Raw genomic sequence first — 144179 nt, 5'->3', positions numbered from 1 at the left:
TCATTTGTATAGCTAAAACGAGCTGAAGATATCTAGGCAGTTATCATAGCCAAAGTTGTGTAGGCATGCCTTCGTGCATCTGAAACATTAAGAAAGGAAATATTTAGGTTCGATAGTTCTATAGATTCAGTTAAATGGGGAAATGAAAGAAGACATAATACAAATAACTATTCAATTTTTGATATTCCATTATAGAACAGCTTAAAGCCATTGTGCTTTGGAATGATACATCAAAAATGTATTTAAGACATTAAAGTAGAAAGAAATTGTAATAAAATTGTTTTGGAAATTAAATAATAGGCCTTATAAGAATTTTAGAATCAGAACATCAAGATTATATGGATACTAAATAATATTTTCGTCATATACTGAAAGCGAGAATGAGGTGGCTGTAGGCTATTGTAGAGTAATAGACCTTTTATAAATTATAGAATCATTATTAAAAACAGTCAAGAATGGCTTTAAAATAGTATCAGCACATACAAGACCAAAGTGAATTCTCGTGATGAATTAATTGCCCGTATTATAGTTTCGGCTGTGCAGATACAGGGAAGTCCTGAAAAATTAAGAAACGCAACAAAAGCAATAAACAAACGTGCTGTAAAATGTATTGATAATGATGGCCTCATTTTCTAACATCTATTATAAAAAGGTGCGTACGGTTGGCCCAACCTGATTAATTTTGCTTAAAACTAGTAATGTATTATACTGAATAAAATTGATATTTTGGTACTTATTTCTGTTTTATTTTAGACTTTGATTATATCAATTTTCTCAGAATTAAATTCTCTACAATTAAGGTTTGTTGATTTTATGTATTTATTATCAATTTAACAAAGTTATTGTACATCAAACTTAAAAAAAACATTGTTCCGTGCCCCAATTTTTTGCATTTAACCCTGAATCCCTCAAAAACTACTACAGGTACAGTTCTGAAATCTATTTTATTAGCTTTATCATGTAAAAATACATAAGAATCCACGATATTTCTTACTTAATTAACCTTTCCAAAAGTTCAGTATGGCTTTATTTTACTCTTTACCCAGGAATTCAGGCGAAATCTTTCGCTAGCTGTAACTCGCTAACGAAGCGTTTTCGGACCTATGTTTATATAACATTTGTTCATTATTTTTACTAGTACAATGTGCTGTAGAAGTGGGGGGAGAACTTCATGAATCACCCTGTATTTGACGAAATAGCAATATGTTGTTACCAGTAGTTAAATAAGGATAATATGCATTCATTTATTTTTATTATGTTTATAACGAAGTATATAAATTCAATGTAGGTGCAAAAATAATTAATAAAATACCAAACACGATTAATTTAAAGTACTATAATATTGAATACAAACAATACTGTTTGTAAATAACAATATTATTCTTACCTGCATTGAAACTCAAGTTCTTTTGCTGGAATGAGTCTCCCGGCATGGTTCACATACGACTGTCCCTTAACTCTTGCCTGTTTCACTTTATTAACTTTGTAGTTCTCAGGATTTGCTATTTTCCTTTTTCGAGAACTTCCAACTACAATTTCATCCATTATATTAACACTTTATTAGAATACAAGTTACATTAACACCACTGTAAGCAAGCTAGCGATTACAATGCAGTGGAAAAGTGAGGTTATGTGCACAGCTAACTAAATCATAGCTGGCAGATGAAACATTTCTTTTAGAAGGGCGTAAGTCGTATTATAATACAGCTGATTAAGGAATGTACAGCTGACTTACGCCCCTTCAAAAGAAATGGAACATGACATACGCCCTTTTAAAAGGGATTCAAAGTCAAAGCGTTTATTTGTCAGTTAACAATATAATACATTGCATGATAAAGGTCAATATATATTTAATAAAAAGAACAACAGTGTATCTTAATTACTTAATATTAATGGGACATCAAATAATCTCTAACAGAGTAAATTTGGGAATATTCAATAATTATTTCTGCAGCAGTGAATAGTCATATTGACGCCCTTTTAGAAGAAATACATGCCCCTTACTATAGGCAACATGAAAAAAAAATAAAAGCAAAATCGCCAAAACCATGACTTACGCCCTTTTAAAAAAACCGATTCAATTCATAGCTCTAGTTTTAATAAATGTTACGTAACTTTAAAACTAACTTATATTGTGATTTCTGGCGTAATCAAATGTTGACCATGGAAGTGGTATGCCCACCTAAGTTGGAGCATGAAGTATATCCTTGCAGCCACCTGGTGTTTGTGCATCATCCGGCGTAGCAGCGCTCGCAAGAGTGGCTTTTCTAGCTTTTTTTGTAATTTGTACAATAATTTACTAGGCTTCTATCACACAATTCATAGGTTCTGGCAACCTCTCGAATAGTTCCACCACCGTGAACAGCTTTTACAGCTTCCATCATAACGTCAACTGCATAGGTGCCTCTACTCGTCTTTCTTTCGCATCGCGAAATCTTGGCCGGGCTGTATTCCAAAACCTGCCCCGTTGCCATTGTTTTACTTCAAAGTAACCTAAAATATTTGCAATCGTTGTTTATGGAAAATGGAGACATTAATATGTGCAGGAGAACACGATTAATCTAGTAATACTAATGATAAAATATTAACTACACTTATAGATGAATAAACTTAGTGTATGCAAAAATATCAAAATTTACTCACTAGTTGTAAAACAACAAAATACACGACGATGTCAGAACGGAGCTTTCTCAACATCTCAAAATTCATTTGGTACTGAGTCCTGGATCGCTGCATTCCTCTATCCGACTGGTGGCGCAACCTGTCGCACGATTGGTGAACTATAATTGGAAGAAAACCTGCCCCGTGCGAATACTTGCCCCGGTCACTCCTAATGTTTCTGTACGGCAAGGCTAGTTTTTCCCTTTCTGCAGCTAATCAATAATTCATAACAACTATTTATTAGTAAAATCACTAAGTGCTATGTATTTTTGTGTTTATGAAGACTTGTAGGATGTAGATATATGTAAATATTATGTATATTGGTTTGAAATATAAGACCTATACTAGGAAATGTACAAATAGTTTCTTGAAAACTTAAATTTCAAAACTAGACATCTGGAAAAATACAAACGATTTTTCCCCATTATATACAAAACATTTTAAATGTATTTCCCTACATAAATTAAACGAATTATTTCGAATGTCGCGTAATTAATTAATTTCAATTAAACGTAGACTGGTGGCGCAACCTGTCGCACGATTGGTGAGCTATAATCGGAAGAAAACCTGCCCCGTGTAATAATGTAAGTCAACAATTAATTGCAGGACTTAACATGTTTTCCCCCAAAAATGGATGGACTGAACATGTTTCACCCCTGACGTTTCATGGTATGTAAATTAAGAAGTATTAATTATTCTTACATAACTATTTTATTTAATTGTGAAACACACGACAACGTCAGAAAGGAGCTTTCTCAACATCTGAAAATTCTGTAGCTACTGAGTCCTGGATCGCTGCATCCCTCTATCCGACTGGTGGCGCAACCTGTCGCACGATTGGTGAGCTATAATCTGAAGAAAACCTGTCCCGTGTAATAATGTAAGTCAACAATTAATTGCAGGAATTAACATGTTTTCCCCCAAAAATGGATGGACTGAACATGTTTTACCCCTGACGTTTCATGGTATGTAAATGAAGAAGTATTAATTATTCTTACATAACTTTTTTATTTAATTGTGAAACACACATGAATAGCCTAAACCTATGATAAGGACACATCACTATCACTATACAAAAGTATGTCTTCTAGTCATTATGTGGAAGTTCATTGTAGAATTCCAAAGCTTTAGGGTTTCTTTAAACATTGTAGATCTTGGTAATTGGCCTTTGAAATTTTGATAAGCCCTGTAAAAAAATAATCCAATTAGCCAAAGAAAATATTTAATATGTCGTCAATTTGTAAATGCTAGTATCACTTGCGATTTTTGTAAGATCCACAAACATTTACACTTTTGACTTAGTAATTTAATAAGTTTGAAGTTTAAGTAAAAACATATTTTCACTACAAAAATAAAAATTTATGTTCTATGGTAAAAATACTGAAAATGGTGAATTATACTCCTACTTACCCTCATAAGCTGGTCCAGGTAGAATGGAAGTTCCTTTTTGTAGCTCCGCTTGCTTTTGATTTAAAGAATATGTCTTCTTTTTTGCCTTGGTAGGGGGAAACATTGGATTTTCTCTCCATGGTCCTCCATACTTCAGTGTGTAACACATTACACCTGGTTTGTTACTTTGCACTCTGAAGGTCTTAATAGGGCGTGTAAGGCATCAAGTTTTTTTTCTATAAAAACTGTACAATTGAGTTGTCCACTCGTTGATCATCTCTTGGTCCAATTCAATGACTTCAAACGGGGACGGCTTGACTCTGCAATGTCTCAAGGTGCCAGCCCAATCCTCAGGAAGCTCTGCTTCTGTCTGTTGGGGGATCAGTCCTGAGTTTTTGTCACATTCATTGTACGAATGTTCTCGCACAGGGAATGAAAATGTAACACTATTTAGTTTATGTTCTTTGATAACAAGATGATGTAAACACGTAAATTTAAACACGTAGTTGTTCTTATTCTGTCCTGCACATGAATCGCAGTACTACGTGTGACAGGCTCCCACTGGATGTAGTTCCTGATGATGATATTCCTATACTCAAGGTAAGTAATTTTTCCATTTAGTTTTGAATGAAGGTAGACAATATTCCATAGTGCAACATGTAAAAGATTGAAAAAATGTTAACTTACCATCTGAGTAACTTACGTGGAGTTGCGTAATAAGATATCATTTGGTCGCTTCGATCGATGCCGCTCGTCCCTTTATTATAATCTACGACATGGCGGGTTTCATTGTAACAGTACCTCTTTTGTTAGTTACATGGACCATTTCAGGACCATGTGTAGTTGAAATGGTTGTCACGTTTCTCTTATCCCACCACTTCATCACCGTCACATCACCCTCTTGCCGACTAATATACTCTCCCTTCCGTAACTTTGACTTTACTACTACCTGCGGGTTACCTGCTCTGTTGACTTGTAACGTTCCACGTATATTTGTTTTGCACTGAATCACGTTTTCTGGTAGATCAAGGCTGTTATAGAAGTTATCTAAATAAACTGTGTGACATTTCTCAACGAAATTTTCATCAGATTCATGACAACTTGATAAGTGTAGCCTTTGTCTTCGTGTACTATCATACCTTTTCCTTGATATATTAAAGTGTTCAGAATGAAGCCATCAGATGAGCAAAGTTCGTACAACTGTATTCCGTACTTATAAGCTTTATTTTTTATATATTGACGGAATGAAAATCTATGAAACAAAATCATAGCCTCGTCTAGAGAGAGGGATTTCCCAGGACTGAATACTTTGTTACAGTTCTCTAAAATTTGAGTTAGGACTTGATCAATCTTGTGCAACTTATGCCAGTGCAATCTGTCTGTGTCATAAAAGCATAAACATAGTAAAATGCTCTCAAATCTAGTGCGAGACATTGTATTGCCAAAAATTGGGTGGGCATATAATGGATCTTTAGACCAATAGTGCTTAAAAGTTGGTAAACGCACATTACCCATTAACATGCAAAGGCCTAAAAACTTTTTTACTTCATCTTTGTTAAAGTCTATCCATTTATTGAGTGCTGCATGCTTTGGTATAGGGTTTCCCCGATTGATATTTGCTCTTTTATTGGTCCATGTGACAATTTTATCGAGGATGGAATCATCAAATATAGTGCCAAATACTTCCACCGGATCATCCGATTGAATGTTTATTTGTTCCTGTCCTGTAAAATCGAAGGTTTGATGGAAAATGTTAGTGTTTGTCCCCAATCCTTCAACAGTCACAAATTGTTCGTGGATATCATTTACTACAATTTCTACATTATGATCCTGTTGTGCCAAATCATCCCGATTATTTTCATTTTCGATTATGTTTACTTCTGTTTCAGTATTTCTTGCTAGTCTTATTTCTATGTCCGTGTATTCTGCTATAGATTCAATGAAATTATCAGGTAAGTACCTTACGTTTTCCTCACTATCAGTTTCGCTTTCACTAGATCGATGATACTCACTACCTCCGTCAGAAGAAAACAAATCACTTAGTTCAGAGTCATCACTATTTTGGTCACTAATCATACGGTCTATTTCACTGTTTGTAAAAATGATGAGGATTTTTCTCGTCTTCTGTTTCGTTCCATTGTAAACACTACTCTGTTAACACTATAACCACAACAATCTAGTCCGTAGGCTTACTAAACCACGTTATAGCTTTGAGGTTAGGTTACTCTTACATACAGCTGAGCACAGCGACTAAGCAGAATGAAAACCAACAGTTGTTTAGCTAACCGGATTGTGACGTCACTAATCGTCGTAGCCACAGACCAAGGGACTCAAATATGAGTCGGGCATTCCCGTAGACCGGTACAAAGATGCAAAGCTTTAAAATAGACTGTTCATGAGGAATAGTCTCTTCAATACAACGGTGACACGGACGCAAATATGCGTCTCTGGTTTAATTTAATGTGATCACCGGACGCAAATGTGCGTCGGTAATCTGTGCGAAATAAATAGGTAGACTCAAATATGCGTCGATGGTCTATATTAATGGAGAATAATTAACACTGCGGTAGCGAACGTGTTAATAAAAATCAGTTTCATAGTCTGTGTCCACAGTAGATGAAGAAGAGTCCGATGAGGACGAGGAACCAGAAGAAAACAAGGAGATTGAGGCTGATCTAGTGTTTCCATTTTCTAACTTTTATAACTGGTTTTCCGCTTTGTTTAAATTTTTCTCTTTTGTTCCTCTTCTGTGATTCTTATTCTTTCTTAAACGGTCCTGCTAGACTATAATTTATGTATTGTAATACAGTATTCACAATTTCTATAGAGTATTTTTTTACTGCGGTAGCGAACGTGTTAACGTGTTATTGGTCTCTTCTTTTTTAGCAAAGTTTGTTTTCTAAATAAGTCATAAAAATCAGTTTCATAGTCTGTGTCCACAGTAGATGAAGAAGAGTCCGATGAGGACGAGGAACCAGAAGAAGACAAAGAGATTGAGGCTGATCTAGTGTTTCCATTTTCTAACTTTTTTAACTGGTTTTCCGCTTTGTTTAGATTTTTGTCTTTTGTTCCTCTTCTGTGATTCTTATTATTTCTTAAACGGTCCTGCTAGACTATAATTTATGTATTGTAATACAGTATTCACAATTTCTATAGAGTATTTTTCCCTTTCAGGGTTTTTTACTAATGTGTGTTTAAAATAAGCCATTATTTCATCATATGTTTTAACTTCCGCAGTTAGTATAGCTTTTCTTGACCTTAGTCGACATCGTTATTGTGGATATTTGTAAAGAATGCGTTCTTTAGTTGAATTAAACCAAACACTAACGTCATTGCTTCAAAGTTGTTTTTTTAGAGTTTGAATTGTTCGAAGCCCAGTCAACGCCTTCTCCCAAGTGTCCAACGAATTTAAGCCAATGGTATACAGGTTTTGAATGATTATTAGTAAAGAAACAGACGATACATTATTTGTGTGTGTTTGTTTTCCTCCTTTCAGCAACAGCCTCCGATCTTATGGATTCGTTATCGGAGTCCACAGTAGTTTGAATTTGGGTATTTTGCTCCATTTTCTGTATTAAAATAAAATAATGGAAATTAGCTATTTTATATAAAAGGCTTTTGAAAAAATCTAAAAATGTTACTACTGTAAGCCACTAGACCCGAACCCACTTGACCCTTTTACAGTCTCTTTCAAGTCAGAAAGCTCGCATAGATCTGGATGTAATATTACCTCCCAAATAATCTGTGCTACCCTATCCCCTTTCTTTATACAAACATCTTCATTTGAATGATTGAATAAGAGAACACGTACATTTCCTGTGAGATCCCTGTCAACTACACCGACTCCAACATCGATAAAATGATGAAGTGCCAAACTCGACCTGGGAGCTATCCTACCATAGCAATTTTTAGGTAGTTGAAGTGCTAAGTCCGTTTTGATTAGTTCTTTACCAAACTTTGGAACTATATAATCATAAGCACTTTTCAGGTCGAATCCTGGAGCTAAAGGTGAACTTCGTTATGGAGGAAAAGAGTTTTAACTTAGACAAACGTATCCCAATTTAAAATTCGTCACTAAAAATATTAATAATAAAAATCAATGTACGCTCGAACCCCTACTAAAGCTATACGTTGAAATATAAACTTTATGAAATATTTAACAGAAAAACTTGTTTTAACATTATAAGAGATACTTTTTGTAAGTAATTAAGACACCTGTCGCATACTTGACTCGATGAAACATGCCATTTATTTGTTTCTATTATTTGCTTCATCCGTAAGCCCAAATAACAATCCCAAAATGTAAGGTAATGAAACTTCAATTTCCTTTGAACACCATATTTCACTTTTAAGTGTATTGTTATTATATTATCTTTTAATTTAAATTATGTACTAGGATCAATTTCTTTCAATTTATTCTTTATGTATTTTTCTGTCTTCTATTTCGTAAGACCCTGTAAGAAGCGATTTTATCAGACCCGATGTAAAGCACATTATTATAATTTTCTTCAATATTATGAATTGAATTGTAAGTCATTAAATCCATGAAACACATTTCCCATATTTTGGATTTAGACAAATATAAAGGTGGAAATAAGGTACACTTGAGATGAGATGATTTTCCTGTAATACAAATCATCTTTTAACAAATAAAAAGTCTAAACACAAATGTCCACAGTTAGAAGTATTTTCCTTCTGCCTTGGAAAATAATTATATCTTATTGTAACGTGATGAGATCCACTGTTGAAATAATTATGTAATTCTGTCGGTTTTCTTAAATTACCAAAACTTTCGAAGTATTCTACATCACGTTTGACATAACATATTAATGAGTTCCTTTGCCTTTTTTAATATCTAAATTGACAAATGCATATTCATTTTAATTTATTTTAAGTGGTAGTAGATCTCTCATGAATATACCTCTAAAGTATGGTATTTTTAAAAGATTAGCATATTTTAAAATATCAAAATGTGAATGCGGTTTTTGTTGATATCCCATCTATTATTTTCGACGAGTACATGCTTTTTTATTCCAGAATCAGAATATGGTTTTAAATATAACCTCTTTCCTTTTAGAGATTTTTTCTTATGTTTAGTCTTATTTTCGTAACATTTTTATTTATTCTACTTTTTACCGGTTTCTTCTTTTGAACCCTTTTGCACGATTTCGCTCTCATAACGTTTGTAACTGCTCACGCTGCGGCTTTTTCACCTAAACTTGAATCTGATGCTTTAAATCTATTCCAAGCCTTTTCAGCTAAAGTTCTATCAGCTCTCGCTCTTTGTTTACTATCTTGATATTTTGAGTACGCTATATCATGCTCTTTACAAGCTACGTCTAAACCATTATTCCTGGTTCGTTTCTCCTCAATCTCGTTTGCAAATCAGTACCAGGTCCACAGTACTGATAGCCTGGTAAGTGTAACTCTGTAGGTAAAATATCAATCCCTCGATTAATGATTGCACTCCAAGTGTACTTAACAGTCAAGACCCGCGGTAACTACTGAAGCGGTTATTCCTAGCACTCACTTTTATTATGTTAGTAAATCGTACTTGTGTAATTTAGACAGTTTACACGTCTTAACCCTTACAGCGCTGAATACAAATTCTTGTTTTTTCCCCTAGCGCGCTATTGGCATAAAAAATAAATTTTTAATTTGTTTAACCCTTTGAGTGCCAAGACCATATATTGAGTTATGGAACTTTTTGCAACAGATGTTATATTCAGGGGTATGTCTAAAAATGCCAGACCCGGAAATCCCAGTTGTGTAGCAACTTAGTAAAACATTTTTTTAACAGGATTATTTCCATAGAAACTTATCATGCTGTAGATCAAAATGCTTGGTTTTAATTGGGCTATTCTTTTATTAGTAAATTTCTTACAGTTTATTTTTATATATATATATATATATATATTTTTAACACAAAACAAAAAATTTTTCTTTTTTAACCCTTTGCCCTTGAAAGTCCACTATAGTGGACGGAACCCATTACTAAACAGCCTGTGTTATAATTTACCTTTGCATATTCCTCCCAGATCAAATGTCCACTATAGTGGACGTATTGCTGGTCTCATTCAGCTCGGCGCCATTTTGACATACAATCATCAGCTGCTCGGAATTAGTCTGGTGATTTAACTGATGTGATGTAATAGGTATTTAAAAATTTAAAATCCACATAACACACAGTTTTGTTGATAATTAAAACTTTTTATTTACAGCTTACAGTAAATGACTTTTTTAAATAAAGCTTAGTAATAACAATACAATAATCAATACTTAATACTATAATAATGAAATGACAGCAATATTAGTGTTTAGTCCTTGACTTTCTTTGAAGTGTGGTACTTTTCAAAACAGTTTTCAACACACATAACTGGTTTTGAGGTACAAGTTTTGCAACAGTACTTACTACGCTTTCTAGTCCCACCAACACCCCTGTCACTGCATACACAACAGTCTTTTGGGTACGGTAACAGTTCAAGGATATGTAGCTTACCGTTCAGTCTTTCGTCATCTTGCATGTCTGACGGTCTTCCCCGTTTTTTCGAGTTTCTTACATTACCAACTAGTCCTTTGACTAGTCCTAAAAGACTTAATGTCACCTTTTTTCAACTTGAGTGGAGGGGTATTGTTTTTCTTTGTCTTAGGCCTAACTTGATCAGGCAAACCTAATCTATTTCTCATTATAGTCCCCGTTATGTGTACTTTTAAATCATACAGTTCCTTAGCCAGTTCCAAGTTTGTATAGTACCTATCACAAAATACATGCAGGCCCTCGATATTACCATATGTTCTTTTTATCTTGTTCACTAAGTGTAGAACTATTCTGCTGGTAACAGACAGGTCTTGCCGTTCTAAACTACCTGTGGTGTTTTTCCCAAAATATGGCTCTAAGGCACATATATATCCGGAACAGGATTCTGACAGTACAAAGACTTGTATGCCCCATTTCACAGGCTTATCTTTATTGTAGACTTTGAAAAGCACTTTCCCTTTGAAGCCTACAGTGCTTTCGTCAATGCTGACTTTGTTTCTTGAAACATAGTGTTCTCTAAACTTGCGATCTAAATACAACACAACATTTCTAACTTTGCCAAATCGAGTCAAGGTTCCTTGTGCTGGACATTGGGGAGGGGGGGACACATGCAGATTCCAAAAAATCTGACTAAATCTGTCTCTGGAGAACACATCTTTAAAAAACGGCTGATAATCAAGCCAGTCTACTGAAAAATAATCATCGATCTCTGGTTTAGGATTCATGGCCATGTTAATGAGCACTCCTAAAAATGCTTTCAGTTCTACTAAAGTAAGGTCTTTCCACGTCCACCATCTTCCTCACGTTTCCTTTCACGTTTCCAAGGTCTTTCCACGTTTCCTCAAAGGGGTGTGTTTCGTGATTTTTTCGTTTGCATACCTATTCGTTTCTTTAACTATTTCATTCAATAGTTCATCCGTAAAAAACAATTGAAAATATTCTAATGGGGTGTTTGGTGTCATGTGATTTGGTGGTTTAAATCCACTATTATTGGACCATTGAAACCTGAGAAAAGCTGAATCACCTACCATCCATTCTCTCCAATCGCTATTCTCTGCAACAAACTCGTCATCATCTACTCCTTCTGCTCCTTGCTGTTCAAGAGCTTCGTTTTCTTTATCTGAATGTTCGTAATCTTCACGGTCAATTTCTGAGTGAACTAACACTTCAAACTTTTCGCCAATATTTGACTCAACATCACTGTCATGTACTGAATCACACTCGAGTTCATCCAATATGCCATCTTCACCTAGATTTTCCATTTCATCCATTATTGTTCACTGACTATACAACAAAAACTACTATTAAAAATTATAAATATCATTGAAACTCAACTATTATGCACTAAAGATCAAATAGCAAGAAACTAAAGTGAAAACACTACAGTAGGCTACTATCGGTCACAAAAAATGAAAGTGAGGTTATAGACTGAATAATGTTGTGAGAAAAATAAACACGTCATGTGATCAATAGTTGACACTAACAGACTGCAGCACTTTATAGAGAGAAACATATGTTTTTAAACATTATTAACAGCTGTTGAATATAGTGGCCAATATAGTGGACTTGAGAGTGTTCGTGGAATTCGAGTATGTCCACTCAAGTGGACTTACGAGCTGTAAGGAACAAAGAGCAAGAATAAAATAATACCTGGTGGGAAAATGGCTGTGTCCATTAAAGTGGACATTCGATCTGTGAGGAATACTTTGTAAAAAGTAATCAGAGGGCTAAGGGTTAACATTTTTTTAAAGTTTTATTGCAGTTTTCACAAATAAAAAAAACATTTTTACTATGGAAAACACTTTCTTTTCTAAGGAAATATTACTAATAAAAAATGTGCAAAATTTCATAGTGTTATGTTCAAAACCGGGACAAGAAAAATTTTATTTTAGACCAAAACAGTTTGGAAAAAATACACACATAGCCTCATCATATACATTTGTGTGTAATCTAAAAGAAAACTTATAAAATTCTCACCACATACAGTATTTCTTATGCTCAAGAATGAAAGAATGAAATTTCAGTTCAAATTCTTCACTAAATGTTTATATACAATTATTTATATACACTATTCACAACAGTTTGTCTTCACTTCACTTGCATTTGTGCTTTGGGAAGCAGGTGCCATGACAGCCTTCCCCACAGATGGTGCAAACTGTTCTAGACCTCTTCCTTCCTGTTTTGAAATCAGGCCCCCTCATTGTACATACAAAACAAGTCTTTTCTTTTTTTCCGGGCAATTTTTCTAATCCCATTTTTCTTTTGTCACCCTCTACATTTACAGTTTTACCTTGCTGTGCTACCCATTCATCAGAAATACTTTCTATGATTTGCACAGTATACTGGTATCTAGAAAGAGGTTTCCTGTTGTTTTGGACACAATTTTCCCTATATATAATGTAGGAATTTATTACCATTCTTGCAAAAAGATTAAAAACAACCTTTTTCCAATACTTAACTGTTCGTCTTTCGTCAAGGTAAGAATAGAGCATCATGTCGAATGTGTCTATCCCACCCATGTGCTTATTGTAATCTAGTATGATGGATGGTTTGTTTTCAACTGTTACCCTGCCATGCCTCCTTTTGGTATGTACAATATCTTTTATGTCAGCTTTTGAGGACAGCAAAACAACTGGTTTTTTTGTGATGCTTGTTGTCTATAGGCCAGTGTCACTATGTTTCCTTGATGGTAGTACTTCTTCTGGCCAACTTGAAACTTTTCTTTGATTCCATCAGGCAAGCCTTTTTTATTCTTCCTTACTGTGCCAGTAAAAAAGGTTTATTCCTCATACAATTTTTTGACCAGCGGAATACTAGAAAAAAAATTGTCTGTAAAAACATGAAACCCTTTCTGTAAATAATTACAAGCACGAAGAAGAGAAGTGACAACCGAATAGCCAAGACCATTTTTCTTTACCTCATCAGATGGAGATGTGTTCTTCTTACCCTGATAGCAAAATAAGCTCATGCAGTAATTAGATACAGAGTCACACAACACCCATAACTTTATTCCCCACCTATGGTGGTGCTTATTGGGGAGGTATTGTGTGATTCCGGTTTGACTTTTCGTCCCAATTAGAGATTCGTCGACTGAAAACTGTTCATGGGCTGTATAAAAGAATTTAAATAGCCTATTACAGTGCTCAATTAAGGGTTTGAACTTTTGAGTGGGGTCGTAACCTGGTTGGTTGGCTTTAGGTAGTTTTTCATTGTCAACAATGTGAAAGAAACTAAGCAAAATTTGAAATCTATTTCGTGTGAACATCTTACTAAACCATGGAGTTGCTTGTGAGTCACTAGTTGGTTTCCTAATCAGGCCCATATTTAAAACAGCAGCAATAAAAGCCTTCATTTCCAAAATGTTCACGGGGATCCAGCTGTGCCTACGACTACCAGGAGAGTCATTGTCTGCAAAAGACGAAATTGTCTGGTTAGCATACCTGTTGGTTTCAACCACAAACATAGTCAAAAGTGTTTCTGTAAAAAATAGTGTAAAATAGTCAATGGGCTTAGAGTCAACAGGTGGGCAATGTCTAGGTCCTGGAGATTCAACATAAGAAAAATCATGAGTGAAGTTACTGCGGCTCTCTTCGTTTATACTAAGCCAAATATCATTGTCTGTAGGCCCGTCGGCATCATCATCCGATTCAGAGGTACTGGATAACACACTCCTATCAATGATTCTACTTAAGTTAGGTCTAGGCCTAACCTGTGTTCCTGACGTTCTAGGTCTAGAAACATCAAAGTCACTCTCTGAGGATTGACCTGTATGTACATTTTTTTGTGGCTCATACAATGGATCGGCATCACTATCATCACTAAATAAATCACTAAGATCGTCTTCTGAGGTTAATAAATTACCATCAGATACATCACCATCAAGTTCTCTGTCCACCTCACTTGATCTAAGGTTCTCAGGATCCATTATTCAGCCATTTGAATACTACTTAAGTGTTTTACACACTAATAATAAACACTACACGCACAATTCAAACGATTGTAGCACAAAACGTAATAATTACGCTATTAGAATTCAAGCAACAATGTTTCAAAAGAAACAACACACTAGCACGCGGTTCTGCATTCGTCGTCTGCCACGCTACTCAGCTAGTCAGCTGTCGGCAGCGCTGTGATGGACATTGTTTTTTTTTAGATTCTCTTCTGGATTGGATTTTTTGTTTCCAAACACCACAGAAAATTAAAGGCATATTATTGGAAATACAATTTATTACGTCGAAACATAAAAATACCGAAAAATATAAACAAAGGATCTTAAAATAGTTGGTGGCGAAGATTCGTCACCATGGCATTTCTCGCATATACAACTGGTGGCGAAAAGTCGTCACCGTGGCATTTCTCGCATTTATCATTGGTGACGAAATTTCGTCACCGTGGCACTCAAAGGGTTAAAGTTCTTTTAGATTTAAGATATCTGAAGTTGTTAATTGAAGAAAAAATAAAAACGTAATTTTTTAAAGACTTTTGTAATTTTTACAGATTAAAATATATAACGAAACAAAATATGGAATTTGCCAATTTCAAAATGTTTTTGTAAATGAAACACTTCGAAGCATTCATCTGGATGCTGAGTTGGGTTAGAAGTGTACGTCTTACAAAAGTAAATAGTTTCCTTCCTTTTTCAAACACACAATGCATCTTGTACCCTTTGTTTTCTTCAACAGGAAGTGACGTCCCTCCAGCCGTTCTTCAAGTGGTCCCTGCAGTCTCCGTCCTAGTTTCCTCTTCTTTTGTTGTGAAACTCGCTCTTTTACAAGATCTTGAACGAGGCTATCCCTGAATTATGTGTGTGCCATGGGTTTCTTATTGTATTGAGCTTGTTTGGCTTTCCGTCCTGGGTATGAGGTTAAAATGCCCACCCCCACCTAACCATTTCCCTAATCCTACCCAATTCCCCTCCAGGGGCTTATTAATACCCGCACCTTTCGACCGTTCCATTACATGGCTCGCTGGGAGTGCTTAAGCCGGCACTAGATGCCCTATCTGGTGTCGGTGAGAGCTGATGTGAGCTTGTCTCTGCCGAGGCGTAAGTCATGTACTGGTTCAGAAACCAGAAAACAAGTCACAGTAGTTTTGAGTTTTGCCGCTTGGTAGCGACACTATAGTGACTGACCTAAGGTACAACTGACCCAAGGAACAACACTTTCCCTCTACTCGCCATTAAACCCGTATCTTTCAAGACACTGGTGAACATTGTTAAAAACTATCTCAGCTTTTTGTTTATAAAGCTCGATAAGTACAAAAATTAAGAAGGTTTATTCTTGCTAAATTCACATTTTAAATATACAATGAGGACGGATTTAGAACTAATGCTTGTGCATTCATCAATGATAATTGACAGTTTTCCAGAAATTTCCTTTACTTGATTCAAAGTGGGCATTTTCATTTCCTTTGAAATATGATCTATTATTTCGCCCGCGCTATACCTTGATTGAAGGCCTACGCCGATATCTACACATTTAGTTTTTGTAGCTCAAGCAATCTGAAACGGTCGCTGTACGGACGGTCATTTTGAGCAATAAAATAGCTAGATCTAAAACCAGCTATAGTTGAGTCGAGCTGAGCTTGATTCATTTGATCAATTACTTGTGGCATCGAACGTTTGTTTGATTTATCAACAATTGTTTGAACGGTTTGGTGAGCTTTTGACTGTTTATGTTCAGTAATCTGTTTCCTCAATGATTTGAGCGGATTTGTTCTATTTGAGCCATAAAAACAAGCTTTGTAAGAACGCCACTCATAAGAGAGCGAAACATGTTATTTTTTGTAGGCTCCCAAATTACCGACTTCAAAACAAATTTTATAGCCTAATTTACTTTCCTTTGAGTCTATCCAAGGAAAAGCCGCCTTCTTTCTCTCCCACACATCTTCTGTCCAAATTTCAGGCCACTGTGTTTCGGATGGGGGTTAATTTGTTAGAGCTTCCTTTTTATTAGGCTCAGGCTCTGCGAGGTTACTTATTTTCATTTCAGATTTTGGATTTGATGTTCCAGGGGCACTAAAAATGACGTTTTAGATTTTTGTTTAGCTTTTGGTTCCATCACTTCACAAAATTCACAAACTAATAATTGGAAAAATTAGTAATAGGCTATTCACAAATGCATTATAGAGGACTTAAACAAAACTAACAGTATGTACGGTACGCTGTTTGAACTCAACCACTACGGCTAAGACTTTCGACGATAACAGCCTAATACAAGCACTCTTAAACCCGGTGTACATTAGCGAACATTTGGCCGAACTGTAATTGTAACACGTAACGTGTTCGATAGTGTGGACGTAGGTCCGTAACATGTTCGCGTAACAAATTTGTTACAATGTTCGCGGCGACCCATGTTACAGTCAGAGTCGGTAAGTTACTGCGCATCAAAGGAAAGTTCGCGACGATGTTACGCGTAGTTGGGACGGTTTTCATGTTACAACCTTTACATATCCTGCCCCCCCCCTACTCCCGTCACTTCCTAGTCTCAGTTGTTGTGCTAGTCTGCAGTGCGTTCCGCATTTCTCTGTTGTGTTTTTATTCTTCAGTGAACGACTCCTGGACCCAAGAGGAATCAATTGATCTCATTTCCAAGTACCGAGAAAAGTCATTGTTATGGGACTCAGGGACCAGAATCATTTTAATAAAACTATACGAGGTGATGCGTGGAGTGAAAATGCAAACCAGCTGGAAAAGTCGGTTTACGTTGCAAAAACGAGATGGTATCTATTCTTGCAACCCTCTGAAGAGAGAAGGCTAAAATGAAGAAAAGTATGGGTACTGGCAAAGGTAACCTAATGCACGAATTTCAATACCACACAAACTTAGTAGGTTACTGGACTATAATAAAACTTAACATGACATGGGCGTAAAAACTCATAACAATTATTATTTTCATATAGTAAAACACTTTTATTAAACTTGAATTTATTCTACAAAACATCTATTAGCTGACCACTTAGACTCTTACTAATTTAATGTAATACTAATCAGTTCCTTTTTTCAGGCACTAACGAAGTGTATCGAAGTACCTGGTTCGCTTTTGAAAGTCTACAATTCATCTGGAACAAAAACGAACCCCGGGAAACCGCAAACACTGTAAGTTTCATGTTTTATCCATTTTACTGATACACTTAAGCATACTTGTCTTGGCAGCTCACTTGACCCTCTTTTAAGGAAGTAATCCGCTAGCTCGTCTCGAATATCCTTAGCAGCAGAGGTAGGTTTTCGAGACAAACGCCTCAGGGGTACCAGTGTTGCTGTTGTGTGTGTCTCTGATCTCCAAGTACCAGGATGTATGGTGCCATCAGCATCTTCAAAATCCAGACTTCCAGGAGGGCTGTAAAAGTATTTGGCTTCCTCATTCCGTCTTAGAAAGTTGTGTAGGTGAACGATCGCCATAACAATTAAAATTGCTTTCTCAGGCTCTAATAGAAGGGGCTTTCTGAGAACACAAAAGACCGAGGAGCTGATACCAAAGACCTTCTCAACAACTTTGCGGACTCAACAGGTCCTGTAGTTAAAAATTCGTTCTTTCGAACCTTTGTCATGTTTCCCAGCGTAAACCTTCATCAGATACTTCCTGAGTAAAAGAGCGAAAGCTTCGTCTCCTACTATGAAGTATAGAATCTCTTTATTGCGCTTTTCTAAAGATTTCGGCCGTGGAAAGTTAAGGTGTCTGATTCCAACTTTGTGTGTAATGATGTATTCTTGAACACGCCACCATCGGAAATTCTGCTTTGGCATCCCACATCGACATACAAGTAATTATAGTTGGCATCGACTAAAGCAAGCAAGACGATACTAAAGAATCCTTTATAATTGTAGAACTCAGATCCATAGTGTATTGGAGCTTGTAGTACGACGTGTTTGCCATCAATAGCACCAAGAAGATAAGGTAAGGTCCAAATGGTTTCAAAATCATGTGCCACGCGCAACCAAGTGTCTTCTGAGTCATCTGGAAATACAAATTATAATTATATGAAGGGCACAGGGGAAGGAGTTAAGGGCCATTTAGCAAACTTTTCAGAACAGTGAAAAACAACATTAAATTTGTGATATAAAAAAGTTTATAATAAATAATTTTGAATAATTTGTATTAAGGTTAGATATTTAATATGTAAAGCCATTCTAAAGTTTTATTTTAATAACTCTAAAAATATTTAAAAAAAATTTTCTTTGAGAACTACCTAACTCTGGGCGAAAAAGGGGTTATAGACACGCTAATAACTCCTTTTTCCCCTGAAGTGTCTTTCTTAGTAGAACATTTGAGATAGCAAATTTTTCTCTATAATGGTTTGGATCAAAAATTAAAAAAGGAATGCATGAAAAATAAAAACAGTATTTATTTTATTGTTACGAGTTCTAATACAATTTTTTGCTTTCTTCTTTTCTTTTGTGCAGTGAGGCAGATTTTCAAAATATTCCCTGGCACTCAGGTTTTTACAAAACTTAGTCAATTCCGTCACATCTTGATATTTTTCATTAGATATTGATAATCTATCTGTAATCAAACACAATACACTATCAGTAAAATCTAAAGAACAGAAAATATAGGCCTAGGTCTATTTTATAAAAGTAAATTTATGCAGCTTTGTAAATTTACAACATGTAAGTAATTTTATTTTGAAAAGTGCCTTTCTCAAGGTTCATATTAAACAATAATTTAATGCTAGCCCAAAAACTTATAAATTACCTTTCAAAGATACGTCTGGAAGAGTAGTCTTGTCAACAACAAATCTCTTTCTCTTGGGTAAGGTTATGGCAACACTGTCCCAGTGGCCCACTATAATTATTCCTGAAGTATCTCAGACGTTCAGATGAGCACGTCACTTTTATTTCTCTCATAGTCTTATCAACACTGGGATTTTCTTTTTGTAAGTAAGTTCTAGAAATTCTTTCCATTCCATCCAAAAAATGTAGTCAATTTCTTCAACCTCAAACGGTGATGGGTTTTGGCGAGCCTCGCGAACGTAATGTGCCCATTCTGATGGGGTGTCAGCCCAAAAGTTAGGTTTTATTCGACCCATGTTCCGGTCGCATTCAGTATATGAATGTCCCCTTATCGGGTAATTAAATTGAACATTTTTAAGTCTGTTCTTAACATGTACCAAATAATGAAGGAAACTGTACACAATCAAATTTGTATTTTGTCCCCCACAGGAGTGTCCGAACATGTGGAGGTTTTCTACATTTTCAGGCAAGTGTTTTTGGACAAAATGAAACAACATTTGGCATATGTTGTTGCTTCCTTTACTCTCTTCGCACTCAGGATACATATAGAAAATACTTTTACCACTACCTAGGATGTGTACATTAAATAAATATAGAAAATACTTTTACCACTACCTAGGATGTGTACATTAAATAAATATACTGACAATTGCCTTTTGTAATAGGCGTCGTTTGTTGTCACATTAAGCACAGACAAATTTCGACCATAGTATATTCAAATTCCCTCAAATGAAGTAGTTTTCTGTGATACCAAACGTGCCTTTCTTTTGATATCATAGGACTTTTCAGCTTTTAATTTATGAAGTTTTAGCTCATTCTCAAGGGTTTTTATTTCATTAGTCACTGTTAATATGTCATCTTCATATTTAGCTTCTTTTAATTTTACCTGTAGACTACTCAGTTTTACGTTAGTTGCATCACAAAAACTACACGTATCCGTTCGCGGATAGCCAAACGATATGTTGAAGTTTTGTTGCATAATGGATCTATAGGTCTCATATGAGCATTTTTCGTCAGGGTATTTAGTCTGATACATTTTGTGCATGATTGAAATGTTTAAATCGTCAGGAAGGTACTTCTTAGACGTATCATGCAAACAGTAATGGGCACCTCTGCCATTGAAAGAAGTTATATGTTGCTTAATCAAATTTAAAGACTAATTATTAGTTTTGTGTGGTCTGTTGGAGTGCTTACCACGTTGACCTTTAGGTGAGCACCCAGTCATCTTTAAACTGTTATAAGTACTCAACTTTCTTTTTGGTAATCCCATGGATTGAGATAAATGTCTTACGGCAAACTTCGCATTCAAAAACCACTCCGTTTTGGGCTGATCTTACTTCATATTTGCAAGATACATCTCTTACTTTTGAAGAGTCAGAGGGTATTTTAGGCCGCCGTTTTTGAACCGGTACAATATAAATCAGACCACACAGATAAGAAATTTGTTCGTTAGTGGTCTCCAATAGGTTGAATTGTTGTAAAATCTTATGTCTTATTTCCAATGTTAGGCCTACTTTCTCAAAACACATATCTACACTTACAAGATGCACCAGCCTCATGTCCCTGCACCCTAATTTTTTTGGTTACATCACACATTCTTCCATGTACTTTACGTTTTCTAGTTTTTTTATCACTCTCAGGACACTCCACATTTTCACTTTCACTCATTGTTTGATTGTATCAATTAAAACAATCTACAAAGTAAAATCCCGGTACTTTGGGATTATACCGACCACACCAGTATGAAGAACACAAAAATAGAAATTTATAGAAACAAACATGATAGAACGAAAAAACAACTCTTCAATTACAAAATTACAAACTTACAAGCATTTCCAGGTATTGTGATCGGTATTGTTGTCGCTGTTATCTTATCTTTCTCGAGAATCCTGATTACGGCAGGCCGCGCGGCATCACGTGATTTGCACGGTACATAATTGCCTTTCCATTTCAATTCAATTTATATTTCTGATTAGCCCCTCTAGAATTTGATATTTTACTGATAGGTACTATCTCGAGGGATGTTTTTCTTTCGTCGACATCAGCGCGGGGCAGCACCGAAGGTGCTGTCGAAGCCCGCGCTGATGGCCGGAGGCACTCGCATTTTGGGTGGCGGAATGTGATCAAGAATAAAAACAAGTTTTGAGTGTTTTTTTAATAAAGAGTTTAGTTTGGTAAATGTTTGTTTTTGTTAAATTTTTGTGTTTGGAGAAATGTAGAGGTAAAACACGAAAGTACAACAAAGCGATGCACCAGCTGAACGGGCGGCGAGGCTCTGCAATCACGTTATCTACTAGACGCTCGACTTTGACCTCTGTCTGAGGATGGGGAGGGGTTTGCGATAAGACAATTCCTGTTTTATACTGACGAAATAGTCTTCTACGCTAATCTAGTAATCAGTAGAAGCAAAATGTTAAATAACGATTCATGTCTGGGTGTGGTCGGTATAATCCCAAAGTACCAAAATCCCAATTTTAGTAAACACAACTAACCTCATTCAACACACAAAACAGTCTGACTGAAATGAAAACAATAGCTACTAGGATCAAAATAGAGTACTATTTACATCAGCTGAGTCATTACCTGATTCCAGTTAATTTGAAAACAGATAGCTCTAGTAATAACTATTATAATTGTAAAAAACAGATAATATAATTAATTGGCGAGAAACTTCACTTCTTTCAGTGTGATGATTGTAAGGCAACACACTTTCAGTCATGCATTTGACTCCTTCTTCCCCAGTAGCGCTGCACGTAACTCCTTATTCCCCTGTAGCCAATATTTTCAACTATTAATTTATTAGTGATATAACCCGTTTTTCCCGCAAATGATATAACCACGTGAATCCATTTCTTGCCTGCTAAGCAACGGTGAAATAAAAAAATGTGAAAAAATTGAGCACTTTTTCCCCTGTGCCCTTCATATATGTGTTATTGTTTGTTTCAGAATGATATAGAAAAACAAACGGATGAACAGGACAATGACCTGCCGGTAGTACATGAACCCCAAGAGAACACTCCTAGTGCTCCAGGGTAACCCTCTAGTGCTCCGTCATCGACCATAATTTCAGTAAAACCCGTTCCGGACACTTGAACAGGGGAAAAAACGACCAATTGAAGACATGAGACTGGACACACATTTTCAATATTGACATTATGTGCTTCAAACATGCAACGAAGCGTAGACACTAACCTAACTAACGAATGCTGATTTTGGAAACTTAGTTGCGAAAAAGCTTAGAAGCTACGACACTGTCAAAAGGTCAGCGACAATGCACTCTATAATGGGAATATTCTTGAACAACGATTTGGCCAATAATGAACATTCACAAATCGAACCCATTCGACATCAAGGAATACAGCTCTGTTCCAAAATCATGATTATATTGTTTTTCAATCAAATTTGAACCTCTTCGAACCACATATTCATACACAGCACAAATGCTATAAAAACAATCCTGTTGCGTCTGAGAACTCTTCGTCACTAACATCAGCTCCGGCAACGCCTGTGTCCAGTGAAATGCAATTTTCCGACACGGATGACTTTAATATAACTGAATTGGTTTCATTTATATTTTTTAGTTACACGATCTTAAAAAAGTATGTTGATGCTTATTAAGTGTTTAATTGAAAATTTTCTTTATGTTAAAACTTGTATCTAACTGTATGTATTACTCTGATACTATATTAAATAAAAACTATTGCATATAGAAAAACTCGTGTAATATTTCGCCCCGTTGTTTTCACACTAACAAGTGTTAAGCTTAAGTTGCTAAAGCTAACAGTTGGTAGCTGCTTCACAGCTGAAAGAACTGCATTTGAAGGGTCCAGAGGTAAAATGGGCCAAATTTATCAAAACAAAATTTTCAGGAATTACTTTTTAAAGTTTAAGTTTCTTATGTTTCCTTGGTAACAAATAATAGGCTGCCATATTTTAACATTACCTTCATAAATTATATTTAAACACCATAATTGCTATTATTTCCATACCATGTTGAAATTTTCAGAGATAAAAAATAATACTTTGCTGTTGAATAACAAAATCTACTGGGGAAAAGGGGGCATTTTGTGGACTTGCCCCTTTCTTCCCCTGCATTTCGTGATTCTGTATGTGTATATATATTGATTTAACACTCCAGTAGTTGCGCCTCTTTGATTACGTAAATGGTCGCGTGGAGGACTATTGTCCCCCAACATAATCTATAATGTTTTACCTGTTTTTAATTTGTTTGAGATATGTTTATGAACAGAATGTATTTCATGGGTTATAACTATAATCTATTTTTTATTTTTAACCTTTTTAATACACACATATACATTACACTTTAGTATAAAATTTTTATAAATTGCAGGTAAAATTGGATTTAAATTGAGATTTGTATACATAAAAAGAACTAGTTTAGAGGTTACTCAAATAAATTTATTCGTAGCATCGCCCACAAACAGTATTTTGATGGTCAGAGCACACCCAGTTATTGCAGTTTTCACATGCTTTGCTTTCCTCGTTGTTTTGTCTCTGGCTGTTGGACAGATGAAACATCGGCCCTTGCTGGCAGTCCCTCTTGGTTGTTGCTGCTGGTGTTGGTTTTCTTCATTTTGATTTAAAAGCAGTTTTCCTTTAGTCCTTATTTCTTTACGTATCGTTGCTTGATTGATGCGTCTTTGAATAGCTGGCTTGATCAAACGGCTAATTGTGTCAAGTAATCACTTCGGTTGACGTTGACGTTGTTGTGGTTGGCTCTATAAATGTTCAATGCATTGATTCCACCAACGTTTAGCAGATGAAAAAAGATTGTTAGCGGCCATCTTCTTGAATTTCTTGCAATGTCGTATTGAACACACATTTTGTCAAGGATATCAACACTGAACTTAGTCTCATTGTATTTAGTTATGATGGCAGGCTTTCTCTGGTCGCCTGTGTTGATATCAATCTCGCCTTCCTTATGCATAGTTAAATGGCAAGCACAACTTTTATTTTTTTTGTACATATGAGACAAAAGAGGCTTTTTCATGGTAACCGAAAATACTGCTGTTTACTTCCCTATGCGGATCTGCTAAAAAGTTCCCTGGAACAAATCATCTAGATCCTCTTACTGTACCTAGATAAGTTAGTGAATGTTCATCTTGAAGGGTGACTGCTAGATCCAAAGAAGAATTGCCTCCTGTGATATTTCTATTGGATCCTGTAATTGGTTCTACGAGACGCAACACTAAGTCTTTTGATGAGTTGCTGACCAATGTTAACCAATGTTCACATATGGAGATAACATCACACTGATTTTGAACTGTAATAAAACTAAGAATATCAGTTTTGTTGAGTAAACCTTTTATATCAAGGTGAACTGGCCATATCACCATAGGTTAGGATAGGCTTTGGATTCCTCTTCAACAAGTCAACGTACTTACTTAAGTATCCAGTTGTGCATTGTGGCTTTTTCCAAAAAAGAACTATTCGCCTCACTAAGGTGTTTTTCGTGAGAACCAGAATCGATTTACGTATGCACCAGTAGGCCAAAGTTCAGGTAAAAATACCTTATCCCAATGGGCTATTTGTACTCCAACCTTAAAAGAATGGTAAGTCGGATAGCGATTTTTAAGTTGAGTTACTAAGTACTCACCTTAGATAATCGAACGTATCTAGAATTTGATCAAGAAAATATTTCAAGCTAAAATTTGACATTGTAAGTGAATTTAAACGATCTGAAGTAGGCACTTTCTAACCGAAGTAAGCTTCTCGGTCCTACGTAAGTATATATTTTTAATTAGTCAGGACAACAATGTTAACTCTACTGTGGTACTGGAAATATATATGAACCTGAAATATATGATAAGGACTGGAAATATACGCTTTTTGACCGAAGTAAGTTTCCGAGACTTGTGTGGTCCGAGATTTGTGTTTTCTTGGTCGGGATGACAAGGCAGATTCAGCTGTGATGTTATGTATATACTTAATTAGAATCAGAAATACTCTTACACGTGTCAAACATGATATAATAATTAAGTTAAACTCTGATACTATTTACCATAAACTTAACCCATTATCTACCAATTTATTTTTAAGTAGTTTTCATTATGTAATTGTGTATTTGGGGTCAAAATACACTCTTAAATACAGTTTTTATAAAATTTTATTGCAAAAAAATTTTTTTCTTATAAATAACTGCTGTCCTATAAATACGACAGTGGTCAATAAGGTTAGCTTTAGTAACTACAAGAGGTTATTACATAAAGTTGATCAAATAATAAGAAAACTGTCTGAAAACATAATATTACTTTTGAATGAATGTATAAAAAAATATAAGGAAATCTATTTTGAAAAATTAGTAAAGTTACACAAACAGTTCCTTTACCTAGAATGATAAGGTCCAAAACACCTTTTGCACAGTGTAACATTGCACTTTTTGCAGTATGGTAGAGGTTTTGAGGCACAGTCTATCATCTGGCACCTCACTCTGCTTGTCTCTCGAGAATAAGATGTGATCTTTTCTGTCCTACCTTGTGTCTTCAAAGGGTCCTGCCAACTGACTTCGAGGGCTCACTGTTATAGGGCGTCCCAGTTGTTCCCTCAAGGTGCCAGACTTTAGATAGATCACCGTTACAGCTCTTCGAAAATCCAAAAGGGTGAGTTGGTTTTCAGCGGTCATTTTATGGATTATCCACGAATTTACTATGGCCATATCAAGGATCCTGATAAATAGTGGCCAGTACCATATTTTCCCTTTAATTTTGATGTTATACTTGTAAACCAACCAATCGTGTAAATCAACACCTCCCATGGAACTGCTGTAGTTCTTTATGAGCTTGGGAAATGGAACTGCACTTTCTTTCTTTTGCTCTTTATTCTATCGCATAGCCGTACCCATTGGCTCTATAGTATCAAAATTTGTAGCCACAGTAACGATACTGTTGTCGTTCATCTCACCAAAAGAATGTCATTTTCCACATCACTGACATAATCGTATGACCCTCTTCCTTGTGCTTTCATTTCTTTCTTGTCTAAAGAGGGCAGGCTTTAGTGCGATTCTCTCTAATCGTTCCACTTGCTCTGAACCCAAGTTCAAAGAGCTCTCTGAGTAAATCAAGGCTGGTGAAAAAGTTGTCAAAAAACAGCTCATGGCTGAGTGGGTCTTCAACAACACATAGGAGAGACTCAATTACCCTTACTTACTGTACAACTTAGTAGGTTACTGGACTATAATAAAACTTAACATGACATTTATGGGCGTAAAAACTCATAACAATTATTATTTTCATATAGTAAAACACTTTTATTAAACTTGAATTTATTCTACAAAACATCTATTAGCTGACCACTTAGACTCTTACTAATTTAATGTAATACTAATCAGTTCCTTTTTTCAGGCACTAACGAAGTGTATCGAAGTACCTGGTTCGCTTTTGAAAGTCTACAATTCATCTGGAACAAAAACGAACCCCGGGAAACCGCAAACACTGTAAGTTTCATGTTTTATCCATTTTACTGATACACTTAAGCATACTTGTCTTGGCAGCTCACTTGACCCTCTTTTAAGGAAGTAATCCGCTAGCTCGTCTCGAATATCCTTAGCAGCAGAGGTAGGTTTTCGAGACAAACGCCTCAGGGGTACCAGTGTTGCTGTTGTGTGTGTCTCTGATCTCCAAGTACCAGGATGTATGGTGCCATCAGCATCTTCAAAATCCAGACTTCCAGGAGGGCTGTAAAAGTATTTGGCTTCCTCATTCCGTCTTAGAAAGTTGTGTAGGTGAACGATCGCCATAACAATTAAAATTGCTTTCTCAGGCTCTAATAGAAGGGGCTTTCTGAGAACACAAAAGACCGAGGAGCTGATACCAAAGACCTTCTCAACAACTTTGCGGACTCAACAGGTCCTGTAGTTAAAAATTCGTTCTTTCGAACCTTTGTCATGTTTCCCAGCGTAAACCTTCATCAGATACTTCCTGAGTAAAAGAGCGAAAGCTTCGTCTCCTACTATGAAGTATAGAATCTCTTTATTGCGCTTTTCTAAAGATTTCGGCCGTGGAAAGTTAAGGTGTCTGATTCCAACTTTGTGTGTAATGATGTATTCTTGAACACGCCACCATCGGAAATTCTGCTTTGGCATCCCACATCGACATACAAGTAATTATAGTTGGCATCGACTAAAGCAAGCAAGACGATACTAAAGAATCCTTTATAATTGTAGAACTCAGATCCATAGTGTATTGGAGCTTGTAGTACGACGTGTTTGCCATCAATAGCACCAAGAAGATAAGGTAAGGTCCAAATGGTTTCAAAATCATGTGCCACGCGCAACCAAGTGTCTTCTGAGTCATCTGGAAATACAAATTATAATTATATGAAGGGCACAGGGGAAGGAGTTAAGGGCCATTTAGCAAACTTTTCAGAACAGTGAAAAACAACATTAAATTTGTGATATAAAAAAGTTTATAATAAATAATTTTGAATAATTTGTATTAAGGTTAGATATTTAATATGTAAAGCCATTCTAAAGTTTTATTTTAATAACTCTAAAAATATTTAAAAAAAATTTTCTTTGAGAACTACCTAACTCTGGGCGAAAAAGGGGTTATAGACACGCTAATAACTCCTTTTTCCCCTGAAGTGTCTTTCTTAGTAGAACATTTGAGATAGCAAATTTTTCTCTATAATGGTTTGGATCAAAAATTAAAAAAGGAATGCATGAAAAATAAAAACAGTATTTATTTTATTGTTACGAGTTCTAATACAATTTTTTGCTTTCTTCTTTTCTTTTGTGCAGTGAGGCAGATTTTCAAAATATTCCCTGGCACTCAGGTTTTTACAAAACTTAGTCAATTCCGTCACATCTTGATATTTTTCATTAGATATTGATAATCTATCTGTAATCAAACACAATACACTATCAGTAAAATCTAAAGAACAGAAAATATAGGCCTAGGTCTATTTTATAAAAGTAAATTTATGCAGCTTTGTAAATTTACAACATGTAAGTAATTTTATTTTGAAAAGTGCCTTTCTCAAGGTTCATATTAAACAATAATTTAATGCTAGCCCAAAAACTTATAAATTACCTTTCAAAGATACGTCTGGAAGAGTAGTCTTGTCAACAACAAATCTCTTTCTCTTGGGTAAGGTTATGGCAACACTGTCCCAGTGGCCCACTATAATTATTCCTGAAGTATCTCAGACGTTCAGATGAGCACGTCACTTTTATTTCTCTCATAGTCTTATCAACACTGGGATTTTCTTTTTGTAAGTAAGTTCTAGAAATTCTTTCCATTCCATCCAAAAAATGTAGTCAATTTCTTCAACCTCAAACGGTGATGGGTTTTGGCGAGCCTCGCGAACGTAATGTGCCCATTCTGATGGGGTGTCAGCCCAAAAGTTAGGTTTTATTCGACCCATGTTCCGGTCGCATTCAGTATATGAATGTCCCCTTATCGGGTAATTAAATTGAACATTTTTAAGTCTGTTCTTAACATGTACCAAATAATGAAGGAAACTGTACACAATCAAATTTGTATTTTGTCCCCCACAGGAGTGTCCGAACATGTGGAGGTTTTCTACATTTTCAGGCAAGTGTTTTTGGACAAAATGAAACAACATTTGGCATATGTTGTTGCTTCCTTTACTCTCTTCGCACTCAGGATACATATAGAAAATACTTTTACCACTACCTAGGATGTGTACATTAAATAAATATAGAAAATACTTTTACCACTACCTAGGATGTGTACATTAAATAAATATACTGACAATTGCCTTTTGTAATAGGCGTCGTTTGTTGTCACATTAAGCACAGACAAATTTCGACCATAGTATATTCAAATTCCCTCAAATGAAGTAGTTTTCTGTGATACCAAACGTGCCTTTCTTTTGATATCATAGGACTTTTCAGCTTTTAATTTATGAAGTTTTAGCTCATTCTCAAGGGTTTTTATTTCATTAGTCACTGTTAATATGTCATCTTCATATTTAGCTTCTTTTAATTTTACCTGTAGACTACTCAGTTTTACGTTAGTTGCATCACAAAAACTACACGTATCCGTTCGCGGATAGCCAAACGATATGTTGAAGTTTTGTTGCATAATGGATCTATAGGTCTCATATGAGCATTTTTCGTCAGGGTATTTAGTCTGATACATTTTGTGCATGATTGAAATGTTTAAATCGTCAGGAAGGTACTTCTTAGACGTATCATGCAAACAGTAATGGGCACCTCTGCCATTGAAAGAAGTTATATGTTGCTTAATCAAATTTAAAGACTAATTATTAGTTTTGTGTGGTCTGTTGGAGTGCTTACCACGTTGACCTTTAGGTGAGCACCCAGTCATCTTTAAACTGTTATAAGTACTCAACTTTCTTTTTGGTAATCCCATGGATTGAGATAAATGTCTTACGGCAAACTTCGCATTCAAAAACCACTCCGTTTTGGGCTGATCTTACTTCATATTTGCAAGATACATCTCTTACTTTTGAAGAGTCAGAGGGTATTTTAGGCCGCCGTTTTTGAACCGGTACAATATAAATCAGACCACACAGATAAGAAATTTGTTCGTTAGTGGTCTCCAATAGGTTGAATTGTTGTAAAATCTTATGTCTTATTTCCAATGTTAGGCCTACTTTCTCAAAACACATATCTACACTTACAAGATGCACCAGCCTCATGTCCCTGCACCCTAATTTTTTTGGTTACATCACACATTCTTCCATGTACTTTACGTTTTCTAGTTTTTTTATCACTCTCAGGACACTCCACATTTTCACTTTCACTCATTGTTTGATTGTATCAATTAAAACAATCTACAAAGTAAAATCCCGGTACTTTGGGATTATACCGACCACACCAGTATGAAGAACACAAAAATAGAAATTTATAGAAACAAACATGATAGAACGAAAAAACAACTCTTCAATTACAAAATTACAAACTTACAAGCATTTCCAGGTATTGTGATCGGTATTGTTGTCGCTGTTATCTTATCTTTCTCGAGAATCCTGATTACGGCAGGCCGCGCGGCATCACGTGATTTGCACGGTACATAATTGCCTTTCCATTTCAATTCAATTTATATTTCTGATTAGCCCCTCTAGAATTTGATATTTTACTGATAGGTACTATCTCGAGGGATGTTTTTCTTTCGTCGACATCAGCGCGGGGCAGCACCGAAGGTGCTGTCGAAGCCCGCGCTGATGGCCGGAGGCACTCGCATTTTGGGTGGCGGAATGTGATCAAGAATAAAAACAAGTTTTGAGTGTTTTTTTAATAAAGAGTTTAGTTTGGTAAATGTTTGTTTTTGTTAAATTTTTGTGTTTGGAGAAATGTAGAGGTAAAACACGAAAGTACAACAAAGCGATGCACCAGCTGAACGGGCGGCGAGGCTCTGCAATCACGTTATCTACTAGACGCTCGACTTTGACCTCTGTCTGAGGATGGGGAGGGGTTTGCGATAAGACAATTCCTGTTTTATACTGACGAAATAGTCTTCTACGCTAATCTAGTAATCAGTAGAAGCAAAATGTTAAATAACGATTCATGTCTGGGTGTGGTCGGTATAATCCCAAAGTACCAAAATCCCAATTTTAGTAAACACAACTAACCTCATTCAACACACAAAACAGTCTGACTGAAATGAAAACAATAGCTACTAGGATCAAAATAGAGTACTATTTACATCAGCTGAGTCATTACCTGATTCCAGTTAATTTGAAAACAGATAGCTCTAGTAATAACTATTATAATTGTAAAAAACAGATAATATAATTAATTGGCGAGAAACTTCACTTCTTTCAGTGTGATGATTGTAAGGCAACACACTTTCAGTCATGCATTTGACTCCTTCTTCCCCAGTAGCGCTGCACGTAACTCCTTATTCCCCTGTAGCCAATATTTTCAACTATTAATTTATTAGTGATATAACCCGTTTTTCCCGCAAATGATATAACCACGTGAATCCATTTCTTGCCTGCTAAGCAACGGTGAAATAAAAAAATGTGAAAAAATTGAGCACTTTTTCCCCTGTGCCCTTCATATATGTGTTATTGTTTGTTTCAGAATGATATAGAAAAACAAACGGATGAACAGGACAATGACCTGCCGGTAGTACATGAACCCCAAGAGAACACTCCTAGTGCTCCAGGGTAACCCTCTAGTGCTCCGTCATCGACCATAATTTCAGTAAAACCCGTTCCGGACACTTGAACAGGGGAAAAAACGACCAATTGAAGACATGAGACTGGACACACATTTTCAATATTGACATTATGTGCTTCAAACATGCAACGAAGCGTAGACACTAACCTAACTAACGAATGCTGATTTTGGAAACTTAGTTGCGAAAAAGCTTAGAAGCTACGACACTGTCAAAAGGTCAGCGACAATGCACTCTATAATGGGAATATTCTTGAACAACGATTTGGCCAATAATGAACATTCACAAATCGAACCCATTCGACATCAAGGAATACAGCTCTGTTCCAAAATCATGATTATATTGTTTTTCAATCAAATTTGAACCTCTTCGAACCACATATTCATACACAGCACAAATGCTATAAAAACAATCCTGTTGCGTCTGAGAACTCTTCGTCACTAACATCAGCTCCGGCAACGCCTGTGTCCAGTGAAATGCAATTTTCCGACACGGATGACTTTAATATAACTGAATTGGTTTCATTTATATTTTTTAGTTACACGATCTTAAAAAAGTATGTTGATGCTTATTAAGTGTTTAATTGAAAATTTTCTTTATGTTAAAACTTGTATCTAACTGTATGTATTACTCTGATACTATATTAAATAAAAACTATTGCATATAGAAAAACTCGTGTAATATTTCGCCCCGTTGTTTTCACACTAACAAGTGTTAAGCTTAAGTTGCTAAAGCTAACAGTTGGTAGCTGCTTCACAGCTGAAAGAACTGCATTTGAAGGGTCCAGAGGTAAAATGGGCCAAATTTATCAAAACAAAATTTTCAGGAATTACTTTTTAAAGTTTAAGTTTCTTATGTTTCCTTGGTAACAAATAATAGGCTGCCATATTTTAACATTACCTTCATAAATTATATTTAAACACCATAATTGCTATTATTTCCATACCATGTTGAAATTTTCAGAGATAAAAAATAATACTTTGCTGTTGAATAACAAAATCTACTGGGGAAAAGGGGGCATTTTGTGGACTTGCCCCTTTCTTCCCCTGCATTTCGTGATTCTGTATGTGTATATATATTGATTTAACACTCCAGTAGTTGCGCCTCTTTGATTACGTAAATGGTCGCGTGGAGGACTATTGTCCCCCAACATAATCTATAATGTTTTACCTGTTTTTAATTTGTTTGAGATATGTTTATGAACAGAATGTATTTCATGGGTTATAACTATAATCTATTTTTTATTTTTAACCTTTTTAATACACACATATACATTACACTTTAGTATAAAATTTTTATAAATTGCAGGTAAAATTGGATTTAAATTGAGATTTGTATACATAAAAAGAACTAGTTTAGAGGTTACTCAAATAAATTTATTCGTAGCATCGCCCACAAACAGTATTTTGATGGTCAGAGCACACCCAGTTATTGCAGTTTTCACATGCTTTGCTTTCCTCGTTGTTTTGTCTCTGGCTGTTGGACAGATGAAACATCGGCCCTTGCTGGCAGTCCCTCTTGGTTGTTGCTGCTGGTGTTGGTTTTCTTCATTTTGATTTAAAAGCAGTTTTCCTTTAGTCCTTATTTCTTTACGTATCGTTGCTTGATTGATGCGTCTTTGAATAGCTGGCTTGATCAAACGGCTAATTGTGTCAAGTAATCACTTCGGTTGACGTTGACGTTGTTGTGGTTGGCTCTATAAATGTTCAATGCATTGATTCCACCAACGTTTAGCAGATGAAAAAAGATTGTTAGCGGCCATCTTCTTGAATTTCTTGCAATGTCGTATTGAACACACATTTTGTCAAGGATATCAACACTGAACTTAGTCTCATTGTATTTAGTTATGATGGCAGGCTTTCTCTGGTCGCCTGTGTTGATATCAATCTCGCCTTCCTTATGCATAGTTAAATGGCAAGCACAACTTTTATTTTTTTTGTACATATGAGACAAAAGAGGCTTTTTCATGGTAACCGAAAATACTGCTGTTTACTTCCCTATGCGGATCTGCTAAAAAGTTCCCTGGAACAAATCATCTAGATCCTCTTACTGTACCTAGATAAGTTAGTGAATGTTCATCTTGAAGGGTGACTGCTAGATCCAAAGAAGAATTGCCTCCTGTGATATTTCTATTGGATCCTGTAATTGGTTCTACGAGACGCAACACTAAGTCTTTTGATGAGTTGCTGACCAATGTTAACCAATGTTCACATATGGAGATAACATCACACTGATTTTGAACTGCAATAAAACTAAGAATATCAGTTTTGTTGAGTAAACCTTTTATATCAAGGTGAACTGGCCATATCACCATAGGTTAGGATAGGCTTTGGATTCCTCTTCAACAAGTCAACGTACTTACTTAAGTATCCAGTTGTGCATTGTGGCTTTTTCCAAAAAAGAACTATTCGCCTCACTAAGGTGTTTTCGTGAGAACCAGAATCGATTTACGTATGCACCAGTAGGCCAAAGTTCAGGTAAAAATACCTTATCCCAATGGGCTATTTGTACTCCAACCTTAAAAGAATGGTAAGTCGGATAGCGATTTTTAAGTTGAGTTACTAAGTACTCACCTTAGATAATCGAACGTATCTAGAATTTGATCAAGAAAATATTTCAAGCTAAAATTTGACATTGTAAGTGAATTTAAACGATCTGAAGTAGGCACTTTCTAACCGAAGTAAGCTTCTCGGTCCTACGTAAGTATATATTTTTAATTAGTCAGGACAACAATGTTAACTCTACTGTGGTACTGGAAATATATATGAACCTGAAATATATGATAAGGACTGGAAATATACGCTTTTTGACCGAAGTAAGTTTCCGAGACTTGTGTGGTCCGAGATTTGTGTTTTCTTGGTCGGGATGACAAGGCAGATTCAGCTGTGATGTTATGTATATACTTAATTAGAATCAGAAATACTCTTACACGTGTCAAACATGATATAATAATTAAGTTAAACTCTGATACTATTTACCATAAACTTAACCCATTATCTACCAATTTATTTTTAAGTAGTTTTCATTATGTAATTGTGTATTTGGGGTCAAAATACACTCTTAAATACAGTTTTTATAAAATTTTATTGCAAAAAAATTTTTTTCTTATAAATAACTGCTGTCCTATAAATACGACAGTGGTCAATAAGGTTAGCTTTAGTAACTACAAGAGGTTATTACATAAAGTTGATCAAATAATAAGAAAACTGTCTGAAAACATAATATTACTTTTGAATGAATGTATAAAAAAATATAAGGAAATCTATTTTGAAAAATTAGTAAAGTTACACAAACAGTTCCTTTACCTAGAATGATAAGGTCCAAAACACCTTTTGCACAGTGTAACATTGCACTTTTTGCAGTATGGTAGAGGTTTTGAGGCACAGTCTATCATCTGGCACCTCACTCTGCTTGTCTCTCGAGAATAAGATGTGATCTTTTCTGTCCTACCTTGTGTCTTCAAAGGGTCCTGCCAACTGACTTCGAGGGCTCACTGTTATAGGGCGTCCCAGTTGTTCCCTCAAGGTGCCAGACTTTAGATAGATCACCGTTACAGCTCTTCGAAAATCCAAAAGGGTGAGTTGGTTTTCAGCGGTCATTTTATGGATTATCCACGAATTTACTATGGCCATATCAAGGATCCTGATAAATAGTGGCCAGTACCATATTTTCCCTTTAATTTTGATGTTATACTTGTAAACCAACCAATCGTGTAAATCAACACCTCCCATGGAACTGCTGTAGTTCTTTATGAGCTTGGGAAATGGAACTGCACTTTCTTTCTTTTGCTCTTTATTCTATCGCATAGCCGTACCCATTGGCTCTATAGTATCAAAATTTGTAGCCACAGTAACGATACTGTTGTCGTTCATCTCACCAAAAGAATGTCATTTTCCACATTATGAAAAAAACCTATGTCTATTATAACCTGTTATCAATAGTATGCTCATAAAAAGTTTGAGCTCTTCAACAGTAATTGAAAATATTTGATAATTTTTTACTTCAGCTGCATACTTCATTGTTTACCTCATTGTTTCTGTCAATATGTTGTTCATGATGTTAGATGTAAAAAGTGTCTCGGATATTTCTATAGGAGACTTATTATCAAAATTTTCTTTTAAATTATTTTTATTTACATCAGAACAGTTACCCTTTTTGGGGAACCCGTAAGAAGGCACAGTTTTTTCCCAACTCTGCTCCATTTTGGGATTTCTTTGTTTATTACGCTTAGAAACGTTAGAGGGCCTATTACAAGGTGATTGTGTACTACAACGTTTCTTTACTACTTTTTTACTATTCATTTTTTTAAAATATTTTTAACCATATCTATGTCATTGATAGACGGAGATCTATTCTTAAAAGCATCAAGACTACCCTCGTGTGAGTTTTCAAAATAACTTTCAGTAGGCATAGTTGTTAGGTTACTATCACTTCTGATTTCTAATTCAAGTCTGCGTGATACTTCAAAGACTTCTGCATCTTTAGTAGCCTCTTCATTTATATTTTCTTCGTTCGTAACACAATCTACATTGTCTAAAGGTAAAACAATAATGTTAGCTGACTCAGAAGTTTGCCCACTTTCTTCGAATTCATCTAGTAGAAGAATGATTTCTTCTATTGTCATATGTAATGTGCTAGCCATTAGTTAAATGAAAGAACTAACCTAACAATGTTTTGATAAATCACATAAACATCTGCAACTAATGTTAGTAATAACAAAACACAACATACACTATTGTTTGATGCACAAGACTAACCTCAAAACTGTGACTTGTCCTTGTGACTTATAACTCAGCTGATGTACTCAGGCAGGCAGCGGGTAGGCCGGGACACTTGTCTCTTCTGAAGTAGCGTCTCTGCAACAAGCAGAATGGCTACTGGACATCAGTACGTCCAGCCCCAAGAGGGGCTATTGCTGCCTTGGGTCGTGGGAAATTGTTGAATGTGTGGTTTTAATTTCGGTCGGTGAAAAGTAGTCTAGTAGGTTGGGTAGTGAAGTGAAGTGGAGAGTCGTTCGCTTTTGTTGTTGTTTATTCATTCTTCTAGAGTGGGTCGTCTAGTATTACCTTCAGTTGTGGGATTTTCCACGGATGGACGGCTTATCTGGTTGCCCACTCACGGATGTGATCCCACGTGGATTCAGCTGCTGCTGCATACAAGGCTCTCGCTTGGCCAGTGATGAATTCATGCAGGCTGGGTAGTCCTGCAGACCGTAGGACGCCGTGTTCCTGACGAACCATATTGTGTTCGTCAGTTGGCGGAGCGTCCTGTTCTGGAAGGCTTCTAGTGCCTTCCTGGTCGTCTTGGAGGTGTAGGGATACCAGGCTGGAGCCGCGTTTGTCACGATGGATCGGACTATCGTTTTGTAGAGCAGCAGCTTCGTGTTGGTAGGAAGTCCGGAGTGAGGTCTCAGTAGGGCCGACAGGCCTTGACGGGCGGCCATTGCAAGGCGGATCCTCCCTTTGGCGGCAAGCCCAGTCGTTAGAGTCCTGTTAAGCACGACTCCCAAGTATTTAATGGACTTGGTCCACCTTAGTTGGTCCCCCTGCAGATGAATCTTCTCGCGCTGTGCCGGATACTGCGGGTGTTTAGTGAAGCAGATAGCTTCGGTCTTCTGTGTGTTGATCCTGACCTTCCACTTCCAGGGGTCCAGATGCCCCATTTGTCTTCTCATGTAGGCACACGATTGGCGGATGGTGGCCGAGTTACTGTAGAACGTAGAGGGCGAGAGACATCCTGGGAATGACTGGGATGTCATTTGTGTACCACAGGTACAGCATTGGGCCCAGTACAGATCCCCGTGGCACGCCCGCGGTGATGGGCCGAGAGGACGACGCGGCCTGTTCCACTGAGACAGAATGTTCTGTCTGCTAGGTAAGATTGGAGGAGTCTGAACATACTGCGAGGAAGTGGACTGTGGGCCAACTTGTACAGGAGCCCTTGATGCCAGACGCGGTCAAAGGCCTTGCTGACATCCAGGGAGACTGCGGTGGTGATCAGTCAGTGAGGTCCGAGAGAACTGTAGTCAGTTGGAGGGTGGTGGAGTGACCCCGACGGAAGCCGTATTGCTCTTTGCGGATTTCCGTGTGGAAGTCCTCGGGAAACGGGCCAGAATGAGTCGCTCTAGGATTTTCGACAAAGAAGGTAGGAGGGAGATTGGGAGGTAGCTGTCGGGTAGGGTGAGGTTTTTAAGAGGCTTCGGGAGCAGGATAAGCTTTGCCTGCTTAGGGCTGGGGTGCCCAATCGGTCTGCTCCCGGGGCCTTCTTCGGGCGACTTCAGATTCCGTGATGGTGGGCAGTTCGTCCGGTTCTAGCAAGTCGTCTTGGTTGGTGGCTTCCAGGAAGCTCTCCACTGTACTGGAGTGTTCTGGGTCGTCAGTGTCATGGTTGGGAGAGAACTGAGCCTCCATGGTGTCGGCGAAGACTTCGGCCTTCTCCTAGGCTGTGTAAACCAGGCCGTTCTGTCCTTGGATGGGACAGACAGTCCTCTTATTGCCTCTGAGGGTTCAGGTGATCCGCCAGATGGAGCCGTCGTCTGTGTTGAGAGTGTCAACAAACTCCCTCCAGCGGCTCTCTCCATGTTGTTGCAGCAAGATGGAAACCCTCTGCGATTGGCGATTAAAGGCTGCCCTGTCGTCAGTGAACCTTGTCCGCTGCCATCTCCGCCTGAGTTGTCGTCTCAGTAGGATCTCGTCCATGAGATGACTCGGGAGTTTGCGGCGGTAGTCATGCCGGTCTGTGGCTGGTCTTGCAGAGCGATCCTTGGCTTCTTGTAGGCAGGTGTGTAGTTTTGAGACGCCAGCGTCTAGTTCAATGTCAGTTGCGGGAGGTCGGGGAGAGAGTGGTCTGTCGGCCAGATAGTTATAGTATCTGGTCCAGTCCACGGTCTGTCTCTTCCTAGGGGGTAGAAGTCGGTCAAAGTAGTCGTTGAAGTGTATAGTAATTGGGAGGTGGTCAGATGATAGATCCTGCACAGCAGAGACGTCGAGTGGGGCGGGAAGATTGCAGTGAAGTACAAAGTCTAGTATGTCGGGGCGGTGTTGTTGTTGGCCGGGGAAATGAGTGGCTTCCACCGGTGCAGTCAGGGAGACGTGGGGGCGAATGTCGAGGAAGTTTAGTAGTTGGCGGCCTGCGCAGTTGTTCACAACACAACCCCAGGATGTGTGTTTGGCGTTGAATTCGCCGGCCACAACTGCTGGGCAACCCGGTCGGAGAAGTTGGTCGAGCTCGGCGAGATCGAGCCGTGTTCTCGGCGGACTGTACACGGAGAAGAGCTCCATCTTTGGTCCTCCGAAGCAGGACGCGATCGTAGTCACTTCCGTGGACCATCCGAGGCGTGGGACATGTCGGTGAGGGGCCCGGCGGTGAACTAGGATGGCTGTTCCACCTTCCGGGGTTATATGGGGTGGTCGGTCTGTTCTGTAAACAAAGTAGTTGGGAATGCTGAATGGTGTCTGCGGTGTGAGGTGAGTCTCCTGCAGCAAGGTGATTTCAGTATCGTATTCGCCTAGGAACTGCAGAAGCTGGTGCCGCTTCCCTCGGAGGCCGTTGCAGTTCCAGGAGACAATCCTAGGCGTCCTAACCATGGGTGACTGCGTTGTAGGAGTCGGCCTAGGAGTCCAGCATACCCGCCAGGGATTGTAGCATCTGTACCACCGCAGATAGCTGGTCGAGAACCTTGACCAGAAAGGCGTTTACGTTTGGGAGTTGGGGATCTGGGACAGCGGGGAGTCCTTGGTGGGGGCGAGTAAAAGGTCCAGAGTGGCCTTGAAATTGGCCTTTTTGCCTGGGCTTAAAAGTGTTGACGGGCGGGAGCCGTTTCCCGATATCGGGTTCACTAGTTGGTAGGGTCGGCCGTGGAGCTTCCACCGGTCCGGGCTGGTTGAAGACGTCATCAGTCGTCACATCGGCTCCGTCCCTTGCGACGTCTGCCCAGGACCGGGCAGTCGTGGCCCGGTTGGCTGGGTTGCGGGGCGGCCGGTGTCTACGCCTGGGCGCCGACTCGGTGAACTCTTACTCGGCGGGCGGGTAGGTAGTTGAGCAGGTAGGCAGGCAGGCTGGTTATCTTCATCCCTAGATATCTCGTTGACGATATCCACGCAAGACTGTTATGGAGGACGTTGCCAAGCCTCTTCTTTGTGAAGCAAATAGCCTCACACTTATCCGCATTGGCCTTGATCCTCCATTTTTCATCCAGGGTGCTAGTAGGTCTAGCTGTGTCTGGATGGGTCTGGTAGAATGCAGTGCATTCATCGATGTTAAGTAGAATAAAGCATCGTCTGCATAGAGAGCGCTCGAGACTCCGGGGGCGACTGGAATGTCGTTGGTGTACCATAGATAAAAGATTGTCCCTAGTACAGAGCCTTGTGTTTCTGGTGGTAGACATTGTCCCGCCAACAGAAATCCTGAATTTTCTGTCCAACAGGTATATTTTATTACTTGCCGGATGAGTCGGGGAGAGGGCTGTGGGCCAGCTTGTAGTTAAGGCCGGCGTGCCACACTCGGTCGAATGCCTTGCTGACATCCACCGAAACAGCTGTGGTCACTCGGCCCAGGTTTGCGTTGTTGGCAATATCTGTCATTACCCTGGATAGTTGAAGTGTAGTGGAGTGGCCACGGCGGAAACCGTACTGGTCCTCCCTCAGTGCCAGATAAAACTCCTCGGTGAAACGTGCAAGTACGAGTCTCTCGAGTACCTTTGAGAGGGCTGGAAGTAGGGAGATTAGCCTATAGCTACCTGGAAGAGTCAGATCTTTCCCTGATTTCGGTAGCATGATTATTTTTGCTATTTTCCACGGTGATGGGAAGTTATGAAGTCACAGGCAGCTGTTTAGGAGTATGGTGAGCCATGTGACCACCCATGGTGGTAGTCTTCTTAGTGCTGGTGGTCCCAATGTGTCCAAACCCGGGGCTTTCCTGGGCTTTAGTCCGGCCAGGGCTCTGGATACCTCCAGCTCCGTAATGGGTGGCACTTCCTCCTCATCGCTGTCCTCCGTCTCCATCTCCACACGTGCGTCTTCCTCCAGATAGGCTTCCACAATAGGTGCATGATCAAGGTCGCTGATGCCGGTCGAGGATTATGATGACCGGTAGGTAGTCAGAGGTAAGGTCGCAGGCGACTCCAACCGTCACTGGGACTGTTATGCCGCTGTGTAGTGCTATATCTAGTGTATATCGGGCCGGTGGTTCACTATCCTGGGATAGCGGGTCGGTTCCCCGGGCACACTGAGTTGAACATGCGGCATCCGCCTCAGGTGTTGCCTGATTAGTCTGCCAGCTGTGTTAGTAGCCACACAGCCCCATGCCGTATGTTTGGCGTTGAAGTCGCCTGCTATTAGTGCTGGGCAGTTGGGGCGTAATAATTTGCCCAGGTCATCCGGGTCTATTGGCGCTGTAGCACTGCAGTAGATGGAGGAGAGTTGAATTTCTGGGCCACCGAAGGATACGGCCACTGTCGTATGCTCGGTCGTCATGCCACGGTTCTCTATTACTCTGTGTGGAACTCGGCGGTGTACTCGGCCTGGTTGCCGTTGAGGGCGGTCAGACCTATAGACTGCGTAATTTGGGGCCGAGAAGGGTGTCCTCGGTGACAGGTGTGTCTCCTGCAGCAGGGCCACGTCGATGTCACACTCGGCCAGGAACTGGATGAGTTCAGCGCGCTTGTGCCTGACTCCATCGCAGTTCCAAGATACCAGCTGCGGGCATCTAGCCATGGTGGGAGCCAAGGAGAGAGGCCAGCGACTGCAGAGTCCGAGTTACGGTTGTTAGTTGCTCGAGTATTACTCTAAGCAGTGTGGATATTTCCTCCTGGTCAAGGGTTTGGTGGCCTTGAAAATGGCCGTTTTCTTGCTCCTCGTTTGTAGTCCGGGCCTGGTGTGGCCTAGCTGCTGGCGGGGCGTTGGTGTCCGCTGGGCGGGTGGTCTGCGCTGACCTGCGCTGCTCTGCTGCATTCCTCGGCTGCTAGGCGGTCTTCTGGGGATAATCCGGGGATTTGACGGCTTTTGCCCATGTCCTCGGCCCGGTCGTCCTGTTGGCGGGGTTCCTCGGTAGACGTCGCCTCCTCCTGCTCTCTTTCTCGGTCTCCGAGTCGTCTTCCTCGCCGTGGTCGTCGGTCCGCAGCTCGCCGTAAATTGATGGCTCCAGGGGCGCAGGGTCGCTAAACTGGGCGTTAGCGGTGGGGGGGATGGCGGGCACTGGTTGGTCGCCGCTCTCGTCCAATGGCGGGGGGGCTGACCACGTGGCGGCTGAGCACGTGACGGCAGGGCGCGTGGCGGCTGGGCGCGTGGTGCGCTGTGACTGGGCCGCGCGGCCGGCCAATGGGAGCGCGGCGCGCGCAGCTTGGGAAAAAGGCTGTCCTTTCACCGGCTGCCGGCGCGGGGCGATGCCAATTATTTCTGGCAGCCTCGGTAGATCGCGTTGTGCTGCCCGCCGCAAAATTGCAGCATAGGCCACGCACACCCTGGGGCTTCCCACACTCTCTGGCCTGATGAGGCCCACTACATCTAACACACTTAACTGGCCTTCCACAATTGCCGGAGCCATGACCAAACTGTTGGCAGTGTGGCACTGAATTGGGCCGGCCGTTTTTTTGTAAGGTCTTATATGTACACTAACATAAAATAGTTTGTCTATGTTGTACACTTCACTAATATTAGTCTGGTTTCACCTTCACTAGCTGAGTCCGAAAGTAGAGACACTACCCAAAGTCTAGTCTATCCTCGTCTTGTTTTTAATTTAAAAACTTCGCCTACTGCGAAATTTTTGTCAGTCAATTCATAAAAAAATTGAATGCCTGTTACATCTAGCGGCAAGCCCGCTATAACTATTTTAGTATGCCTAGTGCCTGGCAGTGAACGTGTAAAAAACGATATATTGTTATCAGTTAGGTATTTTTGTACTAGCCTAAAATTGTCCACAGTACTAGTTTTAACGACGTACTCACTTTGTTTACAGATTGCGTGGAAGTCGCCGCCAGTAATTTTGTGGATCTCGGCGGCGTGGGCGTGCCATCCTTGAAAGCTGTCGATGTACAGGGTGGGATGCGGGAACTAGGGGCAGTCGCATTTCTGTCTAGGGGATGCGTGTCCATGATGGAGGAGTGGGCCGAAGCAGCGCTGTTTAGGCGTTGAATTTATATAAAAAAAGCTTGAATGAATAAATAACAATTAAAACTTCAAATTAAACTTAGGTCCACGGCAGTTACACAATGGGGAGCACAAACACAACACAATTTCACTGAATTTATAAAATAAAAAGCTTGAATGAAGAGTGGAGTGGCTGGGCGGCTCGGCGGCAGTCACCTCCCTCGTTTCGCGCGGGGGTGGGGGAGCGCGGCACTGGTTGGCTGCCGCTCTGCACCAATGAGGGGCGCGCGCTCCGGTGGCCTTTAGAAAGGCCTCAGGCTCATTTTTCAGGCTATTTTGGGCTTTTAGGCTTAAAAGCCTCACAACCCTTGTAGTTTGTGCTACAATTGCAACAAGTTCCCTTTTCACCAGCCGGTTTTTGGCATGCTGTCACATTGTGTGGCCCGCCGCATCGCATGCAGCGTTGCTCCCTGCCGCAGTTGCCACTGCCGTGGCCGAAATGCTGGCAGCGGTGACACTGTATCGACCCGGGTGGTTTCCTATAAGGCTTTACTTAAATCTTCACGTAAAACAGTGATGATAGTTTGTAAATGTCCGCGGGGGTATTTGAGGTCTCAATGTCCCTGTCTGGCTGGAGTGTGACTACCCACAGCCCCGTCTCGCCTCTGCTAGTTCTTAGCTTAAAAACGTTACCCACGTCAAAATTCTTTTCAACCAGAGCATCAGCGATGAGCTCCGGTGTTGTAAATGGCGGTAGTCCTGATATCACTTTCAGGGGGCGAGTGCCGGGTAGGGACCGCGTGAAAAATTTTACTTTGTTTTCAATTAGATATTTTTGTATAGTGCGGAAATTGTCAATGGTTGTGGTTTCCACTATTATCTCGCCTTTTGCACTACGGGCGTTTAGATCACGGTTCACAAGTTGGTGTATGGCAGCCGCGTGGGTGTACCAACTTGGGGTAAAGTCAATGTATATAGGGAGAATATGGGGCAATTGCAAGGGGGGAATTTCCATTTCTGAAGCCGAAGAGGCGTTGGACATGCCGCTCTCAGGCCTAGAAACTGCGGGGGCAGTATAAATTGTTGGCCTCATGCGTGTAGGCGGCCGGAGCGGTGACGGCGAGGGGGGAGAAGACAGTGAGGCGATTCCTGCCATAATTTTGCCGTTAACAAAGGCCAAAGTTCTTAACTAAAACTAAAATAATAATGTCTATAAAGCTTAAAATATAAAATGTCACATATAATATAGTCTAAACAGTCACATATTACTTACAGAGCACCATCACAGTTCACATAACACTTTTTACAAGATGCACACACATTTTAAAGTAACGGTCACTTAAGAGCACAAAGGAAAAACAAGATGGCTAAATTTATGTACTCCTGGTTGCCACTGTCATATTTATAGTACAGTTGTTAATAACAAGTGTCAGCAAAATACTATTTGTGTGAAACGTAAAATAGGACCATTTGTCGACCAAAAAAATTTAGTTATTTTTATAATCTTATTAGGAATAAAATTCTGGACATTTTGTTATTCAAACCATATAAAATATATTTATATTTGGGTGTGCTATAACGGTTTTATTGTAACTGACGAAAAAAGGGAGTTTTGAGAAAAACATGGTCTAAACACAGTTTACTAAACAAGTTTACTAAACACATTTTATTTTTCTCATTTAACATATTTAAGAAATGAGACTTTCACCAAAATGTTCTTTGGAATGTCCTTTGTCAAGACCTATCTTTAAAATGAAAAAGAATGGATTTAAATTGTCCATCTTTAGAAAAGATAGAGGTTGTTAAAGTGTACGCTTGCGCTTGGCCGGACGGGAAGGTCCTGCAACATCCAAAGTTCTGGTAGGGTCAGGATTCTCAGTATCTCTCGGACTTTTTTCTCAAGTTCTTCAGGACATCTACTTGGAGCAGGACACATCAAATCCTTGAACTCATCCTTACAATATGGTCTAATATTTTTGTACAGATAGTTCTTGCGAGTTTCCGAAAGCCCAGGTGGTTGGATAACCTCAGGAAATCCAGCAGGTCCATTTTTGTCTGGGAAGATGGTGTGCACAAACTCAATGCCATCTAACTCAGATTTACACACTACTTTGCCTTTATTATTAGAGGCAAACTCAAAATGGTCGAATTTAGTGATTTTTGGCACTTTGGTACATTTATGTTCAGTGAATAAGCCTTTGCCAATCGTGAACATTTACAGCAACATCACCTTTCTCTCATTTCCAACTGCAATTGCAGTGTTCACTTTTGAGGTTGGTGTAGAATGTTCCACTGTCTGGACAAACTCACTCACTGACGATATGTGGGTGACTCTGAATTTTTTTCAGTAATCCAAAGGCCCAGTCACAAGAAAATTTTGTGTGACCAACAGGCAAGAATGATAATACAATTTTGTTGTTCTTTCCTTGGCAAACTCGCCATGCGAGGTAGCCCAATAAAATATTGTTTTTATTTTGGGCCACACAGTTATCTGCATGAATGTACATGGTTGTTTCCCCATGGCTTTGGTTGTTAAAATAATTGCCAAAAAAACTTACAACAAGATTCGACCCTTTGCTGGTGCTAACACTCTCTAGTATGAGATAGTTTACCTGTTTATCAAAAGTTTCGCACATTACTCCAAATATCCCTACTTTAAAAGGTACTAAGAAATAGATGGGTCCTGGTTGTAAAGGGTTGCTCGGTATGTGCACTTGTGCCATGTCAAAACTGTAATGCACTTCTGCATCAAGAAGACAGGAGTTCGGTGGAAATGTTTCTTTCTTATTAAAGTTTTCAACAGTCTCCTTTATTTTTTGTCTGTAAAAATTTCTTTCTTTAGAGACAAGTTGAAGATGGGACTGCATTTTCTGAAGATTTTGCATTTTTCCTTTTCAGTGGCCACAACCAACATTGTTCCTGATGTGTAATGTTTCTGACATGTAAGACATAGGTCATATCTCGGGCGGAGAATTATTATGTCCTTACAAGTCTGTCTCCAAATATTAGTAAATGTACACTGGGAAACAGGTTCCTCTTGGTCTGCTTCTTTAAAATAAGCCTGGTACTTTTCATAGACTGTACGTTTAGTTTCAGAGGATGGAAGTAGTCTTAAATTTGAATTATAAACAGTGCTGCTCCGGCCAGGTAAAAAGACTGCTTGTTGCTCTGCATAGTTTTGGAGAAATCTAACAACTTTTTCAGCCCTTGAATAAGCTATTTTTTCTTTGATTTACCAATGTTACCATGCACTTTTGCTACAAGTCCAGAATCATTATACATTTTTTTCAATCGCTCAAGCCTTTTGATCTTGATGTTATGTCCAAACATGTACGTACTCTGGCAAACTTCAAGGCCCTTTAACATATAGGATGTTCTAGGCTTAACACGGATTATCTGTGATTGGTGGGAGCGAGCAGTCATAGTTGAATCAACTGTCAAACATCGAAGTTGGCCCATTATTACTTTGTCCAGTTTATTTACATTGTTTTCATAATAATCAATTTCTGCGCATTCCAAACGCATTGTGACAAAGTCATCTACTGTAAACTGTCGACAACAAACAATGTTGCATCCACATCCAGTTTGTAAAAATTGTGTGATTGTATTTTTATCTGCAGCATTGGAGTCCTCATCAATAACTTCCTGTTCAAAATCATTTATCACAACAAGAGGGCCTCCAGCATCATCTTCATCAATAATTTCATTGTTATTGCCTTCTTGTTCTATTTGTATGATACAGTCATCTATTGTTACATTTTCCAAAATATTACCTTGAGTGCCATCCAATACTGGCAAGTCTCTGAGACCAGATAGGGTTATGTCTGAAAGGTTAACTGAAGCATCTGCATTGTCTTGAACGACGTCTATATCACTGGCATCACTTGATTTATCACTTTCATCTCCATCCCCTCTGTTGGTGAAATAATCTTCGTACACTTCATAATCTTCCTCGGAAATATTGTGTAAACCAACTTCATTTAACAGACGTAAAAGTCTATCACTCATTTTGATTCACTATAATACGAATAACAACATTACTCATGAAAAACCAGCTACAACTGAACTATTAATGGACATTATGAATAACAGAATAAACAGCTGAGTTATAAAACAGCTGATGCAATGTTGTGTTCCACTGTCATCTGTTTGCTTCAATTGGTCACTGTACTGAGGGTGACAGCATTAAAGATAGTAAATGAATAATGTTAGCATTTTAATTTTCATTATTATTTTTGTGTGAAAACAACCTATTTATTCATGTTGATTGTTAAAACTTTAGTCTATCAATCAAAAGGGACCATTTGTCGCTTATATTCGCTTCATTATTTTCCATGGCAGAAAAGGTAACGAATGCTTGGGAACGTTTAATTTAAATTGAACAACGTTCTACATTGTGTAAAAGATGGTTGTAATTTGTCAAAATGCCGGTAGAATGCAGGAGCATCCACTTTCTGAGCCTGTGTCTTTTACAAAGAAAAGGTACCGAATGTCGCTCCTATGTTAAATTTCCATAACTACATTTGGTCCATTTTCTAAACAATGACGCGCTTGAATAATAACATGTTTACAGCTGTTTTAGGTGATTTCAATGTACTTTCCAGATAGAGAAGAAGTTTTTAATTTAAAATAGCCCAAAAACCAAACATGGCCAAACTTAACCCTGATATTTTTATTTAGCTTTATTGAAAAATATTGTTCCCCATCAAATGGTCCCTTTTCACGTTTCGCATCACATTTGGATCAAACATATACCAAAGAGGTATTAGAAACACTAGTATGTATAATTTAGATTTTATGTGTTGTTGTGTTAGTATTACTTAACAACAAATATATATATATATATATTGTTTTTCCTTCGACATTCCATGCATCAGACTTTTTCTCATTTTCAAATATAAATACTAATATATATAAAATATTAGTTAATTTTAATTCATACTCTATGTATACAAATTGTATATTCATTCAATTCATTTTCAATTCCATTCAATTTAATGCAAACATTTTATTTAAAAAAAAAATACCCTAAATGCCCCAATGGTTGGGTTTCTGCATAGGGGGCAATGTGGATTATTTTTTAAGAAGAAGTTTTATTTTAGTTTGAACTTTATTGATTTCAGAAGATTTACTTTTATTTTTAAACCTTCACAAAAGTTTATTTTAAATTTCAAAGCTAACCCCTCCTGTGCCAGTAAAACGGTACACATGGAATATCTGTGCATGGAGCAATCACCAAGGAAAACTTGGATATTGTTCTCAAACTCCAAAAAAGGAGTATTAGAATAATGAAAAATTGAAAACAAATGATAGTGTTAAAGACCTTATTAAAGGGCTTGAGATTTTTACAAAATTCCTGTAACCTATGTATATATTTGATAGTATAAAATATGTAAAAGATAACAGCCCTTCCATGTTAAGAGTCAGCCATAAGTATAGTACAAGATGTGGTATTACACTGGACAAACATAGACAGTAGTTTTATGAAAAAAATTTTACATATTTTCTCATAACATTTTTACATTATATATTTTTTACAGTTTTACTAATTACATTGAAAATTTTATAATTAATACTATATGTATACAAATTGTATATTCAATGAATGATTTTCAATTCCATTCAATTTAATGCACACATTTTATTTTTAAAAAATACCCTAAATGCCCCAATGGTTGGGTTTCTGCATAGGGGACAATGTGGATTTGCCTGATATCTGGGCAGTGTATCTGGACAATCACTACACAAACACATGTGGCCACAGGGATCGACCATATGTGTAGATCGCTGTGACAGACACACTGCGCAGATCTGGGGAAAAGAAAGTGGATCTGCCGCAACAGGGACTACTCCTTCCTCTACATCATCCTCTGGTTCAACAGCTGCAGCAGCGACATGTGGTACCTGAAATGAACGACGAATTCAATAGAAACAAACATATATAAACATCTCTATGTTGTTTGGGGTTAATGAAAGTTGTTAGTGATATGGAGGTGTTATTTACTATCTACAATATTATTCTTTGATATTGTTGATTATTACTTTGGTCTTTGGTTATTACTGGATGTGGTAGTACGGCGCCCAGTTCCAACAATGTCTAAAAAATACAATGTTTATTATGGTGTCAGTGTTTAACCTGGTTGCCAGGCGCAGCCGAATGTCTCTCCTGAGCCGCTTCTCTCCTGGTTTCATTGATAATGGCTTTGAGAAAGGGTTCGTCAACAAGAAGGTTAAAATAATCAACAGGGCGGCATGACAGGCGCAGCCGGTTGTCTCTCCTGAGCCGCTACTCTCCGCGGGCCCAAGCGCTCTTGCAGCCGACGAGTACAATGCGACATCCTGTCCAGGAATTGTGCCACATTGCACTGTCCAAGCATAAGCTGCTCAGACGCCACATGGATGGCACTGTCCTGCCTCCTGTAAGCTCTCCTGGTCGGTCCCACATGGAGAATCCCATCGCTAATTCTCCTGTAGTCCAACCACTGGGAGGACTCAATTTTCCTTAGCTCAACTGCAATGTTACAATTCAGTTACATTTATGATAATTTTACTTTGTTTTATCATACATAGTTTATGTACTAATCAATATTGGATGTAAAGACATGTTAATATCTCCAAATACATCCCTTGACAAAAGTTAGAGTATACAGACATTATATTTTAGTTATTTATATCTTGTTTTACAGTTACTTAGAATGACACAACATCATTAATTGTTTTTACTAAAATATTCTATTCATGACATGCCGAATACCAATTGAAAAGTGGCTTAGTGTAGAACAATTATAAAAAATAGTTATCGATTCTATATTACATATTACCATTGAAAGCCCAGACCCCAGGGTGAGGCCCATCCTCTTCAACAAAAGGCTGTAACACCCTTCTAATGCATTATTTGTTCTGTGGGGCTGGCCAAACACGCTAAAGGAACGCATCCATGTGATCCCTCATGTACCTGCAATAGCCTAATTATACAGTATAAGAATTGGAATACAGTAAAATGTATAAGTTCATTTCTTCCATAAATATTTACTCTCCCACCTGATGTATTCATTTAGGATAGAATAAAGTTATAAATGATGTACCAACACTAAGTACACTTCTACCAAATTGGCATGTGGCCAAACTAAGCTGGCTGCATTTCTGTAGGCAGCCTCAAAGTCAACCATCACGACTTCCAGCTCCCACTGTGGCACCAACCGTTTTAGGTACTATAGCACCCTCTCATAAGCTATCTGCGTTTTTCTGGTCATAATGACAAATGCAACTGGGAAGAGCTGGAAAACCAACAGTGATTCATGAAAATTATTATTATGTTAAACAGAATGCTCATATCAACTGTTTCAGTAAAAATATACATTTCACTGTCACTGATAACTAACTTTTGGTATTTATATAGAAAAATTCGATGTTGAATTAAACTATTTAATAAATGTTACTTCATAATATCTCAAATTACTAATAAAGTTATTGTTATATAACTGTTTAATCAATTACACCGGGCAATATAATGCATTAGCTGTGAAATCATCATAGTAAGATGCATGAAATTGATTTAAATATTCTGCGTGCGCAGTCAACAGTTGCAGATGTGCTCCTAGTTGGACAGGCAACACCTTGTATGTGGCATCAAGGTGGACACGCCGCGTATTGATAAGACCGGCCTGCAGTCTTGATGACAAGTACACTGCAGCGTGCCATCCATCTTGTCCACCTGGGCCGATCACACCTCTGAAAAACGTTTGCCCTACGCCATCCTCGACCAGAGTGCGGCCTAGTTCCTCCCATCGCGGATTTTGCAAATCCAGCAAAGAATTCGGTATGGGACGACTTCTTAGTCGTCGGCACTGAGCAAGGGTTGCCCTGACCTGCGGGAACCCAATCCTCACCGCAGCTCGAGGATACCTTTAGGAGAATAAAGTAATATAATGATTGCAGGCGTTACATGTTCCATGAATTCTGACTAAAATCAAGTATTTGGGATTTCTTAGGCGATGTTTTCTGTCATTGTTTCTGACAAATAATGAGCGTTCTTGAATTAAAAATATTCTCAATCTACTTTCCGTCCGTCTGTTTATAATTTTTTAATTTCGTAACAGCCACGCCAAAATTATATTATTATAAACATTCTACCTTAAAACCTAAATCCTAAAACCATTTATATACTTCTCAAACCTTAAATGGTCGCCATCTTGAAACATTATTGAATATCAGTTACAATAAAGGTTTCTTGAAGTGTCAATTCTGATTTACGTTGTGAACTACCCAAGATTACTATAATTATTATATAATATTATTAGAAAGTAAATGTTAAGCTCCTATTAAAATTAACTCGAGAACCTCACGCAAGCAGTAATATGCCTTTCCAACCAGTCAGCGTCCTAGTTTGGAGATGAGAAATTCATTAATACTAAAGTAACTTAAATCAAATAATTGAATTTTTGTAAATGTGTATCCAATGTTTCTTTTTTCAAATGATTTTAGTTTATATTTGTAGGGCTTTATCCTGGAATTTTAAAGAAATTGTTGTTATTCGAAACAAAATAAATACAATTATGTATTAATAAAGAGGAGAGCCTTAATATACTATGTGACGGAAAATATTCCTTGAAACTCTCTCATGGTACCAGACACCAGAGACCAAATAAAAACAAAGTACAACAAAATGTTAGCATACACTCACCTTATATATTCCACCTTAAGCTACTCTGACAGTATTGTGGTCGACAACGTCAAAAGCCTTAATTAAATAGAAAAAGAGAATAAAATTATGATAAATTGACTTAAGTCACTGCTATTCAAACAAAGGTGGCGGAAGTTGTGGAGATATTATAATAGAACCCAGATTGAGATGAAAATATTAAATTACTGGTTTCAAGAAAGTAGTACAGTACTAGAGCTTAAGTAATACATTTCAGTACAGCAGATTTTACGTAGTGCCTAAAGGGGGGTCGGCCAGGCCTATCTAGCCCATGTTAAATTCCTCTACTTAAGGTACATTTTTCTCAAAAAGTATAAGAGATAGGTACATAATTTTTGTGTTACTAGAAACTTTGGACATTTTTGCATAGTTTGTATGGATAACTTCAAAAAATATATATATTTTGGATATTAAAAATTTTTTTTCCAAACTACTTTTTTTCCAGGAATTTTTTGTATAAAATATTTTTTTTTTAAATATAGGATTTAAAAATAAGGAATTTGCTTCATACAAAATGTAAAGGAAGACCTAATAAACAAAATATAAAAAAAAATTGTTCAGATATCTTCAATAGTTTTTTAGATAAATGTACCTTTGTGTTAAAAAACTAGATTTTCGGAAAAAACGTGTTTTTAAAGCAAAAAATATATGATAATTAAAATTAGGCCAACCTCTAGTGCATTCCTGCCCCATAAGTGGGGTTGTCTGGGTCCTCTAACTCTTCATATCTATCCTCTAGCCTTTTCTTTGCAATAGAAAGTTGTTTTCTGCACCTTTTCTCTATTTCTTGTTGCGCTTTTTCAGCTTTTTGAATTCGGCGTAGATCTTGCTGTTTAATCTCTTGCACACATCTAGAGCCAGGATTAATACCAAACTTTTCCAACACTTGGCACTTCACTATGTTGCCCCTGTTAAAAGTTGCCACAGCCTCATGCACACCTAGTTCTAAGGTGCTTTTCATTACAAAAGTTGTTTTTGGTACTCTCGACCATATCACACTATTTAGCGATTCGCTAGAATTCTGTGTCCCACCATGAAGGCATTTCCTAAGGAGTTCTTCATTAGACAAATCTCTGAAAATGGGTTTTATTCCATCCATAACAGACACTGGTAGGTGAGTATGGGCCTTAGGGTCATAGAATATCAGCATAACAGTACTATAACAAATAAAGGAACGCCTCATGCTCTCCTGGGACGAAAAAATACGATGACATGCATTTTGAAAAATATTCATAACGCGTTTAATAATTTACAGAAATTAAAAAGTGAAGTATGTTCTTAAAGCTAACAAAATTTGGAATTAAAAACAAAAAATAACAAAAAAATTGAATTTTTTAACCCAATTTGGGGCCGACCCCCCTAAATGTACCATTTTATCAATTTTTTTTTTAATTTGAGTGATCCTAAGAAAAGAAATTTGTAACTTAATATATTGATGCCAATCCTCAAACTAACAAGGTTGAAATTTCAATTTTTAGGATTAGTATGGCTTTACTAATCCTAATTCAGTTGGGAAATCAACCTGACTGTTTGAGGATTATAACAAAACAGTCAAGTACGGGCCAAAAACATATCGTTTGACTAGCAAGAAAGACAAAATATCAGTTGTAATAATTTTCTTTATTTTTTAATTCATCCAGAATTTAAAACAACTGAATTATTGAGCAAAAAAAATTGAACAAAAATATTAATAAAAAAAAAGATTAAAGATTTAGAATTTTCATAGTTAAATTTTTTAACATAATAAACTTATAAAAGTTTCATAATAAAACTTCTTTAGTTTTTAATAACTATTAATTCTGATGGCCATTGACGATACTAGTCGTTAGTAGTGATTAAGTACTTTCAAACTTTATTATTTAATAACTAAGGAACAGACTGTACATATTTACGTAAACTTGGTAATTAATAGTAAACTAATGAAAAATATGACCATTATGATCTATTGGAACGAAGATGGAAAAATAAGCCTTTTAAAATATTTAATTCAATAATTTTATCAACACTTACTGCAGACTGACGGCATCAAACACCTCCCGAGACGTCAGCCTTCTTTCGTTCAAAGCTCGTTGTTTCAGGTCTGCTTTAAATCTCAGGACCTCTACCTCCACCTCGTCCGGCGGATGGTTGTGGGGACTGGGCCAAATCTCAGCAGCCTCCCCCTCGCGGAATATCGCGGTGCTCCCACAGTCCTCGTCTCGACACTGGACGTACCTTCTTCCGTTCCGAAATACCTTATTACGATACAGGTATCCGTCTTTTTGGTAGATTATACCACGCTTCCCTTGCAGTACTTAACACAACACGAAAAGATCAGACTATATAGAACACGATGCTTCTGGTAAGATGGACTAGCAGCGAATGAGATATAGAAATGGGGATCAGTTTAGTTACGTTCAAAAGTTGAACTTTATACACTATGTACACGAACTTATCTCAATGTAATTCTTGTGATAAGCTTTGAAACAGTCTTCGAGGCATAAAGCTGGCTTATCTTCACAAGCCTCACAAAAGTAGGTGGAATCCTTTCTTATCCCATTGCCATTACACACGATACAACGTCTTCGTAGAGGTCTGCCTTTTTCACCCATTTGGAATTTTGATGGGAGGTGTTGTGTTGCTTTTCTTTTAGGTTCTTCAGTTTTTAGTGGAGTCAGGAGACTATCAATCACTTTTATCCTGAATTCCAACAGTGATAGTTTATTATCTACGTTGTGTTTGTTGTATAAAAAGAAAGCATTTACTATGCACATCTGCAAAATGTGTATGAATAACTTTTTATACCACTTAATGGTTTTTCTTTTCACACGGATAGTAACTGAGTAGCTGATCTTCCCGGTCGATTCCGCTCATATACTGATTATACTTTACAACTGGTAGTGGTTTTTCTTTTGCCTCTCCTCTTTTATTAACATGTTCTGTCATTTCATTTTCATACTGGTTTGATATGTATATAAAACAGCCCTTTTGTCCTTCCATTTCCCTACCATTTCCCCCTCGTGATATTTTGCAACAGTTTCTCCCTTTTTCAGTTTTTTGGTCACAACTTCTGAAGGATCGTTGATCCTATCGACACGCAGTGTCCCAGTAATGTAGGTTGTTTTCAGCCAGAAGTTTCTTGGTCAATGACACACTGTTATAAAAGTTGTCAACATATACAGCATGACCTTTAACTAGCCTTTCGGATAACAGATACATCACTACTTTTTCTGTGTGACCTACTCCTGACAAAGCATCTAAAGCTCCGGCATAAATTCAAAATTTCAAACTGATTCCATTCTTCTGTCAGAAGATACAACTTCATCCCATATTTGTGTTTCTTTTGTTTGATATATTGCCTAAATACAAGGCGACCTCTCCACAAAACCATGGATTCATCTAGGGATAGTTCTTTGCCTGGCGAGTAGATATAGTTCATCTTATTATTAAAATACTCAACAACTGGTCATATCTTATGTAAGCGGTCTTCAGAATCTGGGTCACTTTTGACAAAATGTAGGCACCTCAAAATTACAAGGAACCTATCTCGAGACATAAATTCAGAAAAACATGTTTTGAATAATTTATTTGTTTTCCAATAGTTTTGAATGGTTGGCATTTGTACTATTCCCATATGAAAAAAAGCTCTAAAAAGTTTTTGAACTCAGCTAATGTTATATCCACTGACTTATTCGGGAATTCTCATGAGTGCCAGAAGACAAAAACACTTCCACTGCATTTGCGTTGGTTTCATTGATAATGGCTTTGAGAAAGGGTTCGTCAACAAGAAGGTTAAAATAATCAACAGGGCGGCATGACAGGCGCAGCCTGTTGTCTCTCCTGAGCCGCTACTCTCCGCGGGCCCAAGCGCTCTTGCAGCCGACGAGTACAATGCGACATTCTGTCCAGGAATTGTGCCACATTGCACTGTCCAAGCATCAGCTGCTCAGACGCCACATGGATGGCACTGTCCTGCCTCCTGTAAGCTCTCCTGGTCGGTCCCACATGGAGAAACCCATCGCTAATTCTCCTGTAGTCCAACCACTGGGAGGACTCAATTTTCCTTAGCTCAACTGCAATGTTACAATTCAGTTACATTTATGATAATTTTACTTTGTTTTATCATACATAGTTTATGTACTAATCAATATTGGATGTAAAGACATGTTAATATCACCAAATACATCCCTTGACAAAAGTTAGAGTATACAGACATTATATTTTAGTTATTTATATCTTGTTTTACAGTTGTTTAGAATGACACAACACCATTAACTGTTTTTACTTAAATATTCTGTTCATGACATGGCGAGTACCAATTGAAAAGTGGCTAAGTGTGGACCAATCATAAAAAAATAGTTATCAATTATATATTAAAGGTGTTTGGGGCCACAGAACGCATCCATGTGATCCTCATGTACAGTATCAGAATTGGAAAACAGTAAAATGTATAAGTTCGTTTCTTTCATAAATATTTACTCTCCCATCTGATGTATTGATTTAGGATAGAATAAAGTTATAAAAAATAAAGTCAACCATCACGACTTCCGGCTCCCACTGTGGCACTAACAGTTTTAGGTACTGGAGCACCCCCTCATAAGCTATCTGCGTTTTTCTGGTCATAATGACAAATGCAACTGGGAAGAGCTGGAAAACCAACAGTGATTCATAATAATTATTATTATTACGTTAGACAGAATGCTCATATCAACTGTTTCAGTAAAAATATACATTTCACTGTCACTGACAACTAACTACTAAAGAGTTGTTCTGTTGCTTTTTTATACATACTGTTAATACTGATGTTTTGATTTGCACAGAAAACGTTTGAGTTCTATTGTGTGAATAAATAATTCTTTTTCTTAACATCAAAACGTTAATTTTCCTTGTTTTAACATTCAACAAAATGTCAGCAAATTTGCTGTTACTAAAAATTTTAGCTACAGAACACGGTTATTTGCTCCGATTTCATACAAAATCTTAGAACTTACTTGAGCGTAGTGGAAGAAACAACACACCACTCTGGCATGTGGCCAAACTAAGCGGGCTGCATTTCTGATGGCTGTCTCAAAGTCAACCATCACAACATCCGGCTCCCACTGTGGCACTAACCGTTTAAGGTACAGGAGCACCCCCTCATAACCTATCTGCGTTTTTCTGGTCATAATGACAAATGCAACTGGGAAGAGCTGGAAAACCAACAGTGATTCATGATAATTCAGTGAAAATATACATTTCACTGACAACTAACTACTAAAGAGTTGTTCTGTTCCTTTTTTATACATACTGTTAATACTGATGTTTTGACTTGCACAGAAAACGTTTGAGTTCTATTGTGTGAATAAATTATTCTTTTTCTTAATATCAAAACGTTAATTTTCGTTGTTTAAACATTCAACAAAATGTCAGCAAATTTGCTGTTACTGAAAGTTTTAGCTACACAACACGGTTATTTGCTCCGATTTCATACAAAATCTTAGAACTTGAGCGTAGTGGAAGAAACAACACACCACTCTGGCATGTGGCCAAACTAAGCGGGCTGCATTTCTGATGGCAGTCTCAAAGTCAACCATCACAACTTCCGGCTCCCAATGTGGCACTAACCGTTTAAGGTACAGGAGCACCCCCTCATAACCTATCTGCGTTTTTTTGGTCATAATGACAAATGCAACTGGGAAGAGCTGGAAAACCAACAGTGATTCATGATAATTATTATTATGTTTTTTGATATTTATTATTATATTTGCTGTTATTAAAACTTTTAGCTACACAACAAGATTATTTGCCGATTTCATATAAAATCTTAGAACTTGAGCGTAGTGGAAGAAACAACCCACCACTCTGGCATGTGGACAAACTAAGCGGGCTGCATTTGTGATGGCAGTCTCAAAGTCAACCATCACGACTTCCAGCTCCCACTGTGGCACCAACCGTTTAAGGTACTGGAGCACCCCCTCATAACCTATCTGCGTTTTTATGGTCATAATGACAAATGTAACTGGGAAGAGCTGGAAAACCAACAGTGATTCACGATAATTCAGTAAAAATATACATTTCACTGTCACTGACAACTAACTACTAAAGAGTTGTTCTGTTTCTTTTTTATACATACTGTTAATACTGATGTTTTGACTTGCACAGAAAACTTTTGAGTTCTATTGTGTGAATAAATTATTCTTTTTCATAATATCAAAACGTTATTCTCGTTGTTTTAAACACTCAACAAAATGACAGCAAATTTGCTGTTAAAATTATTATAAATTATATATGCTGTTAAAAATTATTTCATCAAGCTTCTCTGAACCCAGTCTATTTCTCCTATCATTCGTGACTAGACCTGCCATTGAAAATATACGGTCAGAGGGAAGGGAGGTGGCTGGAATACATAAATATTCTCAATAAAAAAGTCTTTGAAAGTAGCATGATGAATCTTCTAAAATTCTAATGGATCTTTTTGTTCCTTTCGATGTAGGGCATTTCAATATATTGTTTAATTATCAACGTTGCTGTTGTAGCTGGGGTGATGGCAGACGTTCGGGATGCAACTTTAGAATCGAAGTCAGCCCATATGTCATCGTCGTCTTCAACTGGTATTTTTGTTACTGGAAGGAGATCAATTGATTTCTCTGCATTTTTTGGGTTATTTGGGTCAGATCTATTTATCAGCCCAGCTAGTTCTTGTATTAATTGCTGTTAAATGTTATCTGCTGAATCTTCATTACCAAATGCAGATTTCTTGAACCTCGGGTCTAAAGATGTTGATTTTCCTACTATTTTGTTCACTTTTAAATGAGAGAGGCTCTTGGAAATATTATCCATCAAAGTAAGCTTCAGCTGTGTTGCAATTGCTGTAGTAGTGACTTTTTTATGTAGAGATTTCTGTAAACCTCTGATGAGAGGTACTATGAGGGACATTGTTGGGTAGTGTTCCTGAGACAACTTTTCGGTAATTGACAAGGCAGGTTTGAGCACTGGTATTGTCTCTACAATAATAGTCTACTCCTCAGCATCCAAATTTCTCTCCTCGGCATCAGTGAGGGAAACAAGAGCAACGGTCTGGGGTAATTTGAGCTTAAGCAAACGTTCTAACATCATAAGAGAGCTGTTCCATCTTGTGGCTACATAATGTACTACACACAAAACTGGCAAATTCATTTGTTCTTGAATTCCCTTAAGTTTGTATGCAGCATTGTTGCTCCTTTTAAAGTAACCGACTAATTCCTTGCATTTGCTTAAAATTGGTGAAAACTCCACATTGCTATTTATAGCATCCTGCACACAAAGATTTAGTGTATGCGCTACACAGGGGTGGTGGTGCATATTCAGGTCTTTAGAGATTGCTTTACCTGATATTGCATTATCTGTAACCACTGTTATGACTTTATCTGTTACTCTAAATTTTTCAAGGATATTACGTATAGCCTCATCTATGTTTTCTCCAGTGTGAGCTTGTTTGATTTCCTCTGTTGCAAGTACAACTGAATATGAATTAAAATCATAAATAAAATGAGTAGTAATTGTGATAAAGGATTTGTTGCTCTCGGATCACCATAAGTCAGTTGTAAGTGACAAACTATCAACGTTGTCTAGCATATCTACGAGTTTTTGTTGTATTGTGCTGTAATATTCTGGAACTAATGATTGTGTAAGAGTTTTCCTTGAAGGCAACGTGTACTCAGGCCTTAAATATTTTGAGTAAAGCCTGAAACCCTCATCCTCGACTATACATAATGGCTGATAGTCTGGGGCGATCATGTGAATTAAGTTTTTATCAAAGACATTCAACTATTCCTCGGTTATTGTGTTTTTGGAGGTAGAAGTGAGGCATAAATGTTTTATTCTTTTTTTAGGGCGAGGAAAAATTGAATCCTACGATTTTCTCTTGTTGAAGTGGTGATTTAAACGTACATTTGTTGAACTTGTGGATGGTGTAGCTAAATCAATGTCAGATGTAGGCGTTTCATTACGGTCGGTAACATGGTTATCAAGCAAAGACTTAAGCGCAATATCATGGCCTCTTTTGATATGGTCATGTAGATTTGTTGTGTTTTTTAAAAACTTTAAAATGGTAGCACAATGTTTACACATAACTTTGTCGTTTTCTACCTTATCAGAAAATTCCCATACTATAGATTTTTTCTTTCTCGGGCGCACCATTTTTGCAACCAAACGCTAAACTTATGCTTATAAATCTACAACTCTAACCAAATCAAATCAAATTCTTTCAAATCAAATCAATCAAATTCTTTATTGTTCATTGACATGAGGCATGCATGGAACATGGTCAGATATTATATAACCGATTAATACTAGACAGAAGAATACAACATCACACATTTAAATAACAGTTAAAAACAGTTTAAAATATAAAATAGTACAACTTAAACTACAAACAATCTTATCTATATCGTCCACTAGGCTGGAGCACCGCTCACCAGTTCGTTAATGGAGTAGAATGCTTGTCTTATTAGGTATTTTTAAAGTTGTTTTTAAAAGACGTCTCAGTCTCGCACGCTGTGATACTAGAAGGCAAAGCATTAAAGATTTTAGGGCCCATATATGACATTGATTTTTCAAATGTGTTATTATGGTGTTGCGGAATGATTAGAGCATCTCTGTTTCTTGTAGAATACACGTAGTTAAATGATGGGAAGGATTGAAGGTTCTTAAATGTAAATGTGGCAACCGAATATATATAAAGTGATGACAATGTCATTAGGCTTTCCCTAGGGAAAACCTCCCGACAGCTCTCACGATGACCCAGACCACACATCAGTCGAACAGCCTTCTTCTGCAGTTTAAAAACCCTACTGATCAACCTACCTGAAGCCGTCCCCCAGAAAATCAATCCATATGTTAAAATGGGCACAAAGTAACCAAAGTACACCAGCCTAACGGTATATCTAGACAGAAAACTTGTTAGGTACCTTAAAGAGTAAATGCTGGCACCAAGTCTTTGACAGACATGACTGATGTGATTTGACCAGTCAAATTTGGAATCAATGTGGAGTCCCAGGAAGCAGACCGTTGAAGAATGCTCGATAGGTATATTGTCAAGGAGAGTAACTAACGCACTCTCATTCTTGTGGGGTCTAAAGTGGACTATTGATTTTCAGGATTGAGAAATAAATAGTTAGCAGAAAACCAAGAACTAAGACTCTTGAGTGAAAAAGCCAGCTCGGCGGAAAGAGATTGAGCTGTGTCAGCTTGAATAAGTACACTGGTGTCGTCCGCATATTGCACTAAGTGGCCCCTCACAGATGAGCTAAGGTCATTCACGTATATATTAAATAAAAGAGGGCCAAGAATTGAGCTTTGCGGCACACCAACCTTGACCGGTAAGAGAGCAGACCTACCCCTACCCCCTTTGTTGGTGATCTCAACAAACTGAGAGCGACCAGAAAGATAGGAACGAAACCACTCTAGAGGGATGCCTCTAACACCGTACATTTCCATCTTGTCCAGGAGACGTTGGTGGTTGACGGTGTCAAAGGCACGGGAAAGATCACAAAAAATGCCCGCAGTCTCACTGCCAGAGTCAACAGAAGAGAAGGCGGCATTAAGGAAATCATTTATCGCGTGAGTGGTTGATTTATCTTTAAGAAACCCGAATTGTGAAGGAGATAGTAAGGAATTTTCGTTAAGAAAATTAATCAGTCTATTGTGAATTAATCGTTCAAATATTTTGCTCATCTTGGGAAGTATTGAGATGGGGCGATATTGGTTAACTGAGGTTCTATCACCCTTCTTAAAGACAGGAATGACCTTGGCGGATTTTAACGCAGAAGGAAAGAGTCCTTGGTCAATAGAATTATTAAACAGGACAGTTAAGGGAGACGAGAGTGAATCTGCAACCCTCCTGACAATGGATGGAGACATATCAAATACATCAGAAGAGGAGCTGGCCTTGAGACCCTTAGTCACACTCAACACTTCACTGTACGAGGCAGGAGCAAAAAAAATGCTCGATGAACATGAAGAGCTGGGCAACCCCGAATCAGTAGATGTTACTTTGCTCTGAAGGTCCAACTGATTACAAGCGTTAACGAAATGAGAATTAAACCTTGCAGCTATCAAATTAGGTTCTGAGACCAACAAGCCATTATAAATCAAACCATTTATGCGTTTGTTACCTTTGCACTTCCTTGAATATTCAGCCACAATCTGCCAAACCGCTTTTTCTGTATTGTCACTATTCTCAATATGAGACCTAGCCACAAAGGTCTGCTTTAAATCTCAGGACCTCTACCTCCACCTCGTCCGGCGGATGGTTGTGGGGACTGGGCCGAATCTCCGCAGCCTCCCCCTCGCGGAATATCGCGGTGCTCCCACAGTCGTCGTCTCGACACTGGACGTACCTTCTTCCGTTCCGAAATACCTTATTACGATACAGGTATCCGTCTTTTTGGTAGATTATACCACGCTTCCCTTGCAGTACTTAACACAACACGAAAAGATCAGACTATATAGAACACGATGCTTCTGGTAAGATGGACTAGCAGCGAATGAGATATAGAAGTGGGGATCAGTTTAGTTACGTTCAAAAGTTGAACTTTATACACTATGTACACGAACTTATCTCAATGTAATTCTTGTGATAAACTTTGAAACAGTCTTCGAGGCATAAAGCTGGCTTATCTTCACAAGCCTCACAAAAGTAGGTGGAATCCTTTCTTATCCCATTGCCATTACACACGATACAACGTCTTCGTAGAGGTCTGCCTTTTTCACCCATTTGGAATTTTGATGGGAGATGTTGTGTTGCTTTTCTTTTGGGTTCTTCAGTTTTTAGTGGAGTCAGGAGTCTATCAATCACTTTTATCCAGAATTACAACAGTGATAGTTTATTATCTATGTTGTGTTTGTTGTATAAAAAGAAAGCATTTACTATGCACATCTGCAAAATGTGTATGAATAACTTTTTATACCACCTAATGGTTTTTCTTTCACACGGATAGTAACTGAGTAGCTGATCTTCCCGGTCGATTCCGCTCATATACTGATTATACTTTACAACTGGTAGTGGTTTTTCTTTTGCCTCTCCTCTTTTACTAACATGTTCTGTCATTTCATTTTCATACTGGTTTGATATGTATATAAAACAGCCCTTTGTCCTTCCACTTCCCTACCATTGCCCCCTCGTGATATTTTGCAACAGTTTCTCCCTTTTTCAGTTTTTTGGTCACAACTTCTGAAGGATCGTTGATCCTATCGACACGCAGTGTCCCAGTAATGTAGGTTGTTTTCAGCCAGAAGTTTCTTGGTCAGTGACACACTGTTATAAATGTTGTCAACATATACAGCATGACCTTTAACTAGCCTTTCGGATAACAGATAAATCACTACTTTTTCTGTGTGACCTACTCCTGACAAAGCATCTAAAGCCCTGGCATAAATGCAAAATTTCAAACTGAGTCCATTCGGTTCTGTCAGAAGATACAACTTTGTCCTATATTTGTGTTTCTTTTGTTTGATATATTGCCAAAATACGAGGCGACCTCTCTACAAAACCATGGATTCATTTAGGGACAGTTCTTTGCCTGGCGAGTAGATAAAGTTCATCTTATTATTAAAATACTCAACAACTGGCCGTATCTTATGTAAGCGGTCTTCAGAATCTGGGTCACTTTTGACAAAATTTAAGCATCTCAAAACTACAAGGAACCTATCTCGAAACATAAATTCGGAAAAAACATGTTTTGAATAATTTATTTGTTTTCCAATAGTGTTGAATGGTTGGCATTTGTACTATTCCCATATGAAAGAAAAGCCCTAAAAAGTTTTTGAACTCAGCTAATGTCATATCCACTGACTTATTCGGGAATTCTCATGAGTGCCAGAAGACAAAAACACTTCCTCTGCATTTGCGTTGGTTTCATTGATAATGGCTTTGAGAAAGGGTTCGTCAACAAGAAGGTTAAAATAATCAACAGGGCGGCATGACAGGCGCAGCCGGTTGTCTCTCCTGAGCCGCTACTCTCCGCGGGCCCAAGCGCTCTTGCAGCCGACGAGTACAATTCGACATCCTGTCCAGGAATTGTGCCACATTGCACTGTCCAAGCATCAGCTGCTCAGACGCCACATGGATGGCTCTGTCCTGCCTGGGACTGGCCAAACACGCTTAAGGTGTTTGGGCGCACAGAACGCATCCATGTGATCCTCATGTACCTGCAATAATTATACAGTATAAGAATTGGAAAACAGTAAACTGTATAAGTTCATTTCTTCCACAAATATTTACTCTCCCATCTGATGTATTGGTTTCGGATAGAATAAAGTTATAAATGATGTACCAACACTAAGTTAACTTCTATCAAATTAATAACAATGTCTCAGACTGACCTAAATTTCAACATTATTACAAAAATAGAGGACTTACATTAAGAGTGGCCTAAACTGTTGAAATATGCCATGTGTTCTTACGTAGCGGCACACACTACGTCCAAGCCTGCTTGAACTCTCTCAGCAGGGAGTAGGCACAATGACATTAACATGTCTATTACCTTCCCTGCCTCAAGGTGCTCCTCAGTAAGAGGTCTCAGCCGCAACGTTGTGTGCATTCTATACACAGCCTGCAACATAAAATCATTTTTTTTACTCTTTAAGTAGATTATAAGGCTATAAAAGCATGAAATAATAAATAAAAAACAAATTTTTAATAAAGCACCAGCGATTCAACTTATTTAATACTTTAACCAATGTGGACGATAGATTGGCTCATTCACTATCCCCCTGCACTAAGCACTCTCAACATCAACCCTTTGTCATTTTAAGTACCAGCCAATCTCTCGTTTAATGTAAGCTACAGTGAAATCACACAGGCATTTATTTCATTAAAAAATAGCAATCATAAGATATTTTGAGATTTTCAAGTTCTCTTATATTGAGTTTGTTTCTCAACTCTCTCCTATTCTCACTCATCTTTTTAATGCTTCTTTGAGTGAAGGAATATATCCATCTGATCTAAAGGTAACCAAAATTAAACCTTTGCCAAAAAGTCGGAAAAAGTTGGATCCTGATTCCTTTAGACCAATAACCATAATCTCAATATTTGCAGAGGTATTTGTAAAATCATGCATCAAAGATTTTATGATTTCCTGGATATTAATGAAATGTTAACCCCAAATCAATATGGCTCTAAACCTGGATCAAACACCTAACTTGCCATAGCTAACTGTATAAAAAGAATTATATCATCTTTTGATTCTAGACAGCACACCCTTGGTCTTTTTGTGACCTCAGTAGGGCATTTGATGTTGTAGACTGTTTCAGACTCAAGCTTTTCAAAAACTCAATATTTTATTTTGGTCCTAAGCTCTACAATTTACTTCCAAATATAATCAAATTTCAAACAAATGTAAACATTTTTAAAAACTATGTAAAGGCTTACTTGATAGGGAAGGCTTTCTACAGTCCCCACGAGGCTCTCATGATACCCATGCATTTATTAGACCGACTTTTTTGTAGTATGAATAACTTAAAATTGTAACAAGTATTTATTTTGTTTTACCTTTAAATTGTATGCTCTATTGTAAACAGTTGTTCTGTTCCTTTTTATACTTACTGTTAATACTGATGTTTTGACTTGCGCAGAAAACTTTTGAGTCCTATTGTGTGAATAAGTTATTCTTTTTCTTAATATCAAAATGTTAATCTCGTTGTTTTAACATTCATCAAAATGTCAGCAAATTTGCTGTTAGTAAAACTTTTAGCTACACAACAAGTTTATTTGCTCATATTTCATATAAAATCTTAGAACTTACTTGAGCGTAGTGGAAGAAACCCACCACTCTGGCATGTGGCCAAACTAAGCGGGCTGCATTTCTGATGGCAGCCTCAAAGTCACCCATCACGACTTTCGGCTCCCACTGTGGCACCAACTGTTTTAGGTACTGGAGCACCCCCTCATAAGCTATCTGCGTTTTTCTGGTCATAATGACAAATTATTATTATGGTAGACAGAATGCTCATATCAACTGTTTCAGTAAAAATATACATTTCACTGTCACTGATAACTAACTACTGGTATTTATATAGAAAAATTCAATGTTGAATTAAACTATTTAATAAATGTTACTTCATAATATCTCAAATTACTAATAAAGTTATTGTTATAATTATAACGGTTTAATCAATTACACCGGGCAATATAATGCATTAGCAGTGAAATTATCATAGTAAGATGCATGAAATTGATTTAAATATTCTGCGTGCGCAGTCAACAGTTGCAGATGTGCTCCCAATTGGACAGGCAACACCTTGTATGTGGCATCAAGGTGGACACGCCGCGTATTGATAAGACCGGCCTGCAGCCTTGATGACAAGTTCACTGCAACGTGCCATCCATCTTGTCCACCTGGGCCGATCACACCTCTGAAAAACGTTTGCCCTACGCCATACTCGACCAGAGAGCGGCCAAGTTCCTCCCATCGCGGATTTTGCAAATCCAGCAAAGAATTCTGTATGGGACGACTTCTTAGCCGTCGGCACCTAGCAAGGGTTACCCTGACCTGCGGGAACCCAATCCTCACCGCAGCTCGAGGATACCTATATTAGAAATAAGTAATATAATGGTTGCAGGCGTTACATGTTCTATGAATTCTGACTAAAATCAAGTATTTGGAATTTCTTAGACGATGTTTTCTGTTATTTTTTCTGTCAAATAATGAGCGTTCTTGCATTAAATTAAAAATACTCTCATTCTACTTTCTGTCCGTCTGTTTATAATCTTTTAATTTCGGAACAGCCACTCCAAAATTATATTATTAAAAACATTCTACCTTAAAACTTAAAACCGTTTATATACTTCTCAAACCTTAAATGGTCGCCATCTTGAAACATTATTGAATGTCAGTTACAATAAAGGTTTCTTGAAGTGTCAATTTAGTGCAGACATTGAAGTATTATTGGTCCGAATTTTTTTACTGTGAACCGAATTGCATACAATTTTGGAATTAGGTTCATCTTACCCTTAACTTCAAAAGTGAAAATGATTTGAACTCCGCAACCACCCTGGGGGTGATTGCCACCCCTTCTCGGAGGTGAATTTTTTTTGTTTCAAAATAACCTCGGATATCGATAGAAGGCACCATTTAAAACAAAAAATCATCTATAAAGTTTTTCGAAAAATCCAATACTTTTCAAGTTACTGGCAATTAAAAATTCGCAATTTTGTCACGTTTTTCATCGGTTTTTTGCAAATATCTCCAAAAATAAACGTTTTATTGAAAATTTTATTAAGAACAAAATTGTAGCAGGTAATAAAGTGAACATTTTGGTTTTTATAAAGTATTCTAAGTGCAATATTAAGCTACATATTAAAGATCAAAGCCGTTTTTTATTTTGTCTGAAATTTCATCGATGTTGTCAATGCCATCTAACGGCGAGCAGATGCATTTTAGGCATTCTAATAAAAAAGATTTTTGTAGTACTTGAAATAAGCTTTAAAATGAGCACTATTAAACGTCTTTTGCACGTAAAGTAAGTGAACTGTATTGCAAATAAGAGGAGCATCTAATGTTTTTTCTTTGAAATCAATAGGTTTCATAAGTACCATTTCCACCAAAATTAAAATTAATCGGATTCCGCCTAGAATTAACTTTATTATGAAGAGTTTGATAGATTGTATCGGTTTTGCTGCTTCTGGACACATGTGTTTCCAAAAAGTCACGATTAAAAACAATTTCAAATTTTAAAAAAACCACCTTTTTTATAATATCTCAAACATGACTACAGATACGTATAAAAGTGTAGGGATGAAAAATTTAGGTATTTTTCTGAAAAACAATTTGGTTTCTTTGTTTTTTCTGACACACAAAAATTGACCGAGATATGATTGTTTAAAGAGCAAGTGGCAGCGCAATCACAGCCTCTCTTAAGACCTTTAACCCTTCACCGTTTGAGAAAAAGGTTTTTTACTATATATTTCAATGAAGGATGTTGTAGCTCTCTTAATTACCTTTACAATTGTTTTTTATAAATTGTGATAGCATGAAAATTGAAGGAGTTGTGGTCCAAAAACTTATCATATATTTTTATACTTAGTAACTGAAAATTTCGGAGTGTGAATATTTGGAGCAATGTGAAAGTACGCAGCATAATAGAGACTCAAAACTATTGTAATGTGTATATATATATATATACATAATATGGCTCATATATTTTGGAAACATAGGCATGAATACATACCAACGTTCTTATATGTATATATAACACATTTGAGTGAATTTTATATAATTTGTAAATTTTTTATTTAATAAATGGCAATTTTTTACTCTAAATTAATTTTTTTTAATATGTAATCATATATATTTACTGTTTTAATTTAGGGGTACTTTTAAGGGTAGAAAAGCTTAAGAATATGATAATCATTTTCGAAAGTGTGGAATAATATTTAAATCCTTTTCATTTTATAAAAAAAAATGTTTACAATTTTTTATCAAGGGGTAGTTTTCAAGGGTTTAAAGGGGATTAAAAATTTGGTAATTATTATAGAGAATATTAAATATTACTTACTCTATACTTACATCTTTTTATATCATACCAAAGTATTTTTTGTGGTTTTTTTCAATTTAGGGGTTGTTTGCAAGGGTTGTAAGATTTTCAAGGGGTTGAAAATGATTTTAATATGAGGTACTTGTGTTAGAAAACACTTTACACTTCACCAATTACTCTTAGACATGTGTTCTAGCGATAAAATGGCTCAATGTCAATTTTTCCATTAAGGGGTTGTTTACACCCCTTAAAAAATAGGCGGAGTTCAGATCATTTTCACTTTTGAAGTTAAGGGTAAGATGAGCCTAATTCCAAAATTTCATGCAAATCGGTTCACAGTAAAAATATTCGGAGGTAAGACCGTATTTTTCGCTTCAATGACTGCACTAATTCTGATTTATGTTGTGAACTACCCAAGATTACTATAATTATTATAAAATATTATTAGAATGTAAATGTTAAGCTCCTATTAAAACTAACTCGAGAACCTCATGCAAGCAGTAACATGCCTTTCCAACCAGTCAACGTCCTAGTTTGTGATGAGAAATTCTTTAACTCGTCATCAGTCGCACTGCTTGTGTAACGCCGTCAGTCGCACTCGGTCTTTTTTCACCGAAATTTAAAAATATGAAAATTAAAGACAAGCAAGTAATTTTTCAAGTAAAAACTTTAATTTATTACATTGTTATCTGGTTGTTAATTATTATAAACATCATATTAGCTGTATAATACAAATTTTGAAGTCAAACATCAATTTCTACTTGTTTAAAATTGAAAAAATACATTACTCTGTAAATAAGACAAAACATTATTATAAAATTGAAAAATTCTACTATATGGAGAAAATTATGGAAATAATACTCTAATTCTAGCTACTTTATTATTAAATACAAACAACAGTATTTCATAAAGAAATAGTAGTTATCATCAAAAGCTTGTTCTGAAGCGGATTAGTCACTGTCACTTTCTTGTCCTGGCTGACGTCCCGGTCCTGCACACTGCGCACACAACGGGTTGGTGTATTCTCTACAAAGTCTCCACATTTTACACATCGTGTTTTGGTTCTTCGGCTTTTTTGTGCCACACATGTAGCAACGGCCAACTCCGTCCACTGCCTGTCCCTGCCGCTGCACAGCTTGTGCTGGAAGAGCATCACCTCGGATTTCAAATAATTCTCTTATCTTGGTTTTGATATTCTGTGGCATTGAAAATATCTGAACTCTTACACTCATTTGTTCTGCACAGAGACTCCAAGCTAGATTTTGTAGAAACATTCTTCTACTGACGTTGTCGTTGGTAACAGCCTTATAAACAATGCAGGCATTTATGCCACTTATGTTTAAAATTGAGAAAAAAACTGTAAGTGGCAATCGTCTGCTGATTCGGGAGACTGAATACGTGTTTTTCATCTCGTCTACTACGTCTACACCCCCTTTGGTCAAGTTATAGAATGTCAAAATGTCAGGTTTTTGAGCTTTGCCACTGTCCGGATCAATGGCGTCTGACGCATGCATTGTGGAAAGTAACGTGACGACTTTTTTCTTACTTAGTACGTAAGACACAACAGTGCAGTTTGGTCTGAAAGCAAATATACTACTTCGTACTGGTCGATCTTGTAAAGTATTGAACAGTAGTGGAAGTTGGGGTTTATTTTTACGAATTATTCTAACTACTGTCAACCGATGGATATCTCTAAGACGGTCAGCCATTGGTACAGACATAAACCAATTATCCATGGTTATGTTTCTACCAGTTCCAGCAACTGACTGAATCAACCTCTCGACTACATCCATTACTGTATTGCTTTGTCTATATGGACCAGGCGGCTGTACTGCTGGGTAAATCTCTAATTTGACTGTATAACATGTTCTGGCACAGCATAATGCAAATGTTTTTATGCCATATTTGGCAGTTAAATACTCACTTGGTGTGTAAGCATTTTGACATCTTTCGACGAATGGATCGAACACTGGACTTATTTTAACTAGGTTATTGACGGCCAATCTTTCTTCTCGATCGTCGGTATTGTCAAAACGCAATGCTCTGAGCAAAAATGCAAAACGCCTTTGGTTCATTACGCTACCAAATAGCGTAATGAACCAAAGAAAATAGCGTATTGAAGAAAAGTGACGTCAATAATTTCTTCGTCAATTTTTTCCGAGCCTTTATTGACGAAGAAAAAATTGTAAGAGTCATTATTTTAGACTTATAGGCATTGATTATGACCAAAAAATGTTTTTTTAAATTTTACCTTTTTTGATTTAAAAAATAAAATTTGTGCACATTGGGTCTTTATACCATCCGGTTACATTTAAATTCAAAATTAATACAAATTGACCTCATTTTGTTATTGTAGGAAATTAAAACACAGAAAAGGTTTCAAATTTTTTATTTTATTCACAAAGTTATGTAAGCTTAACCATTTCTATATTCTATGCAATTCTAGAAAGCAATTTCTCTCTTTTGAAACACAGAGGGAAACTTGAAAACGAAGACACTTGATTCTTGACCTAGCCTTACAGCCTGGATTCCTGCAACGCGGGGCCGAAGAAAGATCCATCGCCTGAGGAAGATGCAGCGCCTGTTTGATTCGAACTTCTCGTGGAGGTAGTGACACATTTCCAGGCCGGCCTGCGAGCTTTTTACGAGGAGGTTGCTCGTCATCTGAGTCTTTCGTATCTGCAGATGGGTCTACACCAAGAATTAGAAGCTGTGAAAGGCGCATTTTGAAAAAATGCATGTCCATTATATCTTTTTTCGGAGTGTGTCTAGCTTGTTGGTCATCCTTGTAAGTTATCCAACTATTGACACATGCCATGTCCAAAAAGTGCTCCATGAAGCGTACAGGCCACTTGTTAGTTCTGTGGTAGGACCGGTAGTGAGCTAACATCCTATTGTGTAAGTCCACCCCACCCATGTTGAGATTGTACTGGCTAACAATTTCGGGCATTTGTACTTGTATGTATTCTCTGTCAGCCCTGGAGTATCTTCTTGCTGGAGTGAATGGTTCTGCACCATGTCGAGTTGAGGCTAATGTTATTACTTTATTGTCTACCCATTTCAAAGCAAGGACTTTTTCATCATCTCGTATTTTTATGTCATATGAACCTCTTCCTTCAGCAGAGAGTTCAGCGTCTGATTTGAACTTGATGCTTGGGAGCCTGTTTTTCATTGTTGTGCCAGTTCCTGAGATCCCTTTGGTTCTCAAAGCTTCAAGTAATGCTAAGCAAGTAAAGTACCGGTCAAAGTAAAGATTTGTACCGGGGAGGCAAGTTTCACTCAATCTCATGACTGCACGGCCACCGGTCCCTAGCCTCAACTGTGCATTGATTTCTGCCGGAAGCCTTGTTGTTACTTTCCCTTGGTATACCTCAAAATCCAAAATCAAACCATTCTTTGATGATAGAACGTAGTTTTTTAAACCAGTCGGGTTGGGTTTCCTTGGCACGAACTGTCGAAAGACGACATGCCCTGTGAAAGGTATCATCTGTTCATCAATACTTGCTTCCTTTTGTCTCGGAATTTTTAATACGGTTTCTCGAAACTTGTCGATCACTGGCCTTACTTTCCAAAGCTTATCGTTTGCTTTGTTTTCAGCTGTAACATCAGTATCATTAACAACATGAATGGCAGATCGGATCATGAAGAATCTATCTCGAGTCATCGCTTTGGAAATCAAAGGGATTTTAAATGCTTGATCTCAATAAAGCCGTATTCGAGGGTAACCTAAAGTACTCATGAGCATAGAAATTCCAATAAATATATTTATATGTTCTTTGGTTACTCTAAGTTCCTTACCAGTCTTCATGTGATAATAAATATTAGTTTTTTCAACCATCAAGTCAAAAATTCTGTCATCGAAGTATTTATTGAAGTATTGCAATGCATTCCAGCCATCCCTATTGCAACGCTCGTCAGCCGGTGCCAGAAACGGAGGAAAATCTGTATCGAGAGTTTCACCTGCCCAAATTGCTTCTGGTCGTCTACCACAGCCATCTCCATCACCTCCTCCTCTATCTCGTTGTTGGCCCCTTCCACATCTGCCCCCTCTCCCTCGTCTTTCCCTTCTTCCTCGATCGGTCCCTCTTCCTCGATCGGTCCCTCTTCTTCGATCGGTCCCTCTTCCTCTGTCGGTCCCTCTTCCTCGTTCAGTCCCTCTTCCTCTGCATTGCTTACCCCTCAAAGTAAGGCCAACATTTGCTGGTTGCCTTGAAGGTCCAGCGGCACTCAGGTCTAAATCTAGGCCTAGATCCTCGTTTTCACTTTCAAACGAAGTACCTGTTTCAGTAGTAGTAGGCCTAATGTTACCTATCTGGTTCTCGGTTTGGTCACCCTCAGCTCCAGTAGTTTCACCTTTGTCCTGCTGTTCATCGTCATCACTTTCATCATTCGGCACAAAATTTGGATCATTGTCGACATCATCAAATTCGAACTCGCTGTCTTCTAACGCAGCCAGTAGTTCCTCATCTGAGATAAAATAACCTTGTGTGCTCTTACGCTCCATCTGTAAACAGAAATGCACTCTATTAAAGGTTTGTCTAGGCTAGGTTAAGTTGAAAAGAATGTTAAGTTAATTTAGGCTTCATCAATTGAACAAACACTTTTTATTCATACAGACCCAATGTGCACAAGTGTGTACATTTTTTTTTTTGTTGTTTCCAGTAACCTAGAAAACAAAATATTTCCTCTTTAAACGTTATCAAACAATTGTTCAAAGGTTTCAGATAACTAAGCATACTCATAATTATTGCTAATAATGCAATTAAATGATAGAAATAGAATTACTTACCTCCTAGTTAGGTTAAGGACGATTCTCAGTTGACGTGGTAGTCGGCCATTTTGAGTGAAGACCAGAAACACAAAATAGCTCACCGAAAAAAAAATCAGGCTATGTCACAGATTATACTGAATACAGAGAAACAAGTTCCATTGATTTATTTTATCTTGCAAGTTTGTAATAAAATATTGAAAATATGTGCACATATGTGTGTACGTTGGGTCCGAGGAGGATATGTCAATGCCAGTAACATCAGTACTTTATAAATCGCTTATATTTTGATGTGATGACTTCATAACACCAGCATAAATGAGCAAACCTAACAAAGATTTAAGTTCGGTAAGAGTTGTAGGTAAGGCGTTACGTTCACGCTCATAGTTTTCTTGGGCTGCCTGAATCCATTTATTAGTATTTAATACTATTTGTTCAAGTTCTTGATCTGGTAAGAATAAAGCAAAGGCATCTGAAGGTGACCTAATGTTGCGAGCGTCTCCTTTGGGTCCTGGAAGCCTTATAACTACTTTATGTAGTCGAGCTCGACCTTGAGGTGCTCTTCTTATTTCAGATAAATCTTTATCCCATATAGTAATTGAATCCTTACCTAGATATTTCTTTCCGTCAGCTGTGTATTCTGGAGCTGCCATTCTTCGGCCTCGATAAGCTGGCACTCCCCCTTGCTGTAGACCCCCTCTCCACCTTTGATTAGCTGTCGCTCCTCGTAGTTGACCTATTGCTGATCTTCTTCCCCTCCCTGCTGCTCCTTCCGCAGAGAGACCCGCTGCTCCTACCGGAGATGGACTGGGTGCTCGTTCCACAGACGGACCCGCTGCTACTTCCGCATAGAGACCCGCTGCTCCTACTGGAGATGGACCGGGTGCTCGTTCCGCAGATGGACCCGCTGTTCCTTCCACAGAGAGACCCGCTGCTCCTACTGGAGATGGACCGGGTGCTCGTTCCCCAGATGGACCCGCTGCTCCTTCCGCAGATGGACCCGCTGGTCTTCTAAATACACCTAATCCTCTTCCAGGTATACCTAAGACTGCTCCTCGAAGTAGTCCTATTGCTTTTCCACGTGGTGGAGGTGGGGATGATGGCAGTATCTGGCGTGTTGTCTCAGAAAAAGAACTGATTGATTCCTCCGAAACGGTATCATGTTCACTTTCATGTACAACGTCAACTTCCTCGTCATAATTTCTTATAATAATTTCATCCTGGACATCTTGAAATAGTTGTCTTCGGACTATAGACAAATTTAGCTCAAGTTCAATATTTCTTTGTCTTTCATCCCGCTCAACACTAAGCAGGAGAGCTGCGATCCTTTCTTCTTCGTTTAGCTCCATTGTGGATAGGTAACTTAGTAAAATGTATAAAAGAAATAACAATTTAATATAAAAAAAACCACACACCGTTAGTCGCACTCTGTGAAAACGACAGACGCACTGTTTGCCCACTCTCAAGGTCGCTCCGACTCAAACTGCTTTGCTGCGATCCCCACCCCTGCATTGTGTACATCTCCACCAACAAAGTCATGGCGGGAGAAACCGATCTGTCTACAACTCATTGTTTAGTGAATGAAAATGGACGGCGTCGGTCAAAATGACAGACATGCGACTGATGACGGGTTAATACTAAAGTAACTTAAATCAAATAATTGAATTTTTATAAATGGGTATCTTCAATGTCTCTATTTTGAAATGGCTTTATTTTATATTTGTAGGGCTTTATTATGGAATTTTAAAGAAATTGTTATTCAAAACAAAATAAATACAATGATAAATTAATAAAGAGGAGAGTCTTAAGATATTATGTGACGGAAAATATTCTATGAAACTCTCTCATGGTACGAGACACCAGAGACCAGATAAAAACAAAGTACAACAAAATGTCAGCATAGCCTCAAATATTCCACCTTAAACTACCCTGACAGTATTGTGGTCGACAACGTCAAAAGCCTTAATTAAATAGAAAAAGAGAATAAAATTATGATAAATTGACTTCAAGTCACTGCTATTCAAACAAAGGCGGCGGAAGTTGTGGAGATATTATAATAAAACCCAGATTGAGATGAAAATATTAAATTACTGGTTTCAAGAAAGCAGTACAGTACTAGAGCTTAAGTAATATATTTCAGTACAGTAATGTACAGCACATTTTACGTAGTGCATAAATGTACCATTTTATAATTTTTTTTTTATTTGAGTGATCCTGAAAAATGAAATTTGTAACTTAATATATTGATGCCAATCTTCAATCTATCAAGGTTGAAATTTCAATTTTTAGGATTATGATGGCTTTACTAATCTTAAATTCAGTTGGTAAATCAACCTGACTGTTTGAGGATTATAACAAAACAGTCACGTTCGGGCCAAAAACATATCGTTTGACTAGCAAGAAAGACAAAATATCAGTTTTAATAATTTTCTTTATTTTTTAATTCATCCAGAATAAAAAAAAAACTGGATTATTGAGAAAGAAAAATTGAACAAATATATTAATAATAAAAAAGCTTAAAGATATAGAATTTTCATAGTTAAATTTTGTAACATAATAAACTATAAATTTTTCACAATAAAACGTCTTTAGTTTTTAACAACTATTAATTCTTATGGCCATTGACGATACTAGGCGTGAGTAGTGATTAAGTACTTTCAAACTTTATTATTTTATAATTAAGGAACAGACTATACATATTTACGTAAACTATGTAATTAATACTAAACTAATGAAGAACATGACCATTATGATGTATTGGAACGAAGATGGAAAAATAAGCCTTTTAAAATATTTAATTCAATAATTTTATCAACACTTGCTGCAGACTGACGGCATCAAACACCTCCCGAGACGTCAGCCTTCTTTCGTTCAAACCTTGTTGTTTGCAGGTCTGCTTTAAACCTCAGGACCTCTACCTCCACCTTGTCCGGCGGATGGTTGTGGGGACTGGGCCGAATCTCCGCAGCTTACCCCTCGCGGAATATCGCGGTGCTCCCACAGTCCTCGTCTCGACACTGGACGTACCTTTTTCCGTTCCGAAATACCTTATTACGATACAGGTATCCGTCTTTGTGGTAGATTAACACCTTAACCGAAACATATTTCGGTAACGTATACCGAAACACCGGTCCTATAGACCGGTAACCACTATTTTGATTCAACTACGTATATTTACGGCAAAATATTAATAAAGAGCATGAGAATGGTTTAAGAAATTAATGTAGACATGTTCTCACAAAGATAATTTATTTTACATTAACTTTCAAACAGTAAATTCTTGAAAAATTTTAGTAAGATACAATAAGCACTAAACACTTTTGAAAATACGTTAAATATTACCAGGAACGTAATTTGTAGTACTGAAACTTTCTTTTTTACAGAATTATTAAAAATAGGTATTAATAAAATCATTGTAATATTAGTAATAGAGTTGTAAAAAATGTAATTATTACATTTTGTATACGAAATTTTTAAAAGTAGAAAAACATAGATAATTATTTACAAAACTATAAAAAATATACTTGAAATATTCATAAAATAAAATTGTATGCAATATAAAAGCATTAGAGAAACAATAAAGGTGCTATATAGACCTTTTCATTTCTTATGTCAGTTCCTTCAATCACTGTGGTCTCTTTACGCACAGTCAATGGCACACTCATTGCACACTTTGTGGCTACATTCCAAACAGTACGTCCTGGGTATGACGTTAAACTGCCTACACCCACCTAACCATTTCCTTAATTCCTACCCAATCCCCCTCCAGGGTTTATTATTACCCGCTCTGTTCGACCGTTCCAGTACATGGCTCGCTGGGAGTGCTTAAGACGGCACTAGGTGCCCTATCTGGTGTCGGTGAGAGCTGATGTGAGCTTGTCTCTGCCGAGGCGTAAGTCATGTACTGGTTCAGAAGCCAGCCACTTCGATTTCCTTAGTCAGGAAGTGTGTATTGAGCAGGAGTGTCGGAGCTCCTGCTGCGACGTGCGAGCCCAGGCCGTGCGAGTATACCCAGCCTGGTTAAACGAGTCAACACCGGGCCCCGGGGATCTGGGGTAGATTAACCTGGGCTCCCACGGGACCCAGTTTTATCGAGGGCGTGTCCGTTCCCGGTGTATCTCGGCCTGCACCCTTACACACGATGCGCTGGTTAAAATACTTATGGAAACTGAAACCACCCCAAAACTAGGGCAAAGCGTTGTAACAAGAGATCAAAGTGATCTGGAGAAGAAACGGCAGTTGTCTGACTCAGAATGTGAGCTCGATCAAAACAAGCAAAGAAAAATGGAAAAAGAACAAACCGACGATGAGATAAATATTCCTACTCCCTTATTTCTTGTGCTAAGTCATAAAGAAGATGGAAAAACTTTGACTAAGGTGAGCCCGTTCCTTATCCACAAATCTTTAGTAGCCTGTGGAGGGCAACCTAAATCTATAAGGAAGCTGAGGAATGGAACTATCCTGGTGGAGGCTGCAAATTGCATCCAATCCAAGAAGTTCCTTAAAATGAAGAGCTTTTTCGACCAGGTAGCGATTACTGTCCAGCCTCATGCCTCTCTGAACTCTTCCAAGGGAATCGTTTTCTGTCGAGACCTTATGGACTGCAGTGAAGAGGAAATAAAGGATGAGCTGCAGTGCGAGATGGTGACTGATGTGGTCAGGATTGTTCGGACCGAAAACGGGGTAAAGGTTCCTACCCCGGGTCTTATTATAACCTATGCAAAACCCCATCCGCCAGAAACCATCAAAGCCGGTTATTTGTCTTTGTCTGTGCGGCCGTACTTTAAAAACCCCCAGCGGTGTTTCCGCTGTCAGAGGTTCGGGCACTCAAGTAAAGTGTGTTCGAACCCGGAGACATGTTCCCGCTGTGGTGATGAAGGACACCAAGAGGAGGGGTGCAAAAATGAGACGCGATGCATCAATTGCAAGGGAAAACATCCGGCATACTCAAGAGAGTGTAACATCTTTAAAGAAGAAAAAGAAATATTAAAAATTATGACTATTGAAAAGTTTTCATTTAACGAGGCGCGTAAATAGTACAGGAGGAGGGTCGCCCCAACTCCAAAAAAAGGAGTTTCCTACTCTGAAGCTGTGTCTGTCCCTGTTCAGACCGCACAGTGTTCCTCATGCACAGTCTTGGAGGGTATGGTGCGTGCATTGACGGAGCAGGTGGCTGCTCTTGTTCAGCACCTCGCTGCAGGTGCTGGGGAACAGTCTGTGGTCTTGCCCAGTAAATCTCCCCGAGACGTTCAGACCTCCTCTAAACCTAATGCACAGTCTTATGTTAAACCTTCACCAGGAAGTCTTACGTATAGAGATAAAGTTCAGCAAAATTTGAAACCTGCCTTAAGTTTAGAAGAGAGAAAGAAATTGTCAGAAAAGCTTAAGAAGAATATTCAAACTAAAGTCGATAACAGGTCAAAAGTGCCTGTTAGGAACCCTAACACGTCATCATCTAAGTCATCTCAACTGTCCATCAATGATGATGACACAACTGAGGATCCTTTGGAGCTCTGGACGGAGTTCCAAACGTTGCGTGGAACTTTCCGCCCTGTTACAAAACAAAGAAAAAAAATTACTATGTAGTAAAGAAGTAAAATATTGCATGAATTATAATAATAAAATAAAATCATGCTTATTCAATGGAATATTAATGGTTTAAGAAGTCATTTAGAGGATTTAAAACTACTTATAAATACAAAAAGGCCCAAAATAATCTGTATTCAAGAAACTAAATTAGCTCCTAACATATCACTTAAAATCAATGGTTACGACACCTTTCGATTAGATCACCAGCAAGAAATAGCCTGTGGCGGTGTTGCGATTCTTTCAGATTCTTGTTTGAACGCCAGAGTCTTGAACATCGTAACAAATCTACAAGCAATTATAATAGCAATAAACATTCCTATTAAAATAACAATCTGCTCTATATACTTCCCACCTCTACCTTACGACCTGGTCCTTGACGATCTGCGTGATCTAATCAATCAGCTACCCTCTCCGTTCTTGATTGTTGGCGATTTCAACGCACATCATTGTTCCTGGGGTTCCAGTCATTGTAGTCAAAGGGGTAACATGCTTTCGGGGTTGTGGGATGAGGTGCAAACGGTCGTACTCAATGACGGGTCGGCCACCTACACGTGTCCTAGGACCGGCGTGTGGTCGGCAATTGATTTGTCGATATGCAGTCCGTGTTTGGGAACCAGGGTCCACTGGTCCGTTCTTCCCGACCTGTCAGGGAGTGACCATGCGCCCATTACCGTAGCCTTTCAATCGCTTCCTTCTGCAATCGACAGGCCTCCAAGGAGGAAAATTCAGAAAGCGGATTGGAATGAATTTAGAAGTAGCTTAAATCCTCTAACCATTAATACACAAAATACTGACATTGAAATACTAACTGCATCGTTTACATCAGCTCTTCTGTCAGCGGCCGAATTGAGCATTCCCAAGTCCTCAGGGAAACAAAGTCATCACGCAGTTCCGTGGTGGTCAGAGGAATGTTCGAAGGCTCTAAAAGACCGTAGAAAATGTCTTAAGGTATTTAACAGACGTCCTACGGCACAAAATCTTGAAAATTACAGAAGATCGAGAGCAAGGCAAGGCAAATTTTCAGGTTGAGTCGGCGACAGTCCTGGTTAGACTATATTGATAAAATAAAGAGAACTACTCCTACGTCTGATCTTTGGAAAAAATTACGTTCAGTTTGCAGCAGGCCCTCTCCACCTTCCATAATTGGTCTAGAACGTCGTGGCGATATAGTGACAGATCCTCAAACAGTTGCCAACTTGTTTTCGGCTCACTTTGAGCATGTTTCTAAAGGTTGGGACACACATAACCGCACCGTGCCCGACACGTGAGTCGGCCGATTGTCGGTGCGGGCTCGGCTCGGTTACCGTGAGGCCACACATGTCCGTATGCAGTCCGAGCGCAACAATCTCACTGTTTGTACTAGAACATGTTTCTTTTGAATTCGAAGTGACAGATACTTAAAAAATATTCGGAAGATTAAGTATTGCTTGAGATAATTGTTAATTTCATTGTTGTTATTTTTATTAATCGCTGTGGTGAATGAAATATTGCAATGCTACAGTAAAGCTTTGTACAATCAGCTAGTATATAAAATTTGTAAATATCATTATCTTGGTTATATTTTTTTTCCCTATAATTCTTGTTCATTGTGTTTCATTGCAATGAATTTCGGTCAAATACACTATAAACGGTATATTTAGTGTTTTTTGTATTAAACCCAAGAGCTATAGTGTGATGCCAGAGAGTTTGACATGTTGCAAGCCCTTTTATAATAAATTGTAAAACATAGTAAATATTTGTAAAATGTATACTGGAGAACTTACAAAAAACAGATTTTACAAAATGTTTTTCTTTTATAGCTCCAAGGACAAATAATTTATTGCCAGAATTAGTCAAAAATAGTAGAAACATAAATATATTTTCTAAAAAAATTAGAGTATGGTTGATCGGTCAAAATGATATTGAGTATTTGTTTAAGATAATACATTAGTGTATGGTTAGTCTTGTCTGCTAAGTTATAATAATATTTAAATAGACACTTTAGAGCATTATAAAATAATTATTTATAATATAATATTTAATGTTACATGCGTAAAGCCTAATATTTGAATTGTAAATCATGCATAAATCCTTTTTGTTTAATACAGCACACTAGTTATACTAAATTTAAACTTTGAAACGTAAGAGTACATTATTTACTACATAAGCTACAATAACTCATTTTTATCATTTCATTGTTGCTCGATTCCGCTATTTTTATTTTTTACCCTTTTTGTATATAGTATCCCCAACACAGGCACAGCCTCTTATGGGGTACCTAAATTTCCCTTATTTTGTAAATCTATTGGCCTAATTATTAGTTTAAAAAAAGAAAAAAAATCTAAAAGGATGTAACCTACTTTTTATATTTTATTACTCTAAGTACATAAAATTGAAATAAAGTAAGTAGAAAACATTTTTTTTATTTGTTATTTACTGCTATTGTAAATACGTTATGTCATAGTATTATTTATTATTAAGCACTGGCAGTAATATTTATTTGTAATATTCAGTTTGTTATTATGGGGAAATAAATGATTTATTATTATTATTATTTATTTTTAACATGGGGTTTCTTGCTTGAAAATCTTATTGTAAATAAAATATTTTTATTTTTACTTTATTGAAGTGAAAAGAATAAAAAAATAAAAAATGTCATAGAAACATTCTAAATATGACCCTTACAAAATACCGGAATAAATGTATCAAGTAACTTCAATACATCTAAGAAAAATAGATTTTCGCGCAAATAATTACATGCTTGTTATTTTTTTTTATGAAAAATGTTTATAGATTTTTCATAATTAGAATTTAGTTGTTTAAAATCACTTAAGGTACAACATGGTTTTCAAATTTGTTGTAATAAGAAAATATGCACAATAAGAAAATATGACTAGTTTACTCTAAGGTAAGAAAATGTAATACTTTTAATAATAAATAGTTTTACAATAAATAGACTACTTAAATAGTTTTAAAAAGAAGAACGCAACAATAAACAACATATGATGCCGCTCGTAGACCGCACCGTGCCCGTCAAAATTCAAACTAAACATATCGGTGACGGTGCGGGCACGGTGCGGCCACGACGGTCTGGTGTCGGTGCGGACATGTGTGGACTTGCAGGTTGAAAACTGCGCTGCAATTCTTTCACCGTATGACGGCCAGCATACGGCCGACTGACGTGTCGGGCGCGGTGCGGTTATGTGTGTCCCAACCTTAAGACGTCGTCATATTGCCTCGACTTTCAACATTTTAAAGCTGCTCAGGAAAGGTTGCCTATTAATTTAAATCGAAATAACGACTCCCCTTTAAACCTTCCCTTTACTATAAATGAACTCGATTTGTCCCTTAAGGCCACATCAAACTCCGCACCAGGTCCTGACAATATACATTATGCCATGTTGCGGAACCTGACGGAGGAAATTAAGAAAGACCTTTTAACGTTATATAACAGAATTTATTTAGAAAATATATTTCCTACATCTTGGCGTCGTTCACATATTATCGCTCTACATAAACCGGGCCAGGATAGAGCGTCTCCAAGTAGCTATCGGCCTATATCCCTTACTAGTTGCCTCTGCAAAGTCCTTGAAAGAATGGTCAATAGAAGGCTCGTGTGGTATTTGGAAAAAAACAATCTTCTGGCGAGTGCTCAGTGTGGATTTCGGCAGGGTAGGTCTACTGCTGACTATCTGTTGTGCTTGGAGACGTTCATCCTTAACTCTTTTATTCAAGGAAAACACTTAGCTGCTGTTTTCTTTGACCTGTCGAAAGGCTATGACACTGCATGGAGAAGGGGTATTGTAAATAAACTAATATCTTGGGGTGTTGGTAGTCACATGGTGGCATTCATAAATGGCTTTTTGTCTGACAGAACCATTCAAGTAAGACTCGGGAAAACTCTTTCTGATCCTCTTGTTCAAGAAAATGGAATCCCGCAAGGAAGTGTGTTAAGCTGCACTCTGTTTACCATTGCAATAAATGAAATTGCATCGTACGTTATACCTCCTGTACGCTGTTCTTTGTTTGTAGACGATTTTGCTATTTTTATCTCGGCAAAGAAACTGTCTACATCTGAAAGAACTTTGCAGTTGACTGTAAACCGGCTTGAACAGTGGTCTAGAGTAACAGGTTTTTCTTTTTCCCCATCGAAAACTAAGTGCATGGTCTTTTCTAGGCTCCAAACCATGGAGAAGCCAACACTAACTTTGATGGGACAGAGAATACCAAACGTCGAGGAAATAAAATTCCTGGGTCTCACGTTTGATACCCGGCTAACTTGGGTGCCTCACCTGAGAGACCTAAAAGATCGATGCATGAAACGCTTGAACATACTTAGAGCCCTTAGCGGAACAAAATGGGGAGCTGACAGGACGTGCATTCTCAGATTTTACAAAGCCACCATCCGTTCCTGTTTAGACTATGGATGTCAAGCATATGGGTCCGCAAGACCCAGTGCTCTAAAAATGCTTGACCCTGTCCATAATTCTGCCCTAAGACTGGCCACTGGAGCTTTTCGATCTTCTCCTATTAACAGTCTTCTTGCAGAAACAGGAGAACCTCCTCTTTCGCATAGACGGCAACAACTGTCCCTGAACTATGTTCACGCTCTTTCAGGGAAGCCAGACAACCCTGCATTTGAACCGGTCCTGCGAAATCCACTCTATAATTCTTTCCTAGCGAGACCAAATCTTCCTTCACCCTTAGACGTTAGGGCCAAATCGTACGCTTATGAAATAGGCCTAAACAATTACCAGTTTAAAGTCGTTCATCAATGTGATATCCCACCCTGGAGCGTATCAATGCCAAAAATTATTTTAAATCTCTCTAGGTTTAAAAAAGTCTCCACTCCAGAAACAGTCTACCAACAAGAATTCCGTCAAATACTAGGCAGCTTGGCACCTTGCGATGTTGTCTATACTGCCGGGTCAAAGGAACGTTGTAGAACTGGATGTGCTTTTGTCACCGGGGTAAGACGATACGGATTTCGTCTCCCCAACGACTCTTCCATTTTCACGGCCGAATTAACAGCCATCCAAAAGGCCCTAAATATAACTTTTCCTATGACAAAAAAATTGGTTATCTGCAGCGACTCCCTTAGTGGTATACAAGCCATCAGCGATATGTATTCTAAACACATAATCATCCGCGAAATATGGCACTCCTTGTCTTCCTTCCAGTCCGAAGGTGTTGCTGTCTTTCTTGTCTGGGTACCTGGACATATTGGAGTATCCGGAAACGAGCTGGCAGATAGAGGAGCTAAGGAAGCATTACAACTCCAGCCTTACACCGCACGGATGATTTCTTCCGACATTATCCCGGTAGTGAAGGGCAAACTGAAAGCCAAATGGAATAGCGAATGGCGGGCAGTCGTCAACAACAAGTTACGGCTTATTAAAGACTGCGTTGGACTCTGGGAAACAGCGAACCGCCCGAGTCGTCGTGAGAAGGTTGTGTTGTGTCGCCTGCGGCTAGGCCACACGCTTCTTACACATGGCTTCCTCATGAGTAGAGATGATCCTCCGGTCTGCGACACATGTGACACTGTCATTACTGTCAAACATGTGCTTGTTGACTGCCCTCGCTACTCGGTACATAGGCGCAACTCGATTCTGCCGGCTTCGTTGAACGATATTCTCTGTGATGACGAGACGGCAACTCAAAGACTACTATGTTTTCTAAATACAACGTCGCTGATTAATAAAATATAGTATTGTGTTAAGTTTATTTATTCTGATTATCCATTGTTGTTAATATTTATACATTTTATTATTTAATTTTTATCTATTATTACAGCTGCCAAATTAGCCCCTTTACAGCTACCTTGGTGGCAGTAAAATGTGTTAAGTTTTTATAGTTGATTTAATTAATGTTTATGCACCTTGTCCTTATTTATGTTCTATTTATATTTTTAGCCTTTATATGGGTTATGACCTCTCTACAGTCTTTCCCTTGTTATATTTATTGTTATCTAGTTTTAAGTATAAATTTTTACTCACGTACTTGTCATACACAATGTCATCTTTATATACCTAATTGACACTACCAAATACGAGTAGGTGTCAATTCTTTCTTGAGGGCAATAATAACCTCAGCGTTTTTGCCCCTTAAAAAAAAAAAAAAAAAAAAATCCAAACATATAGGAATGTCACATCTAATACACTTGTATTGAGTTTTTCTCTCCTTTGCTGAGGGGCACTTTCCACAAGTTTGTCTTTTTTCCATTTTATCAGAAGGCACACCTGCAACTGCTTCTTCTCTTTGGCCCAGGGCAACGTTGATTGAGCTTCTCACATCACGAGGAATGTTTGGTGTACACAGACGTCTTTTCAGATAAGGCTCTGTAAGATCCTTGGCCAAACTTTTGGTGAACTGAAATCTTGTGGTTGAAGGGATATCTTTGTAGCATAAATGCAATATACAAGCATTTATACTAGCAATGCTAAGGAGGCGATAAAAAACAGCCAGAGGCCAGCGCCTTGTTCTTCGCCAGTAGTGTAGATGGCACATTTCATGTCTAGTATGTCGACTCCACATTTTGTTTTATTGTAAAACCATATAATCTCTGGTTTTGCACTTCGTTCATCCGTAAAAACGGCATGATGCATAGTAGAGATGAGGATTACAGCTCTGTTCTTTTTTGGAACGTATGAAACCAAAGTTCTCGTACCATTGAATCCATAGCGAGATGTCCCGACCTTTCTTTCCTTGTCCTGAAGAAACTCTTGGGGAATTTTTTTTTATCTTTTCTCATTGTCCCAACGTATGTGAGACCAACTTTTTCGAGTTCTTCTGTTACTTCTAGGCTAGAAAACCAATTGTCAGCTGTTACATTGCGGTTGGTTCTTTGTATTGGTTTCGTCAGTCTTATAACAGATTGGGTTGGTTAGCTTTTTTTCTGGTCTTCTTGAGATAAATCTTGACCATCACTTCCTTTGCCGGTGTAAATATAGGCATTGTGGAGATAAGATGTCTTCGCATCTGTCAGACACATAATTTTGATGCCATATTTGTGTGGTTTCTGGGGCATGTACATTCGAAACCCACACCTGCCTCTGAACGGTAACAACATTTCATCTATAGTTACATGTTCAGATAAGCAATACAAGTTTTGAGAGTTTTCATTGAATTTATTGAAAACCTCACTAATAGCAGCTGCTTCATCAGATAATTTTCTTTGATTGTGAGTTCTCTTGTCAAATCGCAAAGCAGATAGCAGTATTTCGTATCTCTTTACGGACATTGTGGCGTTGAAATAAGGTCTGTTAGCAGCGTATTTTTGAAACACAGAGGTAATTGTTTCGTTATTTGATTTTAAAACTGAGGACAAAAGCAGTAATCCAATTAAAGCATTGATTTCAATTGAAGGGTACAGGGTAGAAGGGGGAATGTCACTTTAACCCATTAGTGCATAAGGATTTTATCGTCTTCAATTTTGGGTTTTTTCCTTAAAACTATTTAAATAGTTCCAGGAGACCATGAAAAAAATAGTCAAAAAAATCTTATCATCCCAGCTGTTTAAATAAAGGGCGTCCCATTTTTAGGACGCTATGCATGGAGACATTTACTTGTTATTTGTCATCGGCTCATTTAGTCATCCTGTATTGATCTAACTGTTATCTCTATGATGTGGTTAATGGAATAAAACAAATTATTTACATTTTTTTTTTTTATTTAACAAAATATAAACTTTATGATAAGCCATAATTTAAAATCTACTTGAAAAAATCTAATGTATAGGGAAAGAACGTTTGCTTTAAAAAATTAAACTGTAAGACATTTTTGGAATAAACCACTTATTCTTACACTTAGTTTACTTGTTCACTGTGAATGGTAGCCTCTAAAGCACTTCGAGTGCAGCCCAACATCACACTTGGAACACACAAATGTTGTCTTTTTCTTGCAGTGCGCGCATCTCCGTTGGATCTCATTCTCTTGAGGCCAATGGTTCTGGTTGTCAAATCTTATGTCTTGGAGAGGATTTGGCTTTATTTTTCCTTGACTTGATTGCTTGCCATGTTTTTTTCAAAAGAGTCAATGCTAGATTTCTTCTAAATTTCAAAAGCTGGCCAATACAATCTTCTTTTGGCAGAAGCTTTTTGTTTAGGATCCAGGCATTCGATACGCATACGTCAAAAAGATAAACAAATATTGGCCACCACCATTTTCGTTGGCGCATTCTTGTTCTATAGACAGCAACATTTTGGTCCATAAGGTCAACGCCCCCCATATCTTTGTTATATGATGAAATACTGTCGGTTGAGGTGCCTGTACTTTAGCTCTCTTTTCCTATGACCACCTGCTTGCCATTCCAACAGAAAGATTTTCGAAATTGGTAACAGCAGTTACTACACTGTTACCTACCCATCTGACGAGCATGACGTCTTCAGATGCGCGAAAGTCATACGACCCTCTCCCTTCTGACTTCATATCACTAGGATTTTTCAAAGGGCATTGTTCAGTTCTATCTGATCTCACAGTTCCGGTTGTGCAATATGTTTCTTTGGCCAAGTATCTTACGAGGGGGACTGAGGTGAAAAAGTTGTCTATGAAGACTTTATGGCCACTGTCACTGGGTATTACTGCTTTTTCAAGTAATCGGATGACTATATCGCCTCCAAGTCCAGTGTCAACTCCGTCGATTGAGGGGGATGACGAATATGTGACGTTCTTGATCATCATTACAGGTCTCGAGTTCCGACAGAATTTCAGCGACAGATAGTCTGAAACAAATTTGAACTTTTAAACATATATTTAATTGTGAAAGTAAATTATAATGATGAAAAGAATAATTGTAGTACTAATAGGCTAACTAGCACCATGATAAAGTCTGGGTGCATAGTGGCATGAAAATACAAGTGAATTAATTTGAAAGTATTTTCAAAAACTAATAAAAAAGCAGTTTTATCCAATCTTTGTAATGTTAGTAACTAGAAAAATAGTATTTCAAGTAATATTAACTACATATAATATCATAAACATAAATAACTTACCCGCCATGCGTGACTCGAAAGCTGTTGCTTGACATTTTGTCATCTGTAGTTAAGAGGTTATGTTGTAAGTGGTGAACCACGTGCTCTCTCCCACCACTGCCTTCTGTAGAATGCAGTGATGCCAACACAAACCATCAACACAACAAATTACCCCTTTTATGAAATTTTTTCGTTGCGTCCTTTTTTGGGACGCTATGCACAACATTTTTAAAGTTTTAAGACTGATATTAATGGTATGTTGTATTATATTATGTAATAGTAATTTTAAAAACATATCTTTGATATGTTTACCATATGGTTTGTAGGTTGTCATGACATTTGAAATTCACTAGAACGCTTTGTTTAAAGAATTATGTCAATAATACACTTTTACTGGTTAAAAAGGGGAAATGTCATGAGTTAAATCAAAACTTTTTTTAATACAGATTGAATTTAATTGATAAAATGAGAACATTATTAAGTTACAATGTTACTTGGTTAAGACTACAGTGCTCCAGGCCCTCATTCAGCATGAAGTAATGCTTTGAAGAACTCTTCGGCATTCTTTGTGCAGAATCTGGATAGGTGCACAACGTCATCAAACTTTGCCTTGGAAATAGGAATCAAACCTAAAACCAAACACAGAATACTTGCGGTTTCCAAAAGATGATACCGCAATATACAAAATATAAAATTGACACAGTCTTATGCTGTTAGTTATTTATTTAACTTTTTAAAATGTGTAATAGAGTATTAATGCTGTAAAAAACGAGTTCCTTATCATGGTATGTTAGGACAACCTGACACTAAAATGTTATTTGACTATGCATCATGATACAAGTAATTGCTGTTTCTTATCTTCATAAAGATAGTGTGGTAGTTCAAATTCATTCTCTTGTAAGTTAAAGAGCCCTCTAATTTGGCGACGGTTAGCAAGTACTGCAGATTCATAAGGACCGTTATATGAGTTTCGGTAAAAAACAAAACGAGGATGTGTTTTAACGATCTTGGCTTCTCGAACAGGTCCCGTTTTGAAAGGGCACTTCTTGGTATAAATTTTGTTCAGGTGGTCTGACCAATTTCAGAAAAGCAACTGATCCACCTCTATTACACTGAATGGAAAAGGTTTCACTCTGGCTTCTCTAAAAATCTCCGCCCACTCATTTGGTTGCTCTACCTTAGCTTTTTGATTGACTAGGCCCATATTCTTTTCAGTTTCAAGGTATGAATGGCCTCTTACAGGAAAAAAGATTTTAATTTCATCAAATCTATTTTCTTTGTGCACTAAATTGTGCAAGAATCTGAACACTGTGAAGTTCTTGTGCTGTCCTCCACAATAATCACAGAACATGAAAATACGTCGGACATTATGTCAAGATGGTTGTATACGAAATCGTGCAACATGGAACACACACCATCACTACCTTTTCTACCTACTGTTTCAGGATAAGTATAAAATGTACTTTCTCCTGTTGACAAAATGTGTACATTAAAACTATATACAGATAATTGGCGCCTGTAATAGACATCATTTGTAGAGATGTTAGGTGTAGGTAGATTTTTCTGAAAATCGAAGCAATTTGCTTCTTCACAGTTGCTTTTCTTACTTCTCTTCTTAGCTTCCCGTTTTCTTTTATAAAATGTATCTGCCTTCAATCTATGAACTTTATTTTCAATTCCCAAACGCTTCACTTCATTTTGTATTTTCAGATATTCGGTACTATTGGTATTTTCTGAAATATGACTTTTTTCAACTTCCAAGTTCTTTATTTTGACTTGGAATTCATCACATGTACTACAAGTGTCCTTCCTGGGGTACCCAAATGAGAGATTAAATTTAGTTGAGAAAATTGTTCTGTAACTTTCATAAGACAATTTTAAGTTAGGATACTTTTCAATGTACATGTTGTGCATTTTTTCAATGTTAAGGTCTTCTGGTAAGTATGTTTTGGCAGATTCTGCCAGATTGTAATGACCTTTACGGCCTTTAAAAGATCTAATGTGGCCCATTACTGCTTCTGTTTGCTCACGGGAAAGTTTCCTAGGTCTGGAAGAATGCTTTCCTCTTTGATCCTTTGGGGACATGCCGAATTCCTTTAAAGATTTTTGAAGAGCCTCCATTTTTTTCTTTGTAATACCATGGATAGCTAAAAAAAGCCTTACAACAAAACTGAATTTCTTGGAATTTTTTCTCATTATCTAAAAACCTAACTCTATAAGAATATACTGCATCTTTAAAGTTAGCGTTTTCTTCATCTTGACGTGAACGTCGGTTTTGAATTTTCTGTACGCTAATTAGGCCACATAAATATGAGTTCTGTTCATCAGCAGAAGGCATTAAATTAAACTGCTTCAAAATATTGTTCCTAGAGCATTCAGGAACATTTTGAAAACAAAGCAATCTTTTGCAATGACAGTTAGGTCCTGGGAAATGGCTTTGTAGCCTTAGTTTCTTACTCACGTCAGTTATGCGGCCAAATGTCTTTCTTTTCTTTGCCTGAGAATGATTTACATTCACTGCACTACGCATATAACAATCACTCTCTATATCACTTATTTCTTCGTTACTTTTCATCGTGAAACACTTTATGTACGTAACATGAACAAACTAACCTCTAACTTACACAAGGCATCACATTGAAGTAACAATCAAAACGTGTTTACTCGTGTCTGCATGACTCACAGCTGAAATTCCTCCTTCTTAGCCGGTAACGTCCTGACATTCCTCCTTTTTCACCTGTATAGGTATTTTATTTATATTTTTATCTAACGACATTACCCATTTTTAACCAGTCTTGTTTATGCACTTAAAACTACAGCACATAACCTATATAATAGACCAACAACAAAATGTTTGACATTCCCCCTTCTTCCCCTGTACCCTTCAATTGCATCAGTATCCTTATAATTATATTTATTTGTTTGGCTCAACCAAGATCTTACAATCTTCAACTTAGTGTTTGTATGTTGAACAAAAGTATTGACTATTGTTTCATCAATCAATGAGTTCCATATGGCCAACTTCTCAAACCAGGTAAACCACCAGTAATTATATTACGAGCTGGTGTTCGCACTCTTGTATTTGCCTCTGGCTCTAATGTACGCCAAGGATATGCCGGTCCTAGTTCACGTTTTCTAAGGCGGCCAAATACATATTCTGGCATATCTGTATCTACTAAATTATTTGGAGTATCATCAGACTCACCCTCCAACTGACGATCGTCGTCCTCACCAACACTGTTTTCATCATCCTCTGATGTTGAGCTGTAATGGCTGGAACAGGAAGGATTTCTGACTTCACCTTCAGGCTCTCTCCAATCTGGATCCGCATCCGAATCATCAAAAAAGTCACTCTCTTCAGAGTCATCATCACTTGTGTCACTGGCTAACATCTCCGTAACTCGATTAGCAAAGGCCGTAGCTCGCACTGAAACTTTTCTACTTGAACCAGGTTCTTCCATTATTAATGTTTACAAATAAATAAAGTAATAAAAAAACTGGAAGTTGAACACTACTATATTCGTTTTAGTCACTTAGAAACGCAAAACCAAACACCCGGTACAGGAGACCTCAACAAACTTTCACTAACTGAAACATCCGGTACGTCAGACCGGCAGAGTTTTAAAAATCGATAAGTAACGGTAAAGGCCTCGTGTAAAACTGAACAAAATCTGGTTGTCTGGGGGGGAGTGGGGGAAGGGGGGAAGCTACTGGGAACGTGGAATAGATCTGATAAGCAGTATTGCCAACAAGTAGAAAGAAATTTCCCAATTGCTACCCGAGACCGGTGTTTCGGTTAAGGTGTTAGACTACGCTCCCTTTGCAGTACATCCATCGCACAACACAACACGAAAAGATCAGACTATATAGAACACGATGCTTCTGGTAAGACTAGCATCGAATGAGATATAGAAATGGGGATCAGTTAAGTTACGTTCAAAAGTTGAACTTTAACCGAAGAGGAGTGTAGAGGGTAGAGGGGGGACTCGGACTTCTTGTGAGAGTTTCCTGTGAGAACGGAAACTCCAGGAATTAATAACATCGTTTGGGACCATAGTCCAGATTTTTTCCAAGAGGTCTATACTTAAAAATAAAAGTCGAAGAACAACAAAGATAATTCAGTTATCATCATGGTTATTGAAATTGTTACTGCTACTTTATGGGCAGTTGTTTTTTAATATATCAATTATTTAACACTTTAGCTGCCATGTGTATCAATATGATACACACAACGATTTCCTCTCAGGCCATGTGTATCAGTCTGATACACAAAGAAATTTTCCATCTGGCCACGGTAAACAGCTGTGAACATCACACCAGGCCATTACTGTTTTTATGAATAAAACATAAGAACATCACTTCTAATTTAGTAAATAGCTGAAAATCTGGCTCAAATTGTATAAATAAGTTATTTGTATAATATGTATCAAAGTGATACACATGGCCCTGTACATAAAAAAATATCTAAGGAAATGGAAGGAACATAAAGAAATGCTAATTATTAATTAGGATGACAAAATATTTCAATTATCAGGTTTCAAAATTATAATGTGTAATAACGTTAAAATAACATTTTATTGAAAAATTTCTTTAGGAAATACATGATCCAAAAGTAATATTGAGAATGTCACTCTGAAATATCCATAATAATCATGTTATAAACTTGTCAAGTGTTATCGATGGATCTTGGTTTTTCAGAGTCGATGTATGTTTATCATAAAAACATGCTAAACACATAAAGTTAATTCCAGGACAACCACCACACATAGTGTACACTTGTTTTGCTTGTTTAGCCGCAGTTACTCTGCCATAACGTTCCGTCAGTTTAGTGTAACACAAGGTACACCGACCTCTTTTGCGTTCTTCAGGTTCCAGTAACTCATGCTTACGAACATTGGGATTTCTCGGACTATTATTACCAGTTTGTAGTGCTTCTCCAAAAATCATCGATGTTGCTAACTTCTCGCGAAATTCTGTGATTTGAACTTTAGAGTTGTTAGTTATTATCTTGTACAACGCATGGGCATTCACTACTGCAGTATTAGTAAGGAGCTCTATTGCCACTTTTCGATACCACTTCACACCTTTGCGAACTGTTGTGGCGTAGGACGCTAATTGGTCTGAAACATCAATGTAAGACTTGACGGTGTTATACTCCAATATCGTTGATGGTTTCTTGATAGGCCCCCGTCGAGATGGCACTTCAGTCAAAATAGGGACAGCCTTTGTTGTAAGAAATAGCACATCTCTCTTATCTTTCCATTTGCCTACAATACAATTCTTATCACTCTGCAGCGTAACCATTTCTCCTCTTGAGAGCTTAGCAGACACAATCGGTTGAGGGTTGTATTTCCTTTTTTTGTTTAAGGTGCCTATAAGGTGGGTTTCTTTTTCATTTAGCTGGTGAGCCAATTCTACACTTGTGTAAAAGTTATCAGTCACAAGAGTTCTTCCCGAGTTAAGTAATGGTGCCATTAGTTCCATGACAACATTAGTAGACAGTTTCCCTGAAGTGGAGTTTTCCTTACCAGCATAGAGTTTTACATTCCACGTATACCCACCTTGTAAGCATAGTTTGAACAATTTTAAACCGTACTTATGTCTTTTGCCAGGAATATATTGTCTAAACCCCAATCTGCCTCGGTATGGAATCATTGTTTCATCGATACAAACATTCTCATGGGGAGTGTATGCATTTTGAAATGTACTGTTCAATTTATCAATAAGGACCTGAATTTTGTACAACTTAGGCAGATTAGTTTCAGAAGATTCATTATCTGATAAGTGAAAATTACGTAGCAGCAGCTCAAAACGATTTCGGGACATAACTTTACTAATTTTACTCTCATACAATGGGTTTCTTGACCAATACTTTTGCAGTGATGGTTTTTTCTCCAGTCCAAACCATAAGAGTAAACCCAGAAATGTACGAATTTCCCCCTTATTTGTATTTTCCCAAACTTGTAGTCTTGAATGTCGACTAACAGATTCTTCTAAAATAACCTTTACAATTGATTGATCAGCATATCGGTTTGTCTCTAAAACTATAAGTTCAATAACTGAATCATCTATAAAGATATTGTAGCAATCAAGTTCACTTGGGGCTCCCTGCAGCTGTTCGATAATGTGATCTTTTATTCCGCCAGAAACAGTACAAGGAAATTCATTTAGATTACCTGATACATCATTCCACAAAACATTCAACTCATTAGGTGGTCTTGTACGAGGTCCAACATGACGGGTTGTAGGGGTTGAGTCGCATGTAGCATCAAGCTCGTTCACTCCGGTAGTATGTGGTGGTACAGGTTGACATGTAGAAGGTTGTTGATCTAAATCATGACGTCTTGTGTAGTTATGATCTGTAGGCCTACTCACACATTTTCTCTTCGCAGGACGACTATCCAATTCACTATCACTACTCTCACTGGACATGACATATTCAGGATCATCTGGATAACTCATATCCCGAAAGAAACTAAGTTCACTACTTTTATCACTTTCACTGTCATTTTCCTCTAATTGATCAAACAATTCCCTGATCTGGTCTGAGTTAGCCATTATGGAAGTAAAGACAATGCACGTGGACTAACCTAACCTAACCCGAATGTCTTGCTTCTAAATCAAAATACAAACAATAATATATAACAGTTGACAGGAAGAAAAATTATTTGTCATATGATTTACAGTTCTGCCAACTTATGCATGAATTATTTGCCAACCAATTGGTATGCCTCTTCTACCAGGCCAAGGGAAGTAAATTATGCATGATTTCTTATGGTAAATATGCAGCAGTTTGATACACAAGGCAAGGAACACTGGAATGTTGTGTGCATCAATATGATACACACGGCCTAGGGGTTAGCCTGGCAATGTATCAAAATGATACATATGGCCTGGTGAAATAGTTAACGTAAAACACAATGGCCTAATAAGGAAGTATGTATGAAAACGTTTGGCAGTTAAAGTGTTAATTAGTTACATTTAATACCTGTTTTGCAATCATAGGCGTAACTTGAATAACCTAATTTGGGGGGGGGGATTTCGATTTTGATATAATTTGCGGCTGAGGCACGCCCCCGGGATATGGTTAAATTCCAAGTTAAGCAGTCTTCTGAGAGTATGTTATTCTTATTTCTACCTCCCAAAACGGTTACAACTTAAGTCAAAATTATAGGTGACCACCTGATAACATATAAAGATAAGATGACAACATTATTTTATAGGGGCTTTCGAAAATGTCTATATCTTAAGAATTACAAATCACATCCTGTATCTTTTCCCTTGATATTTATAGATTATAAAATGTAATTCTTCAATATACATCTTTTACTTGAGAATTGTAATATATTTTTATTCTAATTACATGTAATAAACATTTAAATAAGGTTTTTTAGTTAAACTAATAATATACTTTTTATTGAAGATATTAATATCAATATACGGGATAAGGGCACTTCACAAACACAAAACTGTTCAAATTTCATTAATAATAACGGGTTTATATTGCTCATTAATATTAAAAGCAGAACAACTGAGCCGAGTAAGTCTTGTTTGGACCGCATTTTTATAAAATCCAAAAATATAAATACATTTAGTACTGCACATGATGTCTAACCGATCATTGTGTTCTAGGTTTAAATATAATTAATAAATCGTATAAGCTAGATAAAATCAATAGTTTTTTTTATACGTAACAAGAGTGGATTATTAGGGTAAGTGTGCCTTATTTGGGGAGGTTTTTTTAAATCAACGCAAGTCAAAAAAATAAAGACACATTCATTTCAATAATGGTGTGTTTTACACATTGGATTATTAGAGGACGTGAGTAACGAGCTGAGCCCTGAGTAGGGGAAGAGGCGGGTAATGGTGGGATAGCTCGCCAGTGGAGGGGAAGTGTATGATAGCGGCCCAGTGATGTACTACTCTAGGAAGAAAAGTTAGCCCAGTAGGAGCGTTGTATTGATACGCTAGGGGTTTTTCTTCGAAATCATAATATTCGATAACGGCTTGATAGATATTAACGTTTGAGGTGTCAAATTAAAGGTATCTTTACCTAGATTTGCTAATACTTCTTAGAACTTTAACAACAGTACGGGTATCACAGTATCACTTTAATACAGTAAAGGTCTACAGTGACGCTATCCTTCGACATTGGATCAAACTAAATTCAATTTTTATATCGATGTCTACTAACTACAATTTAACAGCTGTTTACTAAATGTTTGGTTTTTAGTATTTAACTACACATTTCACTTTTGTTCGATTTTGAGCAACACGTTAGCTAGTAGCATAAAATTAATATATAATATTGTCTGTCTGACTGTATGTTATTAGTTTATATTGTCATGAAAAGTTAATGTACATTATTTTTATATCATAAAAATATGAAAGAGACTTGCTGTATTTTTCTATATATTTATTATTATCAATACTTACTATTGACGTTTCATTATCTTAGAATTGCAAAATAAAATATTCTTTATTAAACCTAATAAGCAAATAAATTAATTGCGTCACTTACTTGTCATTTATGTTATTCAAGCACTTCCACTCCACTCATTTCACCGCCACTGTCTTCTCTATGGCTAGAGTGCTCACTGTCACTTCCACTGTCGTCATCACTACTGCCGGCTTCTAGATTTATGATGAAAGATTCTGTGATGTCATCAATAGATACTTCATGTTCCATATACTTTTTTCAATATTTATAACGTGCTGGCATCTCTTCGCCCATTCCTCTTTTGTAATATCTTGGACTTTTTCTCTCACTAGCTTGATGCAGTCATTTAATTTGAAGGTCGTGTTTTTCAGGGCAACGTGGTTTTTTATCAGTGACCATATCATTTCTATCGGGTTAAGATCGGGATGATAAGGAGGGAGGCGCAAAGCGGAGTGACCGTGTTCTGCAAGTATGGAATCAATCTCAAACATTTTGTGCGGGTTCTTATTAAGCTTCACAATCTGATAGAGTTCTGTTTTAAGCATTTTGTCATGGAACGGGATGTTATGGTTAACTAGCCACTGAATTATCTCTGCTTTCTTGGAATTGCTGGTAGGTGCGGGGTTTAGTTGTTTATTGTGGTATGATGCGTTGTCTATCACAAGGACGGTTTTTGGTGGTAAATTTGGAATAAGTTTTTCTTGCAGATATTTTTTGTAATTTTTAAAATTCATACAATCATGATAGTCACCTGACTTTTGGCCTGATTTGAACACCAACAATGCATTGTCGATAAATCCGTTCTCATTACCTGCGTGAACAATTATTCCATATTCGCCCTTAGAAATAGGTGTAAAGAGGCCTTTGTTGCTGCCATCTGACCATGAGTGGGGCTTTGTGTGCGAAGCGTGGACATAAGTCTCATCCGTATAAACAATTGTGTAGTAAAAATGGAAAAGGTTGTAAGTGCCAGAAACTAAAATTTTCAGTATTCAATAAAATATGTCTAAAACATTGAATATTTACTAATAAAATATTTTTTATATTTATAAAAATATAAAATCAATAGGAATAACATATAATACAATTTCTGCTATAAATATATAAGCGGAAACCAAAAAAATATGGAAAAAGATATAAGAGCAATCGGTTTTTTTGTGGAAAAGGATGTATGTGCCTTTCTTTATTTAATAAATGATGTAAGTGAAGGGTTAGTTTAAAAAAAAGGATGTAAGTCCAGTATTGTTTAGAAGCGTTTAATGTACACCATAACATCAAAATATGTTACAAGGATACATGATAATACGTACGAAAGATAAAACACTTTTAGTCATAGTCTTGACTTTCTGAAAAAAGTTACATAATATACGTAATATTATTAATATTATTTTTAATATTATTAACTCTAGGACTTTGTACATTAAAATACCTTACTTTTAATACAACTAGTAGTCCTTGTCTTCAATGTCTGCATCCACCTCCATGACACCATCAGGAACGGTGTCTGCTGCCAGAAGATCTCTATAAAACTGCTTGTCTTCTGCCTTTTCTATGTAGTCTATCATTCCTATCAGATTGTTCTTCTTTTCTTGTGAGATTTTTGATTTAAACTGGATTTTTGGCAAGTCCTTTAAGTCGGGAAGATTGCCAAGGTCGGCCTTTTTCTTTAAGACGTCAACTTTGTTCCATGTTACCATACCATCATCTTGAAGTGCCAAAACTGACGCTACCTTCATTGTGCTTGGATTCTTATGAGAAACTCGGAAGTGGGAAATTTTGCTGATAGCTAGATCTTTTGTGTTAATGAACTGATTTGCAAGACCTTTAAAATCTATAAAGTCTTCTGTCTTCATAGAAACAACTGTGAAGGGGGATTTAAATTTTGCACTTGCAACTACATCTTCCAGGTCTTTAGGAACCATTGCTTTTGCATTTTTGCGGCGTTTTTCAATAATGCCAAAGTCTCTGTCACAGTTCATATAACTGTGCCCACTTACAAGATACTTCAAGTTAATAGAGCGATAAAACCCTTTGTGAACTAGGTAAATAATTGCCATTAAGAGCATCCTGTTTTTATTTTGAGCACCACAGTTGTCGCACCATATTACAAGTCTTCTCCGAGAAAAATGGCCTTGAACAGTAGCAACTTTAAACAGACAAGAAGCTATTTCATTGGCTCCCCGACCTCCGATGCCCTCATGCCACATACACATAAACGCTGAGTCATTATCCCCCACATGTATTCCTAGATTATAGCAAGAAAGTTGTCTGCAGTAAAACATGGTGCTATGGGTAAGCATGGGCACGAACATCACCTGTTGCAAGTCCATACATAATGTTGTAGCGGTACCAGTTGGAAGTTGGGACAAAGTAATATCCTCTTTCATGCAGACATGGGCCTTTTCAGCTTTTCGATGGTGAATTTCTTGTTTAGTTTTAACTTCCCGTTTTGCCCTTTCATTGGTCGTTGATGAAATCTGCACTTTAAAAAGATCACATTTTTTGCAAGTATCAGCTGCAAGAGCCTTGAACTTGAGTTTTGGGAAATCTTTTTTTAATACTTCTGTATAAAAACTATAGTTGACTGGACTTGTAGGGTATTGGGTTTTAAATGCCATAAACATTCTGTGTTTGTTCAGGTCTGGGGACAAAAACTCATTGCTTGATACTTTTCGGCAATAATGGCTTTCGTATCTTGGGAAAGAATTTATATGACACCTAACCAGATTACGGTCATTTTCTGTATACTTCACCTTGTGTTCATTTGATCCAGGGGTTTTCCCTCTTTTGTCTTCGAAAATCAAGCATCCTGTTTTTTTTTTAGTTTGTAAACCAATCAACTTCCTTTCAGAAATAGCAAAAATTTCTTTAAGTTTTTTTTGCAAATTTGTATGTTTTTGCCAGAACCATCAGGAATGTTGTATGCAAACGAGCAGGTGCGTCTACTCTCACTGGGATCATCGTAATTCCCATGTCTTCTACGGGCAATAGGTAGCATCTGCATGTGGTTGAGTAAATATGTTCCCTGGCTTTTTTCGTCAACTTTGTAGAATTCCATAAACAATATCAGTTTTTGTTCGTTACTCAAGTTTTTGCATTGGTACTTACATGAACAGCTTCGTTCAGGAGGTGGCGGATTTTTTGCGGGGATAGTCTTTCCTTTACAAGTAACATAACTGTCTCCTTTTTCCCGAGCCCTTCGTCTTCTCTCCACTAGAACTTTCTTACGAACAGGAGGTGCTTCCATTTTTAGTAAGATAGAACACTGCACTAATAAATACTTCAACGCCTGTTACACGCAACACACTTAAATAAAATAATCACTACGTAAAACAACACAAAACGTAAAAGCGGCGAGCATGCGTAGCGTCACTGCCCGCCCGGCAACAGCAAATAACTACGGAATAGACAAGGAACATACATCATGGCGGGTGGACTTACATCGTTCTCCACTTCAACCCCGCACGGCTCTTACACGGTGCTGACATCTTCCGACTGCTCTACAAACTAGGGGTAATTTTTCTGGCACTTACTACCTTGTCTATCTTATTACGCTTGACTTTTACTTCGCTTTTCACCGAAAAAGTCATTTTTTTATTTTTGGCACTTACAACCTTTTCCATTTTTACTACACAATTGGTCGACCCTCTTCTCTGTAACGTTTTATAGCTCTAATAAAACGAACTCTGTGTTCTCTTATTTCGTGTTTTTCTATTAAAAGTTTTCTGTTATCTGTAGATTTTCTCCATTTAAACTGAAGTTCCTTGAGAACTTGTCTCAGAGTCCATTTTCCTCCTCTAAACCCGATTTTTTCTTTTAATACCGGAAGAAGAGTTTTTAGGGTAGGTCGCTGACCGTCTATTCTGTGGAATTCATGAACAGTCCGCCGTATAACAGTCTTGTCAAAGTCGTCAACAGCTGTTTTTTTTTAATTTTTTTCGACCATGTTTTTCTGGGAGTTGAGAAACGTGGACCATTTCTCGGCGCGGTTCTTTCTTCACTCACAATTCTTTTTACACTAGTTTTAGAAATTCCTGTGGCCTCTGCTACACGCTGTTGAACTTGTTTTAATAATATTGGCCCTTGTTCTGCTTCCCTTTTCATAAAAGTGTACAAGTTAAAAATTATTTCTCTAGCTTGGCTGTGTAAAATTTTACCACCGACCTTGCTTTTTCTGTTGTCACCCATCTCGACACTATTCACAAATGTATAACAAAAATATCTACTAAGTATATATAAATTGTAAAATACACACTGTTATAACGGTACGTAACACGTTTTACTAAACTTACGGTACTTAAATACTATGAAATTGGCACTTCACGTATATATCACGAGAAATAATGTTTTTAGTAAGGCGCGTATGGCACGATGTTTACTGCGAAAGAGATAGCAGCGAACTAAGCGTCTGCCGTCCCCACCACTGAAAATCCGGTTCTAACTGCTTTCTCTGCTCAAGGTCAGGGACTGCCTCGTTTCTCACGGCCTCTACCCATCAGTCTTTCCTCATCCAAATCAAATATAATTATATTTAAGTGACTACAGTAAAAAAAACGAAAAGTATACACTTTCCCCAAATTGGGCGCACATGTTCCTAATTTGGTGAGGTATTATTTTACCATTTTAAATAAGAATAAGAATATAAGATAAAAATAGGATTAAAGAGTGTATTAAACTGTTGTAAGTCATTTTATTTCAACTTGGCCACGAATAGACGTGAAGAAGTCCTGGCGATATTTGGTCTCCACCCATCCATTGTTCAGGATTTATGGGGTAGCTCGTGCAATCACTTTTCGCATTATTTGTTTTAAGCGTCAACATTTTGAATAAGTTGTACATATAAACTTACCTTTTAACACAACTATAAAAATTGAAGTATAATTGGATAAGTTCAGGCGAAAGTGATAGGCAAGCCTTGCAGTTACCTCCATCTATTCAAAATCTATAAAACAATGAACAATTAGTTGAAATATCACGTGGTCACTGGAAATTTAACAAGAAAATGGAAATATAGGAAATTTTAAAGGAAAAATAACAAAATGTATGTTATATATTTAATGCTAACTTTGATGTTATTTGATACAAACAAAAATAGTTTTTTGTCTATTAACTTATGCAAAAGAACTAATTTTGTAATAACTAAGCAAATCATGCCACTAATTAAACTGCGGTTTAAAAATGTAAAATGAATTGAAATTATTTTGACAAATTTTGAGATTTATACAAGAACAAAAAATAAGTAGTCTATTAAAAACATTTAGGCTTAAATTTTATTTTAAATTTTACTACCTTTTTGCACTAAAATCACACACGAACACTGGCTTTCCTACGTCAGCACAGTTAAAATGTGACCACCGTGAACACGCTTTGCAGCGGATCCAATCTTCTCCGTTTCTGTCCTCTGAAAACAAACCAGTGCAGTATAAACATTCTGCATCGCCCTCTTCGTAATCATCATCCGCAGAATCGTTAGCAAAAACAATCTGCTCCCCTTCGTCAGATTCGCTTGAAGAATCCCACAGCTTGCGAAAAACTTTCTTCTTCATAGGCCTATCTCCCTTAGGTCTAATAGCACTTTTTTCACAGGTTCCCTTGTAACTTTTTTATTGTCTTCTAACGTTATCACACTTTCCTTCTTCACTTTTCTGATTGGATGTTTCTTCTTGTCATTTTTCTTTGTTTCATTCTTCGCTAATCCAACTTTTTTTACGATTTTTAGTTTCTGTTTGGATTCTTTTTCCAACTTCTTCCTTTTCTCGTCTTCAACAGATTTTTTACGTGGAGAGCTGGTTATTATTTCTGCTACCTGACTGCGAGAATGTTTTTTTTTACGTCTTGCTCACTCATTTTTGGAATTGGAGAAATGTCTGACGCCCTGACCATTGCGATAGGCGAAGGTTCACTTTGCATATTTACATATTCCCTTTGTACACTTGTAGAACTATTGCTGCATGAAGGCAAAAGTGGATCAATCGAGTGGACTTCAATAGATCTATTAATCTTGATTGGTGGTGTTTGTACTTGCCCATTCAAGTGCGCCTACAAAATGCGGAGTCTTGTGCTCCAAAAATGTGCTTGTTGATTGGGTAAAAGACTGCTGTTTTTGAAACCATAAGCAGCATTCTGAGCAATCGCAAATTTTAAATATGCGTTACCAAAAAGTTCCCCTACTTGATAAATAGTTACCACCTTCCAACATTTCCCCTAAGCCAGGTTTCAATTTCTTTGACATAGAATGTTTTTAGGGGTTTTATGAAAGCAACGTCTAGTGGTTGCATTCTATGACAGCTATGTGGGGGAAGGCTCACAATTAATTGTGACGTCGTTGTCTCGGGCTGTAGTGATGACATCCAGTTTTCTGGCTACATCATTTAAATTATATTATAAATTATATATGCTGTTAAAAATTATTTCATCAAGCTTCTCTGAACCCAGTCTATTTCTCCTATCATTCGTGACTAGACCTGCCATTGAAAATATACGGTCAGAGGGAAGGGAGGTGGCTGGAATACATAAATATCTAGTCACAAGTCTGTACCAGTCTTGAAAGTAGCATGATGAGTCTTCCAAAATTCTAATGGATCTTTTTGTTCCTTTCGATGTAGGGCATTTCAATATATTGTTTAATTATCAACGTTGCTGTTGTGGCTGGGGTGATGGCAGACGTTCGGGATGCAACTTTAGAATCGAAGTCAGCCCATATGTCATCGTCGTCTTCAACTGGTTGTTTTGTTACTGGAAGGAGATCAATCGATTTCTCTGCATTTTTTGGGTTATTTGGGTCAGATCTATTTATCAGCCCAGCTAGTTCTTGTATTAATTGCTATTGAATGTTATCTGCTGAATCTTCATTACCAAATTCAGATTTCTTGAACCTCGGGGCTAAAGATGTTGATTTTCCTACTATTTTGTTCACTTTTAAATGAGAGAGCCTCCTGGAAATATTATCCATCAAGTAAGCTTCAGCTGTGTTGCAATTGCTGTAGTAGTGACTTTTTTATGTAGAGATTTCTGTAAACCTCTGATGAGAGGTACTATGAGGGACATTGTTGGGTACTGTTCCTCAGACAACTTTTCGGTCATTGACAAGGCAGATTTGAGCACTGGTATTGTCTCTACGATAATAGTCTACTCCTCAGCATCAAAATTTCTCTCCTCGGCATCAGTGAGGGAAGCAAGAGCAACGGTCTGGGATAATTTGAGCTTAGCAAACGTTCTAACATCATAAGAGAGCTGTTCCATCTTGTGGCTACATAATGTACTACACACAAAACTGGCAAATTCATTTGTTCTTGAATTTCCTTAAGTTTGTATGCAGCATTGTTGCTCCTTTTAAAGTAACCGACTAATTTCTTGCATTTGCTTAAAATTGGTGAAAACTCTACATTGCTATTTATAGCATCCTGCACACAAAGATTTAGTGTATGCGCTACACAGGGATGGTGGTGCATATTCAGGTCCTTAGAGATTGCTTTACCTGATATTGCATTATCTGTAACCACCGTTATGACTTTATCTGTTACTCTAAAATTTTCAAGGATATTACGTATAGCCTCAGCTATGTTTTCTCCAGTGTGAGCTTGTTTGATTTCCTCTGTTGCAAGTACAACTGAATATGAATTAAAATCATAAATAAAATGAGTAGTAATTGTGATAAAGGATTTGTTGCTCTCGGATCACCATAAGTCAGTTGTAAGTGACAAACTATCAACGTTGTCTAGCATATCTACGAGTTTTTGTTGTATTGTGCTGTAATATTCTGGAACTAATGATTGTGTGAGAGTTTTCCTTGAAGGTAACGTGTACTCAGGCCTTAAATATTTTGAGTATAGCCTGAAACCCTCATCCTCGACTATAGATAATGGCTGATAGTCTGGGCGATCATGTGAATTAAGTTTTTATCAAAGGCATTCAACTGAGTTCATCGGTTATTGTGTTTTTGGAGGTAGAAGTGAGGCATAAATGATTTATTCTTTTTTTAAAGCGAGGAAAAATTGAATCCTACGATTTTCTCTTGTTGAAGTGGTGATTTAAACGTACATTTGTTGAACTTGTGGATGGTGTAGCTAAATCAATGTCAGATGTAGGCGTTTCATTACGGTCGGTAACATGGTCATCAAGCAAAGACTTAAGCGCAATATCATGGCCTCTTTTGATATGGTCATGTAGATTTGTTGTGTTTTTTTTAAAACTTTAAAATGGCAGCACAATGTTTCACATAACTTTGTCATTTTCTACCTTATCAAAAAATTCCCATACTATAGATTTTTTCTTTCTCGGGCGCACCATTTTTGCAACCAAACGCTAAACTTATGCTTATAAATCTACAACTCTAACCTATAATACTACGTAAAATATTAAAATTACAATTAATTATTTGTGGTAGTTAACATAAACACGTCTTTACCGTCACAGTATAAAGTAAACTACTGAATCTTTAACACTAATCAATAATATTACGCAAAATATTAAAATTGTAATTAATTATTTACGGTAGAAACATAAACACGACTTTACCTTCACACTATAAGGTAAACTACTGGAATTAATGGAGAGGAGAGTGGTGCAAACCAATATATGGAACGGAAGTATGAAAAAAGGTTGAGCCAGGCTCGTTAAAAGTAAACAATAACAAAGTGTCTTAACGAATGCAACAATCGAGAGAAACCTTTCGATTGTAAAGACCTCTCGCTAAGCAATCGAAACAATCGTTAAGCAGAACCGCTCGAGTAGGAACATTTCGATTGTATCAACCTCTCGCAATCGCGCATCACTAATAGAAATGGGGATCAGTTCAGTTACGTTCAAAACTTTAACCGAAGAGGATTGTAGAGGATAGAGGGGGGACTCGGACTTCTTTTGAGTTTCCTGTGAGAAAGGAAACTCCAGAAATTTGAAAACATCCTGTGGGAACCATAGTCCAGATTTTTTTCCAAGAGGTCTATACTTAAAAATAAAAGTCGAAACATAACCAGTTATCAACATGGTTAATAAAATTGTTACTGCTACTTTATGGGTAGTTATTTTTTAATATATTAATTATTTAATTAGTTACATTTAATACCTGTTTTGCAACCATAAGCGTAACTTGAATAACCTAATTTGAGGGGGGGGGGGGATTTCGATTTTGATATATTCTGGAATCTCCCGTGTGGACATTTCCGACAACCCTCCAGTCCGACACGGAGATCCCAGCGTTCTCTTTCTTTGTAGCACCGAGAATGGTCGCAGAGTCCTGAAGGTCCAGGACTATCAGAAAACAAATGATAGAATCAGAATCAGAAATAATTTATTTCGTTAATAACATAAACTTACATGAAATAAGTCATAGATAAAATAGTAGATAAATATAATAATAACAATTAAATAAAATCAACAATCAAATAGTCAACATAGGTTATTTCACATGTTTGTGCAATCTGACAGGAATTCTTGAACAGAATATGGGCATTTTTCAAGCAAAATAGTTTTAACATTTTTTAGAAAAATTTGTGAGCTGGTTATGTTTTTCAGGTGCCGAGGCAGCGCGTTATAGAGCCGTAGAGCTGAATAGTGCATGCCCCTTTCAAAAATTAAGGCAATTATATGGGGCAATGTGGATTTGCCTGATATCTGGGCAGTGTATCTGGACAATCATTACACAAACACATGTGGCCACAGGGCGCGACCATATGTGTAGACCGCTGTGACAGACACACTGCGCAGATCTGGGGAAAAGAAAGTGGATCTGCCGCAACAGGGTACTCCTTCCTCTACATCATCCACAGGTTTAACAGCTGCAGCAGCGACATGTGGTACCTGAAATGAACGACGAATTCTATAGAAACAAACATATATAAACATCTCTATGTTGTTTGGGGTTAATGAAAGTTGTTGGTGATATGGAGGTGTTATTTACTATCTACAATATTATTCTTTGATATTGTTGATTATTGCTTTGGCCTTTGGTTATTACTGGATGTGGTAGTACGGCGCCCAGTTCCAACAATGTCTAAAAATACAACGTTTATTATGGTGTCAGTGTTTTACCTGGTTTTCAGGCGCAGCCGGTTGTCTCTCCTGAGCCGCTACTCTCCGCGGGCCCAAGCGCTCTTGCAGCCGACGAGTACAATGCGACATCCTGTCCAGAAATTGTGCCACATTGCACTGTCCAAGCATCAGGTGCTCAGACGCCACATCAATGGCACTGTCCTGCCTCCTGTAAGCTCTCCTGGTCGGTCCCACATGGAGAATCCCATCGCTAATTCTCCTGTAGTCCAACTACTGGGAGGACTCAATTTTCCTTAGCTCAACTGCAATGTTACAATTCAGTTACATTTATGATAATTTTACTTTGTTTTATCATACATAGTTTATGTACTAATCAATATTGGATGTAAAGACATGTTAATATCTCCAAATACATCCCTTGACAACAGTTAGAGTATACAGACATTATATTTTAGTTATGTATATCTTGTTTGACCGTTGCTTAGAATGACACAACATCTATAACGACTTGGATTGTTGATATTAATATTCGAAAGTATTAATATATAAATCATCAATAATACATCCAAGACTTTATAAAATATTTTTTTATTAGTAAAGATCCTAGTGAATATTAAGTACAATGTATTACTAAAATTGTTAACTATTAAATATTATCTGGTTTGTCTAAAATAAAAATCAAAGTTCTAAATAAAAACAATGGATTTATTTTAACTGGCAAATTAATAAGTTCAACGTTTCAGAATTTTTATCACTCTATTTTCCACAAAGAATTGACAAACCTCTTAGTAAATTTAAAAATTCCTTTGGCAAGAAGTAATAATATTAATCAAATATATCAAACTAAAAATCAGAGCTCTCTTCTAAAATAAAATAATAAAGTTTTAAAATAAAAATTAAATACCACTTGGAAATAATAAAAATAAAAATTTCAACTTCTCTTTACACTATTTGAACCTTAACTTTCAAGTCTCTGCAATTCAGATTACAACTCTCTCTCTCTAACAATTAATTTTCAATTAATAATTCTCAATAAAATAGTTCCAGTTAAATATTAATAAATTACTACTTTTTCAAATCTCAATTAAAGTTATTAACAAAGTTCAATTTTAATTCACTTCTCTTGCAAGCATGAACCAAATGTAACTTGTATGATTCTATTATGCTCTATTGTTCTTCGAGAATAAGTTATTCAGAATGCTCCGTAGTTTCTATGAATTTAATTTTTTCCTATAAAAAAGACAACAGAATTAGTTTAAAATCAGATCAGGATGACTATTTCAATAAAACGTACAATAAAGTGGTGCTTACCTCAAAATCACTCGCAGAAAAAAAAATTTAAGAAATACGGCGCACAGCAATTAACTTTACTCACGAAAATAACCAAAAGAAGGGCGAAAATTATGAGCGGGCGCTAAAATACTTCCCTTTCCAATCAACTTTGCAGGACATCCGTGTGCTCTCTCATTGGTCCAGCTGTATGAAACCAGGAGAACAATACTCACAATAAGACAAGTTCTAATCAATTCAAGGCAGTCAACCTGCCTTCCTAACAATTTAAAACTACCAGTACTAACTTGCCAAAGGGTTACATGTTCGATTTTACCCTGACATTTCACAATCTAATCTAAAATTAAGTCCCAATATTTCGATCCCAAAATTTTTATTTAATTTAAGTTTTAATTAAAAAAATAAATCAATGTAGCTTTAAAAACGCTACAACATCATTAACTGTTTTTACTTAAATATTCTATTCATGACATGGCGAATACCAATTGAAAAGTGGCTATAATTATGCTGTATAAGAATTGGAAAACAGTAAAATGTATAAGTTTATTTCTTCCATAAATATTTACTCTCCCATCTGATGTATTGATTTAGGATAGAATAAAGTTATAAATGATGTACCAACACTAAGTACACTTGTACCAAATTAATAAGAATGTCTCAGACTGACCTAAATTTCAACATTATTACAAAAATAGAGGACTTACATCAAGAGTGGCCTAAACTGTTGAAATATGCCATGTGTTCTTACGTAGTGGCACACTACGTCCTAGCCCGCTTGAACTCTCAGCAGGGAGTAGGCACAATGACATTAACATGTCTATTGCCTTCCCTGCCTCAAGGTGCTCCTCAGTAAGAGGTCTCAGCCGCAACGTTTTGTGCATTCTATACACAGCCTGCAACATAAAATCATTTTTTTAAACTTCAAGTAGATTATAGGGCTATAAAAGCATGAAATAATAAATAAAAAACATTTTAAATAAAGCATCTGCGATTCAACTTATTTAATACTTTCCCCCTGCACTAAGCACTCTCAACATCAACCCTTTGTCATTTTAAATACCAGCCAATCTATCTTTTAATGTAAGCTACAGTGAAATCACACAGGCATTTATTTCATTAAAAAATAGCAATCATAAGATATTTTGAGATTTTTAAATTCTCTTCTATTGAGTTTGTTTCTCAACTCTCTTCTATTCTCACTCATCTTTTTAATGCTTCTTTAAGTGAAGGGATATATCCATCTGATCTAAAGGTAAACCAAATAGTCGGAAAAAAGTTGGATCCTGATTCCTTTAGACCAATAACCATAATCCCAATATTTGCAAAGGTATTTGAAAAATCATGCATCAAAAATTTTATGATATCCTGGAAATAAATGAAGTGTTAACCTTAAATCAATATGGCTCTAAACCTGGATCAAACACCTAACTTGCCATAGCTAACTGTATAAAAAGAATTATATCATCTCTTGATTCTAGACAGCACACCCTTGGCCTTTTTGTGACCTCAGCAGGGCATTTGATGTTGTAGACCGTTTCAGACTCAAGCTTTTCAAAAACTCAATATTTTATTTTGGTCTAAGCTCTACAATTTACTTCCAGATGTAATCAAATTTCAAACAAATTTAAACAATTTTAAAAATTATGTAAAGGCTTACTTGATTGGGAAGGCTATCTACAGTCCCCACGAGGCTCTCGTGATACCCATGTATTGATTAGACCGACCTTTTTGTAGTATGAATAACTTAAAATTGTAACAAGAATTTATTTTGTTTTACCTTTAAATTGTATGCTCTATTGTAAACAGTTGTTCTGTTACTTTTTTATACTTCCTGTTAATACTGATGTTTTGACTTGCACAGTGTCCCGAGTTAGTGAAACTAGACTTCACCGGAAGTCTCCTCAACCGCAACAGGAGGTCTCGGAAGCGCGCCCCTCCCAAACTCGGAGCAAGGCATAAAAAACAACAACATGCCACTAGTGGGAAGAGAGACAACATTTCCAGTACATAATATAATTAATCTGATGGCAAACATTCGAACACAAAATACAATAAAATAAATCCTCTTGCCAACGAAGTAAATTAAATATTTTAACTGCAGCACCACGGTGCACTTAGTAACTTACAAACTAAATAACAAAATAAATAGAATTCAAAAATTAACAATTTTATAATAAATAGAAATGTGACATATAAATAACATAGTTTCAGGTACGGCATGTAATAAATATAACATTTTAAACTGGCAATTATTATGAACTGAGGGGAGGGAAAAGGTTGTCGAATTTCTAGGCCACTATTTTTAAAAAGTAATTTTGTTTCAAGTTTGTAGCCAATATTAAAAAAAATATTTAAAGCCGATTTTCGAAAGAGGCGGGGACTTAGTTGCCTCCACGAATCCGAATTAAAGATGAAATCCTCCCCTACAGATCATGTCACTAAACTAAATAAATACTTTGGTAACATAACACTGGCCCTCCTCCAGATATAATATCTGGCAGCGCTCCATAAAACCCGATCCTCTCAAGTCATTTTAGCTCCAACCTTGTTCAAGATGAATTGAAACACAGAGACAGTCCAGTTGGAGGACGGTACAGTAGCGCTGGCAGGGCGCGGGCATTCAATTTTGGTTTACCAGTGTTGTTTCCATTGGGCAGACTCGCCGCACCAGTCATGTTGACGGCATTCACGGGGACCCTATTGAATCCCAACATAACTAGTAGATATTCAGAAAAGTTTCACTATAACCCGAGAAATAATAAAAACAATTATGTTTGGCACAAAGTATATATAAAATATTTAAATTTAACAATTAAAAATAACAATCTGTAGCTAACAGTACCTTTTAAGTATCGAAAAACTGTTTCCAGAAAATAACTCAAGACACCAAGTATTATAAGATACACTACTTGGTGACAATTTTAAATATTACATACAAAACAAATTTTCAAATATTTAAAAATTTATTTATAGGCTGTTCTAAGCCATACTAAATTATTCAGCTTGGTAACATTTACTTGTAAAAATAATTCACTGTATTTTATTCATTCCGTAATATTAATTGTAATGTATATTATGTAATTTACAAATAATAACAGTACATTATTTCCCAAATAACAATAATTAAATTATAATCCAAAACTAAGCAGTTCACGCTGCTATAAAGCAATTAATTAATTAAACAATAAAATAGAAATCATGAGCGTTGCCACCCAATTTTTGCACGCAACACAAAACACGAGGAAACAAAACACTTTGCGACAAGAAAACGTACACAAATTACAAAATAATAAATAAACTACTTTTAACTGATCAACGAAAATCTGCGTGGGAGAGAAACCACCAACTAAGTTAAGAGAGAGAATAAGAAAAAACAATTACCTGCCGAAAGTCGGAGAACTAGCCAGCTATGGGCATCAGGACGACCAGTTGACAGTAAAGCGGTGTCCTACATGAGCGACCAGGCGCGAGCGATGCGAGCGACGCGAGCGACGAGATATTCGCGCGTGCGACGGGACTGTCCTACTTGAGCGGACAGTGAAGCGACAAGTCCAGTATTGAGACCACGTAAACATGTCACTCCTCCGTAAGATTATGTTTTGTGAAAGTGTTTATTTAAAGTATATACTAACAGAAACGGTTAGAAACCCGACGGATGATATTTATTTGCAGAGGCCTTGTCACGGGGAATATCACCACCTCTTCCATGAACTGAAAAGTGCTGAAAAGGATCCAGTGTTGTTTCATTCATACACTGGAATGTTACCGACAACTTTTTTTTATATAGCTGATGTTATAAGAAGTGAATTCAAATACAATGAGGCGAATTTTCAAAACCCGATCTCCGTGGAGGAACGACTCTTGCTGACTTTGAGGTAACTAATAAGATTACAATATTTATATGTGATTTGTTAATTTACTTAGAATTATGAGTAGGTAAATGGCTCTTTTCAATATCAATATAGACTTTTAAGTACAAAACCGCTGTAAAATAGTACTTACGTGTTAAAGTTATAAACTTTAATCATGTTATGGTATATATATCCTCTGAAGGTATAAAAAAACGAACAGAGTTTAGGAAATCATTTTAATTGCTCCATCAATATGAGTATATACAGAATAGGAAACACAAAAGAACGATTAACATTTAAGCTTTGTAAGGTTTTAAGTGTCAATTTAAATTCCATAACAAGATAGATTGAGATTGAGTCTCGTCTGTGTTAAGATCTTGATGTACAATTACGTCAGGCGTACTTGCTGGCGTCCTTCCTGAACTAGTAGTAGCATGAGAAGTAGTTTCTGGCGTAGTTACTGGCGTTTGTGGAGTAGTACGAACAAATGTATTTGGAAATGTAGCGTAATGGGGCCGGTTGGCGTTCATCATTTCCTCAGCAAACATGTTCTGAACTTTACTGCGGAAAAATAATTTATTTACTGCTGGTAGAGTTTTCATATGTGGCAGCAATGACTTGAAGAAATTTAAATCGTCATCATTCTGGTCACTGTCTTTTTCGAGCATGTTAATCTTTTTAGCCTCTAGGGCCAAAATATCAGCCTTAAATTGCTCTGAACCAGTTAATTTACGTCTTTTAGATATATAAGGTGCCGTTTGTACCTGGTCATTGTTGCTAGTATATAGATTTTTAACGGACCGTGAAACTTCTGAATTGCTACCGACATTAACATCATCAACATGAGATTGAATTGAATTACCAGGGTCATCAGGATCGGATTCGTGGGTTATGGTATCAATGTTATTTTCATTTCGCTCTTCATCAGTAACTGACATGTTAGAATCAGTAGGCCTTGGCGTCATTACACCTCTGAGGAACAGCATCCTTTCAAAATATGGCCAATGTCCAGTGTATTTGGGGGTTTGGTCACCGTCACTTCCGGACCGATAACCAGGGACTATCTTCAATTCCCTGCGAAACGTGTCCCTTAAATTTTTCCATTTGCCTTTCACAGTCTCGCCTGTAACAAAAAAATAAATAAAAATAGGCCTAACCTACTAGTGAAAAGTATTTTCATGATATTGTTATATTTGTTTGTTACAGGTACTTAATAACGGGAATGAGATTCAGGCAGCTTGCATTTACGTTCAGGATTTCCAAAAGTCGAGTAGCCATTATTGTTATTGAAGTATGCAAAGCAATTTGGAATAAATTAGTTGGGATACACATGCCGCAGCCTACTGGAGATGTTTGAAACAATTGCAAAGGACTTTTGGGAGAAGTGGCAATTTCCAAACTGTTTTGGAGCGCTCGATCTGAAACACGTCAGAATAACACGTCCTCCAAAATCCGGTTCGATGCATTACTGTCATCACGCTTACTATTCCATCGGTCTACTCACACTAACTGACGCTAATTACAAATTTATTATGGTAAATGTTGGGTCATTTGGAAACGAAAATGACGCTGGAGTATTTACTAACTCTACACTCCACGACTCCATTGAGAGCGGGCAGACTAAACTCCCAGAACCAAAAATATTACCAGGAAGTTCGATAAAGGCCCCATTCGTTATGGTAGCAGACGAGGGTTTCCCAATGCAAGAGTATATTGTCAGGCCATTCCCCGGCCCAGCTCTGCTTAATAGTGCAGAAAATAGAACTTTTAATTACAGATTATCAAGAACTAGGATGGTAGTAGAGTGTTCGTATGGGGCTATTCATTCTAAATTCAACTTGTTTGGAAAGTCCATTGAAACTAATGTGGAAAATGCAGTACACATTGTCAAATCCATAACTTTGTTACATAACGTCATTAAAGATCTGGAAGGTGGTGACGTAGACAACCGATCGGTCGTCTACAGTCGAGGAGTGTTGGGTGGTAGGCGAGGGAGGAGTGCCAATGCCGTCTCAAGTCTTGCTGCAGCCACGAGGAGTACTTCAAGGAACATCCCTTACTGTAGCAAATACTGCCACATATGCCAGCTACTTTTTTATTGTCCAAATAACATTGTACTTAAATGTTGTATAATTATACATACTATTGAAATTTAAAACGCCTTTTAATGTGTTGCAAACATGTAGTCCATACAGCATTAGTTTATATACACTTACGTACTGTGTCAGTCTTACGGCATATACAAAATGGAAGAAATTAATTCATAACTGAATGTCGTAAATTTAACATTTAACAGATATAGTTTTAGTTATTACAAATAAACTTACTTGTTTTCCCCAAAGCAATGGCCACTGCTTCCCATGCGCGATTCGAAGCATGCCTATTGTGGTAGTTATTGTCCTTCATGTTCCACAAAATACTCCTCTTTTGTACTTCACAAATTAGACATTCTGTAAACTCCGACATCTTTACACAATAAAACACGTACACTCAATAGAATCTCGACACAATGTCAGACACACACTCAGAAGATGGCAAGAATTGAACAGAAGTCTAGCGACGGGCGACGCGACAACCGATCAAAACAAATATTTTGTTCTAATCGCGTCGCGGAGTGATCTCTCGCTCGCAACAATCGCAAAGCAGGACACATCCGCATGAAAACATAGTTTGTTATTTTCGCGTCGCTCGCATCGCTCGCGCCTGGTCGCTCAGGTAGGACACCGTCTTAGAGATTCGCGTCGCCTCTGCCGAATGTGTCCGACCGCTCCGACCACTAGTAGCTGCCGGTAATCAGCTGGACGGTAATCAGTCAAGGTCAACCACCTGACCTCGACCAATCAGTCCATCCAGGCAGAAAATAATCAATATGGTAACGGAATCACCCCCCCCCCCCCACAGACTGACAAAAGTGGCCGAGGTGGGAAAAAATTGACAAAATTATCCAAACTGAGCCCCGGCTCAACAGAAAACTTTTGAGTTCTATTGTGTGAATAAATTATTCTTTTTCTTAATATCAAAATGTTAATTCTCGTTGTTTTAACACTCATCAAAATGTCAGCAAATTTGCTGTTACTAAAACTTTTAGCTACATAACTAGGTTATTTGCTCCGATTTCATATAAAATATTAGAACTTACTTGAGCGTAGTGGAAGAAACAACCCACCACTCTGGCATGTAGCCAAACTAAGCGGGCCGCATTTCTGATGGCAGCCTCAAAGTCAACCATCACGACTTCTGGCTCCCACTGTGGCACCAACCGTTTTAGGTACTGGAGCACCCCCTCATAAGCTATCTGCGTTTTTCTGGTCATAATGACAAATGCAACTGGGAAGAGCTGGAAAACCAACTGTGATTCATAATAATTATTATTATGTTAAACAGAATGCTCATATCAACTGTTTCAGTAAAAATATACATTTCACTGTCACTGATAACTAAATACTTACATTTATATAGAAAAATTCAATGTTGAATTAAACTATTTAATAAATGTTACTTCATAATATCTCAAATTACTAATAAAGTTATTGTTATATAACTGTTTAATCAATTACACCGGGCAACATAATGCATTAGCAGCGAAATCATCATAGTAAGATGTGTGAAATAGATTTAAATATTCTGCGTGCGCAGTCAACAGTTACAGATGTGCTCCCAGTTGGACAGGCAACACCTTGTATGTGGCATCAAGGTGGACACGCCGCGTATTGATAAGACCGGCCTGCAGCCTTGATGACAAGTACAGCGCAGCGTGCCATCCATCTTGTCCACCTGGGCCGATCACACCTCTGAAAAATGTTTGTCCTACACCATCCTCGGCCAGAGTGCGGCCAAGTTCCTCCCATCGCGGATTTTGCAAATCCAGCAAAGAATTCGGTATGGGACGACTTCTTAGCCGTCGGCACCGAGCAAGGGTTGCCCTGACCTGCGGGAACCCAATCCTCACCGCAGCTCGAGGATACCTATATTAGAATAAAGTAATAATGATTGCAGGCGTTACATGTTCTATGAATTCTGACTAAAATCAAGTATTTGAAATTTCTTAGACGATGTTTTCTGTTATTTTTTCTGTAAAATAATGAGCGTTCTTGCATTAAATAAAAAATATTCTCAATCTACTTTCTGTCCGTCTGTTTATAATCTTCTAATTTCGGAACGGCCACTCCAAAATTATATTATTAAAAACATTCTACCTTAAAATCATGCATTTATATACGTCTCAAACTCTAAATGGTCGCCATCTTGTAACGTTATTGAAAATCAGTTACAATAAAGGTTTCTTGAAGTGTCAATTCTGATTTATGTTGTTAACTACCCAAGATTACTATAATTATTATAAAACATTATTAGAAAGTCAATGTTATGCTCCTATTAAAATTAACTCGAGAACCTCATGAGAAATGAGATGAGAAATTCTTTAATACTAAAGTAACTTAAATCAAATAATTTAATTTGTATAAATGTGTATCTTCAATTCTTCTATTTTCAAATGATTTTAGTTTATATTTGAAGGCTTTACCCTGGAATTTTAAAGAAATTGTTGTTATTCGAAACAAAATAAATACAATTAAAAATTAATAAAGAGGAGAGTCTTAAGATACTATGTAACGGAAAATATTCTCTGACACTCTCATGGTACAAGACACCAGAGACCAGATAAAAAACAAAGTACAACAAAATGTCAGCATAGACTCAAATATTCCACCTTAAGCTACCCTGACGGTGTTGTGGCCGACAACGTCAAAAGCCTGAGAAAAAGAGAATAAAATTATGATAAATTGACTTAAGTCACTGCTATTCAAACAAAGGTGGCGGAAGTTGTGGAGATATTGTAATAGAACCCAGATGGAGATGAAAATATTAAATTACTGGTTTGAAGAAAGTAGTACAGTACTAGAGCTTAAGTAATATATTTCAGTACGGTAATGTACAGCAGATTTCCGTAGTGCATAATGTACCATTTTATCAAATTTTTTAGCAAGAAAGATAAAATATCAGTTGTAATAATTTTCTTTATTTTTTAATTCATCCAGAATTTAAAAAAAGCTGGATTATTGAGAAAGAAAAATTAAATAAATATATTAATAATAAAAAAGCTTAAAGATTTAGAATTTTTATAGTTAAATTTTTTTAACATAATAAACTATAAAAGTTTCATAATAAAACTTCTTTAGTTTTTAATAACTATAAATTCTGATGGCCATTGATGATACTAGTCGTGAGTAGTGATTAAGTACTTTCAAACTTTATTATTTAATAATTAAGGAACAGACTATACATATTTACGTAAACTATGTAATTAATACTAAACTAATGAAAAACATGACCATTATGATGTATTGGAACGAAGATGGAAAAATAAGCCTTAATTAATATTTAATTCAATAATTTTACCAACACTTACTGCAGACTGACGGCATCAAACACCTTCCGAGACGTCAGCCTTCTTTCGTTCAAACCTCGTTGTTTCAGGTCTGCTTTAAACCTCAGGATCTCTACCTCTACCTCGTCCGGCGGATGGTTGTGAGGACTGGGCCGAATCTCCGCAGCCTCACCCTCGCGGAATATCGAGGTGCTCCCATAATCCTCGTCTCGACACTGGACTACCTTCTTCCGTTCTGAAATACCTTATTACGATACAGGTATCCGTCTTTGTGGTAGATTAGACCACACCCCCTATTGCAGTACTTCCATCGCACAACACAACACGAAAAGATATATATATATATATATAGAACACGATGCTTCTGGTAAGATGGACTAGCAGCGAATGATGAGATATAGAAATGGGGATCAGTTAAGTTACGTTCAAAAGTTGAACTTTGACCGAACAGGAGTGTAGGGGGTAGAGGAGGAGACTCGGACTTCTTGTGAGAGTTTCCTGTGAGAACGGAAACTCCAGGAATTTGAAAACATCTTGTGGGAACCATAGTCAAGATTTTTTTCTAGACGTCTATACGTAGAAATAAAAATCGAAAAATAACATAGATAATAATTCAGTTATCATCATGGTTATTGAAATTGTTACTGCTACTTTATGGGCAGTTGTTTTTTTTTAACACTGGAGTGCTCGCATGAACTTGTTGTAAGTTTAAATATAATTAATAAATCGTATAAGCCAGATAAAATCAATAGTTTTTGTAAACGTAATTTTAAAACAAAAGTGGATTATGATTTATTACGGCACAGACTATCTGAAGTACATTGGAACGAACTGTATTCAATAAGGCATACTGAATACGTCATTGAAGCCTATATCTCTGTAGGCTGACACAATAAAAATGAATCGTTAAATGTGTTTCTAGGCTCTAATCTCGAAAAATACTGGGCCAATTCGGCTAATTCTTTTTTTACAATATTCGTTGGAGTGCGATAAAGGTTTTTATGGAGAGAAAATCGGAAAAGATTTCTGGAATACTTTAGAATTTGGAATAATAATTATAATATTTTAATATTTACAAAAAAAACAATCCTAATTTAACTAACACAAGCGACCAAAGTAGTAATTTTAAGCTTTTGTATGCACATATTTTCTTGATCGGGGTAAAAATATCTAAATCAAATATATTACCAGAAATGTTGTAAACCGGAAACAGACGCTGCTTTTCATGTCATGTAAGTTATCATTCGAAACCTACATGTGTACATATTTTCTTGATCGGTGCAACAACGCAAACTCAACTATGAAGCTGTAAATTAATTAGACAAGAAGTGAATTTAAACGGCTGATATAGATACATTTAACCACAGTAAATCTTTAGCCTTACGAAAGTATATTTATTTTCTTCAACGTAATAAAAAGGAAAACCAAATTATGGCATTAGAAGTATCTGAAACCGGAAATAGATTACAAGGGTCATTAGTAGATGTTTTGACAAAAGTACGGCTTAAAAACCAACATATGTGTATATTTTCTTTATAATGACAAGGCAAACTGAACTGTGTGAAATGTGGGAATAAGCGCTTTTAGACCGTTCGTTGGTAAAAAGGCCGTAGACCGTCTTTGAATTTCTTCTTATATATAGTTCTTAAAGGGACAATAACACTAAGTCAACTTAAACACTGGATAATATCTTTCAATGGATGTACATTAAGAGGGCCGGAAGTATATGTATTTGACCAAAGCAGATTTCTGAGGCTTGATTGTATTTCCTTGATTGAAATATTAGGAAAGAGACTCAACTGTGGCGTCAGAAATGTAATTTAATTAAACCTAAAATATATACTTCGAGTCACGCAAAACCTGAAATAAGCCAGTAAAAATGTTATTTGACTTTTAAATCTCTTAACCACGGGCATTAAAATTATAATTACAATATTTATGTCTACATTTGAGTGAAAAATTGTCATAAGACTCCATCATATTACATCATAATTGATTTCACTAAAAAGGACGCTCTTAGATCTTAAAAATTGCGTGCAAAGCCGCGGATAACTGCTTTGAACAAATATAATAATAATTGAGGCTGTAGGTGCAATAAGGGCCTCTCGTGCAAATTTTGTGTTTTGAGATATAGAGCTTCAAAGTTTTGTCACTTTTCTAATAAAATCCATCAAATTGTTTAAAAACTGTTTTCTTAGTGTGTATTTTAATCAATTCATTATAATTATATTTATATACTTTTTAAATACTTACACATATTTAAATATTGGAAAAAAGGAAAACACACAATATGTCATAGGCCCTTTTATAAGAGAACATTGTTTAGTTTGTTCTTTGCAAGAAGGACCTATAAACATAAAGAGTAAATTAATTTGAACTATGTATGTTGATATTGAAACACAGGGAGTAAAATAAAACATTTAATTAATTTAGTTTATTTTAAATTAAACAAACAAAAGCTAACTCACAAATCTTAAAACATTGTATGAAATAAAAATGAAAAGGTATCGTACAATATGCTACAATATAAAAACATTTAGTTTCACACAACAAGAGATAGTGAGTGCATAAAACAGTCTTAATATATTTACAGTATCTTAATCACTGCACATTTCCAACTCCAGAGTCATTTATTTCTTCATGTTCAGCTTGAGCAATTTTAGTAAAAAGGGATTCAAAAAATCTTTTGCTTTCATCTTTAAGGTATGGATAAAGATCTCTTACATCCTTGATTTTGGCTTTTTTCGACACTTTCTGGAGCTATATCTAGAGTCAAAGCATCTGTAATAGGCCTATTAGCTGTCATAAACTGAAAAGGCTCATACATAGGGTGGTAGCTCTTTGATGCTGCAACAGTTCCAGTAGTCTTATACACCAGCATGCAGTAGGTCTGTATTTTCAAGGGAGTGCCTTTCTTAACTGGTGTTTTTAAGAAATGTTGAGTTAAACCTTTCTCCCAGTCAAAAGAGTGTAAGTTTATCACTGTAAGTAAAATACATATTCAATTACATCTCTGCATTATTTTGTAATATTTTAAATGTATCGATTACTGGTTGTAGAATTCTTTTACAAAAAGCAATATAACGTTAAAACTGCAATTTTGTTTGTACCATTTGAAATATACCAGTATAGCGTTTTTTTTTAATTTTCGTATCTGTTTTTACTAGTTGTAAAACCAGCTTTAAAACAACAATAAGTTGTTATAACTGTATAGTTTCATGTATATCACGATTTGAAAAGTAACGTTTTATTATTATGGTATTTTTGTTTTTCCCGTTGTAGGATTATCTTAAAAAACAATAAAATGTCATAATCGTAATTTGATTTGTATAATTTGATATATAGGCCTAACATTTTTTATCTATTGTTTTTATGTTGTACTCGTTGTAGACATAATGTTATTCTTACTCAAAATACAACAATTTTTTTTCTTTATGTACTTTTACCCTTTCTAGTATTGGAGTTGTAGCCAACTGTATTTCTCTGTTTATTATATCTGTGTGCGTGTTGTTAAACGTTTAATTTCAAAGCAAATGTATAGCTTCACATTTCAAATAAAGGTTTAAAAAACATATAAGTATTTGTATGTACACTACTTTACCTCTCCATTTCAATAACAATTTAATTTAAATCAAATCAGTAACATTAAATTTACTATGTTATACCAACTAAAAATGTTTTTACTTTTAATCCAAATCCAAAGTTGTATAAGCAACAGTTCACAATTTAGTTTACAATAAGCATTTTAGGACTGATTTTCTTAAAACAGCTCTTATACTTTTTGCTTGAAAACTGTCCCTAAAAAATACCCCATTGAGGAGGTAACATTCAAAACCTCACATGACCATTCAAATCAAAATTTACACGAAAAGAGAAAAACTCTTCTCACACAACCTTGTTAATTGAAACAAAAATAAGCTGCCCTACAACCTTTTCCTTGTCCACAAACACATTTTCTAAAAGCTTTCGTTCGAGCCTAAAATGTGCTAGGTTCAATAATATTTAGGTTTAAAAAATTTTGGACAAGTGAGGTATTGTTTGAATCTCCTTTGGGACATGTGAGCTTTTTGTTCCAGAACTGAGGTTCATTTTGTGAGTTGTTTTGACTGGATTCTTTGCAGTAATTGAATGATAAATTAAACTTAAGTGAAGCACAAAATTTATGTACTAGGGAAAGGGTAATAAGAAACATTTAGATACAGATTACAATATTAAATTATCTTAACACCACAAAGTTAAAATAACCAAAAGATAAATTACTTAAAGAAATATTTAAAGAGTTGAATTTATAATTTCTAGAATAAAAAATCAATGTATAAAGTGAAATGAAAATCTCTCAAATGTGTTTTTAATAAGACTTTACACTAAATGTGAAGCGCACAATCGTCTTCTAGGCAGTCACACTGGGCACCTCGATCTCTTCCCTCAATGGTTTGGTGTATTTTTCTCTCCGTGTATTATAATCATTGTACTAGGAGTAGGCTATTCATCCCTACCCCAATGTTCACCAAACAGGATTTTTCAATAGGCCATCAACTTCCTTTTTCTTTGCATTGGTAATACGGGTGACTCAAAGCACTTCTCGAAGCGGAGCTTTAAAAATATTGCCCAATTCCATTCCCTTTTTGAGTAAGGGTTAACTGTTTAAGGTTTTCATCCTCGAACCTAAATATTCGATTGGCTTTTAACCCTCACTGAGATGGTCGCCTTTAGAGGATACTTTCTTTGTCATAAATATTCTCTTTTGTTCACTGATCAATAGCGAATGGTTTTGAGAAAACCTTCTTTCCCCCCCAAACTCTTTCAAATCCTTTAGATTCCATCAGTGCCTAAACTTTGACAGGACCCACTTTCCTATACTCCTTCCAAATATTCCCTCTTTATATTTATTATGTGTTGTGTTTTTTCTGCAATATTCTTTCTACTCCTGCCAACACTTCTGTCTGCGGGTTTAAAAAAGAATGTCCCACGACAGAAAAGTAATTTGAAAATTGTCTTTCCAAAAAAAAAAAAGGGGGGTTTCCTCCGTTTTAGCCAAAAAAGTACATCAAACAATGCAAAAATAATGGTTATTCTTATTTTGGCCCGTGCACCCATCACAGAAAAAGTCTAAGATGGGTGATAGATTCATCGAATTTGTAGAGCTCAAAAAATTTATCAAGCAACCCAACTTCTTTAATCCACGACCCCCCGCCTGCTCTTCAGACACAATAAAAAAACAGCTTCTTTGTATTCCACATCCGTAATACAAACATTGTATAGGCTCAGCTCCTTGCAAGAATGCTTGTTGTACAGGAGTCTGAAGACTCTAACCTGTTGCATGTCAAAACATAATGTTACTTCATTCCTTTAACTCTTCTTTCAAGAAGTTCTAAAATGCCTTTAGGCGCGTTTTTTGATGAATAGTCCGTTTTGGACAAAAAGTCTTGCTTCTCATGAGGTGTTCGCTTTTATTTTATTTATCCATCATTGCACAAAAACTGCAGAATGTCCGATGCTGGGGATTTGACCCGATATTGAACTCATTGCAGAATATACGTCTAACATAGATTTAGTGACTTTAAGATCATTTGAATTGGAGAGCTATCATAAATAGTCCCACAACTTTTGAAATGACAGGTCCTACTGAGTAGACTCTTTTGGTTTTTTTTCCTGCCTGTAATGGCTCTTCGGAACTTTAAATTACCTCTAAATTCTCTAACAAATTTTTCGTTAGAATACACTTACCACTTACTCGTCCCTACCTCGTATTCTACAAAGTCCTTGCCAAAGACGAATTTCTTCAAAATTTGCCATAACCCTGTCTGATTTAGAATTTAGTTAAGTGCAGAAAAAATCGAATTTGCAGACTGTGAGATTACATTCCCATTTAGCCACAGGAAACACGTAATGAGCCGAAAAGCTGTGAAATTGTACTTTTTTATAGTAGGCCTAGCCTATGCATTAGTTTGTGTCGGATCTCTGCGCTTAACTCCAGAATGTGAAATAAGTCTACTTACTTTTTGATCTTGTAAGTTGTTTGTTAGAAGAACAGTACAGGGGTTTTTTCGAGATAGTTTCAATGCATCCTGAGGGCGCACTTTACAAGCACTGAAATACCTTAGTATTATGTTTACACCGGGGGGGGGCGGGTAAAAACATAGCAAACAATGGAGCAAATGTCCCATAAATTCTTAGCAAATTTCACGCTTTGTAGGTTTTCTTAAACTTCTTCCTACTTCCTTGAGACGTAATTTTAACTATAACACCACTTCACAGAATATTTTCCAATTTTCACAATGAAAACACTATGATGAGAAAGACAAGATAAAAATAAAAAAAAGAAAAAAGCTATGATAAAAAAATACCAGAGGAATGAATGACTGTTTTTTCCCTCTCTACCGCATCCTTTTTTTTCCCGTGTTCTTTTACCCCTCGCTGCCCCCTGCTTCTCTTCTCTCCCCTCCATGCCCTGCCTATCCCTTGCCACCCCCTCGTCCCCCCCATACCTTTTTCTCCTTTTTCCTCCGCTCCTTTACTATTCCGTCCATTGTTCCTCTCTCCCCTTTTGATCCTCATCGACGCATGAGCAACCAGCGCCAATTCCTATTACATCCGGATACTCCCCCTATATCATTCTAAAATTTAAAATCGACCGCCCCTACATTTCTTCACCCAACACAAAAACGATACTATTGAAATGCAAAATCTACAGTGCCTAACTCAAACTGATGGACAGCTATAAAAACCACTTCACGGTCCTTTGACAAGTCACGAGACCTGCAAGCTGCTCCTATTGGGGCCTCTTCTATTGGCGTTCATCTCTCATGATTGTCCCCACCCCCCTTGGTAACATGTGATGTTTTTGCTTGGAACTGTCAATAAAATAAGTGAGGTTTTGCTTGAAAGTGATATTTATATATAGATTTAAAATCGATTGTGTGACTTTTGACAGGAAAAAGATGTGTAGTCATAAAGACAATCACTAACAGTTTAATAATGCATCTCAGCTCATTTTTATCAATTTTTGGACATGTGAGCTTTTGAATGGTTACCTTCCTCCATAGTGATAGAAATAATGTTATTAATTTAACTGACATGTCAAACGCTGCTTCCACTTCATCCAACAGCTTCCTTGTCAACGTAGTGTTCTTGAAGTTGTTGTCTTTATCATTCCACAATGATGAACGACACTAAACTTCACATATAAAACTGAATTTGAGTATCACTAAGCTTCTTCAAAGCAACAATGTCCTTGCCGGAAGCTCACGTGGTTCTTGCTCCTCTGCCATCTTGAACTAGACTGAAAACCGTGGGAAGAAGCATGACTCATCTGAGCGTCGAGCGTCGTACAAAAAGTAATCGGGCAGGGTTTGGCGGTGCCTTCGACGCTAAGCGGCGTCGCTCACTGTCGCTCACACCGCTCAAGCCTATCGATAGTGACACCCCCCTTCACATTTGCACGGCAACATATTGGGCCCGATTGCAAAGCGGTGGCAGAGCGGTGCCGCTCTGACGCTCGACGCTCACCGCTCGTATCATGCCCGGGGCCTTATTCGGTTGTGTTGGCGCTGTGAGGACTCGAACAAATCTGTGGCACTATGAGCTGTGGCGCTGTAAGCATGGATCCGATTATTTATTCGGTTGTGTTGGCGCTGTGAGCACTTGGCCAAATCTGTGGCACTATGAGCTGTGGCGCTGTAAGCATGGATCCGATTATTTATTCGGTTGTGTTGGCGCTGTGAGGACTCGAACAAATCTGTGGCACTATGAGCTGTGGCGCTGTAAGCATGGATCCGATTATTTATTCGGTTGTGTTGGCGCTGTGAGCATTTGGTCAAATCTGTGGCGCTATGAGCTGTGGCGTTGTGAGAAAATTCACGTTGTTGCACCGTGAGCAAATTCACGTTGTGGCACTGTGAGATTAGGCACTATGAGCCACCACTGGAAAACCCGCCGATGGCCATTATGTGTTTTTTTGGAATTATGAACATATGCTTTGTTAATTCATATGTTATATATTGTTTAAACTGCTTCGCACAAAGGACTCCTAAGAACCATAAGTCATTCATGAAGGAACTCTCAATGGAATTGACACACCCTCACATGCGAACTCGCTTGCAAAACGCCTCACTTTTGCGAGAATCTGAATCTGAGAATACCTCCTCCTGCCAATCGTCAACCAACCGCAGGAGCAAGAAAGATCTGTTCCTTCTGTCCATAAGCAAAGAGACGAATGACGACCTCCTACTGCAGCCGTTGTCACAGTGCAATGTGTTGTGTGCAAATATGATGAAAGTTAAAACAAAAATTCAAAATAAAATGTTACAATTTAATTTATTTTTTAATAATACCAATTCAGTTACTTGAAATTTTCAGTTTTAAAATTATACATTTTCATTGATCCACCTAAACGTGTTTCATCAGGTAAGAGTTTTAGCAATAGCAGTTTATTTTATGTATGTTGTACAAAAAATGTATTTCTACAATAAAAATTTTGGATTAGCAACATGGCTCTAAAATGAAAAGATGCATAATAACTTTAATTGTCTTAAATTAAAAATAAGTTCATATTTTCTCAGTTTTCCAGACACCACAAGTATAATAAAGATTAATCTGTTAATAAGTTATGATAACATACATGTAATTATTATCTTAACATCGTTTATTACTCGTATGTTCTCATATCAACAATCTAAATGTTCTTTCCATTTACAAATTGGTAATTTATAATATAAATATAGTAACTTAGTGTATAAAAAATACTTGTATAAAACAATGTATACATATCTTAGTTAATACAAATAAAACTGTAGGAAGTTTTGTTCTTCACTATAAACTTGCTGGAATTGCACTATAGAGCTATATCATAGCAGATTGAATATCCAGAACTAAAATCAGGTCCTGAAATTAAACAAAATAGTTAATTACTTTACTACAGTACATTATACCAAAGTTAAAACTAGTTTAAAATTGATAAAACGGTAGATTATTAGTCTGGGATTGATCAAACTGGATCCTACATGGGCTTTAAACAATCCAGATTAAGGGGATTCTCCATCTAAAATAACTAGAAACTACCAAATGTTTGAATTTTTTTAAATTGCAGATTATTTTCCATTTTAAATGAAAAAAAAAAACAATATTTTACCAAAATATTTGTTTTTAAATCTTAAAAATTTATAAAGGCATGTTCTGAATAAAAGCCAAGCAGACCATGCATTTTGTTGTAATACTTTGTTTATGATCAAAATATTTCCATATTTAGACGAAGGAGTTCAAGCATTAAATGACTTACTAGAATTTCTACCAACTGGCAACAGCTCAATTTGCATTTTAGGAGACTTCAACATTGACTGCTTGAATATGACATTGGAAAAATAAAAGGAAAAACAATGCAAAGGGGGGGATTCCCAGCAAAAGTACATCCTGAGTGGTAAAGAAGAAGATAGACTTGCAGCTAATATAAGTAAGAAGACATATGACAAAAAATTAATAAGTATCCATAAAAAATGTAATGCACAATCAATATCTGAAGCATCAAGCAAAAGTAAAGGAGTTTGGAAAATCTTGCAGAGTTCTGTTATTGTTCATTGTGAATAATTTAGATGTTGTAAATACTGTTTCGTGTATTTTTAGATCTTAGTAAGGCATTTAACTCTCTTGGACATGACAATTCCATTCAAATTAAAAGCCTTGTGGGTGCATGGTGTGGCAGCAAAATAGTTCTGCAGTTATTTGTCTTTAACCGAAGCCAACTGGTTGAATCAAGTTTTTGAAGTGAAAACTTCTTTAGGCGCGTTGAGCGTTTTGGTAGAGGGTAAAATCCTCGGTTCGCGTCACCGACATGCTAAAGTGGTTTCCATGGAAACGTTAATAATCTTTGGAAAATTTGTTTATTCTATTTTAGTCACTTTTTGCTATTTATGATATATTAAACGCCTAATACTAAATCTACGCAATGTAATATGCTAATGATAATAGTATATCTATAGCTATGGAGAGCCAGACTAGCGCACGCGCAGTAGCCTGTGTACACGTATACACTAATACATCGACTATTTCTGACTGTATTATGTGCGCGTTGGACGCTTTTTGGATAAGTATAATTTTGTGAGTCACGTCAACAATACGTTATAGTAGCAGTACATCTGTAATTGTAAATGTGACGCGTTGTACATTAAGTATTAGAGTGTAGAATACATAAGTAAAGTTAAATTGACCACGTGGGAAGTTCAACTTGTGTGTACTGGATTTTGTTTATTTAAGTGAATTTTTAATTTGACTATTATTGTAATTATTTAATTGAAGGATTACTGTTTATTTATTGAATTTAAATTCATTGACTTCAGTATAAAAGTGAGTATGAAACATATTAATATTTTTATACAGATAAATGAATAATGAAAACAACGAATATATTTTTAAACATTGATATTAAGCGGAGACTTTAATATTAACTTCGCAGATGACAAAAATTTATCATTAATTGAATTTTTGAATGAAACATTAGGTTTGACTATGTCTAATGATCGAAAAGTCAGTACAACAAAGTATAAAACGACTATCGATGCTGTTTTTATACGATATTTAGATAAATTTCAATCAAACATTTTTATTTCTTATTTCAGTTACCATAAACATATTGTATCTTTTTTAGAATACAATGAAATGATTAAATGAACAGATAATCTAAGTATTGTCGAAATTAATGTTGACAATGATGTAAATAATGTTCAAACTTGAATTCATTGAAATTCGTGTAAATATAAATACTATGTATAATTAAGATAATTGTATATTAATTATTTTTTTCAACCACTTTGTATTTATATTTTGTTCATGATTTGTTTAACCCATCATATGTAACTAATAAATAAAACATAAAAAATTTCCTATAATTTTTGCATATAGTTTGAATTACTCTCAACTTAATAGTTCCGTTTTCACTTCTATCGGCAGTCCCACGACTGCTATTTTTTTTATCCGTTTTTATTATTTCTCCTGAAACCTATCATATTGCTATGAAAAATAAACTTATGTTGCAAATATATTTAATTTATAAATAAGAATTAGTTAGGATGAAGCTACAATAAACAATTCGACTAAGGGTAAGTCAAGTAAGCTTCTAACGCTCTTTAAATAAAAAAACTAAGCATTAATATTTAAAAAAATAAATAAAAAATCGTCGTAAAAAATGACGAACTCTTACTAACTACGTAACAATGAACTAGGGTTAGTAATCCAGGGTCAAGTGATTCGACAATCGCATGACATACTTCAGGAACAATTCTTGAGATGGCTTGTTTTGAGATTTTGAATAGGTACTGAAGGCTCGAATATGAATCGCCACTCACTAGAAACCTCGCAGTAAGGGCAAGTCGTTCAAAAACAGTAATGGTTGTCTGAGTCGAGGATCGATATTTTGAATCTTCGGCCCAACTAAATTGATCAGTAGCTCAAAATCCATTGCTGACATCCTAGTCAAGTTTTTATAATGGCCAGACACTTCTTGGAATTTCAGGTCACTTAGAAGCCGACAACCACTATATTCAGATCTTCTTTTGTATGGCGCTAGTTCCCACCATCTACGTTTCTTTCGTTTCCGTTTCTCTTTTTAAACAGACAAATGGATGAAAACATAAGCTGCGGCTACTGTTGCCAGGTGATCCATGTCAAGGTCCGCCTCAAACTGACTGGTGAACTTGGGCCGTATCATCCATCGAACAGTTGTAGGGAATGTGTTGAAAAAACGTTCGAACATGTTACCGCAACACGTTACATTTACATGTTACACCGAAATGTTCGCCAGTGTATACCAGGCCGAAAGTGTATGGGACCCTTTACAAGAGTTGTCTGTTGCATAGCGCCTACAATTACCTCGATACCACTTATCGGACATATAAGTGATGCGGGTTTGTTCCGGCCTTTTTATTATCGAGCTACTTGTCACCCGCCTACCACTCTTTACAGACGGGTGGCGCTCCAGTTTACAGCTCCGGCTCTATATGCTATGCTGGAGCGCCGCTCCGGCTCCACTACACCAATGCCAATAGTACTACTAAGTTTGTCTAAGACTACTTTACTTCCAGTGGAAGTAAATAAATTGTGAAGTTTTGGTACTTTTTAAAGTAATTAATTTTCCTTCTCTTTTTTTGGTATGCTATTTTACGGTATGCCGCTCCACTTAGTCTTTATCTTCCATCCATTTCCCCACTGAATTCAATTAAATTGTTTATTTGATAATTATATGGAAACACTTCCCCAACCTTCATACTTCATTTTCAAATAATTAGTAACACAAAATATTCAACAATGACATCCGAAACAAAAGAATCAGACAACTATTTGGAGACAACAAACCAAATCTGCTCTACGGTAATAATTTATCAAAACAAAGTATCAAACACGCAAATTTTTTCACATTAAATAAAACTAAAACACATATTAGCAGTGAATTATATTAAACAATAACCAAAAAATGTTCTAGTGACAGCTACACAACAGACGGTAGTGACAGCGAGTAAAGAACTGATGGGACCGAGTCTGAAGCTTACATATGAGTAGCCCAGTTTCAAATCTCGTTACGTCCATACAAACAAAATTTCCAAAAAGGGCAAAAAACTGTGGCTAGTTTATTTTAATACCCTAAAATTGGATCTATTTTTTAACTTTAAAAATCATGCTTTCATTAGGTTATTAATGGCAAAAATCTGACATTGATAGTTTACTGGAAAAATTTGAAAAAACGTTTAGACATAACGATGTTTGCAGCAGTTTTGGGAACTTAACGAGTTTTGCATCAGTATTGGACGTAATAAGTTTCAGTTCTGTTTATTTGCTCTGATATTTTTGCAATATTTAAATGATTTTATGACAATATTTTATATTTTTATTGTTTTTGAAACACTAAAATACATTTATCTATGTAAAACAAAATGTTTTTGTGAAAATGGGGTTAAATAGACCAGAGAACAGGTTTTATTTAAAAAAAAAGTACGTAAAAGTGACTTTTAAAAAACTGAGTTTTATTTTACATTTTTAAATGTATAACACAAGAAGCATTTAACTAACAATGAATTAATGATTTTCAAAAGTAGTTAGAATAAAAAATTATAGTGGAACTTGTGTGGCTTCTTTTTCCCTCCGGTGATGCATTAAGTGTTTCGATAGCAATTTGTTCAAGTCTGTCAACTTTGCTGGTTTGAACTGAACTCCTTTTGGAATGAGATTGGGATTTATTGAGGTAATTTTCTTCCCTCGCTTTAGCAAACTTTCCCCTTCACCAATGTTTTAGTTGTAATGAAGTTCTCCCCTAATAACACAATTCCCAGTTTTTTGTTTTTGTTTTTGAAACAACTATTCTCTTGCACGGCTGTAATTTGAAATTCCAGCTGGCAGGCTTTTTCAGTACTTCAAACACAGCCTTTTTCCAGTTATATACAGGACAGTAGTTGTCTCCTAGTCTTATGACAGTAGCATGTTTCTTAAAAATCGTTTTGTAGTCCTGGTCGGTTCAAAGGGTACTGTGCCTTTTAATCCTTCTCGATTTGCGCAAAGATCCTGTCAGGGGGTATAAAAGAATGCCCGACAATCGGATATATAATGTTGATAATCTTTAGAGTAGGCGGAACATCGTGCATCAAAAATTTAGACATCATACCAATAATCATTGTAATCTTGTTCTGTCCTCCGCAACCATCAGCAACAAGCTTGGCGGTGCGGATTCCAGTCAGGTCTGTATTTGTTAACCTCTCATAGATGGCAGAGGCTATTTGATTCGACCCCTACTTGAATTCGTTCTCTAGTCAGACGTATGAAAACACCTTGTCTTTAGTTAATTGGTCATGTGAAGTGCCTTGGCACATTGTAAAGTTATAGATGTACATTTGGCGTAAATAATACGCATCTTGATTTGGTATTTTTGGAACCATTTGATTTTTTTGACAATCAAATGTTAATGTGAAGTTACCTTCACGAGATATTCTCAGTTCATCAAAAAATACATTAGCTTTACGCTTATGGAGTGCAAGGTCTACTTTTAAATTAGATTTTTTATCTGGATCCCTAGTAATTTTATTTCCTCTTTTAGAGATAGACATATGGAGCAGCAGTTTGTAGATGGAGATCCGAATCCAATGTTGTAATCTGTTACAAACGCAGACCGGAAAAACTCGTATTTTACATTATTCTGAGGTTCACATGTTTCTTCATACTTCTCCCACAGTACCTTAATGCTAAGTTCAGTGGATAAGTACTGCCTATTGACTTGCCTTCCTCTACAATAGTGTGACTCAAGCACTGGGAGAAATTCAATGAAACTGTTTACACTTCTTTTTTCAGTGTATAATTCAGCTTTCCTGTTATCCCCTCTAACTTCCGGAGGAGTATATCCAGACTCCAAGTATTTTGTAGCAAGAAGCTGAACCCTATCTCTAGATATGCAAAGTGTGTTTATGAATACATTTTTACAAACAGGAACATCAGTAGTGTTATCTGAGCCATGAGGGCTATTTTCAAGTTTAGGCACGAAATATTTAGTAGTTACTACCTTCTTGTGAGCGACATTATCCTGTACACGAGGGCGCTTACGCTTTGGAGTTTCCACTGTGATGTAGTGAAGTATAAAGTTATTTTGATCGACTCTATTAGGTGTTGAATAAAACTTCTGGTGGAAGCGTCTGACATCTTGAAATTGAATGTTCGCACACTGGTATGCCTCTGATGAGCGATGTTCACATGCTGGTGGTGGTGGTGGAAAACCAGGAGAACTGTACCTAAAACAGAAAAGTACAACATACTTAGTACATTAAAAAAATTATATTATATACTAAACCATGTTATTATATAATATAGTTTATGTACATTATCAAATAACATAAGTACAACTTGACCTAACTTATAAACATAGGTCTTACCTTGCTTTTTTAGCTATAATTCTTTTCCAGTTTTCTATGTTTCTCCTTTTCTTTCTTCCACATCCTGGAGGAACTGGTTGAACAGTTAGTGGGTTCATTATTTTTCACAATAATTACTAAATAATATAATAATAATCAAAATAACCACACTAAAAGATGATGTTACTTTCTCAGACAGGAAAGAAGTGAGATTGTATGAGTCATCTGTATTGGAGGGTTCAGGCAGGTAGTATTACCAACATAGTAAAAGCAAATAAATGCTTTAGCCAGCTACAACATTATGATATTATAATAAAGTTAAAAATTAAAGTTTGACCAATATGGGACTAAACGAGTTTTGGTACAGTTTTCTTTCATAACAACTAAATTTAAGGCGGACATGACGAGCTTTGAAGTTGTTTTTAAGAATGGACATAACAAGTTTTGTTGCAGTTTGAGATAGGGACAAAACGGATTTCGCAGCAGTTTATAATATTTCTTTATTTATTTTAAGTTGTTTAACGGGTTTTGCAACCAACTGAATGTGTTATAGCGTTCCTCTTAAATTACTTAATAAAATTGTACCCATAACTAATTTGTTTTTTAATTTTTGGACATAACGAGTTTTGAAACTGGACTACTCATATGACTCATCCCACTGCGGCGATACAACGCGAGTAGCGGGTGCGGGATAGTGTTACAGGTGCGGCGGCGCTAGCGAGCGGCTAATCGACTCAACTCTGTTGGCGCAGCAAGGTGTGCCTTGCTTTGCGTTGCGTTGTTATGAGCGGGCGGTAGAGAGTACCACAGACGCGGTGTACGCCTACCCTTTCTACACTATCTGAGAAAAGACGCCGCCTATTTATTTTCATTCGTATTAATACCGAAATAACACCACTCTATAGATAAAGCTAACAATTTACCGGTATATTTTGAGATTAATTAGTGTTCCAAGTACACCAAAAATATTTTGCAAATCCATATTTATTAAGTAACAATTTGTTATCAACTTCTTTAAAATCTTTACCATCAGTAAATTTATTAAAAACAAAAACACATAATGTCCACAAATATTGGTGGATATTTGCAGTCTTAAATTTAGAGTCATTGTAATAGACGTTTGTTTTTTTTTTAATTTTTTATCAGTTCTAACGGTGATTTGTCCTCAATACTTCCATATGAATAAAAAACATATGCATCTTACTTTTTTATAGTAACAAATCCAATGTCTTCCATTTTCTATAATTAAGTCTAAATTCACAATTCCACATTCAAATTTCTTAACTTTTTTAGGTAAAGTATCTCTTATGAAAATACCTCTAAAATGTTAAATGTTTTTACATATGTCTTCCTACTCTCCGAATGTTAATGGTTTGTTTTCGTTAGATATTATACTTTTGATAAAATTGAGAATTAATTGAGAATTACCTGAAAATTGTCAAACAAACAGCTAAGCATTTTACATTTTGATGTAAAGACTGAAATAAAAATAGTTCTCAACAAAATTCAACTAAAATCTCCTGTTGTGATATATTTTTCTTTATTTTTGAATAATTTATAAGAATTTGATAGAGAAGTTTTAGAAGAAAACCAGATACATATAGGAAATTTAAATTTTGGCTTTTTGATGTAGTTGAAGTACATTGTAATCACGTTGAACCTAGTTTAGAAAATCATTCTGAACATTTACAGAAAGAATTGGATATATATTGTACACATTTTCCCCAAATGCTGCTTATGGATAAAAAATAAGTGAAAAACCAAATGAAATCGATTATATTTAATTTAAATTTTTTTTTAAATAATTAACAGACTTGTTCTGAATATTCAAGACTCTGTAAGAAATTTATTGAAAAATGAGAGTAAAACAACAATTCATTCAAGATTGAAGAATGAATAATAGAAATATGAAAATACAATCCAAGCAATCAGATTACTGTACATGTTGATAATGATGCCAAATCAATGTCCACCCAAATCTCCTCCACCGTCACCGCCTCCTGGTCCCCACACGATCTGCGAAGGGGTGTTCTCAGTGGAAGAATGGAAGAGTCCTTTTACTGTAAACCGTAAGGTAGAGTCCCATTATCCATAGTAAGCTTATCAGTCTATCATAACAGACCGAGCGATGGTGACGCGGGGAGGGGCGGAGGCAGCACAGTCAGCTGATCGGTCCCCCCGCATCCCTCCCATCATACCCCACAACCGCAGGCCCGTTATGTAGTTATCTGTTATCTGTGTCTGCAATACATAAGCTTTCCACTCATATTTACGTTTACTGGCTAATCTAACAAACACGTGATCAATGCAAGCCTGAGAAATATTTTTTACTCGTGTTGGTTCATCTACTAATGATTCTATACCTAAACTTGGTACTTTCGGAAACCAACAAACCTTATACATTACTAAACCCCGAATTAGACGAACCAAGGACAAAGACATCATATCTGTAGAGAAGACCAAAATGTTTTGAAAATACAATTTGTCTCACTTTTTATGTCGCTTGGCAATTTATTAAATAATCTTGGTGCTATAACATTAAACGCTTTAGTATAAAATGTTGAATTAGGTTTCGGAACTTGACATTGATTTGCATTTCTTAATCTTAATGTGTAAATATTCTCCTGAACTAATAATCTGCCACCAATAAAAGACATTTTTATTACTTTATATAGAAATAGAGATGTTAGTGGTAAAATCTGTAGCTGTTGAATACATGGAAAAGACGAATAAAATTGTTCCTGCTTTAAAATCAATCTCACAAATAATTTTTACAGTAATCTCACGTATTACTGTAAACCAAGTTTGTGATTGTAGTATCAATAAAATAGTTACCTACCACATCTTTTACTACAGCTAAAAGTATTTATTAAATTCTTCAGCTACCGCCTCTGAGTCATTTATTATACATTGTATTTCCATTCATATTTAATGAAACGTGTTTTGTCGTTCTTCTTTGGCCGGCTATTTCGTTAACAGTATTCCATATTTTTCTCAGATTACTGTTACTTGTACAAAACTTATCAGTATAATAATTATTTTCGCTAGCTTTATATCTTTCTTTAGTTTATTTCTAAAACGTATGTAATACTGCTTAAACTTATCAAACTTGGTTTACAGTAATACCTTTACTGAGTGTCATAAAGTTATTTCTTTATTCCTGGGGGCAGTTTTAAGCCGGGATGTAGAAAAAGCATTCAATTCTCTAAAAAACGGTAAATCACCAGGTTTGGATGGCATTAATACAGTGATGCTAAGGAAAATCTACCCCACAATTTTTGACGTTTTCACTTTTTTGATAGACTTAGAAAATATTCACAATAAAATAAGATATTTTTAATTTTTGTGTAAATAAGAAGAAATTTTAACAATTTTCGAACCGACCCACTGTGGAATATTTAACGTTGCCAGTGTCAACCACATACAGACAGCAAGACAGTAACCTTCTGTATGAACCACCCTACTGAGGAGTGTTTAACGTTGCCAGTGGCAACCACCTACAGACAGCGAGATAGTAACCTTCTGTATGAACCACCCTACTGAGGAGTGTTTAACGTTGCCAGTGTCAACCACCTGCAGACAGCAAGACAGTAACCTTCTGTATGAACCACCCTACTGAGGAGTGTTTAACGTTGCCAGTGGCAACCACCTACAGACAGCGAGATAGTAACCTTCTGTATGCACCACCCTACTGAGGAGTGTTTAACGTTGCCAGTGGCAACCACCTACAGACAGCGAGATAGTAACCTTCTGTATGAACCACCCTACTGAGGAGTGTTTAACGTTGCCAGTGGCAACCACCTACAGACAGCGAGATAGTAACCTTCTGTATGCACCACCCTACTGAAGAGTGTTTAACGTTGCCAGTGTCAACCACCTACAGACAGCAAGACAGTAACCTTCTGTATGAATCACCCTACTGAGGAGTGTTTAACGTTGCCAGTGTCAACCAAATACAGACAGCGAGACAGTAACCTTCTGTATGAACCACCCTACTGAGGAGTGTTTAACGTTGCCAGTGGCAACCACCTACAGACAGCGAGATAGTAACCTTCTGCATGAACCACCCTACTGAAGAGTGTTTAACGTTGCCAGTGTCAACCACCTACAGACAGCAAGACAGTAACCTTCTGTATGAACCACCCTACTGAGGAGTGTTTAACGTTGCTTTTCCAGAAAAATTAAAAAATAAAGTAGTAATACCAATACATAAGAGTAGCTCAGCAAGCAAGTGTTCCAATTTTAGGCCTATCTCATTAATTTCAACATTTTCAAAGATATATGAGAAGGTCATGAAAGAAAAAATGTTAACTTTCTTAAACAAAACAAAATTTGTTTCTGAAAATCGGTTTGGATTATTTAGGTTGGGTTTGAGTACAGAGTATATAAGTTTATGGAATCAATAAATGAAGGTATAAATAAAGGAGATAATATGAGGGGACTTTTTTGGATATTAAAAAAAGCTTTCGATACGGTAGATCCTGATGTACTTGATAAGTCCAATGGGAGAAATATGCTGTGGAGTCCCACAGGGATCAGTTCTTGGAGCGGTCCTGTTTACAATATTTATTAATGACTTATGCAATGGCATGTTTAAGGGTAAAGTAACAGCATTTGCTGACGACACTGCTCACTGTGCGGCACTGTGTTGTCGTGGGACTTAATTAATTATAATATGAATGAGGATTTAAATTCATTAAATTGGTGGTTTTTAAACAATAAGTTAGTATTAAATACAGAAAAAACCATGTACTCGTATATTGATTTTTCAGTACGAAAGAACGTTAAACTTCAACAATATTGTTTTTTCAAATGTATTGATTGTTTGCGAAATTTAAAAACCTGCACTCAGTGTTCAAAAATTAACCAAACTTCAAAAACTAAATACTTGGGAATAATTTTGGATAGTCAATTGAACTGGAAAACTCATATAGAGAGATTGAAAAACAAAGTAATTACCAGTGTGCGTTTGTTTTATTTTTTTTAAGATATTTGTCCATTGGCTGTTTGAAGATCATTTTATTTCGCTTTGATTAATAGTAGGTTAGAGTAGGGGATAATGTGCTGGGGAGGAACTTATTTTACGAGCTTAAAACCACTCGTTACATTGCAAAAATTATTTGTGAGATTGATTTTAAAGCAGGAACAATTTTATTCGTCTTTTCCATGTATTCAACAGCTACAGATTTTACCACTAACATCTCTATTTCTATGTAAAGTAATAAAAATGTCTTTTATTGGTGGCAGATTCTTAGTTCAGGAGAATATTTACACATTAAGATTAAGAAATGCAAATCAATGTCAAGTTCCGAAACCTAATTCAACATTTTATACTAAAGCGTTTAATGTTATAGCACCAAGATTATTTAATAAATTGCCAAGCGACATAAAAAGTGAGACAAATTGTATAAAGTTTTGAGGTTATTGAGAGAATGGTTAATGATTCAGCAAAACACGGAGGCATTTTTACAAATAGTAAGTTAGTTATATTTAATTATTTTTCAATTTATATTTCAAAACTGCGTTTAAAGTTGGTTGATTAGTTGTTTACGAAAAGTAGTATTATCTGGTTTTATTTTGTTTATAAATAGTAATTTTTTTATTATCTGAAATTTAATAATAGGCAGTAAGCACACGTATTGATTGTGATGTTAGATGATTTTAAATTTCTACTTCTATTTTAAATAAACAGTTTCGCTCTGAGCTCGGAAAACTTTAAGTTTATTTCTGGTTTTATTTTAATGAAGGAGCCCCTAATCAGATTAATTATAATCTTAGGGGTCCTATATTTTTCTCAAAGTTGTATTTTATTTTTAGTAAAAATGTTATGATAAGTTTAAAAGGTAAGTTACTATATAGGTCAGCCTGGGAAAAAAATTATATTTTGTAAAGTGATCATTGTTGACTTGATATACATAATATTGTTTTTCATAATATTGCTATGTGCATTATGTTTCTTGAAAAAATTAAAAATTTGATTTTGATTTTTTATCAATTTTGGTTTGTTCCAGTCTAACGCCTTCATGATTAAAGTAATTATTCTGAATATTGCTGGTCTTGTCTTCAACGGCGAGACTCCAGGAGGGGTAGCCTGATGCCTCCTGCTTGATTTTTGGAAATTTGTTGAAGTCAGTAAACAGTCCTCCGGTCTCGTACTTTGCTACGTCGTATTCCCAAAGCTCAAACATATCTAGGGCTACATAGCCCTTACTCACAGCCTTCCGGAACTCATTCTTGGTCCATGTCCCTGTCATATAAGATACGTCAGATAAGAGTGATCTTTCCTCACTATTGTGATCGCAGTCGCTCGAGCACATGTCCTCCCCACAAGTTCTACACAAAACGAACATTAACCCCTTTATCTGCTTGCCGGCACGATCGGGTCTGCAAATATTTTGTTGCTAGTATGCACTGCCGACCCGATCGGGCCTTACCATGACGTAACATAGTTTTACTTTATTGCAGTTACGAGCATGAGTTTTGCTCTGGTGGCAAACCAGTGGACTAAATGTTCTAAATAGATACGAGAATGAACAAAAAACATCGTTTGAAGTTGTTTCGTTATTTTTTAGGTTCACTAAAACACCGCGGAACATTATAAACTTTTATCTCCCGACCGGGTCGGCAAATTTATTTTTTACCAATTGAAGACTTGAAATAAATAACGGGCTAAGTGCCAAAAACAAAGTTTTGAGATAATCAAGTTTTTCTGTTGGGTGAAATAACTACGTACAGTATTGAGATTATAATTTTATTATAGTTACATGGGTACAAGATACACAATATACCTAAAAATCAGACATGTATCTAGAATCATTTAAGAGTTAAAAAATACAAAAGTGTAACATGGGCTAAGTGCCAAGTCATAAACCTATTTAATGGGCTATGTGCCATGTCATAAACCTATTTAATGGGCTATGTGCCATTGATTACATTTGCAAAATTTCTTCATAGAATATCTTGCTTTCATTTTTAAGAAATGGTAATAATTGACGCAAATCTTTTTTCTTATCTTCTGTTAATCTGTTCTTACAACTCAAGTTGAAAAGCTTGTCCTTAATTTGTCCCATTTCCACATTTTTCTTCAGCACATTACATTCTTTCCATGCTTCCATTTCATTCAATGTCCTCCTTGTTTTTACTTTCACGTTGCCTTTAGATACTTGAATCCAGTGTACCTTGGATATTTCTAACTTTTTAGTATCCAAAGTGTTTTCAGCAGCGGATTTAAAGTCAAAGAAATCTTCAGGAGCCATTAGTGTGACTGTATATGGGTTTTGCCTGTTTGCATTCGCTATCAAACTAACCAAATCCATTGGTGTTTCGCATTTTTCAACACGCTTCCTTTTTTCAATGAGCGCAAAGTCCCTGTCACAGCTCATAAAAGAGTGCCCCGGTACCAAGAACTTTTGATTAATTTCATGAAACTGTTCTGTAGAGATAAGATAGTACCACAAGAACAATAACATTTGAAGGGGTCGGGGGAAGAAAGAGATAAGTCCACTTTTGAAAATTTTTCAGGAACAGCAGTTTACGATATCTAAACCTAAGTACACAACTGTTTTCACGTAAAATAAAGAGTTAAAGCCGGTTTTTTATGTTATAAGTTATATGAAACATTATACTTGCGCAAAAAGTGCATAAAATCTTTGTTAAATACTTTTTGTGAAATATTTTACATATACTGGGGGAAATAAGGGGATATGTACAACGGACTTATCTCTTTCATTCCCCAGTTGTTGTTCATAAATGACTAGACCATGCACTTTCAAAGCAGAACTTAATTTTATTGTTACATTATTATAAAATAAGATACATTTAAAAAAGAAAACATCCTAAAGAAGTTTTTTTTTCACTTTTACTTATATTTCAACTTCCTGAATATGTCCTGTGCCTCTGGACCACAAAACTTTGATAAGTGCTGCAGGTCAGCATACTTAGCCGCACTTATGGGAAGTGGCTCTGAAACATAGCACATACCTCCTAAGTGCTGTAAAATTATGGAGTAGTTTTTTAATGTTTATATTATTGACAATTTAATTTTAAATTTTAAAACTTCAAAGGCCGTTTACAGAATTTAGTTTAGTTACATCATTTATCTAGGATACAAAGAAATACAAAATATTTTATTAAAATAGTAACTCACCATTGTAGCTAGCCTCAGGCAGTGTGAATTCAGCTGCAAGATTCTTTGATTGATTCCTCTTTATTATTCCTGTAGATTCCCAAGCTCCATGATATGTGTGCCGATAAAACATGTTTTCAAAGCTCTTATCATCAAACATAATCTCCCTTATTGGCCTAATTTTGAATTCTCTCTTTGCATAAAATGATTCGAGATGTTTGGTCCAACTCATAAAAATACACTTTGTAGCTGGATTTTGGTCATCGATTGGATCAATGGAGTTTACAACGAACGGAGTTGGTTTCCTTCTAGCTGCCTCAAAATGTTCTTGCCAATCTTTTTGTGTTTCCAACCACGCTTTAGGGTTTAGAAGAGCCATGTGCCTGTCGCAGTCGAGGTAACTGTGACCACGAATAGGGTATGTTACTGTGACACTTGTAAACCGCTTCTCAAAATGTACAAGGTAGTGAAGAAATTTGAACATTGTAAAATTCTTATTTTGGCCTCCACAGGCATCGGAGAATATGTGAAGCTTTTTTACATTCATTGATAAGTGATTGTAAAGAAAGTCATGTACAAGAGAGCAAACATCATCGCTTCCTTTTTTCCCTGCTGCTTCAGTAAACAAGTAAAATATTGATTCACCTGTTGACAAGATTGTTATGTTGAAAACATACAAAGACAATTGTCGCTTATAATAAACGTCATTCGTCGAGACATTTGGGATGGGCAGGTTGCGTCCAAAATCAATACAAATTGCTTCTTCTTGTGGATTTTTTCTACACATCTTTGTCACAGCTCTTTTCCTATTATAAAAAGCATCTGCTTTTCTTTTGTGCAAAGTTAGTTCAGTTTGTATTTTCCCTACTTCTTTTTGTAGCTCATCTCTTTGATTTAAATCACTACAATTATTTATTTCCAATTCAATAGACCTAACTTTTGAGTTTAGCTCATCGCAAGCCGAGCAAGTGTCTATACGTGGATATCCAAATCCAATGTTGAACTCTTTGCAAAAAATCTCATTATACTTGTCAAAAGATATGGATTTTGGTCATCGATTAGATCAATGGAGTTTACAACGAACGGAGTTGGTTTCCTTCTAGCTGCCTCAAAATGTTCTTGCCAATCTTTTTGTGTTTCCAACCACGCTTTAGGGTTTAGAAGAGCCATGTGCCTGTCGCAGTCGAGGTAACTGTGACCACGAATAGGGTATGTTACTGTGACACTTGTAAACCGCTTCTCAAAATGTACAAGGTAGTGAAGAAATTTGAACATTGTAAAATTCTTATTTTGGCCTCCACAGGCATCGGAGAATATGTGAAGCTTTTTTACATTCATTGATAAGTGATTGTAAAGAAAGTCATGTACAAGAGAGCAAACATCATCGCTTCCTTTTTTCCCTGCTGCTTCAGTAAACAAGTAAAATATTGATTCACCTGTTGACAAGATTGTTATGTTGAAAACATACAAAGACAATTGTCGCTTATAATAAACGTCATTCGTCGAGACATTTGGGATGGGCAGGTTGCGTCCAAAATCAATACAAATTGCTTCTTCTTGTGGATTTTTTCTACACATCTTTGTCACAGCTCTTTTCCTATTATAAAAAGCATCTGCTTTTCTTTTGTGCAAAGTTAGTTCAGTTTGTATTTTCCCTACTTCTTTTTGTAGCTCATCTCTTTGATTTAAATCACTACAATTATTTATTTCCAATTCAATAGACCTAACTTTTGAGTTTAGCTCATCGCAAGCCGAGCAAGTGTCTATACGTGGATATCCAAATCCAATGTTGAACTCTTTGCAAAAAATCTCATTATACTTGTCAAAAGATACTTTAACTTGGGGGTTTTTCTCTTGGAAAAATCTGTGTATTTTTGTAACATTGAGGTTTTGGTCAAGGTAAACTTTTTTGGTGTCCCTCAGCCCATAGTGAGAGTTTCTAGATGAGAATGACGTAATATGAGTGCGAATCTTGTCTAAAACTTCATCACTAATTTTATGTGGGCGGTTCTCATGTTTTCCTCTTCTATTTTTTGGGCTGAATCCAGTGTCTTTTAATGCAGCAGCAATACGCTCAACTCTCTTTTTACCTATTGCATGAAATGACACAAACGCCTTTTTACATACATCATACTCTTTTGTTTCACCTTCAATTCGCCCCCTTACTCTGTACTTGTAAGTAGCTTCATTTTTTCTTGCCTCTTCTTCAGGTTTCCTATTCCGTCGACGAGCAACAGGTACAACAGAGATTAGCCCGGATAAGTAGGAGTCTTGTTCGTCAGAGCTAGCCATCAAGTTAAAGGCATTTAGGACTGATTTTTTTGCATCGTCTGGCACTCTCTCAAAACATTTTAACCTACAATGGCAGTCTTCTCCTAACTCATGACTCGATAAGTTAATTTTTTTCATTACATCAGAAATTCTTCCAAAGGCTTTTCTTTTTCTACTTCCCCTACTCACCCCATTACCTTCATCAACATCAATGTTTTCCATGTCACTATACTTATAATTTGTACTTATATAACCTACCAACACTTCACTCAACACAATCACTATACAAAACAAAATCTGAATTGAAAAAAACACTTCACAACACCATAAGGAAATATACTAATTGAAATTCACACAATAATTATCTTATCAACTGTTCTGCAAGAAAGCAAGCAACAAACTAAGAATATTGTACATAAAAAGACAAGTCCCAACCAGTCTGTGGCGCAGAGGACCATGGGAAATCCAAATGAGCGCGAGGACTGATCCCTTTATTGCAACTTCGTAGTTCGTTTCATGGACTGATCTCTTTCTTTGCCCTTAGACCGTGGACTGATCCCTTTCTTTGCCCTGAGCGTAATTATTTATTTATTTTTTTCTGGTGGACTGGTCCCGTTTATTGCACAAGAAATCATCATAAACTGTGTATTTGCTACCTAAGAATAAAGTGGCATTGATATCTCTAATTTGAAAAAACATGGACTTATCCCCTTTTTCCCTCGACCCCTTCATTTTGTTCTTGTTTTGTCCAAAACAATTATCACTCCACACATTGAGAACCTTTTTGTTGGTTATTCCATTATTTAAGGACTTCAAAAAACAAGAAGCAATTTCGTTACTTCCTCTGCCTGTTATTGACTCATTCCATAAAAACATATTTCCTGTATTGGAGTCACCCACATGAATACATAAATTATAGCAGGATAACTGTCGTGAATAATACATTTTGTTGTGTGTTAAACATGGCAGTGACAGCACCTGCTGAAGATCCATAGATACAGTGCAAGATCTATGATTAGAATCTTTTGAGTTGGTTAAATCGTCTTTCATTACAGATAAAGCTTTTGCAGCTTTCCTATGATGATTTTCAATTTTAAATTGTAACTCTCTGTTTCCAGGGCTGCCCTGTCTCTGGGCTTTCAAAATATCACATGTGTCGCATGTGTCTGTTCTTGGAAGACGGAAGGATAAGGCTGGGAAATGTTTCTTGAAAGTACTAAAATAGTAACGATAAGTTATCGGAGAGTCAGTGTGGAGTTCTTTGAATGCAAGATACATTCTATTTATGCTTAGATCTTGGCTAAGATATTTCCTCGAACTTTTATTCCTTGTGTAATGGCTCTCATCACGTGGGAAAGTGTTTATGTGTCCAACAACGAGCATTTCATGTTCTTGAGAGAATTTCCTTGTTTTCAATTTATTACCTCTTTTTTCAGTGTATGAGGTCATGCCCAATTTTTTCGCACTCACTAATGTTTCAACTCGCCTCTTGTTTATGGAGAATGTATCCAAAAAAGTTTGTTTACAAACACTGAACACACCACCTCCTTCATTTGGTAGAGTAAAGAAAATAGTGCATTGCCTTCTACTGTCCTTCTCATTTGTGTAGTTACCATGTCGCCTTCTTTTTACTGGTATGAGAATTAGAAGTCCCATGAGAAGGTTGTTTTGTTTGACATTATCCTCCAAGTTGTAAAAATCAGTAAAGAGCTTCAACTTCCAATCAGAACTGATCGTCTTACACTCGTTCTTACATTTGCAAATTGCCTGTAAAATAAAACCTATGTTAGTAGCTGACATTACTGAGTGTCAGCCACTTAGCCCTATATTTCAAGCCTTCAAAATTTCTTAACTATGTCTAACCTGTGTTCATTTCGTATTTCCTATGGTATTGAAACCCATGCCTTTTGATTTAAAAAGTCTTGATACACGACAGCGATGATATTATTATCCTTAATAACTATTAATCAATTAAAAAAACACTTACCCTAGTACTAGGTTATTCCTTAGCACTAACAATTTGTTTCTTCTTAGTTATGTATGCCAATCCTTTACTTCTTCGTAATTTCATCTCCTGCTGGATTGTACCTTCTCCTTTCTTCCTGTTTTTCTTTTGAACATGATGTTCTTCAAATACGTTCTCCATAGTAACAGTTATAATGATCAACTATTATTACAATAGAAAAACACTAACATAACCTCAAACAGTTCGTTTTAGCCCTTCAACAACAGCAAGCTGACTAAAACTGGAAGTGGCACTTAGCCCGTCATATAGGTTAGGCGGGTGGCACATAGCCCATGGCGCAGTCTATCGGATTTTTTTAAAACTACTTCCAATGCATTTGGCACTTACCCCGTTATATAGGTATGTAGGGCTTTACATTCAGAAACATATTTAAAAAAAACCACTTCGTAATTTTTGGCACTTAGCCCGTTATTTATTTCAAGTCTTCAATTAATTGTTGATATATTTTTCTTCTATGCTTTCGTGTTTTTATTTTATTTTGTGATTATATTGTTTTATTACTTATTCTCGTTTCATTTACCACCATCGTTGTGAATAAAATTAAAAAAAAAAAATATTTTGGAAGCGTTGATATTGGAATTATTGGATATATATATATATATATATATATATATATATATATATCTCCATACAAATACAAAATAATAATTGAATCGTAAAAGGTAAGGGCTCTGTGGTGTAATGGTAACACATTCACCCGGCAAGTGAGAGATCCGGGTTCGAGTCCCGGCGGAACAAGTACTTTTTGGGATTCAATGTTTATTGAATATATATATATATATATAAAATAGCTAATATTTCAATATTTATAAAAACAAAGTTTATTTTAAATTGGATACATAAAAGAGGATTAATACTTCTGCAATACAGATTAAGGTCTACTTGTGGATTTTCTTAAGGGAACCAGG

At 36.7% G+C, this 144179-nt stretch overlaps 1 protein-coding gene across 1 annotated transcript; it reads right to left on the bottom strand.

Annotated features, from left to right (window-relative positions):
- Positions 1 to 110907: 110907 nt before the first annotated feature.
- LOC124370147 lies at positions 110908 to 113264 on the bottom strand. The gene is made up of 2 exons (XM_046828437.1): positions 112897 to 113264; positions 110908 to 111710 (listed from the first exon to the last, which is right to left on the bottom strand). Exons 1-2 carry the CDS (start codon positions 113051 to 113053, stop codon positions 110908 to 110910), a joined length of 960 nt encoding a protein of 319 aa, XP_046684393.1. The 5' UTR covers positions 113054 to 113264.
- Positions 113265 to 144179: the final 30915 nt, after the last annotated feature.

The sequence above is a fragment of the Homalodisca vitripennis genome, unplaced genomic scaffold (assembly GCF_021130785.1).
Source record: "Homalodisca vitripennis isolate AUS2020 unplaced genomic scaffold, UT_GWSS_2.1 ScUCBcl_4;HRSCAF=275, whole genome shotgun sequence".
Lineage (NCBI taxonomy): Eukaryota > Metazoa > Arthropoda > Insecta > Hemiptera > Cicadellidae > Homalodisca > Homalodisca vitripennis.
This window is presented reverse-complemented; position numbering and strand designations above follow the sequence as displayed.

Bases quoted from the DNA above. Each gene is read 5' to 3' on its own strand.
- LOC124370147 (XM_046828437.1), bottom strand. From the start codon at position 113,053: ATGTCGGAGTTTACAGAATGTCTAATTTGTGAAGTACAAAAGAGGAGT. The intron at 111,711-112,896 runs ACTAAAACTATA...TTTTTGTTACAG, and splicing joins AAGTAAGTTTATTTGTAATA to GCGAGACTGTGAAAGGCAAA.